The 124,640-nt window shown below is 42.8% G+C and overlaps 2 protein-coding genes across 8 annotated transcripts; both read left to right on the top strand.

The window, feature by feature from the left end:
* Nucleotides 1-10,296: 10,296 nt before the first annotated feature.
* Med1 (mediator complex subunit 1) lies at nt 10,297-45,617 on the top strand. 4 transcript variants are annotated; one of them, XM_027424049.2, is made up of 18 exons: nt 10,298-10,534; nt 14,107-14,213; nt 19,118-19,196; nt 20,258-20,312; nt 20,415-20,547; nt 21,838-21,866; nt 24,315-24,386; nt 26,073-26,147; nt 26,762-26,835; nt 29,111-29,200; nt 30,681-30,792; nt 31,974-32,098; nt 32,386-32,504; nt 34,733-34,934; nt 37,279-37,374; nt 37,471-37,576; nt 39,337-39,477; nt 44,655-45,617. In XM_027424049.2, exons 1-18 carry the CDS (start codon nt 10,510-10,512, stop codon nt 44,683-44,685), a joined length of 1,671 nt encoding a protein of 556 aa, XP_027279850.1. In that variant the 5' UTR covers nt 10,298-10,509; the 3' UTR covers nt 44,686-45,617. The 4 variants fall into 4 exon arrangements, with proteins under 4 accessions (XP_027279847.1, XP_027279850.1, XP_027279849.1 ...); XM_027424048.2 differs by lacking the exon at nt 44,655-45,617 and adding an exon at nt 39,672-39,924; XM_027424046.1 differs by having other exon boundaries at nt 10,297-10,534; nt 39,337-45,617.
* Nucleotides 45,618-47,239: 1,622 nt separating this feature from the next.
* Nucleotides 47,240-111,012, top strand: LOC100767550 (F-box/LRR-repeat protein 20). Of its 4 annotated transcripts, XM_027424061.2 has the most exons (16): nt 47,240-47,320; nt 68,409-68,507; nt 71,492-71,553; nt 81,738-81,792; nt 83,961-84,035; nt 86,515-86,609; nt 87,770-87,838; nt 89,953-90,048; nt 92,686-92,812; nt 94,595-94,669; nt 95,802-95,932; nt 97,765-97,825; nt 100,016-100,060; nt 101,115-101,171; nt 102,528-102,740; nt 103,839-111,012. In XM_027424061.2, exons 2-16 carry the CDS (start codon nt 68,493-68,495, stop codon nt 103,944-103,946), a joined length of 1,284 nt encoding a protein of 427 aa, XP_027279862.1. In that variant the 5' UTR covers nt 47,240-47,320; nt 68,409-68,492; the 3' UTR covers nt 103,947-111,012. The 4 variants fall into 4 exon arrangements, with proteins under 4 accessions (XP_027279862.1, XP_027279860.1, XP_027279863.1 ...); XM_027424059.2 differs by lacking the exon at nt 68,409-68,507 and having other exon boundaries at nt 47,316-47,447; XM_027424062.2 differs by lacking the exons at nt 47,240-47,320; nt 68,409-68,507 and adding an exon at nt 47,513-47,843.
* Nucleotides 111,013-124,640: the final 13,628 nt, after the last annotated feature.

Below are 124,640 nucleotides of genomic sequence, written 5' to 3'. Positions count from 1 at the left end.
GGGAGTGTCTAGGGGTACGCACAGGCTTACGCACAGGCTCATGATTGGTGTGCCTCCAGGCTTGGAGGGCTTGCCCTGTGTTGATTGGTCAACTGGTTGTTATGGCTCATAGGCCCTCCCAGGGTGGTTGCTATGCTCTCTACGTCATTGCTGTGCGCTTGTCCGTAAAGCACACCCAGAGCCATAAAGCATAGCACCACCAGCTAACTTCTGATTGGTTCCTTGTCACAAGACAGGCATCTGACTTTCTGGTTTCTAGGACAAGGTCATAGAAGCACATGTTCAACCATTATGGCTGCCAAAAGGGAAGCCGGTTCCTTCATTCCCCCATTTTCTTTTCTGGAAATTCCAATCATGGAATTGCTGTCTCTCTAGCATCCCCATCAGGGAGTGATAGATATTGGCATCCCCATGTAAGGGAGTTCCTTTTGACTTAGCATTTTAACCAGGGAAAATGGACGCCGAAATTCTTTTCTAAACTGCTTCCTGCTGACTTTGGGACGAAGTTAGGGACCCCAGAAGGTTGAAATGCTAGTCAAAAGCAAAAAGGGATTTAGGCAATGGGGAATTCATCAGGGGCTTCTGGGTAGCAGACACTGTTGCAGAGACAGGGGGTGTCCATATCAGCTGAACTGGTTCACATCCACAGCAAGTCCAGGGCTCGCAGTCTTAGAACAGTCTGTAGTCAGCAACTGATATTCAGATGTCTGCCAGAAGCAGAAACCTGTTTAAGACATGTTTAAACTAGGAACAGAGGTTAAAGCTTATTTACTGAAGCCCACAGTGTAGAAAAAGCAGATATCTGTTTAAACAGCAAGAACATATTTATAACTTTGAGTCCTAGCAAAAACTGCAGATTTGGGCTATAAGCATGTACATTTTTCTTCTGTCCAGAGAGCCAGGTATGGATTGGACAGAGGTGCCTTTGGCCTGATGAAAAGCCCTTTAAGTTTGTACTTAGATGACAACCAAAATAAACTTAAAAACTTTGAGCTCGTGCCTGAACAGTAGATAGTTACTATTTTATTAGCTAACATACTGACTAGTCTATAGTGGACCTGACTGCCTGATGCTGTCAAGCTGACAACCAGTAATATTTCAGAGATCTGAGAAGGGTATATTTTGTCCGAATCTACTAAAAAGTGACAGAAGCCAGTCTATATACAGTTAGCCAAACCCAAGTTTCTCCATTACCGCTGGAGGCAGCTGTCTCAAAGAACAACAATCTTCGCCAGGCCTATACTGTGAGAGTTTTTTTCTCTCTGTGGAAGAGGGACATGGAAAAGACTGACCTTGTTTTGTCTAGGCAAAGGGGTGCAATCAATTTTCCAGTGTCCAGCAGCTTTGTCCACAGTCTCGGCCAGGTTCTGGCAGGCGGCAGGTATCACATCTGAGCATCTCGCTCACTGGTCCAGGTGTAGGAACTGAGGTGCCTCGTAATCTTCTTTGGAGACTTTGGGTCACTGTCAGGATCTGGCAGTCTGTCTGACATTATAAACTTTAAAGATAACAATTTAAATGCCATATTCTGAAGATCTCTGAAGCATTAGAGGTCTGTTTGTCTGTTTTAGTTACTTGCCTTAAGCACACATTAAGCACATAGGTGGCTAGGTAAAGTCTTATTTCTGTAATACAGCTGAACTTAAAACTGCATAGAGCTACCTTATATTCCTTAAACAGTAGCTTAACTTCTTTCTGAGACAGGGTTTTTCTGTGACTTTGGAGCCTGTTCTGGAATTCGATCTGCCAGACCAGGCAGGCCTTGAACTCATAAAGATCCATCTACCTCTTATTCCCGAATGCTGGGATTAAAGGCGTATGCCACCAACGCCCTAAACTTAAAGGCGTGTGCCATCAACACCCTGAGCTTAAAGGTGTGTGTCACCAACATTTTAAACTTAACTTCTGAAAACACAAACTGTACCGTCTTATATAGATCAGCATCTTTTATAAAACAAGAACTTTACACTGTCAGGCTTTGCTTAAAAATAATTCTAAATTGAAGCTCTTTAAGTACAAACATTAATAAAAACAAACATTTGAAAACTGGTTTTAAAAAGAAATTTAAATTCCCTTAAGGTCTTTCTGTAATATATAGAAGCATTAACATTTTAAATCTTAATTGTAAAACTTGTTTCTAAGATGGTACCTCTAATTTTCATGTGGTCACCTTTAGTCAAGATGGCGGTTTAAGTATTTTTTAACTTTAGCAAAATGGCGACCAGTCAAGTCATGTGACCAGTTACAAAATGGCCGTAACTTGCTTTGCTTAACATGCTTAAGCTTATACCAGGAAATAGAACAATTTTAAAACAAGTATACATAATTTACTTGAGAAATAAACAGGACTTTTTTTTAAAAAACAAAATCAGCTTAATATGATTAAAATTTTAGACATGAGAAACCATAGCACAGTTTACATTTTTTTTCACTTGTAACAACCTTTTCCCTGACCTTTGACAACTTTCCTCTGACCTTTTACAACTTTAACCCTCTATAACTTTTTGTAACAATCTTTTTCTCTGACCTCTAACTTTTCTCTGACCTTTTATTTTATTTCTCTGACTTTCTTAGACATTTTTAGACAATTTTTTTTCTTTATTATTTAAGTCTTTTACATTTTTTTTCTTATTTTTTAGTTAACATAAAAATTTTGTCAAAGTCCCTTTTATAGTTCTTAATAACTTTAAGGCCCCCCCTTTTTTTTTTTTTTTTGAATATCCGGATCAGGACAGATGGTTCATCTGCCTGAGCTAGCTCCATGTGCTCAAGGCAGAGAGACCTGGGGTGGGGGTGCTGCTGGTAACCCCAGACCCTTGGCCAATCCAGGGGTGGGAAAAAGACTCCTGCGGCCCCCCTGCATACCATGTGTGTGGAGCACAGAAAGACGGGTAGCAGATCTCAGCCTTGTAGCCATGTTCCCCCAGAGCAGGGAAACAGCCATAACGGCAGCTGGGGCAGAAACAGTCCTACTGGGCATGCCTCAGACCCGCAGGTGGGGATAGAAAGGGGGTGGCGTGGTGGATCCTGAATTGAAAACCAATGATGATAACACAGAATAGACAGGAAAGAACAGACGCCAACCCAATCCGCCCACGCTGCTCATAAGGCAATGGCGCCGGGAAGACGGCGGCAGAACTCGGCGGCTAACTGAGGCGGGTCCAAGTGTCCTTGGCCCGAGTCCATACCTCCTGGGTCCTGGGTGTCCTCAGAGTGGCAGTCTGTCCACAGGGCGCATCTGCCGATCACAGTTGAGGTGGCGCCACGTGCTCAGAGAATCAAGAAAAGACCCCTGACCCCCTGACCCATGCATGCCACGTGCATAGGGAGAGCAGGGACAGAAAGAGATGCTTAAGAAACACATAACACAAATGACAGCACATTAGACAGCACAAACATTAGACAGGACAAACCGCGGCAAAGAAATGGTGCCCCAAACCAAAATTACAACCAAACCTTGGACTTTCATCCAGGGTGGAACCAAGGTTCTCGCAAGTCTGCTTACCCTATGGTTCAATTACAAATTCTGCGCAGATCAAATACAAATTACAAATTCTGCGCAGATCAAATCAAGCAACCCTCGGACTTTCATCCAGGGCAGGACTTCAGGGTCTTCCCCAGAAGTCCGAATTACAAATACAAATTCTGCGCAGATCAAATACAAATCATGGCACCAAACCAACAACACAGCAAGAGACAAAACAAGCAAACATTGAACATTGAACATATATAAATTGCGAGCTCTAATCATCTTACCTCCAAGATCGAATCCACTCAGGTGAAGGGTGGTCGCAAATCCCGGACGAGCCCCCAAAATGTTAGACCCCCGAAAACTCAAGTATCCGGGGTCTCAGGCCAGGTTCTCGGTCACCCCAATCACCAGGCGGATTCGAGAGCTTGCTGCAAACTGCACGAGGCTTTATTGTAGTTTTACGAGCTAACCCCATGTTAGCTCGGGTCTTTCACCCACCCGCCATGGCAGACGGCTAGAAAAAGACGGCTCCTAAGGTCTCCCCAAAGATCTTATAGGGCAGCGTAAGGGGAGTGTCTAGGGGTACGCACAGGCTTACGCACAGGCTCATGATTGGTGTGCCTCCAGGCTTGGAGGGCTTGCCCTGTGTTGATTGGTCAACTGGTTGTTATGGCTCATAGGCCCTCCCAGGGTGGTTGCTATGCTCTCTACGTCATTGCTGTGCGCTTGTCCGTAAAGCACACCCAGAGCCATAAAGCATAGCACCACCAGCTAACTTCTGATTGGTTCCTTGTCACAAGACAGGCATCTGACTTTCTGGTTTCTAGGACAAGGTCATAGAAGCACATGTTCAACCATTATGGCTGCCAAAAGGGAAGCCGGTTCCTTCACCCTCACCCCTCCTGCTGTCTTGGAGAAGTTCTCTGGACTCGCCTGGCATTCACATTCTTCTGCTCAAGGGTCAAAACACTGGAATTACAGGCATGTATTGCCATGTGTGCCTCTCAATATTTTTAAATACAAATTTTGTAAACTGGTGTACAAGTTTAGATCAAGTTCTAAAACAGCCAGAGCTGTTAAACAGAAAAACACACAGGGGAAAAATATTGTAAATTTCAATGAATTCTCAAAATAACCAGTGAGAAGTGCGCTTTCATAAAAATAAAAGATTGCTCTCAAAAATAAAACGGAAAATAAGGATTGTTTCACTTTTCAGAAAAACTTTGAACTTGGTGATTCAAGGAATGCTTCAGTTGCTTTATTTGCACAAGCTCCAGAGGTAGAACTCTGTGGTGACAGTCTATTGCCATGCCCCCCCTGCAAAAAAAAAGGGGGTCAGAAAGTTTCTATTTTGTTTTTTGTGGTTTGGTTTGGTTTTTTGAGACAGGGTTTTTCTGTGTAGCTTTGGAGCCTATCCCAGCACTCGCTCTGGAGACCAGGCTGGCCTCAAACTCACAGAGAACTCTTTCCTAGGATAGATTCGCCTGCCTCTGCCTTAAAGGCATGTGCCACCAATGCCTGGCAGAAAGTTTCTGTTTTGATTATACAGAGATAGGAAGCTTTGTGGCTGGAACAATGACTCAGATGAGCTGTTCTTCCAGAGGACCAGGTTCAATTCCCAGCACCCACAAGGCAGCTCATAACTATTTGTAATTCTAGCTCCAGGGGATCCGACACCTCACACAGACATAATTCTAGGCAAAACACCAGTGCACATCAAATAAAAATAAATCATAACATTTCAAAATAGTTCACACAGATAGGAAAATTAATTAAAGTTACAATAACTACCTCCACACACAAACAAACTTAATAATTTATATTCTTGGTGGTAGGAGGCTAGTTTTCAGTCAGGATCTTATAGCTCAGGCTGACCTGAAACTCACTTGTAGCTGAGGCTAGCTGCAAACTCCTTGCACTCCTCCTCCACTCTCCACTAGTAATTGGGCTTACAGGTTTCAGTTAGTGTGCTTCTAAATTATTAATTTATGTTTTAATGACTCAGAGGTTCAGAACACCTACATGCTCTTCCTGAATGAGGTCCTGAATTCAATACCCAACTACCACATGATGGTCACAGCCATTTGTAATGAGATCTGGTGCCTTCTTCTGATGTGCAGGGATATATGTAGGCAGAACACTATATATATAATAAATTTTTCTTTATATAAGATTTTTGTTGCCGGGCGGTGGTGGCCTTTAATCCCAGCACTTGGGAGGCAGAAGCAGGAGGATCACTGTGAGTTCAAAACCAGCCTGGTCTACAAGAGCTAGTTCCAAGACAACCTCCAAAGCCACAGAGAAACCCTGTCTTGAAAAACCAAAAAAAAAAAAAAATTTATGTCTTAGTATAGACATTAGTGTTTAGTTATATAAAATGTTATCATGAGAAAGTGTTAGATCTCAAAACCCCAGGACAAACAGCCAACTGAGGTGCCCATTCAACATATCACAGAGGACTTTGGCCTCTCCCTCAATGCCTACCTGTTAGAGAGTCCAGGTTCCCCAGTACTTCTCACCCCACCCCCTACCTCACCTTGCCAGCCCCAAGCTCACTGCCATTTTGGTTATGCAGACCTTGATATCCCTTGGCCGCCAGCTCTTGATTCCCATTCTCCTGGCCTTTTGGCTTCTGCCCCCCCCCTTCAGTCTTCTTATGTTGGGTTCAGTCTTCTGCTCTGCTCATGTTCACTCTGGAGTCTCCCAAATGTCTCCCTCTGCCTATGCTCACCCCTATAATAACAACCACAGACCCCGCCCGGTGGTGGTGCAAGACACCCAGCACGTGGGAGACCAGAGGCAGGGGGATCTCTGTGAGTTCAAGACCAGCCTGGTCTACAGAGCCAGTTCCAGGACAGCCTTCAGGAAGTCCCTGAAACTGACCAGATTCACTAGGCCCCTTCTTTCTAAGGAGCCAAGCTGCAAAGAATCTCTCAGAGGTCTGGAGAGATGGCTTAGAGGTTAAGAGCATTGGCTGTTCTTCCAAAGGTCCTGTGTTCAATTCCCATCCAATAATGGTGGCTCACAATCATCTGTAATGAGATGCCCTCTTCTGGCATACATCACGTAGAGCACACACACACACACACACACACACACACACACACACACACACACACAGATACACACAAAGTCTCAGAAAAACTAAGTTGCAAAGACCCTGAGACTAGTCCTGCTGCCTGGCAGAAGTAGAACCACCAGCAGCAGCACCTGGAAAGGACACTGTCCAACCTGTTGAGCTGCCTATGGGCTGTGCAGTGTGCTCCAGGTTCCCAGCTTTTGTGAGCTGTCATCCATGCTAAGTTGGACTTTGAATCATTTCTGTTCCTGTAAGTAACCCCTCAGGCATATCCGTGTAAGTAACCCTAGTAAAACGCATTGGTTTAACAAGATGGAATTTGGTCCTATCCTGTAGTGAGCCACATACCTAGGTGTGAGTCAAGTCGATGTGTGTGTTCCATTTGCCCAGGAAGAGATGTCACACAATAGCTTCCCCAAACACATCACAAATAGACAAACATACTAAGATTGCAGATATATTTATCAAGAGTTCCTCTTATTAGATGTCTACTGCTATTATGGCTTGTCTGAACCACATTATCTGTTAGGATGTTTGAGCACAGAAATAATGAAATAATGTGCCCTGCCATGATGTGATGGACTTTTTTTTTTTTTTTTAGTTTTTCAAGACAGGGTTTTTCTGTGGCTTTGGAGGCTGTGTCCTGGAATTAGCTCTTGTAGACTAGGCTGGTCTCTTAACTCACAGAGATCTGCCTGTCTCTGCCTCCCCAGTGCTGGGACTAAGGCTTGAACCACCACCGCCAGGCTTGATGGACATTATTTAATATAGCCAAGGTTGATGTGGAACTCACAACCCTGCAAAGCGCTAAGACTGCATGTGTTTGGAGCTGTAGAGATGGCTCAGCAGCTAAGAGCACTTGCTACGCTTCCAGAAAACTGGTGTTCAATACCCACCCACATGGTGGCTCACAAGCATCTGTAACTCCAGTTTCGGGCATCTGATACCCTGGTCTGCCCTCCAATGACATTGTATTCATGTGCTATACAGGCTTACATTCGGGTGAATATTCATACACATAAAATAAAATAATAAAATCTCAAAGGGGGAGAAAACATGCATTTGGGCTGGGCAGTAGTGACACATGCCTTTAATCCCAGAACTCAGGAGGCAGAGGCAGGCAGGCAACAAAAGCTACACAGGGAAACCCTGTCTTGAAAACACAAACAAAAAACACAGCTTCTGCCTCCAGAGTGCTGGGATTAAAGATGTGTGTCACCACTGGCCAGATGACAAAACAATCTACCTTTTAAGCAGCAGCTATTTTCAAGAATAGTAAAAGTACATTAAAAAATGAATGTGGTCAGTGGTGGTACCAAACCAATTTAATCCTAGCACTAGGGAGGCAGAGGCAGGTGGATCTCAGAATTTGAGGCTAGTTTGGTCTACAGTGTAAGTTCCAGGACAAACCTGGACTGTTACACAGAGAACCCTGACTCAAAAAATAAAACAAAACAAACAAACAACAGCTGGGAGTTGGTGGATGGAAAACAGCATTTTAAAAAAGACAACTATAAGCCAGGCGTTGGTGGCACAAGCCTTTAATCCCAGCACTCAGGAGGCAGAGGCAGGAGGATCTCTGTGAGTTTGAGGCCAGCCTGGTCTCCAGAGCAAGTGCCAGGATAGGCTCCAAAGCTACACAGAGAAACCCTGTCTCGAAAAACCAAAACCAACCAACCAACCAACCAACCAAACAACAAAACTACACCAAGAACTTTCACCCATTGATAGCACTGTTGCATTTTAATTTGGTTCTTTGGCCATTAACGTCTCAGCATTAGTGAAATTGTTTATGAGGATTTTTTTTTTTTTTTTTTTTTTTTGGTTTTTCAAGACAGGGTTTCTCTGTGGCTTTGGAGGCTGTCCTGGAACTAGCTCTTGTAGACCATACTGGTCTCGAACTCACAGAGATCTACCTGTCTCTGCCTCCTGAGTGCTGGGATTAAAGGCGTGCACCACTAACGCCCAGTTGTTTATGAGGATTTATCAACTCTTGTGTCGGGAACCTCAAAGCCCAATCAAGGCACTTCAAAACCAAGTTCTCAGCTCAAAGGAGATTTATTTGCCCCAGAAGGACACAGAGCTAGGGCAAGGGACAAAGACAGGAGATAGAGAAAGAGGGGGAAGGGGAAGGGAATAAGGGAGATCAGGAAGAGATACTTATCCCAGGGGACCAAGGACTGGCTCTGGATAGGATCGAAAGGAGACAGAGTTGGTCCATAGTCAAGCAGCAGTTTGTAAAGGTAAAAGGGGAAACCCCATGTTGGGATGAGGTGTTGGTGAGCCAAATGGGGCTTTTGATTGCTTCAATAATTTGATAGCAGTATGTTGGTAGTTAGCCACTAGAGGAAGAGGCCAAATAAGGGGGTAGACCTTGGGGGCTAGTTTCAGGAATGTAATCTAATGGTTTTTTAGCAAGGCAGAGGGAATGGGGGTGTGACAGCTACACTTGGTCATCAACTTGACTATATCTAGAATGAACTACAGTCCAGAAATGAAGGGCATGCCTGTGATCTGGACCTTGAGGGAGGAAGACACAGGCTTTTGGTCCAGATCTTGAGGTGGGGATGCACCAACCTTTTATCCAGATTTTGAGATAGGAAGTCATACCTTTAATCTGGGCCATACCTTCTGCTGGAAGTCTGTAAAGGACATGGAAGAAGGGAGGGATTGTTCATTCTCCACCTGCTTACCCTTGCCTTGTGAGCACATCCATTCCTTCTCTGGCACTGGAGTCTAATTCTTAGGATTCCAGCAGATTCAGAAATTGTTGAATTAGCTCGACAGTAGCCTATAAGTCATTCCAATAAATTTATAAGTTCTGGGACTCTGAGAGCTCTCTAGGGGGAGAAGGGCAAGGCCTGCCAGAGCCATGTTCGCCATGCTTGAGTTGGATAGAGTCCTATCAACAAGACGTTGACTGAAGACATTTTTTTTTTAAGTTACTCTCAGAATAGTGGTCACTAAGCATTTTTTAAAAAAGATTTTATTTATTATGTATACAACATTCTGCTTCCATGTATATCTGCACACCAGAAGAGGGCACCAGATCTTATAGCGGATGGTTGTGAGCCACCATGTGGTTGCTGGGAATTGAACTCAGGACCCCTGGAAGAGCAGTCGGTGCTCTTAACCTCTGGGCCATCCCTCCAGCCCCGACTGAAGACATTTTTGTCATTCATATTGTAGAGAAGTAGTTAAGCTGTATATTTTCACTGGTGTAATAAAATGTGACACAATGATAATTGTGGTGGAGTCAGACACGTGGTAACTGGAACAAATAAAACTGCTTTAATCTAAATTCCCATTAATAATTATGAAATTGTTAAAAATTCGCTGGGCGTTGGTGATGCACGCCTTTAATCCCAGCACTCGGGAGGCGGAGGCAGGAGGATCTCTGTGAGTTCGAGGCCAGCCTGGTCTCCAAAGCGGGTGCCAGGATAGGCTCCAAACCTACACAGAGAAACCCTGTCTCAAGAAAACAAACAAAAAAACCGGAGAGAAAGAAGAAAGAGAGAGAAAGAAGGAAGGGGAAAGGAAGGCAGAAGGGAAGCAAGCATTAGGTTGAGAGGAGACGCCGACTCTCCGGGATCACACTTAAAACGCGAAGCCGTGAGCACGAGCCAATCGGTGACGGCCGGCTAGAAATCCCGCGGCAAAGACGAGCCAGCCAATTTTCGCGAGATTTTAGTACTTTTTTTTTTTTTTTTCTTCTTCCTCTGTCGCGCAGGAACACGATTAATCTCGCGATCTTTGGGAAGTTCCGTTGGGGAAGATGGCGGCGGCCGCGAGCTCCCTTCTCTTCTTGCCGCCGGGGACTTCAGACTGAGCCCTCCCCGGAAGCGCGGGGGCCGCTGCGGCGCCGCTCCCCCGGAGCTCAGGACAGCCTGGTTCCGCTCCCGGCCGTGGGGAAAGGCTCACGCTCCCCTGGCCGGCCCGAGGCCTCGCGGCTGTCAGGATGAAGGCTCAGGGGGAAACCGAGGGTGAGTGGCTGAGGGGGGGTCGGAGGGGCGGGACTCAGCGGCGGGGAGCCAATCGGCGAGAGAAGTGGGACCCACGCCCCCCGGGCCGCGGCGCCCGGAAAGGGTCCCCGCGGAGCGTGTGTCAGGTTCCGACTGCGCCCGAGGAGGCTGCGGGGCGCCGACTCTGAGGTGGCCTCCCCTCGCCTCGCCTCCCCTCCCGCTTTGTGGACGGCTTTCTGCCTGACTAGGGACGGAGCAGTCGAGCCTCGGGGTAGCTCAACCTGGTGGGACATGAGGAGAGTGACGTGGACACTTGTTTACTCTTTGTTCCAGCAGCGGTATCTGAGGGTGACAGTAGAGACAGAAGAGCAAGGTGTCAGGGTGATCCAGGGTGTCCTAGTGTGAGTGACACGGTGAGGCCTTCGGTTTCTTCCCCGAAATGTCACTGCTCAAGCCCCGCGTTGCGAATTTAAAAGCTGCTCCTCTAATTGTGCTTGGATAGCGTGGCTTTAAAGAGAAATTGGGAGAATGTGTTAGGCACAATCCCCAAACCACTTCCCCAGAAGAGGGCAGAAAAAGGAAGAGATTGAATCTTTTTTTGTTTTGTTTTGAGACAAGGATTTCCCACGAAGCCCAGGTTAGCCTTCAACTCAGGATAATCTTCCTGCCTCAACCTCCCTAGTCCTGGCTTACAAACCTGTACCCTCTGGATCAGCTAAGTTTTTTGTTTGTTTGTTTGTTTGGTTGATTTTTTTGTTTACTTTTTGTTGTTTTTGTAGTTTTCGCTTTTTTTTTTTTTTTCTCCAGACAGGGTTTCTCTGTAGCATTGGAGGCTGTCCTGGAACTCACTCTGTAGACCAGGCTGGTCTCTTAACTCAAGAGATCCTGTTCCTCTGCTTCCCGAGTGCTGGGATCAAAGGTGGGCGCCACCACCACCCAGCTAGGTTCTCGAAAGAGTTTGAATCTTGGTTTAGATCCTTTCCCCACTACGTTAACTCATATCAACTGGCTCAGCCAAGTGAAGTCATGACAGTTGTAGGGAACTGGATTGCAAAATAAGCATACTTAAACCAATAGCACTTTTTTCCCCTCTCTTATGAGGAGTCTAGTCTTAGTATTTGTGTGCATGCTGGTTGTGAAAATATGGAACTATGTAAGGAGATTATTTATTTATTTTTCAAGGCAGGGTTCCTGTCTGTTCTAGAACTGCTCTGTAGACCAGGCTGGTTTCAGCCTCACAGAGGGGGTAGAGGTAGGAGCATCAGGAGGCCAAGGGCATTCCTCACATTCATTTATTTGTTTGTGCGTGAAGCCATCTGCCTGCCACAGGGTAAATGTGGCCATCAAAGGACAACTGGCAGGAGTCAGTTATCTCTCCATGTGTGGACTCTGAGGATAGAACTCAGTTTACATGTTTTGGCAGCAGGTGCCTTAATTCACACTGAGCCATCTTGTGAGCCCTCAAGATCATCCTCTGCCAGATAGACCGGGAAGTCAGCATGGGCTATGAGACACAATCTCAAAAAGGGAAGAGGGAGCTCTGTGTGTGTGTGTGTGTGTGTGTGTGTGTGTGTGTGTGTGTGTGTGTGTGTGTGTGTGTCTGTCTGTCTGTCTGTCTGTCAGTCTGTCAGTCTGTCTGAGTGAGATTAAGAGCCCTCACTTCCCAGTGTGTCTGAGTGATGAGGAGCCCTTGCTTCCCAGAACGCACACTCCCACATGCAGCTCACAACCATCTGTAACTCTAGTCCTAGGGGTCCTGGTTGCCACCTTCTGGCCTCTTGAGTATTGCACAGACATGATGAACATACATGCAGGCAATAAAAAGTCACATATAAGTAATTTTTAAAGAAGTATGTATTTTATGTGTGTAGTTGTTTTGTCTTTATGTATTTCTGGGTACCATGTGCATAGCTGGTGCCTTGTGCCACCACCATCCGGCTTTCAGCTGGTGTTCTTAAAAGCATAGGTTGGGAATTGTGGAACACTGCTTTGATCCCAGTGCTGAAGAAGCAGAGGCAAATGGATCTTTATGTGTTCAACTGTGACCACAAACAAACCACTTTTGGGCTGGGGAGATCCAAGGCAAGGACAGCAAGTTTTCCTCTGACCCTCACAGGCACTGTACTCAGCACTTATACAACATACATAGACATAAAGACATTAATAATAAAAAGGTTCGTTTTGCTTTTGTTACTAGTAGTATTTTATTTATTTGTTTTTAAATTTTAGAAGCACTCTTATTTACATATCAATCCCCCATTCCCCACCTTTCCATCCTACCCCGCCCCCCAGGGGTGTCAGATCCCCTGGAACTAGAGTTGGATATGTTTGTGAGTTTCTGTATGGATGCTAGGAATCTAACCACATCCTCTTGAAGAGCAGCTAGAGCTCTTAACTACTGAGCCATTTTTCTAGCCCCTTGGTTTTTAGTATCCTTTTTGAGACAAGGTTTCCTTATGTAGATTAGTCTGTAGTTATTTTGTTGTTGTTGTTTTCAAGACAGTGTTTCTCTGTGTAGCCCTGGCTGTCCTATAATTCACTCTGTAGACCAGGCTGGGCTTGAACTCAGAGATCCGCCTGTCTCTGCCTCTGAGTGCTGGGATTAAAGGCGTGCACCACCAATACCTGGCTTTGAGTGGAATCTTAATATTTCCCAAAGGAGCGCCACCGCCCAGCTGGGATTAAAGGAATGCACCACCACCCACCGCTCGGCCACTAGGCTGTTCTTGATATCACAAAGACATGATTGCTTCTGCATCCTGAGTGCTAGGATAGAAAGTGTACATTCATGCTTGGCATGAAAATTGAAAGCTAGAGGGCTGGAGAGGTGGCTCAGAGGTTAAGAGCACCGACTGCTCTTCCAAGGTCCCGAGTTCAATTCTCAGCAACCACATGGTGGCTCAAACCATCTATAATGAGATCTGGTGGTGCCCTCTTCTGGTGTGCAGATATATATGGAAGCAGAACACTGTATGCATACTAAATAAATGAATAAATCCAGGGAAAGAAATTGAAAGCTATTTTCTAAGATGGACAGCTATTTTCTAAGGTGTACACAGTGTATACATGTAGTCACAGCTATCCAGGAGACTGGGGCAGGTGGATTGTTGGGGCCAAGAAAGTGGACAACTTAGTAAGATCCTGTCTCTTAGGAAAATAGAAAATTTCATGGGTGAGTACATTAGAGACATGGTCTTTCTCTTTAGCTCAGGTTGGCCTTGAACTCACATACCTCCTACTCCAGTGCTCCCATTGAAGGTGTGGGCAACCATGTCTAGTTTTCTTTATGTTTTGGAGTAAATGATATTAAAAATATTTTGGCGGGTCTGGAGAGATGGCTCAGGAGGTAAGAGCATTGGCTGCTTTTCTAGAGGTCCTGTGTCCAATTCCCAGCAATCACGTGGTGGCTCACAACTATCTGTAATAGGATCTGATGCCCTCTTGTGATGTGCAGGTATACATGCAGAGCAGTCATACATAAAATATAAATACATTAATTAAAAATATTTTGGCAGTTACAGAGGTTCTTTGTAAGAGAAATGATGGAAAGTCTTGATGTGAGAGTGTCTAATGTTTTCTGCTTTACATTATAGAGTCGGAAAAGCTGAGTAAGATGAGTTCCCTCTTGGAACGGCTCCATGCAAAATTTAACCAAAATAGACCTTGGAGTGAAACCATCAAGCTTGTGCGTCAAGTCATGGTGAGAGTTATGGCTACATGGGTAAAGTACTAAGATAACAATTTAATAAATTAGCCTTTCTGTGTGTAATTGTTACTAGTTACAATGCTGTATCCTCATTCATAGAACACCTGAATGCATGGTAGGTATTGGTTTCAGGGAGCAGCTTAGGAAGAAAGTGGCTTGAATTCCCTTATCTACGGGGAATCTCCTGTATACTTTTTATTTCTCTCCTGTATACTTTAAGCAAATCTCTACATTATATATACTAGTTAAAACAGTACAAATACCAAGTAAATATTTGTTCTGGTGTGGTGTTCATTAAGTACAGAGTAATATTTTTTTTTCCGCTTCATAAACATAATCTTGCCAGGTGATGGCAGAACACACCTTTAATCCTAGCACTCCAGGAGGCAGAGGCAGAGGCAGGAAGATCTCTGTGAGTTGGAGGCCAGCCTGGTCTACAGAGCAAGTTCCAGGACAGGCAGAGCCACAGAGATACTCTGTCAAAAATAAGCATAATCTTTGGTGTCTTTCTCTGGCTGGGCTTGAACATCTTTTAGTAAGGCACCCAAGCTGGCATTGAATTTGTTCTGTAGCTCAGGCAGGCTTTGAACATAAACCCTCCTGCTTCATCGTCCTAGGTAACCTTTATCACAGTCCTCTGGAGTGAGGGTCTTCTGTGTGTGTGGCAGTCTTGCATTAGCTCCCCAGGTGCTGAGGTAACAGTTGAGTACCACCACTCCTGCTCTATTCAGTTTTTCTTTGTTCTGTCTGAAATAGGGTCTCAGTTATTCTTTTTGGTTTTTGATTTTTTTTTTCTTAACTGTTGATTGGTACCCATTCGATGTTAATGCCTTTCCCTATTACTTCCCTCTGAGTCATAACCCGATGTGGTGATATTGAAGTACTTCAGTGGTAGGTGGAGCACAGGAAAAGTGTGCTACGTTTTCATTCACATCACTATTGTCTCCTCCCCACCAAAGGGAGGATAAGGTTTATTACCACTTACCTGACCAATCGTAGAAGAACTAAGTTTAGCTGGGCGTGGTGGTGCACGCCTTTAATTCCAGCACTCAGGAGGTAGAGGCAGGCGGATCTCTGTGACTTTGAGGCCAGCCTGGTCTATCAATATAGTGAATGCCAGGACCAGATCCAAATCTACACAGAAACCCTATGAAAAAGAACGAAGTCCGTTAATAAAGAACTGTATTTTAGAGGCAAGGAATTTAGTTAATTTAGCCTAACATGTATGAGGTACGCAGTCATTCACTAGCACCAGAGGATAAATGAACCAAAATCAAACCCCTCTATTTCAGATATGATTGGAGTACTTGCTACCCCTTCGACTTTGAATAAATTATGTAATCTCTGTGAATTTCTATTTCTTCATGGAAGCATATAATGCTTGCTTGTTTTCCAAGGTTTTCTTGTTTTGATTTCATATGTGTGGATGTTTTGTCTGCATGTATATCTGGGCCAAAAAGGGGCATCTGATCCCCTGGAACTTTAGTACAGATGGTTGTGAGCCACCTTGTTGGATACTGGGAATCAAATCTGGGTCTTCTGTAAGATTAGCCAGTTTTCTCAACTGCTAAGCCATCTCTCCAGCTCCTAATTTGCTTTTCCACAAAATTTTGTTGTAAGGATCATAGAGCTAGCAGACTGGTGAGAGTGACCTTGAAATGACCTTTAGCCCACATCTTTCCAGCTCTGAGTGCAAATGCCACCATAGCCAGTTACTGCCTTGCTGGAGATTGAAGCCAGGAATTTGTGCATGCTGGCCCATGGTTCTCCCAGCTTTTTACCATCCTGGTAAAAAGGTTTATAAACTATGAGTTTTATAAGTGAGCACATGTGCATCCTCATTTTGATTCCATACAAAAAAGCATTATTGTTATTTATTTATTTTTTAATTTTAGAGGCACTCAGTTACATATCCATTCCCCCATTCCTTTGCCCTCCCATGTTCTCCCCAACCCCCCCCAACCTATCCCCCAATTCCTCCCCAGGGATAGTGAGGGCCCCATGGGGGACCTTTAAAGCCCATCATATCATTTGGGGTAGTGCCTACGCCCTCCTTGTTGTAGCTGGGCTGCAATGAAGTATTATTGTTTTCAAGATAGGGTTTCTCTGTATAACAGCTCTGGTTATTTTGGAACTCCCTTTGAACTCAGGTTGTCCTGGAACTCACAGAGATCTGCCTGCCTCTGTCTCCTTGGGTTGATAAATCCTGATAAACAAAATTTCACTATTGCTGGGAAGTTTGTGGCCTCTGGAACCAAAGAACCAGATTAAAATGCAACAGTGATATCAATGGGTGAAAGTTCTTTTTTTTCTTTTTCTTTTTTGGTTTTTCCAGACAGGGTTTCTCTGTGTAGCTTTAAAGCCTATCCTGGCACTCACACTGTAGACCAGGCTGGCCCCAAACTTACAGAGATCTGCCTGCCTCTGCCTCCAGAGTACTGGCATTAAAGTCATGCACCACTAATGCTCCGCCCCAAAAATTTTTTAAACATTTATTTGTTATGTATACAGTGTTCAGCCTGCATGTATCCCTGCAGACCAGAAGAGAGCACCAGATCTCATTACTGAAGGTTGTGAGCCACCATGTGGTTGCTGGGAATTGAAGTCAGGACCCCTGGAAGAAGAGACAGTGCTCTTAACCACGGAGCCCTCTCTCTATCCAGCCCCCATCCAAAAAAAATATTTCAATTTCATGCTCTTTTTCTTTTTCTTATTATATAATTTGCTTTGTCTCATACATACTCTAAATTGATTACTTTGTAATCTTCCTGCCTCTGTGACAATTGTTTGTCACCCATTTGTGAACCATCCTTCCCCCATCCCCTTTTTTTAAAAAAAGAATTGGGATTTGTTTATTTTTACTTTCTAGGTTTACTTATATGTTTGAGTGTTTTGTCCTTTTATTTATGTGAACCATGTCAGTACCTGGTGGCTCCGGAGGTCAGAAAAGAACATCTGTTAGATCCTGTGGAACTGGAGTTTCAGATGGTTGTGATAGATGGCTGTGAGTAGCCTTGAGGGGTGGCTGGAGTCAGACCTGGGTCCTCTTGAAAAGCAACAAGTACTTCTTATTTGCTGAGCCATCTCTCCAGCCCCTCCAGCCTTTATTCTTTATTCTCTGACAGGGTATCACTGTATTGCCTGGAACTTGCTATACAGACCATGTAGGCCTTGAAATCACAATGACTCACTGGCTTCTCCCTTCCTAACGCTGGGATTAGAGGTGTGTGTGCCACCACACCTTATAGATTTATTTTCAATTCTGACTCTGAGTGTTTGCCTGTGTGGTCCTAAACTCAGCGTGTGAATGCAATCCCTGTGGATGCTTAGAAGATGGTGTTGGGAATCCTGGCACCAGTTACAGGTTTTGAGCTATCACGTGAGAGCTAGGAACTGGTGAACCCTGGTCCTTTGCAAGTACAGGAAGTGCTGCTTTTAATCACTGAACCATCTCCCTAGCCCCACAGGAAGTTTTCTTTTTTAGGGGGGTGTTCAAGACAGAATTTCTAAGTGTAGCTTTAGAACTTGTCCTAGAACTTGATTTATAGACCCGTTTGGCCCTGATCTCAAAGATCCTCCTTCCTCTGCTTCCTGAGTCCTGGGATTAAAGGCATGCACCACCCGGATGCTTTTTTTTTTTTTTCCTAAGGAGATAGGGTTTCTCTGTGTAGACCTGACTGTCCTGCAGCTCATTTAGTGGACTAGACTGGCCTTGAACTCAGAGATCCACCTGCCTCTGCCTCCTGAGTGCTGGAATTAAAGGGGTGAGCCACCACTGATAAGTGTTTGCTTTGTTTTTTGATGCAGGATCTCAGTTCATAGCCCTACCAGTCTTAGAAACCCTCATAGGTAGACCTGTCTGGCCTTAAACTCACAAACAGAGATTTTCTTGGGATTAAAGGTATTTGTCACCACTGACATGGTGATGTTGTCACTTATAGGAAGTAGATCTCACCAATGACATTTGGATTAGTAACAATACCCCCACCCACAAAGTATGACCTATAGTAGATAGTAGAATACATGGTTTACTATTGCGTGTGAGTGTGGATGTTTTTATCTGTGTGAACTTTTCTTCCTTTGGGTAGGTGGACAGGGTAGCAGGTTGTGGTGTGCACCTCTCATCTCAGTCCAGTGGCAATTCTCGGCTATAGGAGACATTCCAGACCCGAAATTACTTTGGGTTGGTGGGATGGCTCACCAAGAAAAGGGACTTCCTGCTAAGAATGATGGCTCGAATTTGATCTAGAACCCACATGGTGGAAGTACAGAACTAATTCCTAGACAGTATACTCTGAAGTCCATACGTGTGCACACAAGTCTGTCTCATACACACAAATTAATGTTACAAAATAACTCCCCCAGCACTCCCAGTGTTTCAGACTCCTTAATGTGATAGGGCGTTGGAGGTGCACGCCTTTAATCCCAGCACTCAGGAGGCAGAGGCAGGCAGATCTCTGAGTTCAAGGCCAGCCTGATCTATAGAGTAAGTACTAGGACAGGCTCTAAAGCTACACAGAAAATTCCCCTGACTTGCAGTGTCCCAAATCCCAGAATAAATCTAGGCAGGTCTCTGAGTTTGAGGCCAGCGTGGTCTACAGAAAGGTTACACAGAAAAACCCTGTCTCAAAAAACAAACAACAACAAAAAAAGAAAATTAAAAAAAAAAAAAAGACACCCCCCCCTTCCAAAAAAGTTCTCAGAGGGTGGAGGCTGGAGGATCAGAAGTTCAAGGTCATCTTTTGCTAGATAGTGAGGCAAAGCCAGCCTGTGCTAGAAACCTTGTCTCAAAGGAATCTGTAGTCAATTTTCAGTCTGTAACTTCCCTACTATGATAACATGTGTGTTTAACTGAAACATTGATGTTTTTGCTTCAATCATTTTGTGATTTGATATAGGAGAAGAGGGTTGTAATGAGTTCTGGAGGGCATCAGCATTTGGTCAGCTGCTTGGAGACATTGCAGAAGGCTCTCAAAGGTTTGTACACACCTTAACGAAGTATGCTGGTTTTATTAAAACTCACATTAAGGAGGGGAGGCTTTAAGGAAGGGATGATTTTGGGGGATGTCTGACTTTCAAGCCTAAATAGAAATATAAATTAAGAAGTGAGCTTGTTCCTGAAAATTTTTATTGATTTGTTTATGGTGTGTGTGAGAAAGAGACAGAGAGAGAGAGAGAGAGAGAGAGAGAGAGAGAGAGAGAGAGAGAGAGAGAGAGAGAGAGAGCGAGCGCAAGTCTACAGAGGAAGTTCCACGAAAGGCTTCAAAGCTACAGAGAAACTTTCTTTACTGTTTTGGGGAGCTACCAGTTGAACTGAGAGAGTTCAGAGTATTCATCTAAGTGCATGTATGCAAGTAAGCTGTCTGCAAGTACAGAGCCATCTCTTTGCTGTTTTGCTGATTGAAATGGAATCCAAGGCATCATGAATGCTGTGTGTTCTACCATTAAGATACATCCTTAACCCTCTTTATGCTGGTTTTCATATTTATCTTCCTTAACCTATCATTAGTAGATAGCCTAGGTTCATGAGTGTAGCTAGGAGTAGAGGTATAATGCTTGGATCTGTATTAGTTTCATATGGTTTCTCTAATGGATACCTTGACCTAAATAAGAAGTAATAAAAAAGGAGGATGCTGGGCAGTGGTGGCGCACGCCTTTAATCCCAACACTCTGGAGGCAGAGGTCAGCGGATCTTTTGAGTAGATCCTTGGTCTACAGAGTAAGTTCCAGACAGCTCCAAATTATACAAAGAAAAACCAGAAAGAAAAAGAAAAGAAACTCTGTTGGAAAAAAAAACAACAACAAAAAGCAATACACAGCAGTATGTTTCCTTGGTGCTTCTAAATCCAATCCAGTTGACATTGACTATGAAACGTCATACTCGCTGTGCTCAGATCACTTAATTACCTTGTCACCGTATCACCTGATTCATAGGTCACAGCTAAGCTTGGTGCAGATTATAAGCATCTGAACTGTTGGATATGTTTATGGAATATTCTTTATGAGTTCTTTTTCTCCTCTTCCCCATCTTTTCATAGTAACATCCTTGCCAGCAATGACTGATCGCTTGGAATCAATAGCCAGACAGAATGGGTATGTAACCTAATCTGTGGGCAGAAATGTTCAAAGCAGTGCTGAATTTGGGTAGCATCATTGTGTCTTTTATTAATTTTTGTTTTGATCTGTTCCTTCTAGACTGGGCTCTCATCTCAGTGCCAGTGGCACTGAATGTTACATCACTTCAGATATGTTCTATGTGGAGGTGCAGTTAGATCCCACAGGACAGCTGTGTGATGTGAAAGTGGCTCACCATGGAGAGAACCCTGTGGTAGGTGTCGATGCTTCACTGGAACCTATGGGGATTACTTAGGAACATCATGAAAAATGAATTATTGGGGCTCTGTGTAGCTTATCATTTAGGTATTTATTTATTTGCTTGTTTGTTTTTTCAGTTTGAGCTACTGCAGAGATGATGTGATGGGCTACATTGGTAGTTTTAGAATAAATTTTAGAGTATCTGGTCTGCTGCCATCATCCAAGGGCTTTGATGAGTGGAAACACCATAGGAATCCTTTTCATTTTATACTAACAAACTAGAACTTGGGTTGAATGAACAATAAATGCTGAGGATACAGAAAGACTCAATTCCCATTAAGAGCGATTATAATCAAGACAGATAATATGAAAAATCCTGCAATAACAATGTATATAATTAAGCAGTTTTATTTAGATTCCAAGGTGATGTTGAAGAGAGATATTAATGTTTTAAACAAACTACTTAAAAAATGATTTCCGCCCGGCGTTGGTGGTGCACTCCTTTAATCTCAGCACCTGGGAGGCAGAGACAGGCAGATCTCTGTGAGTTCCAGGCCAGCCTGGTCTCCAGAGCAAGTGCCAACCCTGTCTCACAAAACAAACAAACAACAACAAAAAAAATTCCTTTATAAATGAGTTCTTGTATTTGATTTTTAATATTCCATCTCAAATTCAAGGTGCGCATGTAGAAAGAAAATGCTTTCAAGTGGCTAGATGACTCAGTAAAGTCCTTGCTGCATAAGCATGATGACCTGAGCTCAGAACTCTAGCACCCAAATAAAGGGTGTGTTTATAATCTCAGTCTAGGGACTTCTGGGATTGAGACAGGCAGGTCCTGGATGCTTGTTGGCCAGCTAGCCTCCTGGAAACAGGGGTAAGCTCCAAGTTTAGCAAGAGACTTTGTCTCAAAACATAGGAAGGAGAGTGATACAGGAAGATAACAAAGGATACACACACACACAAACACACATATATACAAACACACACACATACCCCTACCTTTTGATTGCTTCGTTATGTTTATTTGTTTTTCAAGATGGTTCTCTGCTGTGTAGGTTTGGAGCCTGTCCTGACTCTGTAGACCAGGCTGGCCTCCAACTCACAGAGATCCACCTGCCTGTATCTCCCTGGTGCTGGAATTACAGGCATGCGCTACCATCATCCCACCTAGATATCATTGATTATCTTGATGTAAGAACTTTCTGTAGTTTTAATGTTTTTGGCATGTGTTATTAGCATAAAACTTCTGTTTTCAATTCTCTTAGTTTAGTTTAATGCTTTAACATAATTTCTTTAATTTCAGAGCTGTCCAGAGCTTGTACAGCAGTTAAGGTAAGCAGATAATATTTGTGTGTTCCTTTGCACTGACAGATAATCCTGTTCTTCCCTTGGAGGGAGATAGATGGACAGGGTCTTGCTTTAGAGTCCAATCTGGCCTAAATAGCTCAACATAAAGCTGTATACCCTTGCTGTTCTTCTTTTTTTTTTTCCTTGGTTTTTCGAGACAGTGGTTCTGAAGGCTGTCCTGGAACTAGCTCTTGTAGACCAACCAGGCTGATCTCAAACTCACAGAGATCCACCTGCTTCTGCCTCCCATGTGCTGGTAGGCACGCGCTACCACTGCTCGGTTTACCTTCTCATTATTACTGACATTTCTTTGCTCAAGTGAATTACTTGGTATATTGTAGGACATTATGCAGCATCCCTGGCCTTTCCCCTTGTAGTTGCCAATGGTATCCACCCAATTATGGTAATCAAAATTATCTGTATGAGCTGGAGATGTAGTTTAGCAGTGGGGCATTTGCCTAGTTTCTAAAACTTTGGGGGTTCAATACTTCTTTTTTTTTTCTTTTCTTTTTTTTTGGGGGGGGTGGAGGGTTGGAGACAGGGTTTCTCTGTGTACCCTTGGAGCCTATCCTGGAACTCGATCTGTAGACCAGGCTGTCCTCGAACTCACAGAGATCCACCTGCCTCTGCCTCTGGAGTGCTGGAATTAAAGGTGTGTACCACCACCGCCAGTGATTTCTTCTTGTTTTATTTTAATATTTTTTTTTCCTTAATCAGCTCATGGAATGGTAACACCCAAATCTTAGAATGGGTCTTGCCACTTCAGTTGTCCTAACCTAGATAATTCCTTACTAATATGGCCAGAGTCTTGTTTTGCTAAATCCCATCAAATTAACATTTAAGATAGAGCATTCCAGAATCCTACCATTGAATTGAGAATCATGAATATTTCTATACCATGAAAACAACTTTTTCACTTCACTTTTGAGAAAGCTGTATGTATTATAATCTTTCATAATAAAAGTAATAAACTTGACAGTCTTTTATCTGTTGGCAGCTTTTCCTACTGACTTGATTTTCCTCCTTGAATTGTGTGGGATTCCCATGTTTAAAATAAACCCAGACGCTGGGCATTGGAGGCCAGACTGGTCTCCAGAGCGAATGCCAGGATAGGCTCCAAAGCTACACAAAGAAACCCGGTCTCGAAAAACCAAATAAAATAAAGTAAACCCAGACTTAAGAGTTTCTGGTAATTTGAGGAAGTTCAGGTTTTTTTTTTTAAGCATAAGGGAATGCTCAGATAGCTATGAATGTCTTAGATTTTTAACTTTGGGGGAGTAGGTTTTATAGTCAGCCTTCTTAGTTTATTGTATTTATGGTTAAAGATACCAAATTTCAACCTTTACAATTTTTGTTTGTTTGTTTGTTTTGTTTTTGTTTTTCGAGATAGGGTTTCTCTGTGGCTTTGGAGGCTGTCCTGGAACTAGCTAATGTAGACCAGGCTGGCCTCGAAATCACAGAGATCCACCTGCTTCTGCCTCCCAAGTGCTGGGACTAAAGGCCCGCCTGGTCTCCAGAACGAGTGCCAGGATAGGGTCCAAAGCTACCCAGAGAAACCCTTTCTTGAAAAAAAAAAAAAGTGTAATGTAGTTAAAGATGATGGTGTGTGTATATCTTTATTCATTCCCAATGTCACAGAGGCCACATAATATCAGACTAGCCTAAGATACATAGCACTACCCAAAGTGGTAATGTAATGTAAAATAAACCATATAACCATTTTTTTGGTTGTGAGCCTAGCCTTTAACGGCTGAGCCATCTCTCCAGCCCCATATAACCATTTTTTTAAGATTTTTACTTATATTGGTCTTTTGCCTGTAGGTAAGTCAGATCTTTTTTTGTTTGTTTTGTTTTTGTTTTTCGAGACAGGGTTTCTCTGTGGCTTTGGAGGCTGTGCTGGAACTAGCTCTTGTAGACCAGGCTGGTCTCAAACTCACAGAGATCCGCCTGCCTCTGCCTCCCCAGTGCTGGGATTAAAGGCATGCGCCACCAACATCTGGCTGTTTCCCGTTTTTTAATTTTATGTGTGTGAATGTTTTATCTGCATCATATTCTTATAGTGCTGGTGGAGGCCAAAAGAGCGGTCTTAAGTGTTGAGCTATCCTTCTAGTCCCCACATTTTGTTTTGTTTTTTTTCTTATCCTTTATTGACTATAAAACTCTTTGGGACCCTGGAGGTGGTGGCACATGCCCCTAATCCTAGGATCTAGGCCAGCCTGGTCTACAGAGTGAGTTCCAGGACAGCCAGGGCTATGGAAACCCTGTCTCAAAGAAGTAAAAACACAAAAAAACAAAATGCTCTTTTTGGGATAACGATGTGAGTAGATTATTAAAATGACTTTTAGATAGTCATGTTTTGAGTCTTTTTTATAGAATAAAGTCATAATTTCATGTTGTATTCTTTCTTTCTCCATCTTCCTGAATTCCCTATAGGGAAAAGAATTTTGATGAGTTTTCTAAGCACCTTAAGGGTCTTGTTAATCTGTATAACCTTCCAGGAGACAAGTAAGTAATTCATTTATTCATTTATGTAAGTTTTTGAGTATATGTCTATGAGCTGGTTTGGATTGCACATGTTCTTACTTCTGCTCTATTTTTATTCCTGGTTTCTATTCATGTTGTCATCCATAGTTCAGCTTCTGACTTCAAGTAATTTTTTTTAAAGATTTTATTTATTTATTTATTATATATACAGTTATCTGCATGCATGCTTACACACCAGAAGAGGACACCAGATCTCATTACAGAGGGTTGTGAGCCAGCATGTGGTTGCTGGGAATTGGGTCCTCTAGAAGAGCAGCCAGGGCTCTTAACCTCAGAGCCATTTCTCCAGCCCAAGTATTTGTTTTTAAATTTTTATTTCATGTATATGGGTCTTTGTTTGCTTTTTTGGTGTGTGTGTCATCATGAATTTATTTCCAGCATATGAGACTGGGTTCCCATCTTTATTTTAATCTAACTTGGATTCTGTTAAACTACATGACCCTTATAAAGGAAATAAACATAAGCTCTGGTAGTTCTAAATATAAAAATTTTTTGGATAAAAAAGTATAATAGCCCAGGCTTGACCTCAATATGTGGCTGAGGGCGCCCTGAATCCACAGTTTGCTCTTTGTTGAGGTTGTAGTGGGTGTGTGCTGCATCATACAGCTTTGTTAGTTTATTTGTACTCATTTTACTCATCTATTCATCTGTCTGTTTGTTTTTATTGGTCTTGCTCTTTGAAACAGAATCTCACTGTGTAGCTCTAGATGCCCTGGAACTCACTCTGTAGACCAGGCTGGCCGCAAACTCACAGAGATCAGCCTGCCTCTGTCTCCTGAGTGCTGGGATTAAAGGTGTGCAAACCATACTTGGCTTTGTGTCTTTTAACTATTTTTTATAAAGATTTATTTATCATGTATACAGTGTTCTGTCTGCATGTATGCCTGCATACCAGAAGAGGGCATCAGATCATTACAGATAGTTTTGAGCCATCATGTGGTTGCTAGGAATTGAACTTAGATCCTCTGGAAGATCAGCTACTGTTCTTAACCATTGAACCATCTCTCTAGCCCCATTTGTTTCCTTTATGATTCATTTATTTATTATGCATACTGTGTTCTGCCTGCATGTATTCTTGCACACCAGAAGAGGGCACCAGATCTCATTACAGATAGCTGTGAGCCATCATGTTGCTGGGAATTGAATTCACTACTTCTGGAAGTCAGTGCTCCTAACCTCTGAGCTATCTCCCCATTCCTCTAGCCCCATCTTTAAGCCATTTTTTAATAGTAAAACTTTTGGGGACTGGAGAGATAGCTCAGAGGTTAAGAACATGGCTGCTCTTTCAGAGGTCCCGAGTTCAATTCCCATCAACCACATGGTGGTTCACAACCATCTGTAATGAGATCTGGTGCCCTCTTCTGTCATGTAGGTGTACATGCATATAGAACACTGTACATAATAAATAAATAAATCTTTTTTTTTTTTTTTTTTAAAGCTTGCTTCCAACCCTTGAGGGTTTCTGAGTCAGTACTTTTTGGTTTTATTGTTCTTTTGACATAGGGTCTCACTGTTAAACCTTGACTGGACTGGAACTTGCTTTGTAGACCAGGCTAGCCTGACCTTAGAGAGATCTGCCTGGCCTGTGTCAGTACTTGTGTTTACTTTTCAAGTGTTTAACTCATTTTCTCTTCATCTACTCTCCAGCAAACTGAAGACTAAAATGTATTTAGCTCTGCAATCCTTAGAACAAGACCTTTCTAAAATGGCAATTATGTACTGGTAAGACTGGCCAAAGAGGCCATTCTATATGACTCTCTTAGTTTGTCTTTCAGAGAGGATTTTTTTTAAGTCTTAATTTTTGCTTGGGTATACTCTGGGTATATCTGATTATATATCTTTCATAAGACTATATAGTATATATCTGTACTTGTCTTTTGCTGTTGCTTTCCCAATGATTATTGCATTCCATATTCTCAGTATCAGTATCACTGAGTTGTTGGCTGTTATTCCATAGGCTTGATCTGAAATATTTTCAAACTTGGGAAATTATCTGGTAAATAGTAGTCCTGTTGTATTTTTTTATTCATTAATTTAAGATGGTGTGTCACTAGGGTGCCCAGGCTGGCTGACATGGGATGTACCACTATTAGCTTCTCAAGTTATGGAATTATGGGAATGTATATACCTAACTTAGTTATACTTTTTACTCTGTTACATATTGATGTTTACTCGAAAATAGCCTACTGGTAAAATGCACTTCTTATATGTGCTGTTATAAGATAGAGTCACTTGATAGTAATATAAAACTTTTTATAGGCTTATCTCAGTATAAGACTGTACACTGAAACTGCCAGGTACTAAATTCAATCAAATATAGATCATTGGTCTTACAGGAAGGCAACTAATGCTACTCCGCTGGATAAGATCCTTCATGGAAGTGTTGGCTATCTCACTCCACGGAGTGGGGGTACGTTATCCTATCTTGATTATTTTGAAAATGTCTAGTTTTACTTTAAGGTTCTTTATTTTAATGTATTTGTGTGAGTCTGGTTTGCATGTTTGTGTGTGGAGCCCAGAGGAGGCCAGGTCCTATTCTACCACTCTTCCTTATTCCCTTGAGACAGAGTTTCTCAAGAAACCTGGACCTAGGCTAGCAGCCAGTAGTCAGCACCAGTGCTTGGATTATATGTGTGCACGTTGTCATGCTTGGCTTTTTACACGAGTGCTGAGATCCCAACTCGGGTGCACATGCTAGGCAACAGGCACTCTTACCCACTGAGCCATTTCCAGCACCCTTACTACCCTTTTATTGTTCTTTTGCAGTGATGGGAATGAAAACCAAGCTTTGTGCATGCTAGGCCAGGTATTCCACTCAGCCCCAAGGAGATATTTTAATTTTGCTTTGAGCTTGTGAAGACATAAGCTAAAGGAGACAATGACCAGTAATTTGAAATAACTTCTAAGATGTTAATACTTGCTGTCTCCCTTTTTTTGTGTGAAATATGTTGTTGTTCCTGAATCAGTAATCTTTTATTATATTCCATGAGAAACATGACTTTTCACATCTTTGCAACTCTGGTATTTTATTACATGAACTTTCTCTTTTTCTCGTGTGTGCATGCATGTTCTATTAAGAATGTGGAGGTCAGAGGACAATTAATGGGAGTGTCCTTCCACTATGTAGGTCTCTGGGAACTCAGGTAGTCAGACTTTATGCAAATGTCTTTACCTGCTGAGCTATTTCACTGACCTTATATACACTTATAGAAATGTGGTTTTTGTCTTTTTTTGAGACAGGGTTTCTTTCTGTAGCCTTGTCTATGCTGAAAATTGCTCTGTATACCAGGCTGGCCTAGAATTTACAAAGATCTGTCTGTCTCTGCCTCTTGTGCTGGGATTAAAGGTGTACATCACCAAGCCTGGCAATCTTTTTTTTTTTTTTTTTTTTTTAATAAAGACAAGGTCTCTTGTCTCTTGTAGTTGAGGCTGGTCTTGATCTTATTATGTGCATGTGGTCTTGAACTTCTGATTCTCTTGCTTCCTAGAGTATTTATCATTCTGCCTTTTTTGGGGCGAGGGAAGTTTAGAGACAGGGTTTCTCTGTGTATTTCTGTAGTCCAGGCTAGCCACCTGTCTCTGCTTCTGCTTCCCAAGTTTTCGGATTAAAGGCATTTACCTTTGTTTGTTTTTGTTTGTTTGTTTGTTTATGCAAATGGGTATTATGCTTGTACTATGCATGACATGCTCATAGAGGCCAGAAGAGGAGTTGAATTCCCCTGGAACTCAATTACAGATGGTTGTGAGCCCACTATATGGATGCTGCAAGTTGAACCTTGGGAGAATAGCTAGGGGTCCTGACTGTTGAGGCATCTTTCCATAGATTGAGTTGTATGCCGTGCTGGGACTCAAACCTTTGGGTGTGCTAGGCAAATTATCAACAGCACTACATTTTTTTTTTAATTTTTTAGATTTTTATTTATTTATTATGTATACAGTCTTCTGCCTGCATGCCAGCAGAGGGTACCAGATCTCATTCAAGGTGGTTTGTAATCCACCATGTGGTTGCCGGGAATTGAACTCAGGACCCTCTGGAAGAGCAGTCAGTGTTCTTAACCTATGAGCCATCTCTCCAGCCCCGATTTTTTTTTTAGGTTGAATCAGGATCTCACTATCTTCCAAGTGGATCTTTTTTTTTTTTTTTTTAGATTAATTTTTATGTATACAGTGTTCTGTCTGCATGTATGTCAAACACCAGAAGAGCCAGATGTCATTGTAGATGGTTGTGAGCCACCATGTGGTTGCTGGGAATTGAACTCAGGTCCTCTGGAAGAGCAGGCAGTGTTCTTAAGCTCTGAGCCATCTCTCCAGCCCCCCAAGTGGATCTTGAACTCACTATATGTCATAGTCTGGCATTGAATTTTTTGTATTCCTCCTATACCCTAGGCTAATGTGAGCCACCACAGTCAGCATTTGTGTGTATATAGATGTTTTAGTAGAAGTAATAAGGATTTCATTGAACTCAGGGCCCTTCATATTATAGGTAAGCACTCTATCACTGAGCTATCCCCAGATTTTTCTTGTTAGTTTGAGATCAGATTTCATATAGCCAAGACTCCTTAGCTTCTTGTTTTCTCTTCCAAGTGCCTAGATTATAGGTGAGCACCACCACAACTGTTAATGAATGCTTTTTTAAATGTATAATTTATTAATAAAAGTGCCTTAATGAGTTTAATTTATGATAGGTCATTTAATGAACATAAAATACTATGCATCTCCTTCTGACCTGCTGGATGATAAGACTGCATCTCCTATCATTTTGCATGAAAAGAATGGTAAGTGTTTGTTTTTTTTTTTTGTACTTTGATACAGATCTCTTTATGTAACCTAGGCTGACCTGGAACTACCTATGTAATACAGGCTAGCTCTCAAATGTATTGTATAGTGATCATACATACCACTTCAGCCTTCCGAGAACTGAGGTCATACATATAAACTACCATACACAAGACAGGGTGACCTCTACCTCTTCAGTGTTGTGATTATAGGCATACACCACCACGCTCAGATTTCTCCATTGTGTTAAAAATATTTGTTTCTCTGTATTGCTTTGGAGCCTGTCCTGGAACTTGCTCTGTAGACCAGGCTGGCTTTGAACTCACAGAGATCCTGCCTGCACTACCAAAGCCTGGCTTAATTTGGTATTCCTTAATAAATATGTTATCCTTTTAATATGTTCCAGATACAACACATACATATATCATATGCACCTCACATATATACATGTATATTATATACTTAAGTCTTTAAACATATGCAAGTAGCTCAATGCATAAATGAGTTAGTGATGAAATATAAATAACCACTTAAAATAACCAGCTTTCCTTAATACTTTAAAAGAGAAAGCCGTGTTTGTGACATGCTCCATGCCAGCATGGACCAGGCAGAAGAACCTGATTTGAAGGCCAGCCTAAGCTATGGAATGCTTAAACAAACAAACAAACAAATAAATGTGACCATTTGGTTTTGGTATTTTGAGGCAGGATGTCATGTAGTCACAACTGGGAGGGGCAGGGGGTCAACTTGCCTCAGACTTGTTATTTAACTGATGATGAAACTGGAACTTTGGTTCCTCTTGGCTCCTGGATTTACACCACCACCACACCTGGCTTGTGTTTGGACTAATATAGCAAAGGAGCAGAAGAAATAGCCCCCTAATTTATTTGACCCCATTATAACTTCAGTGATAGACTATCCTGTAATTATAAGCCCATTTAAATACATTGTGAAGTTGTGAATGAATATAAGCATTGATAATGAGCTCTTGAAAATCCCCCCACCTTCTCCAGGGCTATAGGAATTTAATCATTAGCAGAAAGAAATATTGATTGGCTATGGAAAGGTAGCTTGTAGTATTTTTATTTTATTATTATTATTATTATTATTATTATTATTATTATTATTATTTTTGGTTTTTTCGAGACAGGGTTTCTCTGCGGCTTTGGAGCCTGTCCTGGAACTTGCATTTAGTTGTTTTGTTTCTTTTGGCCTCATTCACTGTGTAGCCCCTAATGATGTCTGCCTTTTTTTTCCTTCTTGTTACTTACTGTACTTTGTTCTACTTTTGAGAGTTGGTCCAATCTTGTAGTTCAGGCAGGCCTCTAACTCATCATTTTTCCTCCCTTGTTCTCCAGAATGCTGGGTTCACAGACTCAGGACCCTCATTCCTATCTGTTGTTTTGTTTCTTTTAGCGGTGTGATCCTTGTGATCTATGTTATGAGGAAGAAAATATTTTTTTCTTTTGTTTTTCCCAGTTCCTCGATCTTTGGGCATGAATGCATCAGTGACAATTGAAGGAACCTCTGCTATGTACAAACTCCCAATTGCCCCATTAATTATGGGGTCACATCCAGTTGACAACAAATGGTAAGTTAAATATGAATTTAAAGTAGTGAAGTCCATTTTTTCAGAATTAGGGCTCTTGAATTTCTATATGTTGCCCTTTTATTTCCATCTAGTAATTACTCTGTTATCTATATTTGAATGTTACTATTTGACATCTATGCATAGAACACAAACTTTTATGAATTTCTTTATAATAAAAAATTTTTTTTAAGATTTTATTTATTTATTATGTATACATCATTCTGCTTCCATGTATATCTGCACACCAGAAGAGGGCACCAGATCTCATAACGGATGGTTGTGAGCCACCATGTGGTTGCTGGTAATTGAACTCAGGACCTCTGGAAGAGCAGCCAGTGCTCTTAACCTCTGAGCCATCTCTCCAGCCCTAAAATAAAATTTTTTTAAAGATTTATTTATTATAGATAGACTGTTCTGTTCTGTCTGCATGTATGCCTGCAGGCCAGAAGAGGGCACCAGGTCTCATTATAGATGGTTATAAGCCACCATGTGTTTGCTGGTAATTGAACTCAGGACCTTTGGAAGAACAGTCACTGATCTTAACCGCTGAGCCATCTCTCCAGCCCCTATAATAAGTTAAAAAAAATTTTTTTTTTGTTTTTTTGTTTTTTTTTTGTTTTTTCGAGACAGGGTTTCTCTGTGTAGCTTTGGAGCCTATCCTGGCACTCGCTCTGGAGACCAGGCTGGCCTCGAACTCACAGAGATCCGCCTGCAGGTGTATTTATGCACCATCTGTATGCTTAGTGGCTTCGGTAGCTAGAAGATCCCCTGGGGCTGGAGTTATAGATGGTCTGAGCTGCCATGTGGGTGCTGGGAATTGAATCCAGGTATTCTAGAATACCAGATAGTGTTCTTAACCAATTAGCTATGTTAACATTTCCTATAGACCATATTATTTGTCCTGAACAAATTAAGCAGATTTTGTTTCTGGGTTTTGGTACTAGAGTTGAACCCAGGGCTACATAAAAGAAGCACACACCATCACACTGAGCTAGAACCTTAGCCCCATTATAAATGTTTTATTAAATACTTCCTACTTAAGATTTCTTATTTTGAAATTATGGGAAGGAAAGTAGAAACGTGAGCTTTTGATAGATGTTGTGGGTCTGTGTAATATATACATGTCTAAGCAAATGTGTCCAGAGTTTTTAAAATGGAAAATTTCCCTCTTCTTTTTGAAGGACTCCTTCTTTCTCCTCAATCACTAGTGCCAACAGTGTTGATCTTCCTGCCTGTTTCTTCTTGAAATTTCCCCAGCCAATCCCAGTATCTAAAGCGTTTGTTCAGAAACTGCAGAACTGCACAGGTAAGCTCTTTTTTAAAAATGTTTGCCAAACTAGAATAAAGGTAATTTTTACCTATTAAGATAAAACCTACTTGTTATAAATGTGAATGGGAAACTTCAGATTATCTTAAACAATTTAGTTCTTTAGGCTTCAAAGGGTATAGATGTTAGGTGTCTTCTACTAGAAAATGCTGTATAAGTACTTCTTGAATATATAGGTGAATAAATAGCAAAATCATAAAAGGAAGATGGAGCTGTCATTAATCTGATCTTAATGTGATCATTATAATCAGTCCTTATATTTCCAGGGATCCCATTATTTGAGACTCCACCGACTTACGTGCCCCTTTATGAACTCATCACTCAATTTGAGTTGTCAAAGGATCCAGACCCCCTACCATTGAATCACAACATGCGGTTTTATGCTGTAAGTAGACCATGTGGAACATTTTTGGTTCTCTGTAGCATTAGTGAGGTCTGATAGGTGTCTTTCAGGTGGCTTAATCATCTTTAAGTCTTTAAGTTGGGCAAATAAGTCACCTGAAACATACTAAAAGGAAACAAGCTTGCACTTCTCTCTCTCTCTCTCTCTCTCTCTCTCTCTCTCTCTCTCTCTCTCTCTCTCTCTCTCTCTGTGTGTGTGTGTGTGTGTGTGTGTGTTTAATTTTATATGTGTCAATGTTTTGCTTTCATGTTTGTATGTATGTGCCCCACATGTGTGCCTGGTGCCTGAAGATCACCAAAACTGAAGTTTTAGGCAATGTGAGCTGCATATAGGTACTGTGACCCAAACTTGGGTCCTCTGGAAGAACAGCAAGTGGCTGTTAACCAAGGAGCATTCGTTCCCATTCTCATCTTTTTTTTTAAAGATAGGTTTATATATTTATTGTGTACACAGTGTTCTGTCTGCATGTATCCCTGCAGACCAGAAGAGGGCACCAGATCTCATTACAGATGGTTGTGAGCCACCATGTGGTTGCTGGGAATTGAACTCAGGACCTCTGGAAGAACAGACAGTGCTCTTAACTCCTGAGCCATCTCTCCAGCTCCCATTCTCCTCTTTTTTTCTAGACAGGCTCTCATGTAATCCAGGCTGGCATTGAGCTTAGCAGAGGATGGTCTCAGACCAGTCCTCTAGACTGCCCCGACTATAGGCACACCAAGAAATACCTACCAAGAAAGCCAGAACTGGCATTTGGGAGGCAGAAGCCTATAGGCACACCAAGAAATACCTACCAAGAAAGCCAGAACATGGCATTTGGGAGGCAGAAGCTTCAGGATTCCCTTTGACTTAGAGGATAACTTGGGCTATATACGAAGGCCTTTTCTCAAAACACATGAAAGAAAAAAGTTTTTTAGAATTGAAAATCTCTTAATGCTATCTTGAGCTTTTAGAAGTTTAAAGATGGGGCTGGAGAGATGGCTCAGTGGTTAAGAGCACTGACTCCTTTTCCAGAGGACCTGGGTTCAATTCCCAGCACCCACATGGCAGCTCACAACTGTCTGTAATTCCAGTTCCAGGGACCCAGCACCCATGGCAAAATACCAATGCACATAAAATAAAAATAAAAAATTAAAAAAAAAAAAAGGTTAAAGATGTTAAGAATTGTTTCTTGAGGGCTTGGGTACACACACTTTTAATCCCAACCTTTGGAAGGCAGAAGCAGGTTGATCTCTGTGTTTGAGGCCCGCCTGGTCTATAGAGCTAGTTCCAGAGCAGCCAGGGCTGTGAAGGGAAACCCAGTCTCAAAAAAAGAAAGAATCAAAATAATTATTTCTTGGGCCAAATGTCAGTGAGACCCTGTTTCAAAAAGGAAAAAAGAAGATTTCTATTTACTTTTTTTAGAAGGTTTATTTATTTATAATGTATACCATGTTCTGCCTACATGTATGCTTGCATGCTTATAAATGGTTGTGAGCCACCATGTCATTGCGGCTTTGTAAGTCATTGAACTTAGGACATCTAGAAGGGCAGACAGTGCTCGTAACCTTTGGGCCATCTCTCTAGCTCCTTAATTTACTATTTTTATTTTATGTCTATGACTATTTTACCTGTGTGTATGTAAGTGTACTACATTTGTGTACACACGAAGGCCAGAAGATGCATCAGGTTCACCTGGAATTGGAGTTACAGACTGTTGTGAGCTGCCATGTGGATGGGTGCTGGGATCTGAGCACAAGTGAGGAGAGAGCAACAAGTGCTCTTAACTGCTGAGCCTTTTCCATTTCAGTGCAATGGACCGAGAATGAGAAAGATCATTTAAATCTGAATGGAGAACAAACTGCTGACATGCCAAATTATCAAAGGCCCCAGAAGCTCACCTGGGCTTGGATTTCATATGAATATTTAGAGTTTAGTTGCTACAACATAAAAGCTCTAGTTACATCATAAGTATACAGGATGTGATTTTTGTGTTAGGAATGCACCTTAATAGTACATTAAAAGACAGATATCCTTTAGCTAAACGAATAACTAGTTGGTATTCATGTTATTGAAGAGTTAATGTGTATGTGTGAAATGTATTACTTCCCATGCTTTTGGTGTGCCCTTGCCCCACCTTCGTATTCCTCCTGCCCCTTCCAGGACAGCTTGTGACTAGCTACAGTGTGTAAATAAATATCATTCATTTATTGGTTTATGCTCTTTTTGCCTAGGCTCTTCCAGGTCAGCAGCACTGCTATTTTCTCAATAAGGATGCTCCTCTTCCAGATGGCCAAAGCCTGCAGGGAACACTGGTTAGCAAAATCACCTTTCAGCACCCTGGCAGAGTTCCTCTTATCTTGAATATGATCAGACACCAAGTGGCCTATAACACCCTGATTGGAAGCTGTGTCAAAAGAACTGTTTTAAAAGAAGGTACTCTCTCTCCTTTTGATATACTTAGGAAGGTTAGTGCTGACTTCTCCTATGGTGCTTGAATTTCGTAGCTCATTTAAATACCCATGTAGCTTTAAAGACACCCAGGTCAACCAAGTAGCATGTCAGTGTAGCAGGTGTGGTGGCACATGTCTTTAACCTCCGTGCTATGGAGGCAGAGGCAGGTGGGTCTCAGTGTGCTCCAGTGTTGCCTGATCTGTAGAGCTGGTTCTGGGATAGCCAGGGTTACACAGAGAAACCCTGTCTCAACCATACTCCCACTCCCTCCCACCTACTCCCTGACCCCCTGCCAAAAAAAGATTGTCAATGTAAACAATTGGGAATTTAATTTAATCACCACAAGTTATTTTGATGGAACTAATTTATTATACTTGGCATTCATAATAAAAGCCACTCTGTGTGTGTGTGTCTTTACATTTTGTATATTTGTTGCTTCAGCTCATTTTGTAGTTGAAGCTTGCCTTGAACTCACTATGTTTCCTAGGCTAGCCTTGAAATTGATGTGATCCTCCTGCTTCAGCCTCTCCTATGTTAAGATTAAGGTCTTTGGTGGCTGGAGAGATGGCTCAGTGGTGAAGAATACTGGCTGCTCTGAGTTCACACAACCAACTGAGTGGGATCTGATGCATAAAGTTGTACATGCAGATAGCGTACTCACATTTAAAAACAAATAAGTCAATCTTAGAAAGAAGGGAAGGAAAGGAAGGAAGAAAAAGAAAGGAAGAAAGAAAAGGATTAAGGTCTATACCAACATTCCTGTAGGCATGGTGTCTTTACCCCCTGTCTCTTGTTGCACTTTGAGAGAGGGTTTCTTGATAAGAAAGTGGAGATCATTATGAGTATTAGAGCTAGTCCTTAAAACACCATCCGGCACCCTGTTCTTTGGAGAATCTAGGTCTGTAACTTTAAAAAGCTGACCTATGGTCCTTCCATTTTTTGTTTCTGGATTCTGAAAGGCTGTTTTTCTAACACAATTGGCTACTTGAAGATTTGATGAAAATTTTGACTACTCTAGTTAATCAGTTAATTTCTTACCTTGCTCAAATGGCATTCTAGTGATAGTTACCTAGTGTTAAATATGTATCAGTAGAATAACAAGAAACAGGATGTAAATCTCAAGAAGTGCTTTAGAAAATTTGTTTTGAGTTAGGGTCTCAGGTCCTCCAGAGAAGCTTGAACTGAGTATGCAGAGGAAGCTGCTCTTAAACTGATACTCCTGCTTTCACGTCTCAAGTGCTAGCATTATTTCCCATTTAAAAATGAGAATTAGGGGGGAAAAAAAGGATGTGTATGTGTGAATATTTGGGTCTAGGCCACTAGAATGTTTGACTTAAGAACCAGAATACCTGGCACAGTGGTGCATTCCTCTAGTTCCAGCCCTGGGGAGGCCGAGTCAGGTGAATCTCTGAAAAACCCTGTTTCAAAACAAACAAACAAAAAAACAAGTTATAGTTGTGGCTTTTAGGTATGGTATAGTAAGTATAGTTCTTGCCTACCACTGGTTAGGCCATGGTTTCAATTTGCCAGTGTGTGTTATTAGTTTGAGACAGGGTATCACTCTGTTTCCCTGGCTGACCGGGAACATGCTATAGAGGTTGGACTGGTCTCAATTGCTCTTCTCTAAGTGCTGAAATTAAAGGTCTGTGCCACTATGCCCACCTAAATACATCACTTTATATGATAGCCCTTACCTCTCTTTACCAGATTATATGCTGTATTGTTGACAGATATATATCTTGATAAAAAGTAGGTTTTAATCTGGTGCAGACTTTAATCTTAACACTAGCAAGCAAAGTCAGCTGGATCTCTACAGAGTCAGTTCTTGGTCAGCCAGGGCTGCATATTAAAACACTGTTTCAAAAACAAAAGAACAACCAACCAAAAAAAGTGGGTTTTATGGTAATAGTACTAGATGGCTACCTGTCAGATATAATGAAAACACTAGTTGAGAGCTGGGCATGATGGTGAATACCAATAACCTCAGTACTAGAGAGGCTAAGACATGGTTATAGCTTCAAGAGTAGCCTGGGCTATACAACAAGATGATCATATGTTATAAAATGAAATAGAAAAGCAAAAATCTTTTCTTGACCATTTTTGGTTTCTGAATTCACTCTCAAGACAGTATGTCTACTAATTTTTTTTTGTTTAAAATTTTTTTCTATATTTATTTTATATGCATGAATGTTTTGCCTGTCTTGAATGTTTGTGTACACCATGTGTGAGCCTGGTGGTCAACTGGCTATTTCACTGTCTATATATAGACAATTATTTTTCTCATGTCTTAAATATGGTTATGATTTTTTTCCTTTTTTTTTTTTAGACACTCCTGGGCTCCTCCAGTTTGAAGTGTGTCCCCTCTCAGAGTCTCGCTTCAGTGTGTCTTTTCAGCACCCTGTGAATGACTCCCTTGTGTGTGGTGAGTTGTTGGGTGGAAACACCTTTCTTGGGGTGTATCTTTTCTTGAAAGGTGAGAGGTAGAAAGTATCACAAGTGTCTGTGTTTTGTCTTTCAGTGGTAATGGATGTGCAGGACTCAACACGTGTGAGCTGTAAACTCTACAAGGGGCTGTCAGATGCACTCATCTGTACAGATGACTTCATTGCCAAAGTTGTTCAAAGGTAGTGATGGCCCTTCCCATAAGAATCCCACTAAGATTTGTACAAAGTTTGTATGCTTTTATTTATTCGTGTTGTTTTTCAAGACAGGGTTTCCCTGTGTAGCCCTGACTGTCCTGGAACTCTCTGTAGACCAGGCTGGCCTTGAACCAGAGATCTGCCTGCCTCTGTCTCCAGAGTGCTGGGATTAAAGATGTATGCCATCATGCTATGCTATTTGCTTTTTATCTTTAACATGAGCTTAAAAACTAAAAGAGAAACATGTCATTTTTTGAATTTACTATGCTTTGGGTAAAAAAATGTGAATTTTGTTTGTTATTTAAATATCACTATGAGAGCAAAGTGGGTAAGGCTAGTAATTTCAATCCTTGTTATTAAGATACTTTTCAGGTGAGATAGCTGAAAAAGATGCATTTTTTTCTTTCTTTCTTTCTTTCTTTTTTTTTTTTAAAGACAGGTTCTCATTGTTGCTGACATAGAACTTACTATTTAGGACAGGTGGACCTTGAGATTGGTCTGCCTCTACCTTGTGAGTGCTGAGGTGAAAAGGCAGACATAACTATGCCTAGCTTAAACATTTTTTTTTCTTTAACTTATTCTCTTTTTAAAACATTTTAAGAGATATACCATGTTAAATGACAATGTGGAAGTTAATATTTAAATCAGACAGCTTCCTGGAAACATTAATATGTAATTTTGAAATATTTCTAAAGTAGGGGGTTGACAGCTTGTTTTTAAAATTAGATGTTGTTCATTGAAGTTTTGAGACAGGGTCTCATATATTCCAAGCTGACCTTGATAATGTAACAAAGGATGAACTTGAACTCCTCTCATTCTGCCTCAACTTCCTGAGTGCTTTCATTCTTGAGCCACCTCACGCCTTGTATTTGGTGCTGGGGAGCAGGCCTGGGGCCTTGTGCATAGTAGGCAAGACTGTAATTGAGCCCCATCCCCATGCCTCAAAATACATTTTAAGATTCCCATTAAATTTTACTGTAACACTGCTGTTCATTTTACATATCTCTGATAGCTTTTCACTTTCAAGCAAAAATGTCAATTTGTAGGACAGAACACTTACAGTTTACAATGCCCAAAATACAGTTGTTTAGCATAAAATAGACAAGATTTGCTGACATACATACTAGAGCAAATGTTTTCAAAAGTATGTTTATAGTCTAAATTTACCTAGAGGTTAGAAGTATTGTGCCTTAAGATGAGCAGTGCTGCATACCAATAATAGTACTTTTCAAAAGTACTTCTGGTATTGTCAATGGGTTCCTTAGTGGTTGCATATTTACCACCTGTGGCCAGGTGAAGCCACCCCAAAGGAAGGTATTTTCTTACTGAGTTCCATCATCATTCTAGTTCTTGTTTCCTCTGTATTTTTTCACTTTTGAGACAGGGTCTGGCTGTTGTAGTTCAAACTGGCTTTGAACTCAGAGTTCTTGTCCAACCCTTGCCTGAGGACTAGCTTTCTTTTATTCAGTGTGAACTATTTTAAGATTCAGGTTTGGCTTTATTTAGTGTGTGTTTCATGAGCAGTTAATAATTGCCTGTTGGATCACAATTCTTAGCTTTGGAATTTGATAAAATTATCTGTCTTATAGATTCCTTGCCTTATCTGAAAATTGTTAACTACAAAGTTGTGAGGCTTATCTGAACCTCAAATTTATTGTTCCAAATAAATGTTAGATTTAGTCATCAGCTAATGAATGCAGTGCTAACTTTTTTTTTTTTTTTTTTTTTTTTTTCCTATCTTGCAGATGTATGTCCATCCCTGTGACGATGAGGGCTATTCGGAGGAAGGCTGAAACCATACAGGCTGACACCCCAGCACTGTCCCTCATTGCAGAGACAGTTGAAGACATGGTGAAAAAGAACCTGCCCCCGGCTAGCAGCCCAGGGTATGGCATGGCCACAGGCAACAACCCAATGAGTGGTACCACCACACCAACCAACACCTTTCCGGGGGGTCCCATTACCACCTTGTTTAACATGAGCATGAGCATCAGAGATCGGCATGAGTCGGTGGGCCATGGGGAGGACTTCAGCAAGGTGTCTCAGAACCCAATTCTTACCAGTTTGTTGCAAATCACAGGGAACGGGGGGTCTACCATTGGCTCGAGTCCGACCCCTCCTCATCACACGCCGCCACCTGTCTCTTCGATGGCCGGCAACACCAAGAACCACCCGATGCTCATGAACCTTCTTAAAGATAACCCTGCCCAGGATTTCTCAACCCTTTATGGAAGCAGCCCTTTAGAAAGGCAGAACTCCTCTTCCGGATCACCCCGGATGGAAATGTGCTCGGGGAGCAACAAGACCAAGAAGAAGAAGTCATCAAGAGTACCACCTGACAAATCCAAGCACCAGACCGAAGACGATTTTCAGAGAGAGCTTTTTTCAATGGATGTCGACTCACAGAACCCTATGTTTGATGTCAGCATGACAGCTGACGCGCTGGATACACCTCATATCACTCCAGCTCCAAGCCAGTGTAGTACTCCCCCAACAACTTACCCACAACCAGTATCTCACCCCCAACCCAGTATTCAAAGGATGGTCCGACTATCCAGTTCAGACAGCATTGGCCCAGATGTAACTGATATCCTTTCAGACATTGCAGAAGAAGCCTCAAAGCTTCCCAGCACTAGTGATGATTGCCCACCCATTGGCACCCCTGTTCGAGATTCTTCAAGTTCTGGTCATTCTCAAAGTGCCCTCTTTGATTCTGATGTCTTTCAAACTAATAATAATGAAAACCCATACACTGATCCAGCTGATCTTATTGCAGATGCTGCTGGAAGCCCTAGTAGTGATTCTCCTACCAATCATTTTTTCCCTGATGGAGTAGATTTCAATCCTGATTTGTTAAACAGCCAAAGCCAAAGTGGTTTTGGAGAAGAATATTTTGATGAAAGTAGTCAAAGTGGGGATAATGATGATTTCAAAGGATTTGCATCTCAGGCACTAAACACTTTAGGGATGCCAATGCTTGGAGGTGATAATGGGGAGACAAAATTTAAGAGTAGTGGCCAAGCTGACACAGTTGACTTCAGTATTATATCAGTAGCTGGTAAGGCTTTGGGTCCTGCAGATATTATGGAGCACCACAGTGGTAGTCAGAGTCCTTTAATGACCACTGGAGAATTAGGGAAGGAAAAGACTCAAAAGAGGGTAAAGGAAGGCAATGGCACTGGTGCTAGCAGTGTATCAGGTCCTGGGTTAGACAGCAAACCAGGCAAGCGCAGTCGAACTCCTTCCAATGATGGAAAGAGCAAAGATAAGCCTCCAAAGCGGAAGAAGGCAGATACTGAGGGAAAGTCTCCATCTCACAGTTCTTCTAATAGACCTTTCACGCCACCTACCAGTACAGGTGGGTCCAAATCTCCAGGCAGTTCAGGAAGGTCTCAGACTCCCCCAGGTGTTGCCACCCCGCCCATTCCCAAAATCACTATTCAGATTCCTAAGGGAACAGTGATGGTGGGTAAGCCTTCCTCTCACAGTCAGTATACCAGCAGTGGTTCTGTGTCTTCCTCTGGCAGCAAAAGCCACCATAGTCATTCTTCTTCCTCCTCTTCCTCGTCTTCTGCTTCCACCTCAGGCAAGATGAAAAGCAGTAAATCAGAAGGCTCATCAAGTTCCAAGCTAAGTGGCAGTATGTATTCTAGCCAAGGGTCTTCTGGATCCAGCCAGTCCAAAAATTCATCTCAGACTGGAGGGAAGCCAGGCTCCTCTCCCATTACCAAACATGGACTGAGCAGTGGATCTAGCAGTACCAAGATGAAACCTCAAGGCAAGCCATCATCACTTATGAATCCTTCTATAAGTAAACCAAACATATCCCCTTCTCATTCAAGGCCTCCTGGAGGCTCAGATAAGCTTGCCTCTCCAATGAAACCTGTTCCTGGGACCCCCCCATCCTCTAAAGCCAAGTCCCCTATCAGTTCAGGTTCTAGTGGTTCCCACATGTCAGGAACTAGTTCAAGCTCTGGCATGAAGTCATCTTCAGGGTCAGGATCCTCAGGCTCATTGTCTCAGAAAACTCCCCCAGCATCTAATTCTTGTACACCATCTTCCTCCTCATTTTCCTCAAGTGGTTCTTCCATGTCCTCCTCTCAGAATCAGCATGGGAGTTCCAAAGGGAAGTCTCCCAGTAGGAATAAGAAGCCTTCCTTGACAGCTGTCATAGATAAACTGAAGCATGGGGTTGTTACCAGTGGGCCTGGGGGTGAGGATCCAATGGACAGTCAGATGGGAGTAAGCACAAACTCTTCTAACCATCCCATGTCCTCCAAACATAACATGTCAGGAGGGGAATTCCAGAGCAAGCGTGAGAAAAGCGATAAAGACAAATCAAAGGTTTCTACTTCAGGAGGCTCAGTGGATTCTTCTAAGAAGACCTCAGAGTCAAAAAATGTGGGGAGCACGGGTGTGGCAAAAATTATTATCAGCAAACATGATGGAGGCTCCCCTAGCATTAAAGCCAAAGTGACTCTACAGAAACCTGGAGAAAGTAGTGGAGAAGGGCTCAGGCCACAGATAGCCTCCTCAAAAAACTATGGTTCTCCATTGATCAGTGGTTCCACTCCAAAGCATGAACGTGGTTCTCCCAGCCACAGTAAGTCTCCAGCATACACGCCCCAGAATGTGGACAGTGAAAGTGAGTCAGGTTCCTCCATAGCAGAAAAATCTTACCAGAACAGTCCCAGCTCAGATGACGGTATCCGACCTCTTCCAGAATACAGCACAGAGAAGCATAAGAAGCACAAAAAGGAAAAGAAGAAAGTCAAAGACAGAGACCGGGACAGAGACAAAGACAGAGACAAGAAAAAATCTCACAGCATCAAGCCAGAGAATTGGTCTAAATCGCCCATTTCCTCAGATCAGACACTGTCTATGACAAATAACCCAATCTTATCTGCAGACAGGCCTTCAAGGCTCAGCCCTGACTTTATGATGGGGGAGGAAGACGATGATCTTATGGATGTGGCCCTGATTGGCAACTAAGAACGTTATTTTCTAAACAGATATGTCCAGAGAAGAAATTAGATATATTTACATGTAAACCAACACAAGGGGTGAGTCAGATAGGCTTAAGAGTCCTGTTGGGCATGGCCTCTACACCAAGCTGGGTACATTTTAAAAGTATATCTAAACCCTACTAAAGGGACCATAGGGTTGGTCGTTCACCAACAAGTCATATTTCTTTGCCAGAAAGAAATGTTAAAAAATACTTGCTTAAGAAAGGGAGGGGGTGGGAAAGGGTATAGAGAGGGAAGGGTGGGAAAAATGTTGTGGGAAATATTCATATATATTTTTTTCTCCCTTTTTCCATTTTCAGGACATGCTTTAAACTCATTTTAGTGCATGTATTTGAAGGGCTGGGCAGAAAATGAAAAAAAGCAATACATTCCTTGATGCATTTGCATGAAGGTTGTTCACCTTTGGTGGTTGTCCATTTGAAGCATGGGCAAGGGAAGGACTTTGACAGTTTTGGACACTTAAAGTTTTGGTGTCTGTTTCTTAGGAGTGATTGGGGAGGGAAAATTATTTTAGCTATTTATTTGTAATATTTTAATCCTTAATGTTTGTTTTTATGCAATGTTTGTTCTTAAATCTATGAAGGTTATGGTTCAGAATGATAGGCAGGAAGGGCAAGGTTTGTTTCATGGTGGGGAGCTTGCAGTTTTTGCTGATGTTGCTGCATCAAGCCCACACAGGCTAATCAGAGCCAGTCTTTGGAGTTAAATAGAAAAACCAAAACTATTATCTTCAGAGGTTTTTCACAGGGTTCAGACATCATAGGAATAATAGGAATTACCTCCCTATGCAGTTAAAAGATTTATCTTTTTTCGTTAAAAAGGAAGGGTGGCTTTTGGGAGTATAAATATGTTTTCAGATTCAATACCCTATGGTATGAAAACCATTACAGAATTAATAGTTCTCCTAGTTCCACATGTGCCAAATCTACATCCCAGCATCATGTTTGCGGGAGAGCTGATGCAATTCCTATGAGCTGGACTCTTTCTCTTCATCACAAGAAAGAGGAGTTCAGACTTCAGTCACTCTACTGTATGCCCCCCGAGAGAAACAGTTTTAAAAAATGCAGCCATAGTTCACTTAAAACAATTTCAAGCTCACTTGAAGTAATAGGGGCCTGGAATGCTAAGTGAGCATGAAGATAAACCTTGCTACTGTGTAGCACACAGTTGGACCTTTTTGGAGAAACAGGTCTGAGTCTGGATTCTGAGGGACATCAAATGAAGCCCTTCTCATAAATAGAGAAATCCAGGAGACCATTTTGAGTGCAACAGAAATTCTCAGTATTTGGAGGGTCCTCTCAAAAATCCGCGGCCTTACTTTGATTTTGCCACCTGCACTGTGCCATTCCTGATGATTCTGTTCAGGATCTCTATCAGCGGGATGGGGCATAATCCCCAGCACAACTCTTCTGGATTACAAAAAGGAAAAAAAAAAAAGCCAGGTGATTCATGTTTGTGTATGTTATAAGTGGAGTGACTTCATCAGATGTGGACGATTTCTATCTATATCCAACTCTGCAGGTTGGAGTTAGCATAGACTTGGAAAATCTACTGTGGCTTTCTTTCCTGACTGTTTCTCATTTTCTTTGGTGTTCTCCCTTTTCTGATCACCGGTTCTCAACAGCTCTGCCACTTCTGTGTCCCAAGGCAATAAATAGGAAACAAAACTTTGTAAAGTGGAACAAGAAAAGTTACCTGTTACCCTATCAGAGTCCACTGTCTCGGGTGACACTAACGAGGACATGGGGAAGGTGACACTGGAGTGTGTTATCTTGTGGTGCTGATGCAGGTGCAGTGTCTCAGATATACAACCAGGTTGTATTTCTCAGAAGTTTGCCACTTGGTTCTGAATCCTATCCTCTTAATTTCTGCAGGAAAGTTAAAGTTACATGGTGTTGCAGTTTGTTCTGGGTGGGGACGATCTCGTGGGGAAATGTACTGCATAGTATAAGGGGCTCAGTCCCCCCAAGCAGAGCCAACAAATACCAAAATGAGTAAACTGGGAAGCTTTTTCTCTCTTTCTGTCTTCATCCCAGATCAAAGAATCCCGAGTTAGGATCTGGATGAAGGATAAGCCCCTGAATTGTCGATGGGCACGCCCCACACAATGACCCAGCATCTGAACTTGCTTAACAGGGAGCCGGGCTAAACCGCTTCACCCTGCCTGGGAACCAGGGAGCACTGCATTTCTCCACAGGGTGGAGGAGAAGAGGCAGAATAAACCAAGCCTGGAACACCTCCCTCCCATCCAGGTGTATTCATTCTCCTGTTTCAAAAGACGGCAAGGACATGAAATCAACTTCTACCTGTTTGCTGCTGCTGGACTTTTTGTATTTTTAGTTTGACCTGATTATTCTGTCTTTTGGCTTCATGTTAAGGGTCTTTGGGCAAAATCTGCTCTGATGTACAAGAATATTTCAGATTCAAATCAGTATCTTAAAACAAATGTTTCCAAGGTGAGGAAGGGGACCTGATATAATTGCCAAAGCCAGCTTGAGGTTGATAACTCTTGGATTGGATTTTCACTTTGTCAGGCCAAGGTCTGCAAACTTAGAACAGCAATATCATGAGTTTTCAGAAAGAGCCAGTGAGTCACATAGTATCCACAGTTGAGTCACAGCAGATGTCAGTATAGACAACATTCACAATCCCTGAGTAATCTCATTTTCTATTTTATTTTCATCTTTAACCCTGCCCCACAATTATTTGTCTTAGAGTTAACTTTTAGAGGGGCAGGAAGTATTATTATCTTAGAAACTAGGTTGGGAAACATGCTCAATGATAGAGCTGAGCTTTAAATTTTGAGTTAAAAATGTACATCAGGAGCAGTGGGAAGGGTCTTAAAGTGTTTCCATTTGGTTTTCTGTGTGTATGGCTGTTCTGTAAATATTTTGGGTTTTTTTTTCACTTTTTGAAAATCTGTGGGATTTCCCCCCTATAAAACATTATAAAAAAAACTTGTTTCTTTACATGCAAATAAATTTCTTTGATAAAATGAATATACTTCTGAAGGGTTTGTTTGTCATTATGCAGCCCTGGCTGGCTTGGAACTCACTATTTAGACCAGGCTGGCCTGTGTTGTGTTTTTGAGACTAGGTTTTATGTAGTCCAGCCAGATCTTGAACTCATCTTCCTGCCCTCTCTTCCCAATAGTTAGGGTGATGGGCTTTTGTTGTTTTGTGATTTGTCTCTTTGAGACAATGGTTCTAGCTAGCCCAATCCTCCAAGAGCTTGCCATGTAGTATGACCCAGCACTCCATGCATTCCTAACTGCCTCAGCCTCCTGAGTGATGGGATATGAGTTATTACCATAAAAGCTTATCTTTTGAATATTTTCAATTGGTAAGCATCTCAAAATCCAAATTAAAGACAGTGACTTACTTCCTTGAGTATTCTAAATGGACCCACAGGAATGCATAGTTGGTAGACCCAAGAGCAAGGCCTGTTTTGTTTTTGTTTTTTGTTTGTTTTCCTATGTTTGATTTGTGTGTGCCATTTTTCTCACTTTTTCCTATCTTGTAGTTGTTACACTAAACTTTTTTTTCCGCACTGGCTGAAAGTAAAGCAGATGCTTAAGCATGTAGGATTCAAAGAGAATGCAACATTCGGATCTAGTTTTTTTTTTTTTTTTTGTGGGCCCAAGAACTGAGTTTTTTGAAGTGAGTTTGTTTAGGAAGACCTCTTTCAGGAGAAAAAGTTTGGCCAGGATTGGTGACATGCCTTTAATGACAGAATTAGGGAGTCTGAGGCAGATGCATCTCTGGAGTTAGAGGCCAGTCAGAGTTCCAGGACAACTGGGGTTACATAAGCCTTGTTTAAAAAATATCAAAAAAAAAGTGATTTATGGTCAATAAGCTACAATAAGTTTGCAACACTTGTTGCTTTTAAATGTTCATCTTGATCACACTAATTAAAGAGGGTGTGAGGGAAAACTCGTAACTGCTTTGAGTATACAATTAAAAGCAATGTTGTGGCTTCATGGAGCACGGGCGCTATTTATGATAGTTTTTAATACTTCAGGATTCGTGCGCTGTAATTTCTCTTTGAAGGGGTAACTCACTCTAGATTGTTTCATAATTCATGGACCATAAGAATCCTGAAGGCTGGAGTTTACATTAATAACACGATGACACCGACTAGTTTCTACACTAGTAGCGTAGTCCAATGACAACGAAAGTCCCTTGGGCAAACGCCCCCGCCTACTCGCTCTTACATGCTTGTTTCTCCCGCCGAAATGGCGTCAGGTTGAAGCTCTCACCAACCAGCGTCCTGATTGGAGGGTGGGCAGCCATCACAGCCCATTGGGTGCCACCGGCCGGAGGGGCGGGGATGCCGAGGGCCCTTGTGCCTTGCTCTGCCCCAACCCCACCGGTGCCCGCCCCTCCCCCGGCCCCCGGAATGGGTGCCGGGCTGGGGCATTGCACCCCTTGACCCTAGGGTGAAGCCTCACTACCTGTCCCTGCGCAGAGCTGGGCGCTCGGTCCGCCTCTTAGCGCCACCCGCTCCTGCCTTCGGGAGCCAAGCGCTGAGAGAGCCGCCCCGCAGCGGCCCCCCAGGCTTCCCCGCTGCACCCCGTAGTGCAATTCACCGGGGCGGGGGAGGCGGCGGCGGCGGCCCTGCCCCAACCCAGAGACGTCTAGAAAAAGGAGGAAAAATGGCTCCGAGCAGGGACCGCCTGCTGCACTTTGGGTTCAAGGCGACAGTGAGTGAGAGAGGACGGGAGTTGGGTGGCCAGGACGATGTGGGTGCCAGCTCAGGCCGCCGGGCAAGTGACTCGACTCGGGCTGGGGACTGCAAGCCGAAAGCTCGCCCAGGTTCCGCGTGGGTCGGTGCGTGCCGGGGAGTCTTCGGAGCGGCGGGGAGGGTTCCGGTGAGGCTCCTTCCTTCGCGGCTTGCGCTCTGCTCGCCGGTCCGCGAGCGAGCACGCGCGCACCCGCCCCGGCCCCGGCCCCGGCCCCCGGCTGCTGCCCGGGCCCCGGCCCCACCCCCCCGCACCCCACCCCGCGCACGCACACGCACACCGGGCACTTCCCTGCCTCGCCTCGTCCGGGTGGGCTCGCGCCCGGCCGCCCCGCGCTCCGGCTGCTCGCGGGCTCACCGTCCGGGGCTGCGCCCCCTGGGGGAGGGGTGGGCTCGCACGGCCGCCGCGGCGGAGCGCTCCTCCCCTCCCCCGGCGTTCCGAGGCCCGGGCGGCTCTGCCCAATGAGGAGCGGCGTTGCTGGCAGGTGGGGAGTGTTTTTGTTTTGGGTTGAAGTTGAGGCTTTGGAGAGACCCGAGCTAGCGACTGGCAGTCGTCGCGGCCGCGGACGCCGCGGGCGGTGGTGGAGGCCCCCACGGGACTCGAGCGGTCTGTCCTCCGCGTCGGACGGGCCGGCCTCGCCTCGCCTGGCCGCCGCCGCCTCCCGCTCCCGGAACTCGCGGGCCTGCCCGGGCCCCTGTCTTTGCACTCCGCACGCCGCAGCGCCCTGCCCGGGCGGGCCGCACCCGCCGGCCCCATGAGGAGGGACGTGAACGGAGTGACCAAGAGCAGGTTTGAGGTGTGAGCTCGGAGGGGTCTCGGGCGGCGAGGAAGGCCAGCTCTCTCACCCCAAACAGTCGCCCCGCCGGAGTCGCCTCCCCTGTGCGGCCCGCCACCCGCCCCCGGCGGGGCAGCCGGCGTCCTACCCTGCTCGCGACCCGCAAGCCCCGCGCACCGGCACGCCTCGCCTTCCCGAGGCTCGCCCGCTGCCCCTGCCACCCGCGGGCCCTGGACGGGATTAGCCCTGGCGCCCTAAATCCCCCCTCCCCCCATTACACCCAGCTCCCCATTCTTTGCCCAGCCCTTGGCTAGCCTCCCTCCACCGCACGGTAAAAGCACCGGTCCCCGGCTGGTCAGCAGCGCCTGCTGCCTCCTCCCGAGCGGGAATCGATGAGCCCTCGGTGGAAGTAGGAAGTGGGGGTGGTAAACTGGGATGATAGAGGCGACTGTTGGGTTTTGGGTCCTGTTTGGATCTTGTTCCAATACTTCCTCTTCCCCGTTTAGTCTGTACTTTCGTGGGTCATTGTTATTGGTAACTTATGTATCTGTTCGGGGAACGTGAGGAAGGTCTGAGAGCCTTCGGAGAATTCACTTCTGTTTTCGTCTTACGTTTGCCCTCTAGAGTGGGAGGTTTGTAGTCTTGGAATGGAACAGCAGATCCTCAGAAAGCTCTTTAAAGAGAATTCTTGGAGGGAGAAAGGGATTCCTTTGGAAAGTATTGTAACTACTGATGAAATACAATAGTACAATAATGTGCAAGAGGATTGATTCATTGGTAGGCCGAGAGACAAAGAAACTTATACAACAACAAGGGTAAATGTTACCACTTTGCCTTTTCTGGCAGAGACTCAGGCTGACCTGGGGTCACTCCAGGCTCAGCGTACATCTCACTTGTCTTTTTCTCTCTCCTCCCCTTTTTAACACGCAGTGTTTTCCTTCAGCTCTCTTTTAAAGATGAGAACGAGGCAGAAGTTTATGGGCTTGGGGTGAAAAGTCTTACCTAGGGGTGGAATCTCTGTTTAGTCTTTGTATTTTTTTTAAGAGTATGAGAAAAAATATTTAAAGTTACTACTAAAGATAAAGGGTAGAGCAGCTATGCAGGAAATTTAAATTGAGAGTTACAGTATCAAGTTGCATTGAGGAGTGGTGAAAACCAAAGTCATTGGTTACATTAGAGTTTATGTGTAACTTAACCACGGGGAGGAGGTGTATGTGTGTGTGTGGGGGGCATAATAAGAATTACCTCTATTGTATGTTGTAGTGTTCTGAAGTAGAAAGTCCAATAAGGTTAACTTAGGGTGGTTTCAAATTCAGTATTACTGTAAAACCATTAAAATTGCTAACTAGGCATTTGACAGTTTAGGGTTACTTAAAAGATCCAAATTGGTGAAGATAAAGAGGGTAGAACCTTTTGAATTGCATCGAATTCTTTACCAATTTGCTGTTCCTTTTTAGGTTGTAGAATAATGGGAAAGACTCATTGCCATTTGTGCTTTAAAACTACACTGCTGTTTCTTTCAAATATTCATTTGTTTTGTTTTTCCTGAGACAGGGTGTCATGTAGTCCATGCCGTTGAGGTCCCAAATGCTAGGATCACAGACTTGAGCCACCATGACCTGCTTCATGAAATTGTAAACCCTCAAAATTGCCAGGCTGTGGATCGCACATCTTTAATCCCAGCACTCAAGAGGCAGAGACAGGCTGATCTCTACATATTCAAGGCCAGGCTGGTATACATGGCCAGGCCAGGATACCCAGGGACGCAGAAAAATCCAACTCAAAACAAAATCCTGAGAGCTAAGAGAATCCTTTATAAGAGGCTGATTATATCTAAGTAGGTTATCTCAGAATGAGAATTTTTGTGAGTTGAGGAAATCTATACAGAAAATAATAGCTGATTTCAAATTGTGATCATGACTAATACACACGAAAGACTCTTGCCCCACCCTAAGATGAGAGAGACTCATCTTTGCATACTTGATTCATTATAACTGTTTTATGAAGAATGTTCTAATGTTGTCTTTGTGTGTGTGTTTCTTTGTTTTGTCTTTGTGGTACTGTGGTACAGCACAAGACCCTCGAGACCTACATCCCCCACCAGCCTTTGTTTTTTTAAGATGAGTTCTCAGTATGTAGCACAAATTGACATGGAGCTCTTACCACTGTCTCTTTAGTCTCTTGAGTTCTGGGATTCCGGGCATGTGCCACCATGTCCATTTTGGGAATGTTTTCTTTTATATACTTTTGAATGATATGATCAGAGGCTACATGCTTTATATCTTACTATCAAAGCCAGATATAAGGTAAAGCTTTTTTGTTAAACTCTGCCTAGTGACTAGATACTGTAATCCTAGCACTTGGGAGACTGAAGCAGGATTTGTCCCAGAGTTACAATCAGTCTGGTTCATATACTGAGTTCCAAGCCAGCCCGAGCTATAGAGTGAAACCCTGTTCAAGCCTTGTACCCTCCAACACTGCCCTTAAAGGAAAAATGTAAAGTTAAAGCAAGAGAGATCATTAGTTATATAAGCCAAATATGCAGCATCTATGGAAAGTCAAAACAGATGATTTTAGGGTAGAGAATGAAAGAGATCTAGAGATGTAAAATTTCATGTTCCTTGCTGTGTTACTTTGTGTTTTTATATTTAATTAAAAAACTTAAAGATACTTTTTATTTTATGTGTATGAGTCTTTTGTCTGACCACAGAGGTCAGAAGGTGGCATCAGATCCCCTGGAACAGGAGTTAAAAATGGCTGTGAGCCACCATGTTGGTACTAGAGACTGAGCCCATGTTCTTTCCAAAAGCTACAAGTGCCCTTAACTAGCAAGCAGTTTCTCCAGTCGCACATTGTTTGTGTGAGTAATTTCACACTGCAGCCCAGGAGAACCAGAAACTCACATTGTAACCCAGGCTGGCATGAAACTTCCAACAGTCCTATTGCCTCAGGCTTCACCCCACCAGCTATCTAAATTTTGATTTTTAAGATTTTATTTATTTATTATGTATACAACATTCTGCTTCCAAGTATATCTGCACACCAGAAGAGGGTACCAGATCTCATAACGGATGGTTGTGAGCCACCATGTGGTTCCTGGGTGAATTTTGATTCTTATTCTGTCTTACATTCAAGAAAAGTTAGGGCCCAAGAGGTCAAAGGTGTTTAAGCTGCACAGCTTAACAGTAGAGGACCAAGAGTCTAATCTCTGGAAAGTTTGGTTTTTGTTTTCGTTTTTTTGTTTTTGTTTTTGTATTTTGAGACAGGGTTTCTCTGTGTAGCTTTGGAGCCTGTCCTGGAACTAGCTTTTGTAGACCAGACTGGCCTCAAGGTGTGTGCTTCACCATCTCCCAGCCTTTGTTTTTGTTTTTAGAGATTTATTTTGTAAATGTATAAGTGCATGCATTTACATGTATGTGTGCATGCATGGGAGTGCAGGTGCTATGGAAGTCAGAGAAATAGGGACCCCCTGAATCTAGAGTTCCAGTCAATTGTGCACTCCCTGATGTGGGTGTTGGGAACCCAGCTTTTGTTCCCACCAAGAGCAGTTAAGTGATCTTAACCACTGAGCCATCTCTCTCCAGCTCCCCAGTCTCTATTTTTCTATACTTAATATTTTCATGACGTCCTGTTTTTAGTGTAACTCACCGTAAAACCTACTAAATGTGTGCAAAAGTGCCTTTCCTAAAATCTGTTGAATATATTTTATTTTGTATATGCTGTCAAATTAATGTGTGTGTCTTTCATTTTGATTGTGTTAGCCAGCATTACCTTAACACTCAGAAAGATTAACAAGAGACATATTTAAATATCTTGTCTTGCTTTTAACTTCAGATTGAGATTTTTTCAGTTTGTTTTCTACTTCGTCTTGTTCTTAATAGGTCTGTATTGAAGATACCATAGTATTGAGGGAAAGTTTATTTTTAAAAAATCTTTGAAAAGCGATGGTGTTAACCGTTAATTGACATTAAAATATTTTATAATCAGATCTTGGAGGTGTGAAGATCATAAGTTAGTTAGGAAGTGAAAGGCACTATTTTGGACATACTGAATCTATATTCATTATTCTTTATACTTCATTGTCTTTCTTATAAATATACAATACTACAGTCACATTGACACTAGGTCTTGTCTTTGGCTTTTGGTTTTGTTTGTTTGGCCTTGTGGATTTTGTTTTGCTTTGTTTTGTTTTGTCTTTCGAGACAGGGTTTCTCTGTGGCTTTGGAGGCTGTCCTGGAACTAGCTCTTGTAGACCAGGCTGGTCTTGAACTCACAGAGATCCACCTGCCTCTGTCTCCCGAGCGCTGGGACGAAAGGCGTGTGCCACCACCGCCTGGCGGGGGCCTCGTGTTATTTTGTCAACTCATTTTGTCTAAAGTAATAAAAAATCATAGTATGGTTGGATGAAAGAACATACTGTACCATTTTGGAGACCTGGTTATTAATCTAGGTTTTGCCATGAACTAACTTTTATCACTTAATTTGTTTTGCCTGGTGATTTTCCTTTATTTTTTACTAAAAAAGGGATTTAAAAGTAATTATTTAAGTACCTTTTGGTTTAGTAACCTATGAATCTGTGACTTTTTTTAAAAAAAAAATAAATGTACAAAGCCAGATGTCCTCCATCATTTCTTCTGTAACACTCTTATACTTTGGCATGGTGCTGTACACCTGTTGTTGCAGCTTGGGATGCTGAGGTAAGAGGACCACTGGAGCCCATGAGTTGGAAATCAACCTGAACAACATAGACCTGGCCTCAAAAACAAAACAAAACAAAACAAAAACAAAACCCAAGTTTTCAGTCTCAGTCTCATGATACTGCTGTGACTTTGATTTCAAAGCAAAACCACCCTAAACAAAACATTTAAACACATTTTTGTTTCCTTTAGGTTTTACATCCTCTGAAGAACATCTACATACTACCCATATCAACAATTCAGAAATTTGTTTTTATTTTATGTGTATGAGTGTTTTGCCTGCTTGTGTGTATATGCCGTATGTGTGTCAGTGCCCTTTGAGGCCAGAAGAGCAATACTTTGGATCTGGAGTTACATATGACTGTGAGTCACCATGTGGGTGCTGGGAACTTAGCATGGGTCTTCTGCAAGAGCAGCAAATGCTGTTAACCTCTGAGCCATTTCTCTAGCCTCCTCTTTTGTTTCTGTTTTAGACAGGTTCTCTGTTGGTTGCTTGTGTTTTAAGTGGTGTGTGTGTGTGTGTATGTGTTTATGTGTAGTATCTGTGTGTGAATACAGGAACCACAGTTGTAGAGGTCAGAGGACAGTTGTGAGAGCCACCTCATTCTTCCTGCAGTGGGTTTTGGGTTCTGAGGGCTTACTGAGCCATCTTGGCTGTCTGGTTTTGTGGCTTCTTGTTTTTTTTTTTTTTTTTTTAAAGATTTTATTTATTTATTATGTATACAGCATTCTGTTTCCATGTATATCTGCACACCAGAAGAGGGCACCAGATCTCATAACGGATGGTTGTGAACCACCATGTGGTTGCTGGGAATTGAACTCCGGACCTCTGGAAGAGCAGCCTGTGCTCTTAACCTCTGAGTCATCTCTCCAGCCCCTTGTTTTGTTTTTTAATGATTTATTTATCTGTGTACATTGGTGTTTTGTCTGCGTAATTGTGTGTGTAAGGGTGTTGGATCCCCTGAAACTGGAGTTGCTGACAGTTGTGAACTGCCATGTGGAAGCTGGGAACTGAACCTGGGTCATCTTTAAGAACAGCCGGTGCTCTTAACCACCGAGCCATTTTCCAGCCCCTGATCCTCTTCTTTCACCCTCCAAATGCTGGGGTGCAGGTGTGGGCTGTGAGACCCAGATAAATCATCACTTACGTTGAAAATAGTCATACTTTCAAACTCTAGTATTCTTCTATTTTAGGTCATTTGTCGTATGGTGTTAAGATTTGTGATGCTGTTAAATATGTTTTTCCCCACACTGGACAAGCACTTTTCCTAGTAAGCTACAACCTAGACCTCTCCTTATTTGAGACAAGAGTCTTACTACGTTGTACAGGCTGACCTTGAGCCTGCTCAGTATCCTCAGAACCTGGGATTGTAGACCTGCACCACCAGGTTGGGTAGGTGCTGCTGTTGAATCTTTTTATTTTTTTGAGACGGTATCCCTGGCTGGCCTACTATGTAGATAAGGCTGGCCTGGAGCTCACTATGTAGACAAGGCTGGTCTGGAATTCACAGAGATCTTCCTGTCTCTGCCTCCAGAGTGCTGGGATTAAAGTGTTCACCACTGCTGCCCAGCAAAAATTCTAGTACTCTAACTAGTCTAGTGCTGTGGTTCTGGAATAATATTTTTAGGTATTGAAAATAAAATATTCTAAGATACCAGGGAAATCTAAGAACGCTTTTAATGCTTTCCTAATTTAAGTGCTTGTATGTAGTTATCTTTGTGCTGTTTTCCTTCCTGATCTTCTGGCTTAGTGAACTTTCAGTTAGGCCCTCACCCAGACAGTAACTCAAAAGAAACAAGACATCCAACTGTAATTTTATAGTGCTATGTCTTAATGTATTTCAGTCTACTGGATAAAAGGATTCTGACGTAGTCACAGCTAACAATAGATGATTATATTGGATTATGGGGTACCATTATGTGATTTTTTAAAAAATATTTCTGCAAGCACTCTTTCTGTTGAACTACATTCCATCCACTTGCATTAGCTTTTGAAGACTTTGGATGCACAGAATCACATTAATGAATAACTTTTCCCAGACAGATGAAATAACTGGTAGGCATGTAAATTATAGGATAGGTGAGTAATCTCTTATCTAAATATTTCTACAATGGATATGAAGGTGTTGCCGTGGCATTACTCAGGTCATAACTGACAGTTGCAGCCAGGAATATCGTTAGTCCATTTGCTTAGTCCTTTACATTTTTTTAAGGTTAAAGTCGCTTATTATATTAGACAAGGATTTGATTAAATATGAAACATTGGCAGTTGCTTCTGTCTACCCATCAGCCTCAGGAGTTTGTAGTCACACTGAGAAAGAAAAGTGAAGCACTGTGAAACTGAGTGGTAAATTGATCTATGTCATACCTTGGTGGTAAGGCAGCAATTACATATGGACATGAAGTTTGCCAGGAATCAAATGTCTGTTCAAATAAAGTACAGTCAGATATATACCAGTTACAGAACTATGGTGTTTGTTGGTGTAACTTTAAAAAAGATTTTTAAATTGTATTTTTGGGGTTGGGAGTTTTGAAGAGGTCAAAGGACAACTTGCAGCTCAGTTCTCACCCATCACCATGTAGGTCCTGGGGATTGAATTTAGGTTGTGAGGCTGGGCACCAAGCTCCTTTACCTGCTGAGCCATCTGGCTGGCTCCTGCTGATGGGACTTTATGATTCACTGAAGGATGCAGACAGGAGAACTACGAAGATCTACTTGAAATTTACAGTGACAAGATACCATAGACCAGTGGCTCTCAACCTTCCTAATGCTGTGACCCTTTAATACAGTTCCTTGTGTTGTGGGGACCCCAAGTCATAAAATTATTTTCATTGCTATTTCATAGTTGTAATTTTGCTGCTGTTATAAATCATAATGTAAATATCTTGTGTTTTCTGATGGTCTTAGGCAACCCCTGTGAAAGGGTCATTAAAACCCCAAAGGGGTCACTCAACGCACAGGTTGAGAACTACTGTTTAAGAGCTGAGTAGTGGGGCTGGAGAGATGGCTCAGAGGTTAAGAGCACCGACTGCTCTTCCAGAGGACCTGAGTTCAATTCCCAGCAACCACATGGTGGCTCACAACCATCCATTATGAGATCTGGTGCCCTCTTCTGGTGTGCAGATATACATGTAAGCAGAATGTTGTATACATAATAAATAAAATCTTTAAAAAATAAAAACAACCATTTTTTTTTTAAAAAGAGCTGAGTAGTATGTAAAAACTTCAATGTCAAATTTGAAAGCCACACAGGTTACCCATAACCTTTGAAAAGTGGGAGAGTTATAGTAAAGAAAATTCATTTTCAGCTGTTTTTCCTTAGTAATAGTATAACTCAAAAAAACACTATTAAACAGCGGAGTATGGTGTTCAATTTCTAAGTGACATCAGTTCAATGCATGTTATGACAAGGACATGGATATTGACAATCTTATTTTAAAGCCATAAAGACAAAGTTAAATGGTTTTCCTCAGTGCTCAATGTTAGTTCACATCAGTGCCATGATTCGGTCCCCTGAGATTTTTATTACTGTGTTTACACGGAAGCTTTTTGTCTGGATAAGAGACTCACATAGTTTGTCACTTAGTGCCCATAACCCACCACTTGAGAAACATAAGGTCTCTTGTCAATAGAATTACTTTGCACTGGTGGGTTGAGTGTTTTCCTCATGGTGAGGCCCTGTGTTAGAAAAATTATTCTCATGTCTGATACAAGGCTTGCTTAAGTAACATAGGCCTTGAATTCGCTGTATATCCCTGGTTGGTCTTAAAATCACAACATTCCCCCTGCCTTAGAGCCCTATCCAGTGTTGACTGTTTTGTTGTTTGTCATTTGTGAGACAGGGTCTTAAGTATCCATGCTGACCTCAAACTCCTGTGTAGCTGCTATCTCTGCACTTCTGATACTCCTGCTGCCACCTCCAAATGTTCATATCGTACCATGATTCCTGCCCAGGGCTCTCTTCATGCTAAACAAGTATTCACTCAGCTGAGCTCTGTTCCCACCTCCTCTATTCTTTCTTAAGGAGTGTGTTGACCTTAGCAAAGCTGTACTTTTTGTTGTACTTTTTAAAGGCAGATCTACATTTCAGAGACATTTATGTAACACAGGTCAGTTTTGACTAAGAATACTGAATATTAATGAAGCCTCTTTAACAGTTACAGTTAATGATAATGTACTAATTTAATGTTTTCAAAGAGCAGTACAAAATACCAGTATCCTACAAGTTGATTGTAGAAGTAAGTTGTTATGCGGTTTTTTTTTTTAACATAAACTTCTTTACATACAGAGCATGCAACCATTGTCAACAGATGATGAGGGTGAGTGTTTGAGAAGTCAGCACCACAGTGCTCCTTCACAAAGCAAATGTATCTCCTGCCTATATTCAGTTCCATAGCTTTATTTTCTGCAGTTAGAGAGGGCGAACAGCCGGTTTCCGGGGTAAAAGCTGACTGATGCAGTGTTTTAAAATGTCAACTTACAATTCAGTGCCAGTGTCTCATCTTAGCAGACATTTATCACAACTGCCTAACCGTGAATACAGTAATGGCTGTAATGAAATACTGTTGAATTATTACTACATGTTAGTCAAACTAAATTCAGAGGTCCTCCAAACTCAACATTCAAAACTGAATCAAATTAGGAGATGACTAGTTTATAGTCCCCACTTTATAAAAGACCCTTTCCACTAAGCAGTAAGTTCTTAGAGAGTGTAGGCTCTTACACCTAAAATCATTAAATATTGAAGTCATTGACAACTACATGATACTTTGTTCACAAAGACCAAAACTAGCTGGGTGTAGTGCACAATTTTGGAATGCAGAGACAGGGGGACTCCTGAGTTGAAGGCAAGCCAGTGTGCTACATAGTGAGACACTGTCTCAAAATACAACAGCAACAACAAAACACAAAAAATAAGGTATTTTAAAATACTTAAAATGCTGTTACAAAAAGCCTATTTGCAAACACTTGTATGCTACAAAGTAACAACAGTGAGCATGACTTTCTAGTGCCTTTATTGTATGTCAGGCAGCTTGCTAATGCTATGGGAGGAGAAACAAAGAGTTTAATCTGAAAAACTTCTCCAAGGTCACATAGATGTTAAGTAGCAAAGCCACAGTTCAAACCCAGGCTTCAAAGCTAATGCTGGTAAATAGGCCCTATAAATATAAATATAAATATAAATATAAATAAATCCCACAGTTACTAAGAGATAACCACAGCATTCCAAACTCCAGGATGCTACAAAATCGTTAGACCCATTTCTCAGCAAAAGCATTTGCTTGGTCATAATGCTGCAGACCCCCGCCCCCACCTCACCCTTCAAAAGTCTACCTTCATCAGAAGTCAGGGCAGAAACAGGGGAGAGGTATTCAAAGCATCATACTAAGATTAAAAAGGCTGATTTGCTTTCTTTTACTAGGATCTATAAAGATATTTACGACATTGGCAATGAAATAACCATGTAATGTCTTGGCAGAGAATCACGGTACAAGGAACCTTGGAGTTTAGACAATAGAAGTCTGTAAAGGGGGCTGGAGAGATGGCTCAGCGGTTAAGAGCACTGACTGTTCTTCCAGAGGTCCTGAGCTCAATTCCCAGCAACCACAAGGTGGCTCACAACCACCTTGAATGAGATCTAGTGCCCTCTGCTGGCATGCAGACAGAAGACTGTATACATAATAAAATCTTAAAAAAAAAAAAAAAAAGTCTGTAAAGCAGCCCAGAGGAACAGGGTTACAGGTGGCTGTGAGTCCCTGGACGTGGGTTTTAAAACTGAATGTAGGACCACAGAGACAGCAGTCACTGAACCGTCTCTCCAGGCCCCATGTACAAACACTTTGTAAGGCTCAGTGACACTGAATCCCTTCCTTCGTGGGCGGCTGAGGCAGGAGAATAGCTTAAGCCCAAGAATTCTAACAACACAGGGAAATCCCAGCTACAGTATTTTTAAACCCAAAAGCAGGTAGACCATTCAGACCTGTCAGTTATTTTCTTTGTTGTTTTGTTCATGAGACAGTTCAGCTCTGTAGCCCAGGCTGGCCCACAGAGCCCTCCTGCTTCCTTGTGCGGTTCACAGGCCTGTGTGCCAACACACCTAGCTAAAGTACATTTCAGTAGTTCACAGATTTCTTTTATCAAGTCAGTGTGATACCTTAACATTTTCACTTGGTTGTTGAATAATTTTAATATTCAAATATTAAAAGATATAGATGAGTTTTTTGAAAAGACAGGATAAAGTGAAATCTTTTTTTCTTTACATTTTTTTTTAATTTAAATTAGAAACAAGCTTGTTTTACATGTCAATCCCAGTTCCCTCCCCTCCTCTCCTCCCCTGCCTTTTTTATTTTTTCGAGACAGGGTTTCTCTGTGTAGCTTTGGAGCCTATCCTGGCACTCACTCTGTAGACCAGGCTGGCCTCGAACTCACAGAGATACGCCTGCCTCTGCCTCCAGTGTTCTGGGATTAAAGGCATGTGCCACCAACACCCTGCCATGAAAACTTTTTGTGCTTTGTTTTTTGAAACAGGTGTCGTCTTTTCTGGATCTTATGTAGTAGCCCAGGTGGTTGTACTGTCAGCCTCCAGAGTAGGGAGGTCACAGACTTGAGTCTTCATGCCCAGCTTATTTTCAAATGACTTGTCTGCCAAAGCCCTTCTCCCCACCTTAAATCTTGTAGCAGCTCACACGTACATCAGCATAGATCTGCAAATCTTTGACTTGGCATTTTAATTGTTCATTAGAAGGTACTACAAATCTTTTCTTTTTTCTTTTCTCAGTAACTTTTATATACTTTTTTTTCCTTTTAATGTATATGAGTATTTTGCCTAGACGTATGACTGTGCATCACTTGTGTGCCTGGTGCCCACAGAGGCCAGAAGAGGGCATTGGATCCCCTGGAACTGGAGTTCCATGTAGGTGTTGGGAGTGGAACCCTGGTCCTCTGGAATAGCCGCCAGTTTTCCTAACCACTGACCCATCTTCCCAGCCCCTTTGCACCTGCTTTTAAAGGATGAAGAAAATAAAGTAAAAGTAGCTTTTTAGTCACATGAAGGCAGGGTTTATTGAGTTGGTAATAACTTTTGTTGTGTCTGTCAACAAAGTGTCACATAGGTATAAGAACTAGTACATTTCTCCAGCACTTGGTAGGCAGAGGCTGGCGGATCTCTGTGAGTTTGAGGTTAGCCTGGTTGACAGAGCAAGTTTAGGACAACCTCCAAAGCAATACAGAGAAACCCTGTCTCAGGAAAAAAAAAAATACATAGTACATTTCAAGCTGGGCAGTGGTGGTGCCCACCTTTAATCCCAGCACTGAGAAGTCAGTCGAATTTCTGTGAGTTTGAGGCAAGGTTGATCTACAGAGTGAGTTCTAGGACAGCCAGAGCAAGACAGAGAAACCCTGTCTTGAAAAACAACAACAACAAACTCTAAAAGATGAACAAAAGAACTAGTGCGTTTCAAACCCTCCCGAATCTAGCAATCTTCTTTTTGTTTTTACCCCCACCCAAAATCACTCACATTGCAAACATGAAACACCTAGAATAAGCTTTATCTATAGTAGCATTCTGGAACCTGTGGGTCACAACTCCTTTGGGGGTTGAATGACCCTTTTACAGGGGCCGTATATTAGATATCCTTCATATCAGATATGTACATTATGGTTCATAACAGTAGAAAATTTATAGCTATGAAATAGCAACAAAAACAAATTTATGGTTGGGGGGTCACCATGACATGAGGAACTGAATTAAAGGGTAGAAGCATTAGGAAGGTTGAAAAGCACTGCGCTTCATAGACCAGGCTGGCCTTGAAATCAGAGATCTGCCTACCTCTGCCTCAGTGCTCAAAACACAGTACGACTTTTTTTGTCTTGTTTTGTTTTTCGAGACAGGGTTTGTCAGTAGCAATGGAGCTAGTCCTGGGAACTCACTCTGTAGACCAGGCTGGCCTCAACTCACAGAAATTTGCCTGCCTCTGCCTCATGAGTGTTGGGATTAAAGGCATGGGCCACCACCGCTACAGTATTTTTAAACCCATTTCAAATTTTTTCTAATGAGAAAGCTAATTACAGTTGCCACTTCTCTGAGGCTGGACATTCACCTGAGACTTAAATAGAAAAGAAGTAGGGTTAGAAAAAGAGTAGCCAAGAAGTGGCTCTCACTAATTATTCTAGACATTTATGTAGCCTGTAACTATTTACATAGTAGGCTTTTTCCTGATGCTGAGGGCCTCAAACACACAGGATAAGTCCCCTGCCACTGAGCTGTCCATCCTCCAAAAGACATATGCTTTCTAAAACAATTTAGCTTTAATCCTAGCACCTGGGAGGCAGAGGCAGCTGGATCTCTGTGAGTTCCAGGACAGCCAGAGCTACACAGAGAAACCATGTCTCAACAAACAATTTATGAATTATTCTGCATCATGATGAACCTCATATATAGAACATATTGCAGATCCTCCTCCAGAAAGTCAGCTATTTTAAACAATTAACTCAAATAATAATATTTTTAGCTTACATATTTTTTTTGTGTTAGCCTAGCATTTGAACTTAGATCTAGAGCTTTAAGCATTCTAAGAACATGCAGGTGGGTGAGCGAGTGTGTACGCGCATGCACACACACACACACACACACACACACACACACACACACACACACACACACCCCTCCCCCCCTTTTACTACTGATCTGCATCTCCAGTCCTTGAAGAATAATAGTGTCAGGTATATTAAACAGCATGTTCATACTTATGATTTAATTTAAACTTAAATTTTAAAAGTTTAGAGAATAGTTCTTGTTTGTTTTTGTTTTTTTGACACAGGGTTTCTCTGAATAGCCCTGGCTATCCTGGAACTCACTTTGTAGACCTGCAACTCAGAAATCCTCTCTGCCTCCCTAACACTAGGACTAAAGCTGTGTGCTGCCACCACCTGGCTTAGAGAATAGATCACTATTTTATGTGTCTGAGTGCTTACACATTAAATAGTATGTTCATGTTTATGCTTTAATTTGAACTTAGTTATTTAAAAATCTCTTAGGTAGTGAATACTTTTAAAATTTATTTTTATTTTCTATGTGTGAATATTTTACCTGCATGTCTGTATTTGAGCTTAGTCATCAAAAATCTCTTAGGTAGAGAATACTTTAAAATTTATTTTTATTTTCTGTGTATGAATATTTTACCTGTGTGTATGTCTATGCACACAAGTGTGCCTGGTGCCACCAGAGGCCAGAAGTGTGTATCTGATCTAGAACTGGAGTGACTGGCAGACGTGAGATGCCAGGTGGGTGCTGGGAATTGAACCCATGTCCTTTGCAAGAGGACTTCTGAGCCATTTCTCCAGCTCCTAGTTCTGCTATATTTATAGAATTGAAAACAGATATTTCAAAAGTCTTCCTAAAGTTTTCCTAAGATTGTTGTTTTTAGGACAAGGTTTCATGTAGCCCAGGTTGGCCACACAGGCACAATGTAACTGAGGCTGGCCTTGAGCTCCTCATCCTCTTGCCTCTATCTACTAAGTGTTGGGATTACAGGAGTGTGTGACTGACTATTCCCAACTCCTTAGGTTTCAGTTTTTTTGAGATTTGGTCTCACTATATAAACCCAGGATAGGTCTATTTCTGAACTCTTAACTGTTATTCCATCTGTTCAGTTACCAATACTACATAGTCCTTATTTGTGATCTTTGTTTTGTTTTCTTTCTGGGGTTTTGTTGTTGTTGATGTTTGTTTTTGTTTTTTTGAGATAGGGTTTTTCTGTAGTTTTGGAATTCGCTCTGTAGACTAGGCTGGCCTTGAACTCTATCCGAGTGTCTCTCCCTTCCAAGTGCTGGGATTAAAAGCATGTACCACCACTGCCCGGCTTCTTTTATTTTAAGACAGGATCTCCTATATTGAGGTCTGACTTTGAATTTGCTAAATAGCCAAGGGATGGCCTTGAGCTCCTGATTTTCTCCCTCACATTCGAAGTGCTGGTATGGGGTCACAGGCATGTTCTAACACTCCTGTTTTTGCAGTACTGAGGATAGAACCCAGGGCCTCTTGTATCCTGGATAACCACTCTACCTATTAGGTTACATTTCAAGCCTCTTTAATGACTTTATACATTGAAAAAATGGTATCTATACACTATTTTCTACTGCACACATATATCATGCACATATCCTCTTGTCCAGCATAGTTTGGTCCTGGAAACTGATGGGGGCGCACAGAGAGTGAAGAAATGATGGCACACATATAGAAACTGAGGTCAGACGGTGGGCCATGCTTGCTGCAATGGAGCAGCATCAACTATTCAGCATCTGGAACCTCAGAGCATTTAGTATGTATAGAGTAAGAGAGGGGTAGGAGTTCTGGGAGGGAGCAGTCTTCAGGCAGTTGCTAGTTGTGTACACACTAGGCAGTTGATTCAAAAACACTTGTACTGTGCCATGCCTCTGCGCCCCACTCAGAGGAAGGCTTTGCCAGTTTCATCCATTCCTTTCACAGTCACTCAGGACGTCCTTGGCTGCCTTTGTCCCGAGTGGTAGGATTAAAGCCGTGTGTGCCACCCCACCTGGCACATACATGCATATTTTGAGGCCCTGTACTATTCACACAAGACTATCTATCACTTTTATGTCTGTAAGAGGGGTAGGTACTTGTGTGCCACAGAGCATAAGTGAAAGTCAGAGGACAACTTGGGAAAAGCGTCAGTGGCTCTGGGGTCCAACACCACTTGTCAGACAGGCTCTTCCCTGCTTAGGCATCATCTCCAGCCAGAGATACAGTTGTGAAAACCGTCTTGCTTTATAGTACCATCTGACTTCAAATTTGTGATCCTTCAGCCTCAGCTCCCCACATGCTGGGATTATGGCATGTATCACCACACCCGGTTCAGATACATTTTCTAATGACTAATTCAGGCATGAGATATTTACTGAGTACCTTGTATATATGCCTTCTGTTATGAATACCAGGAGATGTAAAAGTGAACAAAACCGACAAAATCTTGTCCTGGTGGAGTTTAAAATTTAGTTAGGGGAGATTGTTAAATTATAAAGGATAACATGTATATATCATATATGCACGAACAACTTTAATCCAAACACAAGCCAGGAATTGGTAGTGGGTGTAGGCTAAGTAAACAAGATAGAAATCAATCAACATAAAAGAAAGTGTGATGTCGAGTCAGATGTTAAGAGGTGTCCACTGCAGAAAGCTTGGCTATTAAGTAATGTGTGTGTTTTTACATGTATTCCTTTCTTGTTTTTATCTCAACATGTCTTAGGAGAAGTTTAGACATGGTGTGGTAATATACTGGCCATAGTTTGTTTCTAAAAAGTCATTACATCTACTAAGGAATAGATAGCTGTTGGGTGGGGAAATTATAACCTTATGTTCTTTCAAATTTATTTAGCATACAAAATGTTTTTCCTTTTGGATTCTGGCAAGAAAACTAGCCAATTGGAAAAACATCTGGTATTGGTTGAGTGAGAGAATGGCATAACCTTGTAAAAACTATTTATAGGAAAAGTATTTTTTAAAAAACTTCTCAGCCCAGTGGTGTGGCATACACCTTTAATCCCAGCACTCAAGAGGCAGAGGCAGGCAGATCTCCAGGAGTTTGAGGCCAGCCTGGTCTACAGAACAAGTTCCAGGACAGCCAGGGCTGCACAGAGAAACCCTGTCTCAAACAACCAAACCAAAGCAAAATTTTCCATCTTTAACTCTGGTTTTCTTTAAGAATATTGTCTTACTCTTTCCCCCAAAGTGTTCTTGCTGCCTTAAGATTTGACCTGTCCCAGTCTACTGTTGGATGTTACAAAGTTTGTTCAAGTCCATGAAAATGAGACCAGTAGTCATACATTTTTTTTTTTATAATGAAGAACCATTTTTTGTAGTAGTTGTCTAACACAAAGTACCGTTGAGCAGCTTAGAATAATTAGTTCACTGTGGCAGTTGTGTTTCTCTTTTTAAAAGGTTACTCAGCAGGCTGCAGTCCTCTGGCAACTTGACTGTTTCTGGAGTGTGTGATAGGTCTTTATTATCTTTATTATCAGTGTATGAGACTCTGTTTTTCCATGTGATTGTTTGTTGTTCTGAAGTCTAGCCTAGACTTTCTTACGAGTTAGCAGGAGTGATTCCGGAAGGTGCTTTAGAGTTTCTTAGGGCCAAGCCTTGGAAATTGTTCATTATCATGCACAATTTTTTTTTATCTTTTAACCTTTATGTGTCTGATATGTATGAGTATGGTATGTGTGCCCATTGCTACGGTCATCTGTGAGTGTGGGGTGTGTGCGAGTGTCACAGTGCCTTTGGGAATGCCAGAGGGCATTTATGTGTCATCCATCTACATTGTTTGCTACTCTGCACAAGGCTGGCTGTTGTGTGAGCCCCAGAGATTCTCTGTTGCCTCCCATCTATCTACCTTGAAGGGCTGGGATTATAGGTACACTTCCCATCTGGCTTTAAATGGATTCTGGGGATTTGAACTCAAGGTCTCATGCTTGGATAGCAAGATCCTTCCCCAGTGAATAGTCTCCTCAGATTTGTCTTTTTTGTTTTTATTGTTGTTGTTTGGTTTTGTAGATAGAGTCTCAGCCTTTAGCCCAGGCTAGCTTCAAACTCATGATCCTCCTGCATTTGTCTCCCAGTGTTACAGGCATGGACACCATAGCCCACTGAGTGCAACCTTTCAAAGCCAAGTAACTCCTCAGTGTACTCCCTCATTAGGAAAGTTGGGATCTTGGAGGCTTCTTTTTATCTTAAACTTTCCACGTGCATGTATCTAACACATTTTATTATCCATTCATTTGTAGAGGGACACTTAGCTTACATCTGACTTTGGTCTACTGACAATAATACTAGCCTGGGTCCAACAATTGGATGAAAATGCTTGTATTTATTATTTTGAGACAGTAGCCCTGGCTGACTTAGAAGTCAGTGTGTAGACAAACAACCCTCAAACTAGCAGATTTGCCTGAGTCTACTTCCTGAGTGCTGGGATTAAAGGTGTGTGCCACCATGCCCTGCTAGTTGAAAATACTGATCTGTACTAAAAGTTTAGTATCTTAGCAAGCTTAAAGTAGAATAAATGCAAAATTATCAGCACCTGGCTAAATTGTTATCACACTGCTTTAAGACAAAATCTGGAGAACAAGATGATAATTCATATACAAAGGAACAGCACTATGGTTAACAGTTGATTTTCATCAGAAATACTACCCATTCAGATGTGGTGCTGAGTGTCCATATCCATTCTTTGGGAGGCTGTGGTGGGATCCCTAGCCTGAGACAAGCAAAAGGAACAGTGAAATGCCAGAAAACAATTGGATGATATTCAGTGTTTGGGGGGTGGGGGGGGTGGGGTGTGTGATCAACAAGACATGTGGGGTTGGCGGTTGCTTAGCAGTGGAGCCATTAAACACATAAGTAAGGCTCTGGGGTCAGACCCCAGCACTGCTAGAAAGAAAATAGAATTCTAGCTAGACTTGGTTGTTATGTGCCAGAAGTCACAACTAAGGAAGCTGAGGTGGCAGGATCACTTTGAGTTCATGTGTTAGCAGCCCTAGCAACATAGTGAGACTCTGCCTCAAAAAACAAATAACAAGGGGCAATGGTCTTGCAAGTCTTTCATCCCAGCACTCAGGAGGTAGAGGCAGGCAGGTCTTTGTGAGTTCCAGGCCAGCCAGACATACATACAGATGGAATTCCAGGACATGTTCCAAAGCTACACAGAGAAACCTCCTTCAAAAACAAAACAAAACCAACAGAACAGAAACACTGATTTGTGTATTAAGACCTTTGAGACAATAAACAGACAACCTTAAAAAATGGGAGCATTTGTGTGTAAGTCATGGTCATGTTTAAATAAAGATTTAGTATCTAGGAAATGAAAGAACCCTTACAAGTCAATAGAACAGCCCAATTTAAGATTAAATGATTTAAATAGGTTTGGAGCTTGTGGTAGAAGACTTGCCTAGTATGAGTTCTATCCCCAGCACTGGATATTATGTCACTAACAAGTGTAGGCAGGAGTATAGAGAAATGTGAATCCTTTTTTTGTGTGTGTGTGATAGAAATGTAGACTGGTATACAGCTACTATAGAAATCAATTTAATGACTTAAAATTTTTATCAAAATGTCACATGACCATAATCCCATTCATAGATGAAATAAAAATAGGTATTCACATAAATAGGTATATAAGAATGCTGATAGCAGCCAGGTGGTGGTGTGTGCCTCTGATCCCAGCACTCTGGGGGCAGAGGCAGGCAGATCTCTGTGATCTGTGAGTCTGAGACCAGCCTAGTCTACAAATTGAGTTCCAGGACAGCCAGAGCTACTCAAAGAAAATCTGTCTCAAAAAAGAAAAGAAAAAAGAAAGAATGCTGATAGCAGCAGTATTCACAATATCCAAAGGCCTGTTAATGACCTGGGTGACCACTAGTATGAATGAATGAACAAAACAGTATATTCACAGGACCTGAAAAGAACGAAGTACTGATAACAAGAATGATGTAAATAAATCTCAGAACCATTATAAAAAGAGATCAGTGATGCATAACACATCATGCTTGATTCCCTTTACATGAAGTAACCAGGTCTAGGGAAATTCATAGACTGAGGAAAAGTAGTGGCTGTTCTGGATTAATCCTAAGGGACAATGGGGTTCCCAAGTGATTGCTTAGTGGGTACAGAGTGCTCTGAGGGGATGAGGACACTCTGGAACTAGGAAGACGGTACTAGCATAATAGGTTTAAGTACATTAAAATACACTAAGAAACTCTTGTCTCAAAAAAAACAGCAACCCAAAGTTGGTGTCAGAATTATTTGAGTGAGTGTGGTGACACATTGCCAAAAAACAATCTCTGTTCCTCAGGAGCCTGAATCAGGAAGCTAGGCTGGGTAACTCAGTGAGACCCTGCCTCAAAAATAAAAAAAATAGGGACCAGCAAGATGTCTTAGCAGTTAAGAGGGCTTTCCACCAAATTGGGGACTTGAGTTATACCCCTGGGACCCATATAGTGGAAGTCAGGAACCAACTTCTTCAAATTGTCCTCTGACCTCCCTGTGTGCAATATGATGCCCACTTCCCACTGTACACATGGAAATGAATAAATGTTGCGGTTTTTAATTGAGAAAAGTTGTTGAAGGAGTGGAGATGTGGAGTCCTTACCTGTTAATAAATGATGCCAATAACAATGATTAATTTTATGTGTCAACTTTAGGGGTTTGGGGATACTTAGATAAGAAATAAGTATTTCTCTGGTATGTCCCGCCCCACGCTTCCTTGAACTAAGACATCCCTTTCATACCCTTGGACATCAGAGCTGCTGGGCTTTTGGACATCATCTCTACATGCTAATAATCCCCAGCAAGAATATATACAGAGATACACAGACCTTCTACTGATACTGTTCCTCCAGAGAACCCAGATACATTGTTATTCAGAAATTGAGGCATCTGAGTTCAAGGGTAGCTTGGGCTATAAATCAAGGCCCTGTTTTAAACATTCAAACAAAAACACAAAATATCAGAGGAAAAAAAATTTTTAATCCCCAACAAACAAGCACCAAGACATTTGTTGTTTGCAGATCTGCCTTACAGAACTATTCAAAGTTGTTCAAGCTCAAAGGATACGGTACCAGATGGTAACTCGAAGAAAAAAAACACTATGAATGTTAGTTACAGAGGTAAATATAAATGACTATAAATAAATTGTTCTTTTATTATCTTAGCTGAATTGAAAGAGAGTTGCATAATTAAGAACTATATTTTGGGGTTTATCAGATTAATATACAATCACAGAAAATATTAATATATAATTTCAAAAAACTATAGTTTTTGTATTTTATAGGAAATAAACAATTTGAAGTATGTTGTGGCTACTTAAAATACATATTCAAATTTCTAGAGCAACTATTAGGAAAATTTTTTTGTTAATGTTTTAAATGAAGAAATTAAAGCCAAGCGATGGTGGTACATTCCTTTAATCCCAGCACTTAGGAAGCAGAGGCAGGTAGCTCTCAGTTCCAGGACAGCCAGGGGCAGGATAGAAAGAAAAACTGAGACACTTTGCCCAGCTTTGCCATCCGGGTGTGACTGAGGCAGTTTGCTTTCCTTGTCTTCTCCTACCTCTGAGCATCAGGCAAATTCTAGACAAAAAAGCAAAATCACCAATTGCCATTGAGTGCTGTGGAAGCTGGTAACGAAATTAGACACAACCCACAAGAGAAAATGCCGGAGGAAAGCCATTCTGGCTCTGTAAGGAATCACAGGAGGTGGGAAAAAATAAAATAAGACATATAGAAAACAAGTAGTCTGAGAGACATACCTAATCAATTAGAAATATTTTAAACACTCAGTCAAAAGGCATAGGTTCTCCAGGCAGTGGTGGTGCATACTTTTAAACCTAGCACTTGGAGGCAGAGACAGATGGATCTCTGTGAGTTCAAGGCCAGCCTGGTATACAGAGCAAGTTCTATGACAGGCTCCAAAGCTACAGATAAACTGTCTGGAAGACAAACAAAAATTATAAAATAAAATAAAAGGCATAGGTTCTGGTTGGGCCTGGTGGTACTTGCCTTTAATGATTGTAACTGAGCTTGGTGGCACTTGCCTTCAGTACAAACACTAAGGAGACAGAGTCAGGCCTATGTTTTCCAGGTCAGCCAAGGCTACAATTGTGAGGCATAGGTTGTAAGATTAGATAATAAGATTGAACTTTATGCTATGTAGAAAAGATACACTTTGGGCTCAAAGGCACAAATAGATTGAAAACAAAGGGATGGAAAGATGATGTGTTGTGTGTACTAGAGTTGAGCAATCCGAGAGTGGAATTTGATCGATTTACAGTAGCATTAAGAAGAATAAAATACTTTTAGAAATATTAAAAGCTTATGTACTAAAAAACTATCAAAATTATTGGGAGAAATCAAGGTATATAAATGAGATATAATCCATGTTTCTAGTTTGGAAAACTCATTCATTATCAGACAGCAGTGTCCTCCAATTCTGTGTGTATGGTACACTAACTGGTCACAGTTTTCAACAATGACTTTTGCAGAAGTTGACAACTCAATCTCAAATTCATACAGAAATTCGAGATCTAAAATAACTCAAAATATTTTGAAAATGTACCAAGACCCTTAGAGATCTTAATTTCAAAATAACTATATAGGAGGAAATATAGAGTTTAGCTATGCAGAGTTGTTTTGCAGTACATCAAAATCATGAATGTAACAACAACAAAAAGTACCCATTAAAAGCCTGGCGTTGGTGGCACACGCCTTTAATCCCAGCACTTCGGAGGCAGAGGCAGGTGGATCTTTGTGAGTTGGAGACCAGCCTGGTCTACAAGAGCTAGTTCCAGGACAGTCTCCAGAGCAACAGAGAAACCCTGTCTCGAAAAGAAAACAAACAAAAAAGTACAGTTAAGATATTGTTAAGAAGTTGGGCAGTGGTGGCGCACACCTTTAATCCCAATGGATGGGAGGCAGAGGCAGGCGGATCGCCATGAATTCGAGGCCAGCCTGGTCTGCAGAGCGAGTGCCAGGAGAGGCTTCAAAGCTACACAGAGAAACCCCATCTCGGGAAAACAAAGAACAAAACAAACAAACAAAAGATACCATTAAGATCTGGGTGCGCTGGTGGTGTGAGCCTTTAATCCCAGCACTTGGGAGTCAGAGGTGTTGCAATTTAAGCAAAGCTTCGAAGAAATGGGGTTCATGCAGAGAAAGGAGAGGGAGACACAGAAGGATGGGAGGTGGGCAGTGCCTTTTAAAAAGGGAACATAGTGAATGTGCACAGGTGGCTGCATCGGAGGGCGTGTCCTGTTAGAACCCCAAGGACAGGCCAGTACAGATGCCTGAGTACTAACAAGAGGCAGGCAGATGTCTGTGAATTTGAGGCCAGCCTAGTCTACAGAGTGAGTTCTCTTTTTTTGTTGTTGTTGTTTTTGTTTGTTTGTTTTGTTTTTCTAGACAGGGTTTCTCTGTGTAGCTTTGGAGCCTATCCTGGCACTCCTCTGGAAACCAGGCTGGCCTTGAACTCACAGAGATCCACCTGCCTCTGCCTCCCGAATGTGCTGGGATTAAAGGCGTGCGTCATCAACGCCCAGCCAGAGTGAGTTCTAAGACAGCCAAGGCTACATAAAACCCCTGTCTCTTAAAAACAAACAAAAAAAGATATCATTAAGAAAAAGGGCTGACGTTGGGCAGTGGTGGTGCACACCCTTGATCCCTGTGCTGGGACTTTGGAAAGGTGGGGCTTCTGCTGTTAGAGGTTAGGGAACTCTGGGTTTAGAGGGGTGGGGTCTCTAAATTTATTAGATTAGTGTAGGCACTAGAATGGATATAAGGCTGTGGTAATTTAGGAAGCTGGTGTATTGTCCTACCATACTTGGGAGCTGTTCTATCTGACTATGGATCCCATTGAGTTGGAGGTAAGAGAAAACTTTTATCCATTAGTTCTCTCCTCCTCACTATGGTTCCCATGGTTTGAACTCAGGTCATCAGGCTTGGCAGCATTTACCTCCTAAACCATTTTGCTTGTTCCCCTGCCTTTTTGTTTTGTTTTGTTTTTTAAACTTTTCTCCTGAGGAAATTGCCTCCTAACTGTGAACATGATAAAATGTTATTGCCTGATGTTATGTTTTTGGGTTTGTTTTATTTTACAGATGTTCTCAAACAGTGATGAAGCTGTAATCAATAAAAAACTTCCCAAAGAACTTCTACTAAGGTAAGTCTAAGCCTTATTTCTGTGTCAGTTGGTGGTGTACATCATATTTGTATGTTAAGTATAAACTTGTTCCTAGTTATCTGTTCCAGTGTTTGTCAGGAGAAACCAACTTTTTGACATTGTCAAGTACAAATGTGTTAGTCTATGGTCATCATCGCCTTCACAGGATCATACATGAGGCCAGAAGTTCACAGGCTATACCTGCCTGGAATTTTATATTTATTGTAACAATTTTTAAAAAGTTGTTAACAGTGTTTCAACTGCATATGATTTTGTATCTTGACTTTGCCTTTGCCTTATTGTAAGATAGTAGAAAATATTCAGTTCTTTGAAGAGAGATTCTAGTCCATACCATTTCCCTATTCCTTTGTTTGTATTAAGATGTTACCTGTAATGTTTTAAAAGCATCTTTATATACCTTCTGTGGACAGATTTATATTCCACCACCACACCCCCACCCCTTGAGAGACAGGATTTCTCTGGGTTGTCCTGGAATTAGTGTGGCCTTGAACTTACAGAGATCCATCTGCTTTTGCCACCCTAGTGCTGGAATTAAAGATGTTCCTCACCACAGCCCAGCCACTTTTTTTTACCCTTTGAGACAAGGTCTCACTATATAGTCCAGGCTGGCCTGGAAGTCAGAGAAATACCCTTACTTCTGCTTCTCAAATGCTGGGCTTAAAGCAATAGTTGTTCTCTTCCTTAGACAATATTTAGGATTAGGATTTTACAGTACTTTAACTTGTAGAAACAACATTGTAGCACTATCTCGGATATAAAACACAGCCTCCAAGTTTAGAGATGACCGAAAAGGAAAAAAAAAAATTTGTGTTGGGTTTCGGGGCAAGGTTTCTCTGTGGCTTTGGAGGCTTTTCTGGAACCAGCTCTTATAGACCAGGCTGGTCTAAAACTCAAAGATCCTCCTGCCTCTGCCTCCCCAGTGCTGGGATTAAAGGTGTGTGCCACTACCGCCCAGCAGAAAAAAACATTTTCTTTATTTCATTCTGTATTTTCTTTTCCAAGACAGGGTTTCTCTGTGTAGCCTTGGAGCCTTTCTTGGAACTGGATCTGTAGATCAGGCTGACCTTGAACTCACAGAGATCCTCTTGCCTCTGCCTCCCAAGTACTAGGATTAAAGCAGTGTGTAATCACTCCTGGCTTCTAGACCCTTTTTAAAATTTTGAGGCAGCTCGGGCGGTGGTGGCGCATACCTTTAGTCCCAGCACTCAGGAGGCAGAGGTTCTACAAGAGCTAGTTCCAGGATAGCCTCCAAAGCCACAGAGAAACCCTGTCTGGGGGGGGGGGGATTGAAACAAAATCACAATGAATAAGATACTAGCCTCAGACTTGGAGATCTAACTGTTCTTCACTTGTGCCCATTACAGAAGTGCACTTTTGAATGGAGACTTTGCATGCAGAATTCAGAAGTCAGTACAGTTGGGTAGAATTTACTTTCCAAGTTCTGGAGCTTTTTCTTTCCACTTTTTGGGGTTACCTGTATTTTCTTTCAGGTTTTATATCTTTAACACCCCTCCCCCAGGATAATTTATCTTCGGGGTAAAGGGCATAAAACCCCTAAAAATTTTGTCATTCTGCTTATATAAGGGACACCATCCCAATGTGGATTGTGGTATGGTATGTGTTGGGGTGTCCTAGACACAATTCTCCACAGACAGGTGATAGTCGTGAGTGTAGCTTTCTGTCTCTGTTGTACTCCAAGCTACATGTGGCTTTCAGTCACTTATGTTGTAGAATATTTATTAGATGTCATTGACACCGTTAGAAATCAGTCTCAATCCAGACATGGTGTCTCAGCACTAGGGAGGCAGAGGTGGGCAGATCTCTTGAGTTCAAGGCCAGCTTGGTCTACAGGGTGAGTTCCAGAACAGCCATGGCTATATAGAGAGAGACAATGTCTTAAAAAAACAGCAACAATAACAAAAATAACCAGTCAGTCTTCTGTGAGTGTGATGGCACTTGGGAAGTGGATGCAGAAGGATCAGGAATTGAAGGTTATTTTGGCTACATAGCAAATTGTAGACCAGCCTGGGCCAATGACACATGGTCAAACATGAAATTAAAATAAAAGGCTAATCTGAGATTGAACATTTTAATAATGAGCAATATTAGTGTGTAGCTTCATCAGTCAGAGCATGAGAGACAGACTTTTTTTTTTTTATCGGGTTATAGTCCTGACTGGCCCTGAAACTCTGCCCCCAGGGGCCTGGGATTAGAGGCATTCACCAGCACACTTGGCAAGCATGATACTGCCAATGAACTCTTTTAAAAGTTTCTTATTTTTGGATAATATGATAGCTCAGCAGTTGCTACAAAACCCTGATGACCTGAGTCAGATCCAGAACCCATGAAAAAGAGGAGAGTATAGGTTAGCAAGTTTTTCTCTGACCTATATACAAACACACATACCTGAAGCTCAACACACACAAATTAAAGATTTTAATTAAAAGATTTCTAAAACTAGGGGCTGGAGAGATGGCTCAGTGGTTAAGAGTAGTGGCTGCTCTTCCGTGAGGACCTGGGTTCTACTCCCAGCACCCACATGGCAGCTCACAACTGCCTATAACTCCAGTTCCAGGGAACCTGGTATCCTTACACCAACACACATAAAATAAAGTTAAATAAAGTATTTAAAAAAAAAAAGATTTCTAAAACTAATATTTTTGCGTTGAAGATTTAAGGCCAAAAGTTGGTAAACCATGTTGTGAGCTCAGCAAGTCACTTCCTGCTTCTGTTACCTTCTCCATAAAAACAGGAAGTAATGGAGGAGAACTGGTAAATAGGATAAGAAAATACAGTTCCACTTCAAAATATGCCTCAGTTGGAGGCAAGCATGAGCCCATAGCAAGTTCCAGGCCAGCCAGAGCTACACAAACAAATAAAAAAGATAAAAATCTCTGCTGTCCTTAGCTTTTCTTGTTCAGTACTAAGAATGAAACCTGCAGCTTTAAACGTGCTAGGCAAGCACTCTACAGTGAGCTACAGCCCCAGTTCATTTTTCTTCATGGTATCTTTAACAGAGGTGGTTTGCTTTTGTGTTTTTGTTTGTTGTTTTTTGAGACAGGGTCTCTGTGTAGCCCTTGTTATCCTGGAATATATATACACTGTATATTCCATCTGCCTGTACCTCCCAAGTACTGAGATAAAAGGCAAGGGCCACCACACCCTACTGCTATAATTTTTTAAAGAGTTTGTTTGTTTTTATTATTGCTGTTTATGTATCTTTTATCATAGGGAGTGTTTTTGTCTATTTCTTTGGTTGTTTTTTTCTGGTTTTGAGAAAGGATCTCACTATACAGGCTTTCCCTCTACACCTCTACTTCCCAACTGCTGGAATTATAGGCCTATGCCAGCCTGTTTTTGTTTTATTGATAACAAGATCTGGCACAACCTTCTTGCCTCAGTTTTCCAGGTGCTGAAATTATAGGCAAAGCCACCATAAGTCTTAACTTGTTTCATAGATTGCCTACATTATTAAGTTACCTATGCAAAACATGTCATTTGTAATTTTACTGTGAATTTTTTTCATCATCATCATTACTACTAGTATTTTGGTTTTCCAAGACAGGGTTTCTTTGTGTAATAGCTCTGGCTGTCTGGAACTCACTTTGTAGATCCTCCTGCCTCTGCCTCCAGAGTGCTGGCTTTTATTATGTTAGGTAGAATGTTTAAGTCATACTGCATGAGGTGATTCCTATCTTGTTTTTACTTTATAAAGACAGTGACCCTTTGATATAATAACCTAACAGCCAGGAGTATTAAAATATCTGTATGTTAATCTCTTAACCTAGCGCATTGCTCACTTTATGTATCATGAACCTATAGTAGAAAAATAAATAGAATTTTACTATCTTATTTTCCTTGGCTGTACTACAGTTTTTACTTACAGTCAGTTACCAGCTGTCAGATTCTAGGATACTTTTTCCATTTGCTATAGTAACACAGCTAAGAGATTTTTTTCCTTCAGAGTCTTCTAAAATAGTGCTAATTATTTCATTAGAGTTAAGTCCTAGGCATGAATCATTGAAATGAATAGACTAGGCAAGGTATGGTGGTGCACACCTGTAATCCTGGCACTTGGGAAGCAGAAGCAGGCAGTTCTGAGTTCAAGGAAAGGCAGAGCTACATAGTGACACTCTTGTCTCAACAAATAAAAATGAATAAGATAAGTTTTCTTGTGTGATTTCAGACTTAGAGAAAAGTTACATTATGGAACCCAAGCTCACCTTTTTTTCTGGACATGGTGATGCCTTTACCCACCTGTAATCCCAGCATCCAGGAGTCTGAGCCAAATCATGAGTTTGAATCCAGTCTGAACTATATGGAGAGCCTATATACAAATAAGTAAAACAAACAAAAAACTGGTTTATGAACATGTAGGAAAGGACGAGAATTTGACTCATAAATTGGTGGTAGGAATGTAAAATTAGTGTAGTCACGATGGGAAACAGCTTGGCAGTTCTCAGAAAGCTAAATTTAGAAATATATCATCAGCATTCCTACTTTTATCATTAATAATAATTGGAGTGAGAACTGGTAGAATGGCTTAGTGAGTAAAGGCATTTGCCACCAAGCCTGAAAACCTGTGTTTGATCCCTGGGAACTCCTCCCACTCCACCCCACTCCCCAAATAAATAAATAAATAGTTATAGCAGCATTACTAATACTCCACCCCACCCCCCAAATAAATAAATAAATAGTTATAGCAGCATTACTAATAATAGCCAAAAAGTATAAATAACCTAGTTGTTTATAAACTGAAGTGTAAACAATATGGTATGTCCATTCCCTGGACTATTACTTTACCTTAAAGAGTGAAGTGTGGATGTGCTCTGATCTGTGTTTAAAGAACAAAAACACAAAGGGCCTTATTACTCTCTTCCCATTATAGGAGTCCATGCAGAGGTAATTTCCTAAGGCTGGGGGAGTAAGTGATACCCAGAGAGTGTCTGGAAAGATAGTGAGGTTTGGCTTTGCAGAGAACTGTGAGCCACAACATGTGTGTGGAAGTCAAAGGACTAAACTGGGAATTAGTTTGATCCATCATCCTTTGAGGGAAGTCTTCTGGCATATTGCCAAGGGCCTTTACTATTTCTTGAACATAAAGCTTCCCTTAGCTTTTTGCAAATGTAGATCTACTTAGATACCAGATAATATTCTGTAAGCAAATTTAATCATAGGTTTTTAGGACGCCTTGTAGCATCCTGTACAGCAGTTAAGGTGACACTAGCATCTAAAGTGTGCAAGCTTCTGCTGGTTCACATAACCTAAAGCTGTTTCAACTGCCAGTAATTCATTTCCAACTCCAGCTGAACAATTCAGAGATCATCTCATGTAAAGTAATATACATAAATAAACCTTGCTATCAGGTTGATTGGTTTAGGGATCAGCAAGGTTTTAAGCAAATTTCTTCCTGTGTTCGGTGGTAACCAGCCTCATTCTGGCTCCAACACTTCTTTTCCTTATGGGTACATAGTAGCTGCCAGCAAATACTAGATTACTGTCTGCCCTTGTTGGATCTGTGTACACAGGTAGTTAATATTGATCCCTAGTAAAGTCTTTTCTTATATCTTGGCCCAATTAGCCTAATCCTGAACAAGTCACTGTAACTGACTCAAACTAGTCAGCTAGACATGGATGATGGGGAATGAGCATGCTACCACAGAAGGCAGCACACAGAAAGGAGCCATGGGTTTCCTTCAGTTAAGGTTCTCTTGAATAATTTAGGCCCTCAGAAGTCTTTTTGTAGGTTTCAGACAGCACAAAGACACATGTGCTGCTATGACAAAATATCTGGGCCTAGATAAATTTTTTTTTTTTTTTTTGAGACAGGGTTTTTCTGTGGCTTTGGAGGCTGTCCTGGAACTAGCTCTTGTAGACCAGGGTGGTCTCAAACTCACAGAGATCCTCCTGCCTCTGCCTCCCCAGTGCTGGGATTAAAGGCGTGCGCCACCACCGCCTGGCTAAAGTAAATGATCAACAGAGGTTTGTTTCTCAAGCGTTTTGGAAACTGGGAAGACCAAATCAAGGTATTGCTAGCTGGGGATGACCTTCTAATACATTATAACAGTCAGACTGCAGAGAGGGCATTAGTTTTTTTGCCCCAGACAGTATTTTTCTTGTGTATCCTTGGCTGTCCTAACTCACATTGTAGTCTAGACTGGCTCTGTCTGCCGAGTGCTGGGTTAAAGATGTGTACCACCTCTGCCCAGCTTGTCCCCTCTTTCACAAGGACCTGATAAAAGCACTATCTATCCACCTAATGAGCTAACTATCTCTCACCTTTCCAATATACACTTTTTGGGGGGTGTGGGCTTGTGTCTTCTAGACAGGGTTTCTCTGTGTAGCCCTAGCTGTCCTAGAACTAGCTTTTATAGACCAGGCTGGTCTTGAACTCAAGAGATCCACCTGCCTGTGCCTTAAAGTGCTCCAATACACTTTTTGTTTGGTGTTTGAGAAAGTCTTAACAATGTAGCTCTGACTTAGCCTCATAAGTGCTAAGATGAACTGCCATACCAGGCGTAAGGTCTATGACTTTTGTTGACAGTAAATTTCTACATGGGTTTTAGAACAGACTTAAAACTTTAAATGTATTTCTTATGAGGTCATAGATTATATAAATACTCCTTTGCTTGGTTTTTGTTTTGTTTTTTGAGATATGATGTCACTATGTAACCTTAAAACTTGAGTTACATACACTTGTGAGATGCCATAAATAGTCTTGGTTTTAGTTTTGGATCAAAGGTAATTTTTTGTGTTTGAGGTATACAAGTAAATAAGAATTCTAATAACTGTGCCTTTACCTCAGTAAAACACTATCCTACCTTTTTGTTGTTTGAGTCATGATCCCACTGTATAGCTCTGGCTATCCTGGAACACTATGTAGACCAACCTAGCCTTACCAGTTACCACTTACCTCCCCAGTGCTGAGATCAAAGGTGTGTAGCTCATCCAACCTTTGTATTTCCTCAAGAAAAAAGATCCCAGAAGCTTCCTGATAATCAAACATGTGATGGATCAATCAGGCTAAGAAGGGGGCTCCTGGAAAGGACTCAGGAGCATTGCTCTTTCTCCTATTCTCTAGCTTTTGTCCTTTGTCATTGATAATCACGATAATGAACCTTAAATGTCCTGCACACCCACAGTGGCTGACCTTCCTTTACCACAGAGCTTGGTTGTGATGGTTTTTGCATAGAAAATGGTTTTGCTGGTTGCCCAGTACGATCAAAGAGACATGTCATTAGTACTCCTACAGCATGTCAATTTTACTCCATGTGTACAGGTGTTCTGTGTCCTTGTATGTCTGTGTACCGCATGTGTACAGTGACTACAGAGGTCAGAAGGCATTAGAATGTGGTTCCTGGCCCCTTCCTGCCTCTTTGCTTCCTGGCTACCACATATCCCCCTCATGATGCACACCACCTCACCAATGGTCTAAGCAACAGCACGGCCAAGTAACTTATAAAATTGTGATGGTCAGGTATTTTTTGCAGTGAGGCAGGTCTGATACACAGTATACACTGAAGAATTCAGTGTACTCTGTAAAGCTAGCTACCTGATATAAACTGAATAAGGCTTGCATAGCTAACGAGTATCAGTGTAGTTAAAATAATGGTGCTGAAAGTATCTAGATAACAACATCAGATGTCTGGTGTGGCCTCCCAGATGTGCGACACGAGGGTCATTTTAAAACACACACCTTTAATCCCAGCACAGGCAGGAGGCAGAGCTTGTCCTGACTCTGCTCTACAGAGAGAGTCCTGTGATGGTGTCTCAGCAGATACATGAGCGAGCCATGTATGCACTGATGAGTTAGGCAGGAGAGTTAACCCTCAGTTTGAGGCCAGCCTACTGCTGCTGCTCACACTTTCTCTTTATCCTCCTCTCCCTTCAGAGGCTAGTGGGAAAGGTGTGTGTGGTTCTGGTGTGAGCGGACCAAACTCCGCTCCCTGAGCATGCAAGACAGTCACTTTTTCCAAACTGCCACCCAGGCACAGTTGGTACCTGTTTTCATTGTATTATCACAGTTGTTTTCTGGGCTTTTTTTGTTCGGGTATTTTCCTGACATTGTAGGGTATAGAGCAGTTATGTTTGCTCACTCTGTTGGTCTTAGTCCTTCCAACTCAGTTAGCAGTCTCTTATGTGCAACAAATAAAAAATGCGTCAAATCTAAGATGAGACTGGTAGTTCAGGTAATACTAGTCACTTCGAAGGCTGAGGTAGAAAAATCACAAAGCCTGCTAGGGATACAGGGTCAACTTGAGACCCTGTCTCAAAAGGTTTGTGGATTAGCACAGAAGTAGGGCTTTTACATAAGAGAAATTTCTTGTAACAATTAATTCAGTGCTATTGTTAGTTTCCTTTTTTCTTCTTGACACTGTGCAACTATTTGAATCATCCAAACCACCCTCTGCAGCTGAGTGGCACAGTGCATACCTGTATTTCAGCATTCTAAAAGATGGGGTGGAAGGGTCAGGAGTTGATGGCTTCGCATATATAGTGAAATCCTGTCCTACAGAACAGAGAGCAAGAAAGCAATGTTGGCATCAGAACTGGAGATACTTGAGTGTGTGATACTTAAAGAAGACATAAAGGGCAGTGAAAGGTAGTCAAAAAGACTCCCCAGCACACACACATCCTCAAATTATTTCTGACAGGGGTGCGTTGGGAAAACATCCACATGCACAAGGATAAAGTTGAACTAAAGAATGTAAATGTAGTTCAGTGGTGACTTGTGGGAAGCCTTGTGTTTGATCCCAGCAGCTTACACGAAAAATGAAGTTAGACTCTTACTTTATACCGTACCCAGTATGTAAGAGTTAAAATTATATTTAAGCGTAAGAGTTAAAATTATAAAAACTTTAGGGTAGAACATAGGGAGGAGGCTTCATGACATTGAACCTGATACCCCAAACTGAGGAAGCAAAAGAAAACTGTAGAACTTGTTCTGCAGCATAGTATAAAACTTGCACATTAGAAGATGCTACAGCAATAATAGGCAACCCTAAGAATGGAAGAAAATACTTACTTGTAGGATGAAGGTCCGTAGTCTTGAATGCACAGTGCAACCACAAAACCCACAAACTTCCTGATTTTAAAATGACTACAGGACTTAAATAGGTGGTTTTCAGAAGAAAATGTGCAAATGGCCAAGCATGTCAGAAAATTCCTAAGCTTGGCATCGTGACTTAAATGAAGTACCTGGGAGGCCAAGGAAGGAGAAGTGTCCTGAGTTGGAGGCCAACCACAAAGGCACACAAAGATACCAATTCTTATTTCATAAGCCGTTAGTGTGACTTTAAGAAAAAACAAAAACAAAATAATAATAATATGATATATTATTTGTTGTACTCCTGGATATACCTGAAACAATTGAAATCACGGACTCAGACAGTATTTGTGTACATAGGAGCAGAGCTTGTAATAACCAGTGGGGAAGGTAATACAGGTATCCGTGGATGGATGTGTAGAATTTATATAAAATGTATTTATATATAATGAACTAGTATTCAACCTTACAAATGAAATAATAGCAAGTACTTTGCCCAGAGAGAAAGTACAATGGTGGTTGCCAAGGGCTGAAAGGGAGGTGATGGAGAGGTATTGTCTAATAAAAAGTTTCAGTTTGACAAGATAAAGTTTTAAAGATTGGTGGAAATTGCATTGCTTAATGCTCTTGAACTATACACTTTCTATAGGTACATAAGGAGCTGATCATAACTGCTCTGTCTCTCAATTTTATTTTTTTTCAAATTGCTCAGGGTACATTTGTATTGTTTGAAAGAACTGCCTCTGAATGATGGAGGTGTTCGTGTGTGTACGATACTGTGAGAAATTTTTTAAGCAACTCTTTGAGGGTGGAAAGGGGACTAGCAAGATGGGGAGGAGACAGTGTACTAGAGAGATGACTGTGAGCAGTGTACAATGATATACATAAAATATAATGAAACCTATTTTGTACACTAAAACTTTTAACTTTTTAGTTAAAAAAAAATAGATACGTTACTTGCACAACTGTAAGCCTTGCACTCCAGAGACTATGGAAGAAGGGTCTCACGTTCAGGATCATCCTGATCAACATAGTGGGGGTACATAGGAGAGAGAATGTATGAGACAGTATATCAGTGAGAGATGATAAAAGTTTGTTCCCTCTCTTTTCTTCTTAGGATATTTTCTTTCCTGGATGTTGTTACCTTGTGTCGCTGTGCTCAGGTCTCCAGGGTAAGATGGCCAACATTAGAGGGATCTTTTTTTGGCTCCGAGGCTGATAGCAAGTAGTTTAGGTGTCACGTGTATATTTTACAGAAGACATTATTTCACTCTGGGTACACTGTCTGTCCCATATGGTTCTATGATGGATTCTGTGTTATGTACTGTTCCTAACATTTGCATGTTACACACAAGGGCTACTTTATGTCAGAAAAGCATTGACTCAGCTAATTAATTAAGCTTGACTCAACAAATTATAACAAAAGCATAATTTACTGTTTTTATACTTCATTTTACACCAGCACATAGATGGATGTACTAAAGCCTCTTGAGTATCTAATTCTTGTTATCTCCGCATAGTCTTTCCTCCAAAAGAGGAGCAAAACTGCAGAGTAGACCAGTACTCATGCAGGTCTCATAAAGTACTGTGTTTGGATAAGTGTTTCTTCAAACCCCCACAGTAGCTCCTACTGCCACTGTATATAAAAACCAAGACCTCATTGTGGGTCCTAAAAGCTATACTTATTTGTGTATCTGCCATTTTGGGAACCATCAGTAGGGTCATGATTTCTTTAAGCTGTTCATGTCATGTAACTGTACTCTCTTTAAGTGCAAGCATTCTTTGTACAAGTGAGCTGAAGTCATCATCCAGTGTGCTCACAAGTGAACTGTAGTCATTAAGTCTGGATTGTTGGTGCATTGGTATCTGTTCTTGGCAATTAAGGATTGTATTGAGAGAAAGATGTTTGCTCTTGCACTGCTGGAGCACTGGCCTAGGCCTAGTACTGAGCCATACTGCCAACACGTTGAGGTTTTTGTTTTGTTTTTTCTTTTAATGCAGACTCTAGGGAGTAACCTGTCATTCCTAATTTTAGGCTGAGTCCTGCATGCTTCCTGCTCCCTGAAGAACCTGGCAAGGACTAGCACACAATCAAAGATATATTTAGTTCAAGAATCTCTTAAACATGTGGTTTTTAAGAGTTTTATTTGTTACTTCCATGGCTAGCTATTTAAAAGAAAGAACAAAACAAAACAAACAGAAAAACCACTGGAAAAATCTGAAGCCACAAAGAGAACAGTAACATTGACCACGTGAGAACCTGACCTAGTTTTAGAATAGCTTCTTGCTTACTGTCACACCCCTACATGTTTCTTACTGATCATATGACAATTACCCTTGGTTTTGAAATTTTTGGAGAGGACATGGTGGCCCAAGCCTTAATCCCAGCACTTGGGAGGCAGAGGCTAAGGGGGTCTTTAAGAGTTCAAGGTAAACCAGGGTTACACAGTGAGACCTGGTACCGAAAAAATTGTTTTTCAGAGAAATGACAATAAGTATAATATACGTTAAAAATTGTTTCTTAGATTTGTTGTAATAAGGAGTAATCTAGTGCTGGGTCTCGGTGGCATACTCTTTTAGTCCCAGTATTTGGGGAGGCAGAGGCTGGCAGATCTCTCTGAATTTAAGGCCAGCCTGGTCTACAGAGTGAGTTCCAGGACAGCCAGAGCTACACAACGAGAATCCCTGACTCAAATATAGCTGGATATAGTGGCTCATACCCATAGCCCTGGTGCTTGAGTAGCTTGGGTTTGGGGACACCCTTGGGCTACATAGTGAGACCTTGTCTCAGACACACACAATAGATGGTACATTTATTGTTCTGAACAATACATGGCTTTTATTATTTAATTAGGGGAAGCTTTTAAAGGCTTTAAAATACCAAATGAGCACAATAAATTTGCTCCTCCCGAAGTCATTTCTCACTCAGTCCTGAATATTGAAAAGTTTTAACAAATTTTCTTGCTGCCTCCAGTTTACTGACAAAACTGCTAAACAGTTTTAAGCTTGCACAAGGCCCTGGATTTGATCCCCAGCATGACAAGCAATAAAATAAAGCTGTGTCAAGTTGGACAGAATATTGATTAATTATAAGGCATAGTTGAGCACATTGCTAATGGAGGAAAACATAATTAGAGAGAAAGGTCATGCACCAGGCTCCCAGCCACTGCCTCCCAGTGCCGCACCACTGTGCTGCAGGTGCTTGGAGATAATATTGGTAAGAGCTGAGGACGATTTGGGTCATTCTTATTATTTGTTAGTTGAATTGTGAATTTAAATGTTGTCAGTTTCTGTTTTCATTTCAACCTCTGCTCATCCTGTCTCTCCTTATTCAAAATAGGCCTGGAATGTCCTAGCTCTGGACGGCAGTAACTGGCAACGAATTGACCTGTTTGATTTCCAGCGGGATATTGAGGTATAATTACGTGGTGTGTGGCCCCATTTATTTCAATAGTAGTTACAGCATTAATCCTAGCTATATAATTTTTTTCCACTGAAACTATTTTTGGTACAGCTGAATATCATGGAAGCCTCCACTGTTCTAGGGATTTTCTTAGGTAGACGTGGTGACAAGCCTTTCATTGAAGCAGAGTAAGGCAGGTCAACATGAGTTGGGAGGCTAGCCTGGCTACACAGTGAGACTGTGTCTCAAAACAAAACAACAAGTGTTTCTTGATCTGGGAAGGTAGGATTCAAACCGAGGGCCTAATGCATGATAAGGCCATACTTTCCCACTGGCTTGGTTTTCTACCCTCAATTTCCTTTGGTTTTCGAGGTTAAGTGGAATTATTTCCCTGAAATAATGCTAAGTTCTTAATAACCTTAGTACTGAACTGAGACCAGAAGATTTTGTTTTGTAGTAGTTTTGTGTTTGCTCATGTAAAGCAGGGTTATGTTATATTAGCTTATTGAATGGTAAGGAGGCTTAAACTTGTTGGATGATACTTGTGTTTCTTCTTGAGGTGTATTTTGATTCTTGGGGTGAACAAAAATGGAGATAGTTTTTATGGATAATGAAGAATGGATAAAACTAGAATTATTAAATTGTTTTTACTAATGAAAGGTGATTTTCTTGGGTATCGGGTTCTTTCTTTCCATTTAATCTTTTAATATAGCCTGTTACCTCTAAGGCTTGCTCATGCCTGTAACCCAGAAGGTCAGAAAGATGTTCAGGTTCACGGGGTGGGAGACAGCTCAGTTGATAAAGTCTTTGCCCTGCAAGAGTAGTAAGGACTTGAGTTTAGATCCCCAGCATCTGTATACAAGTCAGGAGTGGAGATACACTGTTGGTTGTACTCGTTACTCTGGTCTTACTGTTTTGGAGGGCCCACCACCCAGAACCCAAATAAATCACACACTCAGAATCTTAGTCTTTTTTTATGAATGCCCAGCCTTAGCTTGGCTTGTTTCTTGCCTGCTTTTCTTTTCTTTTCTTTTCTTTTCTTTTCTTTTCTTTTTTTTTTTTTTTTTGAGACAGGGTTTCTCTGTGTATCCCTGGCTACCCTGGAACTCACTCTGCAAACCAGGCTGGCCTCAAACTCACAAAGATCACCAGCTTTTGTCTCTCCCGAGTGTGTGTGCCACCAACACAGGGAGCCTGCTTTTTTATCTACAAATATACTAACTACCTTCTATCTCTGGGCTTTTTCCTTCGTTTCTGTATATCTCACTTTCAGACTTACTCCATGGCTGGCTGGGTGTCTGGCTCCTCCTCTCCTCCTTTTCTTGCTGCTTCTCCTGACTCTGCCTTCTTTCTCCCTCTATGTTCTTGGATTTCCCACCTAGCTATATTCTGCCCCGCCATTGGCCAATGTTCTTCTATAAAGAACATCCCCCACATCAGTATACCTGTAACTCCAGACTGAGGGGAGGGGAAACAAAGACAGGTGCTTGCTGGCTAGCCACTCTACCATAGTGAAAGCTCCAGGTTCAGGGAGAAGCCCTATTTCAAAAAATAAAATGAAGCCATTAGAGAAGTATCCAGACCTGCATAGGCAAGTGCTCCTGCACACATATGCACCCACCACACAAAGTTCAAGTTCTTCCTTAGCTACCTAGTAATCATACAGAGATATGTCTCAAGATCAACAATAGAGCCTCTTTAAATCCAGATTCAGGGAACCAGGCTCCCTCTTCTGACCTCCACAGGTACTGCATACATGCGGTACACAGGCTCACGTAAAATTATCAACAAAAAACAACCCCCTAGGCCCTAGTTGGAGTTGGCAGGGCATTGATGGCCCACACCTTTAATTCCAGAAGGAGGCAGAGGCAGGTGGATCTCTGAGACCAGCCTGCTCTAGAGCGTGAGTGCCAGGATAGGCTCCAAAGCTACAGAGAAACCCTGTCTCGAAAAAACAAAACAAAGCAAAACCAACCCCCTAACACTGTGCTGCATTTACTGTACAATTGTCTTATATATGTTCAAAAACTATGACCCACAGAATCATTCAGCAAGGTAGTAGTTGATCCTTGAGTTCCTGCTGTATGCAGAGTTCTGTAGAACTTTTAAAGAACATAAAAGAAATTGTGGAAGGTTATATCCTTCCCTATCTATGTATCTGTGTTTTAATCCAGGTGAGGCATATATGTGCATACAGAGCTCAGCAAGGTTCTCAAATGCGGGCTGTCCTGCAGGGTGACTAAAGAAAGATTCAGGCTATGGTTGTGTTTTGAGTAGATGGGTTAATCAGAAATACGTTCTCTGAATAAGTTGAAATTTTCATAGAATTTCCTTACTTAGAAGCCTTTTCTCTCTGAGAGAGAGAGAGAGAGAGAGAGAGAGAGAGAGAGAGAGAGAGAGAGAGAGAGAGAGAGAGAGAGAGAGAATAAGAATATGTGTTCTTGTCAAGAGAAGTAACAGGCCATCTTTCTGCTTAACTGTCTCTTTATAGGGCCGGGTAGTGGAAAATATCTCGAAACGATGTGGAGGCTTTTTACGAAAGTTGAGTCTTCGTGGGTGTCTCGGAGTAGGAGACAATGCATTAAGGTAAGAAAACAGAACTGTTTAAAAACAGCTTTTAATGTCTTAGATTGAAGTAAAGATAGCACCATCTCACTCAGAAAAGGCTCAAGTAGCTTTTAAGTTTTCCTGAGCTGTTAAAAATACAAGCATATACTTTGGTTATAACAAAAAATATCTAATAGGAAGTGGGGTCCCAGGCTTAACCCTTAATCCCAGTGTTAGCATGTTTGAGGAGGAGGCTCTTGCGTTTGAGTCAGCCTAGGCTACATAGAAGAGAGCGCCACATTAAAATAGCTCTTTGGGGACCTTGAGTGAGTTGATTTTTATAGACTTTTTTTTAACTCAAAGATAAAGTCATTTAGCTTTTGTTGACACAAAGTTCAACATTTAATCCCAGAAACTGAGAAGTTGAGGCAGAAGAATTGCAAGTTCAAGATCAGCCAGAGCTGTGCAGTGAGGAAAGAACATTTACAGCTTTAAAGCTGTTGTGGGAAGTTAATTTCTTCCAACCCACCAGCTACTTTTGTGTCCTGTTGAACTCTTACTCACACCTCACACAGAGATTATGGAAATTTGTTTTGTTTTTCCTCTACTCAACAGCCAATTCTTCGATATTGCAGATACTGAGTGGATATTTCCACTCAGTGCTGACACTAACTGTCCACGTTAACTCACACTCCAGGAAGTATCAGCCTCTACTTGAGATGCCAGTTGCAAGTCCCACATTACTGTGCACAAATCAGGCGTTGCCACGTCTCCTTCTGACTTTCTTCACTTGCTAGAATGAGTCCATAATACCCTTTAGGTATTAATAGTCCATTATAAAGTGCATAAGTGAATAGCCGGAGGAAGTGCTACACAGGCAAGGTTTAGAAGGGACTGGAGCACAGGAGCATCGGTCCTTGCAGAGTTGGGGCCTGCCATCCCCCAGCACACCCATTGTTTAGTGGTTTTATGGAGATTGTGTCACAGAGACATAAGGATCAAATATGATAGTAAATGCTACTCCTATGACCTGTCACTCAGGAAATTACAAGGTCTTAAGATCTCTATCCTAGAAACTTTATTTTACATATAAAGGCTCATTGGTGCCAACAACCAGTATTACCGGTGGTAATGCCTTTCTTTTATCTAGAATTGTGCCCAGCTTGTTAATAACCTTTAACTTTTATTTCCCCATAAAGGACCTTTGCACAAAATTGTAGGAATATTGAAGTACTGAATCTAAATGGATGTACAAAGACCACAGATGCGTAAGTATTGGGTTTTAGAGGATACACCATGGTCTGTAGTCTGTCCTACTTCAGCTGAGACTGTAGGCTAGCGAACACATCGAATTAAGTTTTCTTGATTTTTATGAATGAGTTTTTGTTTGGCTTGTGATGCGAGGGATGAACCTAGGGCCTTGCAGTGTACCACTAAGCTAGAAGAAGGATCTTAAAGACAAAAAGTGATTGGAAATAGAAATGGAATAGGAGGCTTACTTTGATCTCATCTCTGATACTGTTAATGTATATGGTGTGGGGTTAATTATCAGAAGCAGCTACAGTGGCAGACTGAGCCTGTGTTTCCACAAAAAAGCCAAAAACACAGAAACTTGTTCTAGGGCCTCAGTGTTGAACCACCTGGAGATCTAAGAATTCCAGTTACTAAAAGATACAAGCGTTTGATCCAGTTCTAAGCCAGTTTTATTATGAAGACAGAATCATGAGCTTATGTGCACATACATACATACATACATACATACATACATACATTTTTTTTTACAGTCTCTCATCCACATCAAGGGACACATGACTTTCACAACACCAACTTTCCACTACAGAGTCCTCACTGTCGGCACTACTTCTGTCTTGAACTAGATAATTCTTTGTAGAGCTTTATGTGTGTATGTATGTATGTATGTATGTATGTATTTTTTTTTTTTTTGAGACAGGGTTTGTCTGTAGCTTTGGAGGCTGTCCTGGAACTAGCTCTTGTAGACCAGGCTGGTCTCGAACTCACAGAGATCTGCCTGCCTCTGCCTCCCCAGTGCTGGGATTAAGAGGTGTGTGCCACCATTGCCTGGCCGCTTGTATATATTTTTATGGATGTTTTGCTTGTCTATATAGCTGTGTACCACATTAGACCTGTTTTCTGTGGAGGCTAGAAGAAAGAATTTGTTCCTCTGGAACTGGACTTAGAGATGTTTGTGAACCACACTGAACCCAGGGCCTCTAGAAGAGCAACCAATATTTTTAACTGCTGATTGATTAGTTTCTCCAGTCACAATCTTATGTATTCTTAAAAATTCATGGGCTCATCATGGCTGTGCAAGCCTGATGACTGGAGTTTGATCCCCAGAAACCATGGTAGAAGCAGAAAAATAACTCTTAAAAGTTGTCCTCTGACCTCTCTATAAGGGCTGCAGGGTATCCTTTGACACATCATGCATCATATATGCACATTTAATAATAAGTAAAATCTTAAAATCATATATATTCATGTAGCATACAGGGTATGTTCCAGTAGTGGAGGGATTGACCCCCAGCACCACATACACACAAAGCATAAAATATTGGATGGTGCAGTAATACCTTGTATACCCCTGTACCTTGGAAAAGCCCCATTCTTTTATTGCTGCAGAAAGTTTTTGAGTAGAAAATTGAGTGAAAGCAGAAATAGAGCTTTGGTGCTAGCTTCCTGGTGTTTTGGGTTTTATTGTTTTGTTTGTTTGTTTGTTTGTTTGTTTGTTTGTGTTTTTGGTTTTTTTCGAGACAGGGTTTCTCTGTGTAGCTTTGGAGCCTATCCTGGCACTCACTCTGGAGACCAGGCTGGCCTCAAACTCACAGAGATCCACCTGCCTCTGCCTCCCGAGTACTGGGATTAAAGGCAAGCGCCACCAACGCCTGGCTGTGTTTTGGAGTTTTATAGAACAAATGTTACCCTCTTGATACTCACGTGCTTAGTATGCCATTGCCAGCTCACAGTATTTCCAAATGTAAACCTAGCACCATCATCTTGTGCAAATCATACCCAGCATTGTTTCCTTTGCCTTTTCCTGTCATAAGATCCTAGGGTTTATGGCTTCTTGGGGTGCCATGAAAATGTTACAGGTTTCATGTACACGTGCATATTGACTGAGAAGGTGTGTGATACAGCAAACATTTAAGTTGTTGGACTTGCATGTGTATTGTCTGGGATATTTATGTGTCTGGAGCACAAGTGTGCAGTCAGAGGACAGCTGTTGAGAGGGTATTCCACCATGGGGCCTGAGGATTGAACTCAGACAGCATGGTAGACGCTTTTACCCACTGATCCGTCTCGGTGCCTAGATGTGTTTTTATTTTAAGTGTGTATTCATTATTTTCTTTTTCTCTATTTGCAGTACCTGTACTAGCCTTAGCAAGTTCTGCTCCAAACTCAGGCACCTCGACTTGGCTTCCTGTACATCAATAACAAACATGTCTCTCAAAGCTCTGAGGTAAATTTCTTACAGTACTCTGCCTATTAATACATACTTTGGAATACATACTATTACATAACTGGTAATAGTTGGAGTTGGCCGGGCAATGGTGGCACATGCCTTTAATCCCAGCACTCGGGAGGCAGAGGCAGGCAGATAGTTGGAGTTGGGCTGGAGAGATGGCTCAGAAGTGAAGAGCACCAACTGCTCTTCCAGAGGTCCTCAGTTCAATTCCCAGCAACCACATGGGGATGCTCACAACCATCCGTTATGAGATCTGGTGCCCTCTTCTGGTGTGCAGATATACATGGCAGCAGAATGTTGTATACATATTAAATAAATAAAATCATTAAAAAAAATAGTTGAAGACAGCATTGTTTATGGGTGTGTACTGACGTTTCCACGACAGCTTTTTTTCTCTTGTCCCTGCTCTCTAAAATCACAGGGTACATTAATATGAGGTGTCCAGGGATTTTGAACAGAGCAGTATGGGTTGTCCACTAATGAGTAGATGTTCATGTAGGATTTTTTTAAAAAGAAAAGAAAATGGCATGTGTTGTTGCAGCTTTGTAGTTCAAATGGAGTCTGGGGCCAGGTTGTCCTGACAGCTTTGTATGTAACATTGTTACTAGGGTTACATGACATACTATCAGCCTTCACTGTAGAAAGTTGTGACTGTGTTCAATAGTTTGGGGTTGAAGACCTTCATGTGATTCCACCTAACACATAAAGTGCTTGAAAATTACTATAAAGTTGGGAGTTGTTCACACCAGTAACCCAGCACTGAGAAGACTAGGGCAAGAGCATCGTTAGTTCAAGGCCACTGTGGACGCCACAGTGAGACACACAGACAGACTCCGGAAGACAGGCAGTACTTATGGAAGGTTTTTTTATTTTCTTGACAGTTGAACCTAGGTTTTTACATGTGCAAAGCAAGTGCTGTCTCCAAGCTTAATGCCCAGTCTCCTTTTCCTTCTTTTTCATTTTTATTTGTCTATTGTGGTTTTCTGTTTGTTTTAAGACAGGGTCTCACTGTATATCCCTGAAACTCATGTAGACCAAACTGGCCTTGAACTCAGAGGTGAACCTGACTCTGCATCCAGAGGTCTCTGGGGTTTCTTTGTTTGGTTTTGTTTTTTAATTTTTAGATAGTGTTTCACTATGTAGACCAGGATGGCCTTACATTCACTCTATAGTCCAGAAAGGCTTTAAATTTATGATCCTTCTGCCTCAGTCTCTTGGGTAGCTGGGATTACAAAGTGCTTAGAAAAAAAAAAATTTTAAGGTTATACCCTGAACTGGTATAACCTTTAACTTGGTGTATAGCAGTAGATAGCCTTAAACTTTTGAAACTCCTGCCTTCAGTTCCCAAATAAAATGCATTTTATTTTAACTAGACTTTCCTAAGTAATTAGGGTACTGTGTGTTGGTTCTGCTTGTACACATTAAACCAATGCCTTTAATCCTAGCACTTGGGAGGCAAAGACAGGCAGATCTGTGAGTTCCAGGCCAACCTGGTCTACAGAGCAAGTTCCAGGACAGCCAAGGCTACACAGAAAAACCCCGTGTAGAAAAACAAAAAAACAAAACAAAGGCAAGCTGTTAGCCAAACTCTGTATATTATGAGGCTGAGGCTTGAACTACATGTTCAAGCCCAGCCTGGACTACATAGCAAGACCCTGTCTCAGAAAGAGAAAGAATTAGAGAGTAATTGACGTATAGCTGGGTCCTTTCAGACCTTTCTTGTGAATATACAATGTATCTAAAACTACATGCCATATAAGGTATAAATATATTTATATAAATACAAAAGATACTTCCACACAAATGATCTTATTTATTTTATGCATTAAGTAGGACAAGCATTTACATATTTTAAAAAATCTAAAAGGTTGTAAGATTCTGGGTACTACTGAAGCAGTCATGAAATGTGTCTAAGATGTTGTGCCCATCAGTTTCACAGAGCCTATGGGTGAAAAAGACATGTGGGCATATTTTATTGCTGCACTAGCTGGTGATCGGTGTGTCTATGGGCAAACCCGGCATGGAATGTGGCTAATGCTGCATTGGAAGTCAGGACAAACTTCTTAAAGAGAATTGGCTGGAGTCGGATTATTTATATTGAAGATGAGCTTAAACATAGATCCTCTGCTTTATTTGAGGACTTTGCTATAAGCAGGACACTTAAAACATGCAAGCAGCATCTGCCGGGATAGATGGCTTGAAAACCTTGAGTGATCCACCTAGGACTAAACGGATGAGAACAGGGAGAATCAGAGGAGAGGCTCATATATTGTAAAGGTTGAACATGTTCTAGCCTTACTTAGGCCAGAAAAAAAGATGAGGAAATATTTAGAGCTTCTGTGATTTTTTTTTTTTAAATAAAAGTTGACTAGAATTTTGATACCAGTAAGATTTCTTGGTGGAAAATCTGAGCTTGAGTCTGAACTGTCATTACTCTGTAAATTTAAACTAGTCATTTAATTTCCATTTACAATCTGTATCTGAAAAACAGTATTACTTTGTGCTTGTTGTAAACTGGATTTAAAATACCCTGCCTAGTGATACAGTGCCACGTGAACACCACAACGATGAGCCTGGTGGCTTTGGGATTGGAGGTAGTGATATGCTTGTCTCATTCTGTTTTATCCTAAGTGAGGGGTGTCCACTGTTGGAGCAGTTGAACATTTCCTGGTGTGACCAAGTAACCAAGGATGGCATTCAAGCACTAGTGAGAGGCTGTGGGGGTCTCAAGGCCTTATTCTTAAAAGGCTGCACACAGGTAATGCCCCATGGAGTGCTTGTGACAGTGAGGGACCATGAGCTCTTTAGAGGTGTCCCAAGATGTTTGCCCTGAGGAAAGTGGGAATTGTGGATGCTACTTACTGTGAAGACATGTGTTAGTGTTTCTCCCAGAATTGAAGAATGAGAAGAATTAACATCTCACCAGAGTGTAAACAGGGGAAAGGGACAGGGTGGAGAGACACTCATGTAGAACCCTTTATCTTTACTATAAAGTTTCTTTATTCCTTACTACTCTGAGCTGAAGATGTAAAAAAGGCAACCTTGGCAACTTATACCATATAACCAGCAGGAGCTGTTCACAGATATGCCAAGTATACAATAACTGCATTTTAAAGGGCTCATTTTACCTCCTGCTGTAATGTCTCAAATATAACACTTCTTTCATTAAAAAATGGTGGCACATCCCTGTAATCCTAGTATTTGGGAGGCTAAGACAGGGGAATGCTTATGAGTTCAAAGCCAGCCTAGGCTGTACAATAAGACAAAAAAACAGTAATAATAATAGATAAAACTCAGTTTCTTGCGTTAAAAAAAATAAACTGATCAGGTAGCATTAGAAAGAAATGATTGCAGAGTAGTGGAGTTAGATGTGCCTGACATTTTATCAGGGATTGCTAATGCTATACCATGGATTCCATTAAAAATGCCCTCACTGATGCTGGGCAGAGGTGGCACACACCTTTAATCCCAGCACTCTGGGAGACAGAGGCAGGCAGATCTCTGAGTTTGGGGCCAGCCTGGTCTACAGAGTGAGTTCTAGGACAGCCTCCAAAGCAACAGAGAAACCCTGTCTGGAAAACAAAAACAAACAAAAATGCCCTCAAGGTTTTGCCATAATGGGACGAGTTCCTTTGTTTGAAACAAAACTTTGGATATATGATTGCCTTAAAACCACAGCTTGAGCTTCTGGTTATTTGTGGAATCCTGAAAAATATTGATTGGAATGCATCACTGTGATCATTTCCTTCCATCTGTCCCCAGCACTGTAAGTTTGCCACTGCTTCTCAATAGCAGATAAACACTGGAAATTCTGTTCTCAGCTCCTTCTCCCAAAAGCTTCTTTAAAAAGACAACAATTCGGGCTGGAGAAATGGCTCAGAGGTTAAGAACACTGGCTGCTCTTCTAGAGGTCCTGAGTTCCATTAGCAGCATCCAAATGGTGGCTCACAACCATCTGTAATGAGATCTGGTGCCCTCTTCTGGCTTGCAGGCTGACATACTGGCAGAACACTCTATACATAATAAATCTTTTAAAAACAATTCTATATGGGTTGTAGAAGTATGAAATTGTTTTGCCTTTGTAATCCTTCCCCAAACTTCTCATGAATATTTAATTCATTAGAAATAAACTACATATCCAGACATGATGACTCAAGCTTGTAATCCAGCACTTTTGAGAAAGATACAGGAATACAGATCAACGCCAACCTAGTCTACATTGGGAGTCCCAAATAGCCAGGACTACTGTTAGACCCTTTCACAAAAGAGAGAGAGAGAGAGAAAAAAACCTACCTTTAACCTTTTTCTGGATTTGGTATGGCAAGAACTGACTTCTAAAAATCCTGGTAACTTTTACTACTAGAAATAAGACTTGATCATGTTATCATGTTTTTTGTTTTTTATGGCTTATTTTTTGTGTGTGTGGTTCAGTGTTCCTTTGCAATTTGTTTAGCTATATTGAGAATGTATTGATGAAAGTGTAGAGTCTTTTTCTCCTTTGAAACAATGTCAGTAATGTCTTATTTTTTAATCTTTTCAGCTAGAAGATGAAGCTCTCAAGTACATAGGTGCACACTGCCCTGAGCTGGTGACTCTGAACTTGCAAACTTGCTTAGTAAGCATCCCTTCCCATAATGCTTCCATACTAGTAATTCCAAAAATTGCAGCAGAAACAGTAGATTACAGGCGTAGTAACACACACCTATAATCCCTGGAGTGAAACCCCAGCACTGAGCTGATGGGGGCAAGAGGATCATGAGTTGAAGGCCAGCATGGGTTATGTAGCAAGTTCTAGACCAGACTAGGCTGCATAGTGAAGCCCTGTTTCAAAGACAAAACAGGCAGAATGACTTGCATCTGTGATTCCAGCATTTGAAAGCCTAAAGCATAAGAATCACCATGAATTCAAAGCCCTGAGTTACATAGCAAGACTTACACAGACTTTTATATCTTCTTCCCTTTTTTATATTTTTTTGTTTGTTTCAACATAGTTTGATTATGTTGCCCAGGAGGGCCTTGAATTTATTCTGCTGCCTCCATCTTTCCAATGTTAGGGTTATCAGTGTTTACCCATACTCCCAACTCTGACATTTTATTTAATTACAATATTTTTGAAATTTCAAACTGTTACTTCAAAGTAATTTAAAAGCAGTTTATATCTGAATTAAACACATCTATTTAGTTACATTAATTATAATATTTGTTCTGAAAATACAAATAAATCCATGCTGTGTGGTGAGATTGTAAGCAAATCTACATTACTTTTTCATTAATAATTTTCAACTATACTTGTAAATATGTTCACACTCGTAAAAGACTGCTATTCTAGCTGTGCGAGGTGGACCACACCACTAATTTCAGCACTTTAGAGGCAGAGGATCTCTGTGAGTTTGAGGCCAGCCTGGTCTACAGAGTGATTTTGAGGACAGCCAGGGCTTCACAGAGAAACCCTGTCTCAAAAACAGAAAAAAGACTGATGTTCTTAACTGTTTTCTAGGTTTTATAGCTTTTTAATTGAGCCCTCACCATGACATGCCCCAAGCTGTTCCCAGCACCATTAGGTTAAAAAGAGTCTAATTCCTCCCCTTCTGCAGAGTCATAGTAGCTGGGAGGAGAGTATTATGTTTGGAATTTCTGGTGAATGTTCAGGCTGCCTAGACTCCTCCTTCGGTGTTGCTACTTCCGCAGAGGTTTTGGTTTTGTTTTGTAAATAATGTATATTGATTTTTCTCACTTTTCTGTTTTAGCAAATCACAGATGAAGGTCTCATCACCATATGCAGAGGGTGTCATAAGTTGCAGTCCCTCTGTGCCTCTGGGTGCTCCAATATCACAGATGCCATCCTGAACGCTCTAGGTCAGAACTGCCCTCGGCTTAGGTAAACACGGTTTATTTAGCTCAAATCAAGGGATGAAGAAACCACCTTCATCCATGTTTTTCCCTTGGAATTTTAAAACTTTAAAGCTCACTGCAATGTCACTACCCTTCTGGCTGAACACTGGCTTTGTCAGTGACATCAATTAAGAATCCATCTTCCTGATCATAGTAGACAAGAACTTCCTTAAAATTCCTTTCTCCACTTTTTTGCTTATTGAGGCAGGATTTCTGTGTGAAGTCCTGGCTGTGCATGTAGCCCTTGAACTCACTGTGTAGACCAGGTTGGCCTCTGCCTCCTGAGTGCTGGGACTAAATGTATGCACCACCATGCCTGAACATGTTGATCATGTGTTAGAACAGCTATGTTATTGTGAAGGTCTGGAATATGGGAGTGTCTGGATGTTTGCCCACATTTTCAATTTCTATTAGGATACACATAGTATCAGACCATAGTGGTATTCAGGAAGAGTATGCAGAGCGCTGCTTTGTTCTGAGTGTGGATGTCCCCAGTGACTTACAGTGGTAGTTAGGGATTGTTTAGGTGCTTTACAAATTAATGATTTTTAACATAAGCACCTTTTTTTTTTTTTTTTTGAGACAGCTTCTCTGTGGCTTTGGAGGCTGTCATGAAACTAGCTCTTGTTGTAGACCAGACTGGTCTAGAACTCACTGAGATCCGTCTGCCTCTGCCTCTGCCTCCCGAGTGCTGGGATTAAAGGTGTGCACCACCACTGCCTGGCCATAAGTACCATTTTATCTTCATATCCTAGAAGAGAAAGCCAGAGTCCAGGGGGTGAAGTGGCCTGTGAAAGTCCACAGCCAGTAAGTGCAAGAGCAGGCATTCCAGGACAAGCCCTCTGGCACCAGAGACCAAGAAGGCACCGTCTTACACATAGTAACAATTATAAAGCAACAAGTCTAAAAACTTTTGAGGATTGCCTAGTGATGGCTTAACTACAGTTACTGGAAGTATGGAGGTTTCTGCCTAGGTTACAGTGCCTCAGTTTAGAGAGTTCTAAGGAAGAACCAAGCCTCCAGAAGACAGTCTGTTAGCCTTCTATACTTTGAAGCCAGGGCTCTTCAACTCCACCTTCCTGTGTGTCCCCTATCTTGTGAGCATGCCAGGGCTCATCTGTGACCATGTTCTCCTTACAGCATTCATTCTTTTTATTTGTGCTTTGACTTCACCTTTTGACTTGGGTTGTAAGGATTTTAAGGAAACATGATCTTTGGTGCCATTCCTCAGCACAGCTGTTACCAGACTGTACTCAGAGAAGAGAGCAACTTTTGATCTCCCAGCCCTGTGGGAGGTATGAGGTCAGTGGTTAGCAGTTGCTGAATAGGAGAGTGGCCTCCATCCTGACTTGCTTCTGCACGCCCCAGGGGCCTGTGGGAGGAGACAGGCAGCTTGGTGCACATGGCACAGGACAGACCTGTTCTCTCATCAAATTTTTAAAGCTATTGAAATCTGCAAAGACCTACATGAAAAACAAAATATTTACTTCAGGGACAAATGAACTGAAAATAGAGTATTTATCTCCATTTCCTTTGTTTTCTAGGAGCAGGTGGGTAAGCAGTAAGCTATCAAGAAGGCTTTTAAGCAATTTATCATTAACTCCAAGCTTCAATTATATTCCCCTCTATTTTTTAATACATGAGCCTGAGATGTGGTATTGACCAGACCACTTAATGATAACTACAGGAAAACAAACAGCAAGATCTGTGTACAGACTCCACATTATAAACTGTTAGAGAATCAAAGATTGCTTTCTTAAAATCTTGCTGTTTCATGAACCAAGACCTAACTTTCTTTTCACTTTGTTCTTTTAATAGAATATTAGAAGTGGCCAGGTGTTCTCAGTTAACAGATGTGGGCTTCACTACTCTGGCCAGGGTAAGTGTTTCTCTAGGCTCTGTAGTTGACTTTTATAGATTTTCTTGGATTTTTATTTCAGAGGAAGCAGCAAAAAGAGAAATTGAGCATGGAAGCAGAAATAGAACCGCCTCTGTGGCTGTCTGAGCCTTCTTGTGCAAAAGCTATAAGCCTGATCCTCAGGAAAGGCAGCTGAATTGCTGACATGCTGGAGATCATGTGCTCCTCGGTGAGCCTTGAGTTCTCCATAGCGTCATTAAGATAGTGAATTAAACTAAGCAGAGTTGATTTGGTGTGTAATTGAATGAGGATAATGTTAAAAAACTACAGGCCTGATTAGTGATATACCAGTCGTTAGAGACATATATTTCTAGGGGATTTTAATACTTAAACAGTGGTTTATATAAATCACTGTAGAATAACACCATTTTCTTTTTTTGTTGTGATGTTTTCTTTGTTTGTTTGTTGTTGTTGTTGTTGTTGTTGTTGTTGTTGTTGTTGTTGAGGTAGTGTATCCCTGGCTGTCCTGGAACTCTCTCTGCAGACCAGGCTAGCCTTGAGCTTAGGTCTGCTTGGCTCAATAACATTTTAAATTATACTGACTTCAGTCAATATTAAAGAATAAGGGGGCAGGTCTAAGGAGATTACTCAGGAGTACTGGCTATTCTACCAGAGGTCCTGGGTTCAATCCTCAGCACCCACATGGCTGTTCCAAGGGATCCAACACTCTCATGCAGACATACATGCAGGCAAAACACCAATGCACATAAAATGAAGTTTAAAAAAAAGAAAAAAGAAAAGAAAAACCGGGGAATATGATTTGCTTTTTGGCTGATGTGTGGAGTAGTGATAAGGTGAAAGCCATCTGTGGCTAAAAGAGGGAAGAAAACATCCTCTCTTCAAAAGAAACAATTTTTATTGAGTTAATTTTTAGTTATAAGAGGTCTCTTTGGCTAGGCATGGTAGTGAACACCTTTAATCCCAGCACTCAAGGCCAGCCTGGTCTACAGAATCAGTTCCAGTATAGTCAGAGCTATTAAACAGAGAGACCCTGCCTTGATAAAGGCCATCCCCCCCCCAAAAAAATTTTTTTTTGTTGTTTTGTTTTTTGGAGACAGGGTTTCTCTGTGTAGCTTAGGAGCCTATCCTGGCACTCACTCTGGAGACCAGGCTGGCCTCAAACTCACAGAGATCCACCTGCCTCTGCCTCCCGAGTGCTGGGATTAAAGGCGTGCTCCACCAACGCCCGGCCCAAAAAATTTCTTAGTTAACTGTGTATAAATTTTTTTTCTTATAAAATATTCAGTGTTTAAGTGTGAAATAATTGAGATATTTTGTACTGTGGTCAAAGCCTTTTTAAATTCACTTTAGATTTATTGAGGGATGATGATGCACATTTATAATTAGTCACAGCCCTTGGGAAGCTGAGATCGCCTTTGTGTGAGCTGTTTCTCTTGAGGACTAGATCAATCTTAGATAAATCTGGGTGGCCTTGGACTCACAGATCCATCTACCTCTTAATCCTGAGTCCTAGGATTAAAGGTGTATAACACCTCCTATAGCAGTACTATTAAAGATAAGATTAAATAAAAAGAAAAATTTTTATGTAATTAGCATTCTAATCTTGGTCCAGGAAAGTAAATTCCTATAACAATACTATTAAAGATAAGATTTAAAAAAACAAAAACAGAAACAGGTGTGTATTACCACTGCCTGATCTCTATAACTTGAGGCTGACTTTGCTTTCTGAATCCTCAGGCAAGCTTTAATCATAAATAATATATCACAACAGAGGCAGGTCAGTCATGGATTTGAGGACAGCCTGGGCCACAGAGCAAAACCCTGTCTCAAAAAAGATGGAGATAATGGCTCAGTGGTTAAGAGCACTGGCTGCTCTTCCAGAGGTCCTGAGTTCCATTAGCAGCATCCAAATGGTGGCTCACAACCATCTGTAATGAGATCTGGTGCCCTCTTCTGGCTTGCAGGCATAATTGCCTACCAGTATTTATTTAATTATTCACAATAAATGAATCTTTAAAAAACATATAATAGAAAGTGGTACTAGACTAATCAACTCTGAAACATCAAGATTTGATCATTATATTTAATACAGTCTCTTAGTTTTGTTTCTAGGGTTTTTTTTTTTTGGCTTTTATAGTTTGCCAATGTTTTAAAAGTTTGTACTGAAATATGTGGCATTATACTTTGTAGAACTGCCATGAGCTTGAAAAGATGGATCTAGAAGAATGTGTTCAGGTAAGTGTGTGTTTTGTCCAAACGAGCATGGTGATAGAAATGGCATGTGTGCTGCAGAATACTAAAACTCTTCCCTATGTAGTGCTTGACAGTGTCACCGATTCTCCACTTCCTGCATGTCTTCCAGGACCACCAGGGAGTGGTGTTTGACCAGACACTACATAACAGCCACTGTTGATTAGTGAATTAATGTCTCACCATCCATTCACCCCCTGCTCAGGCCTCATTGCCTTCTGTGTCTTTACTGGTGTTAGTCCCTCTAAGTCAATAACTGCCGTCTGCACTCACCGGTTCTTAGAGCCCCTCAAGCTGTATGTAATAGAAATAAAGGTAGGAGAGGAGGTTGAAAAGAGGCAAATTTCCCTCCTGTAACATTCATATACCACCCAGGGTTCCAGAAGTGACTCCATTTGTCCTGTGTGGTGACTTGCCTTAAGGAGGTGGGATGGGGGGAAGATACTTAAAATTTGAAGGGTGCTTTGACGTTAGTTTTTCCATGGATCATAAACTCTGGTTTTTCGCTCTACTGGTCCAAAGAAAGGACATCAAAAAGTCTAGTGGACAGAAGAGGACAGATTTTAAAAATCAAAACTCAACAGAATTTTAAACAAGGAAGGCTTAAAACTTAGGAGAGGCCAGTCCCACCATTGGAGTTTTGTTGTCTATGGTATGAGTGTGTGCACTTAGTGTGAGCGTGTGTGAATGGGGTGCACGCTCATCTCCCCTAAAGGCCAGAAGAGTGCATATTAGATCCCCGTGAGCTGCCTGGCCTAAGTGTCTATCTAACTCCAGTTCTTGGGTAGAGTAGCTCTCTTAGCCGGTGAGTCAGCCCTCTGGAGGCACCTATCACTGTATGTTAAAGATAATGTTTGTATCTATAGTTCTTAAAGGGAAAAATTTTTTAAAGATGGAGATTAGAAAGGTTTGGGTGTGATTTGCACCCTCTCATGTGTTTTCTTACCAGCTCTTGTAGCTTGGGGGACAGAGCCTGAGGATGTGTTATTTAATGACTCCTGACAGACAGACTTTACTCACTTTACCCACTTGTTTCTAGATCACAGACAGCACATTGATCCAGCTCTCTATACACTGTCCTCGGCTTCAAGTGTTGGTGAGTTTGACTTTAACTGTTTTGTGTTTTAAGTCTATTTATTTATCTGCTTTGTGTGTGTGAGTGTTTTGCCTGCACACACGTGTATACATCACTTATGTTTGTTCCTGTTTGATCCCCTGGACCTGGGGTTATGGGTGGTTGTGAGCCACTATGTGAGTGCTGGGAATTGAACTCAGGTTCTCTTGAATCTATTATTGTGTGTGCACATAAGCACATGTGAAGGTCACAGAGGAGAATTTTCTGGAGTAATTCCCTCCTGCCTCCTCTACACATAAGCACGTGTGAAGGTCACAGAGAATTTTCTGGAGTAATTCCCTCCTGCCTCCTCTACGTGGGTTCCAGGGATCAAACAAAGATCACCTGGCTTGGAAACAAGTTCTTTTACCCACTGAGCCATCTCACTATACCCATCTTAAGAGTGTTTAATGGCCAGGCCAGGCAGTAGTGGCACACTAATACCAGCACTCAGGAGGCAGAGGCAGGCGGATCTCTGTGAGTTCAAGGCCAGCTTGCTCTATAGAGTTGAGTTCCAGGACAGCTAAAGCTACACAGAGACACCCTGTCTTGAAAAAACAAAACCAAACAAACAAAAAAAGTATTTTTTCTGTTATTGTATCTAATCAGTTATATTGCTAACCAGGTGTGATGCTGTGTGCTATAATCCACCCTCAGAAGCCTCAGGCAGAAGGATCACCTAGAGTTTGAGGCCAGCCTGGTTTATATAGTAATGTGCATTATAGAATAGAAACCCAGAATTGACCATTGCTTTCCAGGACGAGGCCCTCTGTGACTCATGCTTTGGGTAAATGTACAGGAGGCATTTTGGTTGATCTGTATCTAGAACAGAATACAGAATGCAGGCTGTCTTACTTTGTATGTTTGGTGAGCCAGTGCTATCCAGAATTGGGTCGACTACTCTGAGTTTCCCAGAATTGAGGCACCATGGTCTCTCTGTGCATCTGTGTAGCCCTGGCTATCCTGAAATTTGCTATGTAGACCAGGCTAGCCTTGAACTCACAGAGATCCTCCTGCCTCTGCTGGAATTTGGGGGAGGGTGCCTTCATACCTTGTGGGGTGGGTACTTTTTAAGGCTGTCTTTGTGAAATAGTTCACAGTCATTCCATGAATTTATTAAATGAATTTAGAATTATACCTGGGGGGGGGCGTCAGTCCTACATGCTGAAAGCAGAGGCTATCAACTCTGGTTTGCATTCTTGTTTCTTCATGAATGGCTCCACATGGCATTGTAGTCACCCGACCCCACCAGAAGGGTCTGTGTTGGAATTTGACATAGTGTGTGGCGGGAGAAATGCCGAAGATACCTGGTTGTCCATCTTTGCTCTCTGGTTACAGAGTCTTTCTCACTGTGAGCTGATCACAGACGATGGAATTCGTCACTTAGGGAATGGGGCCTGCGCCCATGACCAGCTGGAGGTGATTGAGCTGGACAACTGCCCGCTGATCACCGACGCATCCCTGGAACACTTGAAGAGCTGTCACAGCCTTGAGCGGATAGAACTCTATGACTGCCAGCAGATCACGCGGGCTGGAATCAAGAGACTCAGGGTAAAGCTGCACCGCTACCCGCCCCACCCCACCCTTCCCTCATCTCTCATTTTCTTGTCTTGCCTGTTCATTCCTTTTTTCAGATTTAGAGCCTCATGATTCTTGGTTTTAATTTACTTGGATATTTAGCAAGGGAAGAAAGACTTAACAACCAAAAGACCTCATGCCAGAATTTGGTCCTGAGGAAAAGAGATACACAAAGTGTCTGGCAAGGCTTGCTTCCTGATAACCAGAGGGCTGAGAGGAGAGTCGTGAGTTCAGTGCCATTCTGGGCAGTAGAGTCAGCTCAGCATCCACATGGACTATTTAGTGAGACTCTGTGAGACTGTAGTTTACGGGTAGAGAGCTTGCCTAACATGGACAGGGAGAGGTGGGCATGGACAAGATGGGGGAGTAGCCGTGGGAGATTGGTGCGTCTCCACACTTAGCTCAGGAAAACTAGTGACCACAGCTCCTCTCTCAACGGGTAGGCACAGGCTAGCTAGAACAGTGTTCCCTGGTATTTTGATATGGTATCATGTAGCCCAGGCTGGCTTTGAATTCAGTGTGTAGTAGAAGATGACCTTGAACTCAATTTTCCTGCCTCCTTCCCCTGAATGCTCAGATTACAGGTGTACACCCTAAGCCTGGTTTAGAGCCTCTCTAGGGCATACTGTCTATGGTGCCCTAGTCTGATTCTTCAGGAGATTGATTTGTTCGAGTCATACAGAAATTTTCCTGTTTCCTGAGCTGAGGGTGTGTCTAGAGATGATTAGGGCCTGAAGGATGTGATCCCTATCTTTGTACCCTCTCAAGAAGGAGCATGCCGCCTTAAGTTCTCAGGCATAGTAAAGACTAGAAACATGCTTTAATTCAAAAAGTAATTATTTTAATTTTAATTTGTCTAGCTTCTTCCAGTTACGGGATTCTAACTGTGAATCCCTTTGGTACAAGATGAAAAATTAGAATTGTTTTCATTCCGATCATCCTCCACAGAATAGAGTGGAGCCCGGCCTCCTTAGCTAGTCCTGCTGTCCATCCTTCAGCCCCTTGGCTTCTCTGACAAAGAGCATTGCTCCTTCTAAGCTATGTCTTAGTAATGTTTCTGTCTTGTTTCAGACCCATTTACCCAATATTAAAGTCCACGCCTACTTCGCACCTGTCACTCCACCGCCATCAGTAGGGGGCAGCAGACAGCGCTTCTGCAGGTGCTGTATCATCCTATGACAATGGAGGTGACCAGCCTTGGTGACTGAGTATTTAATGACACTTGGAGACTCTCCAGTGGAAGCCACCCAGCATGGTGGGCAAGGGTTACAAAGGGAGGGCAGCGTCCAGATCCCCAGAGCCACACATACACAGGAACACGCCCTCAACCCCATCTGCTGCAGTTCTGTGACCATGGCACTGAAGTTCATACTGGCTGTAAAAAGTGGATTGGTAGAACTTAACCATTCCTGTTGGCATGCCCAGAAGAGATCTTAGGCCGTGATATATAGAGGGAGGGGACATTCCAGCAAAACCCAGTGTTACTGCTACTGTGGTTTCTTTATTTTATTAAGGGGCTTCTTTGGGGATTATGAAACAGTAACTGCAATCTTCCAGGGTGAAAGGTAGCATGGAGAAAAATATATGATGTATCCAGGGACCAGAAAAAAAAATTTCTTTGCATCCTAGAAATGGTATCCACCCATTGGGAGATGCTTACACAACTTCTGTGCTTCCTTGTTTCCATGCCAACATGCTGAGCATGCTCACAAAGAAGGCTCGTCCATTCATCTGTTTTAGTATTTGGCCCAGGGTTTCCTTAGCAGCTGTATTGAAGTTGCTGGGGTCCAAGTATGATTATCTGTACTTCCCTGCTCCGTTTGTCACTCTGTCACTGCACCCGGCTCCCATTCTCCTCACTCACTGCTGCACTTGGGCTCAGCCTGCTCCTAGTCTGCTGCTCACAAGCAAGGATTACCCCTTCCCTGGTGTGTTTACACTTTGCTTTTGGATGATTAGTGGGATTACCAAACATTTTTAAAAGAGACATCAATAAATATTTTTTTAATCTAAATGTTACCATTAGGGGACCCTGCCTGAATCTTTGCCAATCTGGAAGGAAACTATAACAAAAGCAGGAAAGTTAGGGTAAGAAAGAGTTGAACCATTCTGGTGAAAGTCTTTTTTGGTTTCTCTTGTATCATTTGCTCTGCACGGTGTGCTCAGTGTCCCCCTGCACATTTCCCTCTTCTAAAGTCAGTGAGCTTATTGAGAAAAGAGAAGGGCATTATTATCATGAAGTGGATAGCAAATTCCCAAACTGAGCCCAGAGGTCTCCACTACCCAAGCTTAAGCACAAATGCCCTACGTTGTCCTGAATTGACAGGAACGTGGTGGGATCTGCCTGTCTTCGGATTTACTTGAGTTATTTGCTTTGCAGCAGTGCTTGGAGGTGGGGGTGGGGGGTGTTGGTTTATGAAGCCCCACCCCTATCTTATCCCATCAGGGATACAAGAGCAGACCTGTAACAACCAGATGCCTGTGTCAGGGTTACCAGGATTGTATCTAATGTTGGCACCTCAGAAGACAAGAACATAACAAACAGCGCTTCCTCCTTCCCCCTCCCTCCCTCCCTCCCTCCCTCCCTCTCTCTCTCTCTCTTTTTCTCTCTCTCTCTGTCTCTCTACAGACTTCCTATGAGTGGGATATGAAGGCAGATAGGAAGGGGCATTGGGGTAGCCTTGAGGGAGTAAGGGGCTCAGTATGTATACCAAGCCTGGGACCTGGCCCTCCCCTAGCTGAGAAAAAAGGTTAGTACCTATGGCTCAGAGTCAAGAAGAAGCCTCTTCAAAAACAAAACAAAACAAAACAAAAAAACCAGAAATTGAGTTTCTAAAGCATTTTTCTAAACTCCGGATGTTAGAGACTGTGTTTGATGTTGAATAGGGTGTTGGGGGAAAGGCTTTTAGGATGTGGGTGTGCAAGCCAATATGATCCCAGGATGTTAAAAGGGCTGTTTAATGCTATAGGTACTGGTTCTACCAGAATATATAAGAATAAAGTCTGATTTATTTCTCCATTAATGTAGAAAATAATCAGATGAAAGGTCCCAGAATTCTATACTACCAGATTTATTTATCTTATTAAACTTATTTAAAATCTTATTTTATTATGCTCTTTCAAAAGCTAAATTACTTGTGTTTTTTATTCCTTCTCCCCTTTATGTTCAGATTACCTTGTACAGAATTTCTTTTTTCCTGAGACCATTTGTTACGTTGCCAGGCCAACTGGTCTTGGCACCTGGGCTCCAGTTCCCCTCCCCCTCAGCCAGCACCTGAGTAAATGGGACTACAGTGGCTCATACTTCTTTACCTGGCAGGAATTATACTTTTAAAGTTAGACTCAGTGCACACATAGACACACTTCCAAATATATTTAGATCCCTAGGTCTCTCAAACAAAACCAAAAGATATTGAGGGACCATCAGCTCTAAACTCTATGTTTGATCCCCCCCTCCGCCCCCCAGTGCCTAACAAGTTGGCAAACGCTGGACATGCATTTGAATTCCCAAGTCTAAGCCATTCAAGCACCTCTTTTTTTTCCCATTAAAGTTTGAATGAGTCTGTTATTCACCAGTATGTCAAAAGTCTTGAAAATGCTGTGTTTCTTCTCAGTGTATTGACACATGCAGGTTCATTGGATCTGTTAAGTCAGAGTCCAACGTTTCTGGGCTAAGAACACAAATCAAAAGGCGGCCGACTGTGGGCGCACAGCCCTGGCTTCACATGGTCAGGCAGGAGTCATGTTCCTCTCTCAAGTAGCGTTGGGCCCATCATGCTTGGAGGGAAATAGTAGATGTTTTTTCAAATGTTGATTTGAGCCCTGTACCAGCTAATTTATCACATTAAGACTCCATGGTGAATGTCCCTCAGGTGGAAAGAGCTCTGACGCCTAAATGTAAATGCTTCCTCTCTGCACGTGCAGAATACCTGTAAGAATTCAGTGGGGTTTTGGTTTGATTGGTTGGGTTTGGGGGTTGCTTTTGGGGCCTGGATGAAACCCCGGACCCTTGCATGTTCTACCACTGAGCTGTAGTTCCAGCCCTAGTAAAGCTTAACATGGAAAATTCCCCTTTGGAAAAGACATCGGGGGCTGCCAAGATGACCAGGAACGGCAGAGTGCTTGCCATGATGTCATAATGATGGAGTTGGGCCTCCGGAATCCACAGGAAAGATGTGAATGGAGTCCCCCACTCCTGTAACCAGGTGGGGGGTGGGGACGGGAGAACAGGCCAGAGGGCAGCCAGCTGGAGCACATAGCACTGTCGGAAACAAGACAGACCTGCCTGAAAGATATGGAAGGACAGAACAACTCCAGAAAGTTGTCCTTTGACCTTCACATGAGCTGTGGCCTGCCTGTGCCTGTACTCACACAATAAAAAGACTTGGGGAGAAAATGAAAGCAGGTGTGGTGGAGTGTGGCTGTAATCCCAGCACAAGGAGGGTTGCCACAAGATCAGGGCCAGGCTGGGAAAAATGGCAAGGGACTGTGTCTAATAGGGAGAAAAGCCTTTTGGCCCATTTTATACCCACTCCAGAATATGCCTTTTATGATTTAGAAAAAAAGTGAACCGCAAAAAGGTGTAGAATAAAATAGACCTAGTTGAGATGGCACCTACAATCTCAGATCTGAGATGGAAATGCTCTTGAGTTTGAGGTTGGCCTCAGCTGCATAGTGTCATTCTGTTTGTTTCAATATGCCAACTAAAAAGAACGTTGCCCCAAACCTCAGGTGACCAGGAGGGGTTGCCTGGAGCAAATTCTTAACTATACAATCTTCTTTGTAAGCAGCATCCCCATGTCATCTGTCAAATTCCACCGCCCACTGCTGCTGCATCTCTGTCCACCCGACTGAGGTGGCCACTTACTTCACCAGGTCTTCCAGCACCCACCCTGGCCTCCTGCTTAAATCTCTCTCTATTGTGGGATGTGTCCTGTCTACCCTAGCATCTTGGGATCCCTTTCCCTGGTCAAAGCAAGCTGACAAGGGCAGCACTGAACCCAGTACCTGCCAGGTGGAAGTGGCTCAGGTCATTGCTTACTTGGTGGTCCTTGGTGTTTGGTTTTTGGCTTTGAGGTCAAACTGATGGCTCTGAAAGACTAAAGGGACCTAACTTCCATCTTCCTCTGTATTTGGAATATGAAATACATTTGCTTAATGTTTTAAAAATGTGATTTATTGCTCCTACTCTGACCTTTTCACCTTTTCTGGATGCAAAAGTATCCCTCAGGTAGCTTTTGTAGTTTCTGGTCAGATTTCTATGTCTACTAGGTTGATTTAGCTAAGTCAGAAATGGTGTTGTAAGCATTTTTGAGGTTCTTTGGGGTGTTCTATACTGTTTGGAATGTTTGTTGTAATTCATTCCTCATGAATTGATGCTGTGGCCCCTGAAGTCTGTTTGATTTTTTTCAGTTATCTTATGAAATAGTTTGGGACATTGGCCTGACATGGCTAGGCAGTGTGAGAGGAGAGTGACTTCCTGCCTGTCTGTGTGAGCAGCCTCTTAGGTGACTACAAATGCTCATAGATCATGATCTTTAGCTGCTGAGATGGCTCAGTGGCTAAGTGTATTTGCTGGACACACCTGGCACCTGAGTTGTGACAGTAAAAGGAGAGAGCTGCTGCTGAAAGGCTGTCCATGCATACATGCACACTTGCTTCAATAATACTTTAAGGGCCCTGGTTATCCTCGAATTCACTTTGTAGGCCAGGGTAGCCTACTGCCTGCTTCTGCCTCCTGAGTGCTTGGATAAAAGAAGTGTACCACTACCTGACAATAAATAAAATTCTCTTTCTCTCTCCCTCTTTTTTTTTTTTTTTTTTTTTTTTTTTTTGATTGGGTAAGCTGTTGTGGGTGCTGGGAATTGATCCTGGGCCCTGTGGAAGAACAGCCTAGTGCTCTTAACCACAGACCCAATAAATAAAATTCTTTAAAACATAAGGTTTATTGCTTTTAAAGTCAGGCAGCTCATCTAGTTGTCATCAGTGAGAAAGCAGACAAGGAAAGGGTACTGTTGGGCTTTTTCTGCATTGTTCAGATGGGCTTCTATCCTGTGGGCCCGGCTGACAGGCCAGGGACAAGCCCAGCCTTATCTGATAACGCTGGAGAATGTTTGGATGGAGAAACCCTTAAATGACCTAAGGACAAAAAAATTCTAAACCAGAAGGATGAGGGGGAGTAAGAATCTCACTTCCTCACCTTTATTTTTATCTTAAATTTGCATTGGAAGATGCAGAAAGAGATGTATCAATAGGGTGTGATTAGCCCTGCTGGTTTGTCCCAACTTTACGTCTTCATCCTCCAGACAATATACGCTGTTTAAGCACCAGCTGCAACCCTGCCTTCTTATTTTTACTGCTGGAAACTGCCAGGGAGGGCAGGTGAGTTTTTTATATGAAGAGCTCCTGCAGCTTCCCATTCGAGCCAAATCTAGCTGTGTTGTCTGTTTTGATTTCTGCATCTCTGGAGGCTTTTAGCAAAGTCAGTTTATTAGCCTCTCACTTGAGTCTGAGTGAATCTTGGGAGTTCAAGAAAGTTACATGTGATCTTCAGGAGGAAGAAGCTTTTGTTATACAAATCCCATGTGGGGTGTTGGAGAACATCCATCTGCAGATTTTGGATCTCTGCCCCATGAGTGTTTGGTCTGAGACTTTGTGGAGTTGAGTTTGCATGTGCGTGTCCATGCTTCTCAGCCAGGGTGGCTCATAGAACAAAAACCCCCGAACAGGCAGGAGCCTGGTGACCCTTCCTATCGTGTGTTTCCCTGTACCTTATTTTTTTAAGAACTGGCATGCAGAAGTGGTAGGCAAGGCTCATGGGAGAGGGTTATTCTAGAACTGGGATGCTTTGCCTCAGGACAAGCATGTGTCCTGAGCTCATAGGACTGCTACTTCCTGTGTGACGTGTTCACTGTGTCGTCTTCATCTCATCAATTCCATGCCTCTCAGGTGTCAAGAAGGGCTTCCCTGCCAGAGGGAGTATGGAACAGTGAGTAACAGTCTTTACCCCAGGAGGAGATACTGAGAGGTGTGTCTCCTATCAAACCCACAGAACCAAGAGCTCTAAGATCTTCCAAGTGTCTCTCTGCTCCACTAACTACCCGTGTTAACTCAGATCTGCCCTGAGTTGCTGCTTCTGTGTTTCTTCCCTTAGCCCAACATTTCTCAGCTCCTGGAAACATTCATCCACTCATTTTTAGTGTCACTAAACAATGAGGACCTCTAAAGTCTTAGAAAAATCTACTTGAAAAAACGACTGTGAGTGGTCTATGGTTAGCTTGCTGCTCTCTGGAGACACGGCTCCCGCAGTACTGCAGCAGGACTTGAATACATGGACCCGGGCTGTGCTCACCAGGGTCACACCGAAGGTCTGTCCCTTTGTATACAAAGGATCATTTCTTTCCTGTGTCTGACGACTGTTAATTTGTAATCCTGAGTCAAGGAAGGGGGGGACCACCCCCTCCTTACAGAACCCACACATGATGCACTTACCCCTAAATCCTATTGGCACGTGTAGCAGAAACTTTAGGCCAGCTCTTCCTCCCTGTGTTGTGACCCCAGAACTGACCCCAGGAATCAGTGATCACCACTTCAAAGAGGCTTCAATTTGCCTTTGTCCTCTGGCCACCTCCTGTCTCCCAGGCATTATTTCCAGTTACTATTTCTTGGTGGTTCTGCTCACCTTACCCACCTTCCAGTGACCCTGAGAGCACTGTGCAGACTGCCCCCTTCCTGTCAGACCGCTCAGGGACAGGTGGATGGGTACCTGGTGCTGTCTGAGGAACTCTCATCTTCACTCCTGCACCCCTAGTCTTTGCCAACTCCCTGAGGGGGTAGCAGGGCAGTCACAATATCATGAACCCTGTGCCCCAGCTGCTGGGCCTGACCTGGACTTTTGTATGGGAGCTGCTGCTTGCTTGTTTCTCACCAGGCCTGCGCCAACACTCAGCCACTCCCCAGGCCCTGCACAGTTCCCCGGTGGGGACTTACCAGGTTCCATTAGCTAAGTGACTGTATATACAATACTTCCATCACCCAAGGATGTGGGGGTGGGGAGAATTGTTTTAAATAAATAAAATCCAAGGAGGCAGTAGACATTTTTTTTTTGCTTTAAAATCTTTGGACTAAAGAAATGTTTTTATATATATATATATAAATATATAAAGTAAATTGTTATGTAACTATTATTGTTTCCTGTATGTTCTAATTTTGTTTTATGATGTAATTAAAGGAAATAAGCTGTGAAGACTTTTCATTTTCCTGTGGGAACAGCCTGACTTCTAGCTGTGATTCCTAGTGTGGTCCCTAGAACTCCAGAGGCCCGTGGGGGTGAATGAAGGAACTTTTGGTGCAGCATTCTTGCTTCTTTATTTCAATATCATTAATTCACTTCATAGCCTTGGTCAGTACTCTCTTAATAACTATTATTTAATGCCCCAGCGCTGACACTTCAAGAAACATGAAGGACATAGTATAAATCAGGGCTGCCTTAACTAGGTTCACCCAAGGGCTCAGCTGTTCAGAGCACTGGCACAGAACCAGGGATCAATTCACACAGCACCTGTGTGGCAGCTGCCAACTGCCTGTTAACCCCAGTTCCAGGGACTCTGGTGCTCTCCACAGGACCATGTGCATGTCTTGTCCTATACAGTTGTGAGCCAAATAACCTGATGGGTATCCTCTGCAAAAGCAACACGATTTCCTAACCTCGGACCCATCTTTCCAGCTCCATCCACCCACAGTCTCGATATACAGCCTTGCCTGTCCTGGAACTTAATATGTAGGCCAGGCTGGCTTCAAACTCAAAATGTCTGCCCACCTCTGCCTCCTGAGCTCTGAAACTGAAGGCATATGCCACTATTCCTGGCCTTAATAAACTTCTAATTGCAGCCTGGAATCTCGGAATGAAATCAGTGGCAGGATGCTCACTGTCCTGGTGCTTGTGTGTGCCTGGATTCCATTGCCAGCACTGCCCCTTGAAAAAGAGACCCTTAACCTGAATCCCTGACTTCTGTGCAAGATTTGCCTTTTCCCTGTTGAAGGGGTGAGTTCAGTGGAGTGAGTGCAGAGAATTCTAGAATCTGTAGCACACACCACCAGTGTGACTCCAGACAACTGTCTCCACTAGCAGTATTGAATACAGGTCTGGTAATTAATTATCTTTTTTTTAAATAACTTATTTTTATTTTGTGTGCATTGGTGTTAGTTGCTTTTATTGGCCTCTTAACAAATATTTCAATATCTGGCCTATGTTTAAGGTCTAAGGGATACACAATGGTAAATATTGCAGGTCCCTGTCACTGGCAGAGATGAACAAGAGCCAGATTTGCTTATGGCTTGGCACAGTGATGCATTCCTGAGCTGTATGGTGAGACCCTGCCTTTAAACAAGAATGCTGGGAGCTGGAGGCATGACTCCACACCTGAGCACTTGGCTGCTCTTGAGTACCTGGGTTTGGTTCCCAGCACCCACATCAAGTGGCTCATAGCCACCTGTAGCTTCAGCTCCAGCCACCTCCCAACAGTCCAGATGTCCCTCCTGGCCACTGCTGGCCGTAGGTGTGTGTTGCATAAACATAAGAACTAACATACACATGGAAGGCTAAAACCAATCTAAAAAACAAACAACAAAACTGGCTGGAGAGATGGCTCAGGTTAAGAGCACATGCTGTTCTTTCTTTCAGAAGACATAGGTTCGGTTCCTAGCACCCACATGGTGGCTCATGAGAGTCAGCAACTGATTCCATGGCACCTGACACCTGGTCTCTGTTAGCACAGGCATGCATGTGGAGCACAGACATTTTTTTTTTCAATCTTTTCAAGTGTTATGGGACAGTTTTTTGAAACAGTTTTTGCTATGAAGCTCTAGCTGTCCTAGAACTCGCTATGTAGATAGATCAGGATGGCCTGGAATTCAGAGATTCTTCTGCCTTGTAATTGGGCAGGCACCACCACTCTCAGCTAAAGAGTTAATTCAAAATTTCTTACAAGGAAGAAGTAAAATGTTTAGTTAACACAGTGTTGAGCAACCAGCACTGTTCATGTGAAACACTGCCTTGCCAGGGTTACTTGCCTCTTCAGCTTGGACAGCTCAGAGGGAGTGGCAAGGGAGGCTGTGTCCAGCCCTCAGGAGTTGCTCCTGCACAGAAAGCAAAAGGGAACTACAGGCTTTGTTTCTTCCCCAGGATTAAAGCAGAGTACCTGGGGGTCAACTGGACATTTGTACATGACTTCTGGGCACACAGAGCCAGGCTGGCAGCAATCCTGGATTTAGGTCAGAATCCAGTAGTAGTCATCTGAGCCGTACACTAAAAATAGCACTCTGCCATCCAAGCATCTACCTGTGATAGAGCCCGGTGCCCACCGCAGCCAGATGTTAGCAGACTCATGGCACAGTCACATCAGTTCTTTCCACCCTCATCTGTGCTGTGCTGGTGCAGCAGGCAGGATCTTCACAGCCAGGTTGGTAAGAGCTTCCCAGCTGTGCTGCTGGTGGCTATTGTTGGATGGGGCTTGAGGGACTCGGCCTCACCTTTCCCTGTGTTGTCTGATAGGCAGCACCTGTGCTAAATGGCTGTCACCCTTTAAAACCTATTTGTTTCATTTTCAAAACAGTTTTCACCGTGCAACCCAGGCTGGCTGTGAGCTCAGGGTCCTTCTGCCCAGCCAGGTGTGTGTGTTCTGGATTTGGACCAGCCGAAGGGCCACCTTCCTTCACCACAGCCACAAAGTGAGATTCATCTTTTGGGATCCCGAACACCTGAGCAAAGAGGCAAGGGGACACGTGTCTTTAGAGCCAAATGGAGCTGGATTCTGGGCCTGAGTCAGCGACTGATCAGGACCTCCCTGGGAATATGTATCTGCCACCTGCCCTTTTACCTGCTTGCTGAGAACAAGGATACCCCCAAGGCCCTGGTTTAAAAGGCAGTGGATCTGATTGGCTAGGAGGCCATTTCCCAGTCACTTCTACAGCACTGACTTCATCCAGGGAGACCTCTTGATAGAAGCCTGGGGGATGGGCAGCACAAGGGGGAGGGAAGGGGTTTGCCAGGAGGATGGTTATTCCTGGAGGAAGGTGTCAAGGTGAACACCTCATGGAATAAGGGGGAAGTGAAAGGGGAGATGAATGGAAGAAAGAAAGGAAACACTGATGGCAAGCCCCCAGTTTAAAGAGAGGACATTGACCTATGAATGATGAGCAACAGAAACCCAGGCACAGTAAGATTGTGTTCTCACTAACAATGACAATCAGACAAGAGTAAGGAGGTCTATCACAGTGGAGTGTACCCAAGAGGCTTCGAGAAGACGGAGGACCAGAGGAGATGGGGACTGGAGGGGGCAACTTAGTGTCAGGGTACATCATCTGCCTCTTCCAACCCAGAAGAGGGTTCCAGAAGCCTTGCCTGGGTTGTATTATGTAAAGAGAAGAGAACTTCACTGTGCTGAGTGTCTTTGGAGCCTGTTCTCTTGCCAAGGGGCCTCCAAAGCCACAGAGAAAGCCACTGGTCAGGTGGACACGGGCCAGAAAAAAGGCCATGAGCCCTTCAAAATGGAACAACTCCATGTCCACTTAGTTGTCATCCCTAAGTAAGACTGCCTCCCAGATCACTAGGGAAGGAGTTTATCGAGGGGTTCCTCGGGTACTTGGTGAATGCTGGACCTGGGATATAAGAAAAATAAGAACAAACCATCCCTGAGTGACGCCAGTGGTGTGGCTAGAGAAAAGGGAAAGTCATAGAATCCTTTTATTTTTTGGTGTTGGAGATCAATCCCTGGGCCTCATAAATATGCTGAGCATACACTCTGCTCTTGAACTGAATATAGAGCCCCAAGCTAAGTTTTCAACCCACCCCTGCCAGCCTCACTCTGTAACTTTGGACCCAAATTTCTTCTAGAAAGACAAAGCTGAAAGCTTTTCCCGACTAGGGAAATGGGAGAATTGGGGATTCAAAGCCATCCTTGTCTACATACTGAGTTTGAGGTCAGCCTGGGCTACATGAGACTGTCAGGGAGACGGGCATGATGGAGAAATGATCATTAAGGTGTCTTCAGCCTCAAACATTTTATGAAACACCTACTAGCTTAGATGGCAGTGGCCACTCCAATAGGAAAGAGACCCTGGTTGGCAGTGCCCAGCTCCTAGCTCTAAGTATTGAAAAAGTGGGTCCTGCCGGGCGGTGGTGGCATACACCTTTAATCCCAGCACTCGGGAGGCAGAGGCAGGTGGATCTCTGTGAGTTCGAGACCAGCCTGGTCTACAAGAGCTAGTTCCAGGACAGCCTCCAAAGCCACAGAGAAACCCTGTCTCGAAAAAAAAAAAAAAAAAAAAAAAAAAGGAAGAAAGAAAAGGTGGGTCCCATCAGCAGAGACAGTCCCTCAGCCTACAGACATCCCTAACATGCCAAAGGAGTGAGCTGTAGCTCCAAACCCGTGCTCAATTACTTTTATCTGTATGTCCTTAAGCAAGTTAGTTAGCATTTCCATACCCTGTCCCCAAATACACCGATGGAAAGCTGGGTACGGCAGTGCCGCATAGCTCTTGGTCCTCGGTGAAGGTTAGTTGAAGGACACACAGTGAACCAAGACGGAAGACTCTTCTTCCTGAGTGCCCACCCTCCGTTGCTTATAGTTCTGGTCATTGCCAGTTGCCAACCCCAGCAGTAAAGCTGGCCAACACCCCATGGCAGATGAGGAAGCAGTGCACAGCTTCATCTCTGGAGTCTCCGGGGCTCGGGTCCTGAAGCATGAAGACCACCGAGGTAACCCCAGGAGCCCGGGGATTAATGATGACTGTGGGCAGGAGACTGATCCCCGGCTTGGGGACCCACAAGCCCGAGAGGAGTGCATTTGGTACAGACTGTGGCTGTACTGTAGTTGACCACCAGGAGGCAGAGACAACCTGTTCTGGAGAAAGAGAAGAACCCTTGAGGCTTTAGGATAGGGTCTGGAAAATTGAAAAGACTGTTCAACTGGACTACACAAGGGTCCAAATGAATCTCGGAAGAACAGAGTCAGTGAAGGGGAGCTGAGTCTCAGGGCTTTATGGAGTAGTGTGGCCAGCCAGGTACCCAATGCCCCTCTGGTCCCATCAGGCCTCAGTGAGTACTGTTCCTGCCCTCCCTCTGATAGCCTCCATTCTCACACCCCAGGGACTAACCCAGGAACATCCCAACTCACCTCTCTGGGGCCAGGAGCTTGTAAGTCAGCAAGAGGGCCGGGAGGCAGTGGGTCCTGCAGTGGTCTGAAAATCCCAGGGAGGGCCTAGGCTTTTCAAGGGCAGTGGTGAAGTCTGTAAAGACTATCTAGGGGCCAAGTGAGGTCTCCGTTTGGAACAAAGGCATTGATATGGTCAAAGTTTAGCAGGAAAACGTTGCTGGTAGTTCTTGTGTCCCGCCAGGTCCTGCTGCCCTTCTTAGCCCCAAATAAAACACACAGATGCTATATTAATTATAAAACTGTTGGCCAATGGCTAGGGCTGCTTATTGGCTAGCTCTGTCTTAATTATTAACCCATAACTACTAATCTGTATGTTTCTACATCTTACCAGAGAACACCTGGCACGTCCTATCCTCCTGGTCCCTCCATGGCGTCCTCTCGTGCACGCTCTCTGCCTACCTTTCCCAGAATTCTCATCTCCTAGTCCTGCCTATCTTCCTGCTTCTATGGCCAAACAGTGTTTTATTCATCAACCAATAAGAGAAACATATATACAGAAGGTCATCCCTCATCAGGAAAAGGCAACCTGTTACAGGCCTAGGGGTAGAGGAGGGAACCAAGACGTGACAGCAGACAAGGAGTGGCAGGGCCCAGGATGGGCTGCCTGCTAGAAACCGTGGGAAACAGACAGGATGGTGACTGTCTTCTGCTAGAATAGTGCAACCATGGGTGAAGGTTGGCAGACTCAGTCTTTAGGGCCTTAGAGTCAGGTGGGGTCTTGGTCCTGCTCTTGCAGTAAGGACACCTCTAAGAAGACCGAGTGCTGTCACAGGCTGTCTGATACATGTCTCTCAGGCAAGGGCTATTTCCCAAACCTCTCCAGGTCAGTCAACTCCTGTGGGCTCTAAGAAAGTGATGAAGTCTTATAGGTCCCTCTTGGCCTGCCCACCTTCTCCTTAGGAGCTTCTATTGGATGGGCACTAAGAAATAGGGCAAACCATGGGACCAACCATCGCACAGCAGCAGGCTGAGAGTCTGCACCTAGGCCTGGCTAGTTCTCACAGCCAGCAAGGCAGGGAGACGGCCTGCAAACAGGAAGAGTGGCCCAATGTTGCCTGTTCCCTGAGTGTCTTGATAAGGCAGCAGCAGAATGCAAATGCTCAAGTGGCTTGCCCTTGCCACTGGTCTTGTGTTAGTCTGGAGGCAAAAAGGACCCTTTGCAGCTGGGCGGTGGTGGTACACACCTTTAATCTCAGCACTCAGGAGGCAGAGGCAGGCAGATCTCTGAATTCGAGGTACAACTGCTTTGTGTGTGCACATGAATACATGTGTGAGCACACATTTATGTTTGTGGAAGTCATAGGTTGACTGCAAATGTGAGGCCAGCTCAGACTACATAGTGAGTTCCAAGTCAGGCTGGGCTAATTAACAAGATCCTCTCTCGAAACAAGCAAGCAATGTGAGTTTGTCTTCCTTAATCACTCATAGCCTTATATTTGGGGCATCATCTCTCACTGGAACCCAGAGTTCACCAATTCATCTAGTTCAGCTAGTCCCATCTCTTCCTCTGGAGTGCTGGGAATTACAGGTGGGCCCACACACCCACCAGTGTCTACCTGGGTCCTGGGATCCAAATTCCTATCCTCCTCATACTTGCTCAGCAGTCACTTACTCACTGAGCCATCTCCCCAGACTCAGATCTTTGAGCCTCTTGTCTCAGCCCCCCAAGTGCTGGAATTATAGAGATCACCACACCCACTTACACCATTCTTTTAAAAAAAAATACTTATTTAACTTTATTTTATGTGCATTGGTGTCAGGAGCCCCAGTCCTCTGGAAGAGCAGCCAGTGCTCTTAACCACTGAGCTATCTCTCCAGCCCCCACTTACACCATTCTTGTTTTTTGTCTGTTTGTCTGTCTGTCTATCTATCTATTTGTGTCTGTTTGCTTGTTTTGAGACAGAGTCTTGTTAATAAACCAGGTTTGACATGGAACTTACTGTGTAGTCCAAGCTGGCATCCTCCTGCCTCTGCCTCTGGAGTGCCAGTAGTACAGGCTTTCCATTCCACACTCAGCATTTCAAACTATTTTTTAAAGATTTATTTATTTATTTATTTATTTATTTATTATGTATACAGTATTCTGTCTGCATGTGTGCCTGCACGCCAGAAGAGGGCACCAGATCTCATTACAGATGGTTATGGGCCATCATGTGGTTTCTGGGAATTGAACTCAGGACCTCTGGAAAAGCAGCCAGTGCTCTTAACCTCTGAGCCATCTTTCCAGCCCCTCAAACTACTTTTTTTAAGATTTTATTTTTAGTTATATGCATATGTGCAGGTGTGTTCATATGAGCTCAGGTACCTGAGAAGGCCAAGGATGCTGGACCCCCTGTAGCCAGAGTCACAGGTGGTTGTGAGCTATCCAGCAAAGGTTCTGTGAACAGAAATCTGGCCCTCTGCAAGAACAGGAAACATTCTTTTTTAATATTTATTTATGTATATGAGTGCTCTATCTGCATGTACACCTTTATGCCTGAAGAGGGCATCAGATCCCACTATAGATGGTTGTGAGCCACCAAGCAGCCAGTGTTCTTAACTGCTGAGCCATCTCTCCAGCCCTCTTGGCCTACAGTCTTTTTCTTTTGTTTTGTTTTTTGAGACAGGGTTTTCTGTGTAGTCTTGACTATTCTGGAAGTCATCCTGTCCCTGTGTTGAGACTCAATTAGTCTTTATTAGTCAAAGCACTTTCTGTTTGGTTAGCATTCTCTTATCCTCACCCAGCCCCGCCCAGATCATCATCTTTTCCTTCCCTGCTGTCCCCTCTCTGGCCCCAGCCTTCTCCTGGTCCTGCCTTCAGGCTCACCTGCAGGAACAGGGAAGTCCTCTTGGTAGGATCTCTGTGAAACACCACCAAATTCTGTCACTCTCACAGGCAATGACACATCTGCAGGAGCAGGGTGACAGACAAGGGACCAAGGTTCAGCCCTCCCTGTCCACAAAGATTTACAAGCCAGGAAACAGGACTGACATTCAGGATAAGGTCTTGTGCTAGTACCACCTCCACCCACACAGCCCATGCTGGAGGCTTCTATCAAGGAACACCACAGGCACCATGCTCTGCAGGTGCAGGAGGGAGTGGCCTGAAGGTGACTGATGCCAGGGCACTTGGGAAACATTCCCCACATCTGCTAAACCAACCCCCCCCACACACACACACACATTGACCCTGTCACTAATACTTTAGAGTCCCCATATCCATGTTTAGATATGAGCTGTGATACTGGGGGTGTAACCTGGACCCCCTGAGTGCCCGTGTCCTCTGTCAAATGGAGGTGTTGAAACCCTCCCACACCAGCCGGGTGGTGGTGACACACACCTTTAATCCCAGCACTCGGGAGGCAGAAGCAGGCAGATCTCTGTGAGTTTGAGACCAGCCTGGTCTACAAGAGCTAGTTCCAGGACAACCTCCAAAGCCACAGAGAGACCCTGTCTCGAACCGCCCCAAAAGAAAAGAAAAAAGAATCCCTCCCACACTATTATCCTGCCTCTTTCTCTGCACAATGTCCCACTCTTGTCCCTGCATCCAATTTTTGTGGTTACTTTGTCTTTATAGAGAACAGGCCTTCTGAGGACAGAAATTAATACCTCCTTAGGACCCCATCCCTCAATCACAGAGCAACGGGCGCGGCACAGAATGGCCACTAACTAGGTCATCTGTTGAGCAGAGCTCATTCGTGAGAACAACTCTAACTCTGTGTCAGCATATTTCCACATCTCAGCTCTGCTACGTGTCCTTGAGAAAATCCTCAACGTTTCTGGGCCGTTTCCTTAACAGCCCCCACCCGCCCACCCAGTTCTGAGCCGCAGTGAGGGTCAAATTAAATAATGGACTCCAGAGAGTTCTACTTCACAATGACATCACAGCAGTGACATTGGCTTCCTGCCCGGAGGAACAGTCATACTCAGCCTTTGCCAGCTCTAGGGAGGGGGGGGAGCTACCTACAGCAGCTGGGGGCACTTAGTGGCATCACCCAACTTGGAGTGGTAGATGAAGCGATCGTGAGCCCCATGCTGAGCAGACAGTGGCAAGTCCTTTCTCGCACCCCCTCAGCCTCTTACCCAAGCCCCCGTCCTCTCCCCCAGCGCAGCTTAGCCTGGTTCAGGAAGGTGAGGGTCTCCTTCTGTTTTGTGGTGAGCCAGGTGGATAGGCACATACTGGAGCACTGGGCAGAGAGACTTCGTGAGGAACTGTGGACAAGCATGGACCCCCTGCATGAGGAACTGTGGACAGCTCTTCCTGCTTCAAGTAGAGCAGGAACTCCATGCCCAGGAGAGGGCACCACTTCTTTTCTCCACGTCCATCCCATCCCCTGAAGGTCTCTGTCTGTCTCTGTCTGTCTCTGTCTGTCTGTCTGTCTGTCTGTCTGTCTGTCTCTCTCTCTCTCTCTCTCTCTCTGTGTGTGTGTGTGTGTGTGTGTGTGTGTGTGTGTGTGTGTGTATGTTCTTCCCCAAAGCACCTTCAGCTTCGTCTCGAAGCATCTCACCCTCCAGTTCTGCTGGCCTCCAGCTCCAGTATTAATCTCAGTATGTGGCTGTCTCACTCAACAAAGGCCATTTATTCGCTGATTTTCTAACTCTTAAGACTTTTTTTTAAACACCCAGCCAAGCCCACCAATGACCCAGGAGAGTGGGAGGAGTTCAGGGTTTTTGTTTTGTTTTGTTTTGTTTTGTTTTGTTTTTCGAGACAGGGTTTCTCTGTAGCTTTGGAGGCTGTCCTGGAACTAGCTCTTGTAGACCAGACTGGTCTCAACTCACAGAGATCCTCCTGCCTCTGCCTCCTGAGTGCTGGGATTAAAGGCGTGCGCCACCACCGCCCAGCCGAGTTCAGGGTTTTTTGAGATATCCCAGAGTTAGTAAGTTCTAAGAACATTGGACCATTTTCCAAAAAAGCCCAAAGCCGGAAGCCTGTTCCCTCAGCTTGAGAACAAGGCCTTGAAGACCCAGCTTTACCTGAGCAGGCTGCAGAGATGCCACACGCAGCTCCCCAAGACTGGGTCCCAGGTTTTGTACCAAAACATCTTTGAAAGAGAGCTCATCACAGGGCTGGGCTGCACCACTGTTCCTCGATCTTGCCTTTATACAGCAGCAAACCCACAAGAGGGTGAGGCATGGCCTCTTTTTGGCTGGATACTCAGGACTCTTGGAGATGAGGAACCCACTGGGATAGCCCAGGTTGGTGTCTCCAGTACTAATCTTTGGCTGTAAGGAGAGAGGGCCTCCCTCTCTCCTAGTGGGCCCAAGAGGTCCAAGGAGTAAGGGACACCTGTTTAGCACCAAATTCACATGTCATCCAGAATTCTGAACATCCCTGGCCTTGGGCCACGCACATGGCCTCACAGGAAGTACCTCTTCACTCTAGGAGACAGAACAAGTAGATATAGAATCACATAAACCCTTTGCTTCTCAATGTCCATCCTCTCTATGGGACCACACACACACACACACACACACACACACACACACACACACAGGCCAGATGCTGGCAGGACTCCTGTCCTTTCACTGAGGGTAACTGACTGGGGATTAGAATTTCCAGAACACAACTCAGAGGGTGGCATTCAGGGAAGGGGGCTTCCACAGGGGTGGTCTCTTTGCCTCTGCCATGCCCTGCCCTGGGGCATGGAGCTCCTGAGTTTGGGGACAAACAGCCTGCCTGGAGAAGTGCACTCTCTCTTCTTCCCACTGAAACCCCTCTGTAAGTCAGTCCAAATCTGCCAGGAGACACCTTGAGCCTTTAAGGGCAAACCCAACAGGATTACAGGCCCAGTAGAAAGGCCCAAAGTCCTACTGGGCTTTGTCCTTGCCTGGGGAGTCAGGGAGATGAGCATCCCTGGAGAGGCTTGTTATAGTGTAGAAGGCAGAGAGAGAGCAGAAGCTGGTGAGGGCACCCTTCCAGGACAGCACCAGGAGCGGGCAGGTGAGTGGGAGCCCCAACCCAGGAACATTGCTTTCTTGCATATAGGCAGGGTTTCCCTGGGCATCCCAGGCTGGCCTCAAACTTGCGACAATTCTTGCCTCTCAAGTCCTGGGATGATAGCGTGTTCTGTGCATGGCGTTCCAGAGCTGCCACTGCCCTTCTTCCTTGTCCTCAGCCCCTCAGTATCAGTGTCTCAGCCTCTCTGATCTTCTTTTCCCACAGCTCCACCTAAGTCCCAGCCTTGGCCTGAGTTCAATGTGGAAAAGCTCAGCTTGCAGCAGACAGAGTTGGCCGGATGCAGTCAGGCTTTGATCATGCATCCTGACCTGGACACAGCACTGGGCTATGCACCCATCCTCAGGCCCAGGGAAGGCATGCGACCCAGACTCACCTCTCCAGACTTCTGAACATAGCTCTTCATGGGTCAGTTGGAACAAAGCCACTTCCCTCTCCTTCGGGCAGTAGGGATTATATGAAATTTTGGGAGGTTTCACCTGGTTCCCAGATTAAGTCCCTGGGTGACAGAAGGCACCTCCCAGAAGCCTCATGTAAGCCAGGCATAGAGGTTCACATGCTATCCAGCCCCAAGGATGCAGAGGCAGAGACCTGTTGTATGTTTGAGGCCACTCTGGTCTACACAGCAAATGTCAGGGCTACAAGAGTGAGACCCTGTCTCAAAAAAAAAAAAAAAAAAAAGGCTTTTATATATCTGGGTCCAGCGACTCAGGAGGCTGATGGAGGAGGAATATAAATTTAAGGTCTACTTGAGCTACAGAGTGAGTAAGGTCTACTTGACAGCCTGAGCAAGACCCTATCTTAAAATAGCAATTAGGGCCAGTGAGAGGGCTCAGCAAGCAGAGGTGCTTGCTGCCAAGCCTGGCAACTGAGTTCATTGCCCTGAACCCACATCATGGAAGGAGAGAAGCAACTCCAACAGGCCCATACAGATAACACAAACGTGAAGAATTAAATAGGTGTAAGATGGGGAGGACTGAGAGAGACAGACAGCCAGAGCACGCTGAGAGGGTGCACTCCTCCTTTGCATTAACACAAGGTTGCTGATTCCGGCACCTCTGGACCATGTGGGGTGGAATTGAGCGCTCCATGCTCTTCCTCATTGGTGGCCAGAGGGCTGGGCCCTGAGCTCCAGGTGCAATGATCAAGACAGGATAAAAAGCATGTGAGGGTTACAAACCTTGCACTCACAGATGCGTGCTCACAGACATACAAGGTAGAAAACCCCATATGGCAATCCGTGGCCTGTGTGTACACACACACACACACACACACACACACACACACACACGCGCGCGCTCGTACCTCACCCTCAGAGGAGGGGCTGCCTCCCCGCAAAATGGGTCTGAAACTCTGGGTATCAGTGCACAGAGTGGTCACCTCAGGGCTCCCCAGCGTCTGCTTGTGAGAACCCCTCTGCTTCATAGGGCCCTCTGCTCATGCTTCTGAAGCAGCGCCTCCTCCAGCCCAGCTGGTTCCTGCTTCTGTTCTCCAAGCCCTGCTTGTGTGCTGCGGGGTACTACAGAAACACACACCCACACCACACACACACCATACACACACACCACAGCACACACACACACACACACACACACACACACACATATCATACACATACACACCTCACACACACACACACACACCACACACAGCACACACACACATACCACACACATACACACCTCACACAGCACACACACACACACACACACACACACACACACACACACCATACAGTTGGCTCTTTTTTTTTTTTTTTTTTTTCACAGGATTTCACTGTGTAGCTTTGGAGCTTTGGAGGCTGTCCTGGAACTCGATCTGTATACCAGGCTGGTCTTGAACTCACAGAGATCCTTCTGCCTCTGTCTCCCGAATGCTGGTATTAAAAGTGTGGGCCACTACCAGTGGTTTGGCTCTTGTTTTTTTTGAGATAGAGTCTCAATGTGGCAGCCCTAGCTAGTAGCCAGGCTGGCCTTCCGATTATTTTGTTGTTGTTGTTTTCTTGTTGTTATTTTATTATTATTTTGAGACAGGATTCTCTGTGTAGCCCAGGCTGTCCTGGAACTCGCTCTGAAGACTGTAGATGGACTTTTCTTTCCTGGCTTCCAGTTCCCAAATAACCAACACGGAGACTTACTAAGTACAAATGCTAGGCCAATAGCTCATGCTTGTTACTAAGTAGCTCTTACAACTTAAATCAGTCCATACTTCTTATCTACCCTCTGCTTTTCTCATTATGGCATGTGCATCTCCTGCTTACTCTGTGTGACTCTGGACTCCTCTGACACTCGGCCCTTATCCTGTCCACCTATTGGCCAGTCAATTTCTTTATTGAGCCAATCACAGAGACAAATCTTCACAGTGTATAAAGAGATTATTCCACAGCAGTAGACCAGGCTAGCCTCAAACTCAGAGATCCACTTGCTTCTGCCTCCCGGGTGCTGGAATTTAAGGTGTGCACCACCACCGCCCACTCCTTCAGTTGCTTTAAATCTGTGTGTCTGTGCATATATATGCTTGTGTGCAGATATGAAGGGCAGAGGACAACTTTCAGAAGCTGATTCTCTCACTTTCCACCAAGTGGGTCCCAAGGATTGGACTCAGGTCCTTAGGCTTGGAGGCAAATGTCTTTACTCACTGAGTCATCTCACTAGTTTGTGTGGGGTTTTTTTTTGTCTGTTGTTGTTTTGTTTTGTTTTTGTTTTTTAAGATTTATTTATTTAT

Source organism: Cricetulus griseus, chromosome 7 (assembly GCF_003668045.3).
Source record: "Cricetulus griseus strain 17A/GY chromosome 7, alternate assembly CriGri-PICRH-1.0, whole genome shotgun sequence".
In the NCBI taxonomy this organism is placed as follows: domain Eukaryota; kingdom Metazoa; phylum Chordata; class Mammalia; order Rodentia; family Cricetidae; genus Cricetulus; species Cricetulus griseus.
The sequence above is the reverse complement of the archived record's forward strand: the minus strand, read 5'-3'. Positions and strand labels throughout refer to the sequence as shown.

Bases quoted from the DNA above. Each gene is read 5' to 3' on its own strand.
- Med1 (XM_027424046.1), top strand. From the start codon at position 10,510: ATGAAGGCTCAGGGGGAAACCGAGG. The intron at 32,505-34,732 runs GTAAGTAGACCA...CTTTTTGCCTAG, and splicing joins ACAACATGCGGTTTTATGCT to GCTCTTCCAGGTCAGCAGCA. The intron at 34,935-37,278 runs GTACTCTCTCTC...TTTTTTTTTTAG, and splicing joins AAGAACTGTTTTAAAAGAAG to ACACTCCTGGGCTCCTCCAG.
- LOC100767550 (XM_027424059.2), top strand. From the start codon at position 47,358: ATGTGGGTGCCAGCTCAGGCCGCCGGGCAAGTGACTCGACTCGGGCTG. The intron at 87,839-89,952 runs GTAAGTATTGGG...CTCTATTTGCAG, and splicing joins TGTACAAAGACCACAGATGC to TACCTGTACTAGCCTTAGCA. The intron at 95,933-97,764 runs GTAAACACGGTT...TTCTTTTAATAG, and splicing joins CAGAACTGCCCTCGGCTTAG to AATATTAGAAGTGGCCAGGT.